The 144,179-nt window shown below is 40.4% G+C and overlaps 5 protein-coding genes across 9 annotated transcripts in view; 2 read left to right on the forward strand and 3 right to left on the reverse strand.

Annotated features, from left to right (window-relative positions):
- The window catches only part of esamb (endothelial cell adhesion molecule b), a 69,864-nt gene extending 59,266 nt beyond the window's left edge, over positions 1 to 10,598 (reverse strand). Inside the window, exon 1 of the mRNA XM_028573321.1 lies at positions 10,073 to 10,598. Within this exon, the coding sequence (XP_028429122.1) occupies positions 10,073 to 10,127 (55 nt within the window). The 5' untranslated portion in view covers positions 10,128 to 10,598. The remainder of the gene's footprint in view (positions 1 to 10,072) is intronic.
- Positions 10,599 to 30,646: 20,048 nt separating this feature from the next.
- On the forward strand, positions 30,647 to 92,863 carry zgc:77784 (roundabout homolog 2). The gene is made up of 26 exons (XM_028573612.1): positions 30,647 to 31,171; positions 42,570 to 42,896; positions 55,127 to 55,284; positions 57,366 to 57,486; positions 57,569 to 57,707; positions 59,175 to 59,302; positions 67,527 to 67,651; positions 71,788 to 71,959; positions 72,566 to 72,771; positions 76,349 to 76,430; positions 76,666 to 76,828; positions 79,953 to 80,119; positions 80,452 to 80,573; positions 80,794 to 81,010; positions 81,587 to 81,705; positions 83,914 to 84,091; positions 85,391 to 85,609; positions 86,612 to 86,654; positions 86,765 to 86,901; positions 86,996 to 87,283; positions 87,572 to 87,707; positions 88,590 to 88,915; positions 89,137 to 89,253; positions 90,935 to 91,114; positions 91,422 to 91,543; positions 92,377 to 92,863. The coding sequence occupies exons 1-26, from the start codon at positions 31,117 to 31,119 to the stop codon at positions 92,386 to 92,388; spliced, it is 4,059 nt and encodes a 1,352-aa protein (XP_028429413.1). The 5' UTR covers positions 30,647 to 31,116; the 3' UTR covers positions 92,389 to 92,863.
- Positions 92,864 to 102,976: 10,113 nt separating this feature from the next.
- lim2.3 (lens intrinsic membrane protein 2.3) lies at positions 102,977 to 104,298 on the forward strand. The gene is made up of 4 exons (XM_028573611.1): positions 102,977 to 103,151; positions 103,745 to 103,894; positions 103,991 to 104,125; positions 104,237 to 104,298. Exons 1-4 carry the CDS (start codon positions 102,977 to 102,979, stop codon positions 104,296 to 104,298), a joined length of 522 nt encoding a protein of 173 aa, XP_028429412.1.
- A 3,503-nt stretch (positions 104,299 to 107,801) lies between these two features.
- On the reverse strand, positions 107,802 to 114,011 carry hspa8b (heat shock protein family A (Hsp70) member 8b). Its single transcript, XM_028573278.1, has 9 exons — positions 113,779 to 114,011; positions 111,310 to 111,519; positions 111,013 to 111,218; positions 110,633 to 110,785; positions 109,754 to 110,309; positions 109,038 to 109,240; positions 108,724 to 108,922; positions 108,385 to 108,617; positions 107,802 to 108,279 (listed from the first exon to the last, which is right to left on the reverse strand). Exons 2-9 carry the CDS (start codon positions 111,512 to 111,514, stop codon positions 108,094 to 108,096), a joined length of 1,941 nt encoding a protein of 646 aa, XP_028429079.1. The 5' UTR covers positions 111,515 to 111,519; positions 113,779 to 114,011; the 3' UTR covers positions 107,802 to 108,093.
- Positions 114,012 to 131,269: 17,258 nt separating this feature from the next.
- Positions 131,270 to 144,179, reverse strand: part of sytl2b (synaptotagmin-like 2b) — a 27,483-nt gene continuing 14,573 nt past the window's right edge. For 4 of the 5 annotated variants that reach the window (XM_028574620.1, XM_028574617.1, XM_028574618.1 and 1 more), the window contains 12 exons: positions 140,517 to 142,973; positions 139,118 to 139,231; positions 138,978 to 139,028; positions 138,785 to 138,879; positions 138,574 to 138,690; positions 137,268 to 137,437; positions 134,735 to 134,837; positions 134,443 to 134,604; positions 134,122 to 134,206; positions 133,916 to 134,018; positions 132,607 to 132,818; positions 131,270 to 131,602 (listed from right to left, as the gene is read on the reverse strand). In XM_028574620.1, the coding sequence (XP_028430421.1) occupies positions 131,454 to 131,602; positions 132,607 to 132,818; positions 133,916 to 134,018; positions 134,122 to 134,206; positions 134,443 to 134,604; positions 134,735 to 134,837; positions 137,268 to 137,437; positions 138,574 to 138,690; positions 138,785 to 138,879; positions 138,978 to 139,028; positions 139,118 to 139,231; positions 140,517 to 142,973 (3,818 nt within the window). In that variant the 3' untranslated portion in view covers positions 131,270 to 131,453. The remainder of the gene's footprint in view (positions 131,603 to 132,606; positions 132,819 to 133,915; positions 134,019 to 134,121; positions 134,207 to 134,442; positions 134,605 to 134,734; positions 134,838 to 137,267; positions 137,438 to 138,573; positions 138,691 to 138,784; positions 138,880 to 138,977; positions 139,029 to 139,117; positions 139,232 to 140,516; positions 142,974 to 144,179) is intronic. The other variant, XM_028574619.1, reaches the window with a different exon arrangement.

A 144,179-nucleotide genomic window follows, 5' to 3' on the forward strand; every position in this document is an offset into this window, starting at 1 on the left:
CATCAGATAAAATGTGCAAAATTATATTTTTATATAATTTTGTTATGGTGATGAGAAATGCAGGAGGATGATAAATGATGTCCCCTCAATCGCTTCCTAATTTCACTGTCAAATCTTAGTTTGTTTTATGGCTGCTCCCTGAAAGTCCAATATTTGAATCATCAGTCAGGCTCAGACCTGAGTTTCAGTTGTCCGGTAATTACCGGTTATTGACCAAAAAAAGAATAAGGGCCTAAAATTCTAATTGTATCCCGTCAGAATCACCGGTGGAAATAATTCCCTCTGCACAATTTGAATTGTGTTAATATATTTTACAGTGATTTTCATATCTTTCGTTCTATTAACAATAACTGTAATGAACAATTATATTTTTTCTATTTAGAAATGAATGTAGACTGTAGCGTATGCAATAAAGGAAGAACCATATGTCGTGTTTTTGCTCTGATTGACAGCAGAAGACTACCGTAGTTACAAACGGCGACAAGGAAGTGGGAAAGTGAAAGCCCAAGCCCTGGCGAAACAGGGTAATATTGTCAATTATTTTATAACCCCAAGCAGCGGCCAGTCTTGCGTAAATGAAGCCAAGAAATAATCTTTTTGTTCCTTCCACCTGCAGTTAAGATCAGCCACACATCCTCTTCATATAATATTAGCCTCAGTGGGACCTACACGAGGGAGGGTCTCTAAACTTTCCAAATTTATTTCTGATCCTGGCAAATGATTACCAGCAGAAGCCACATGGCATAGGGACTTAGCTGCTATAAATGCTGAAGATATGTCGGGACACAGTGTGGAAACATTTTTGTGGTAATCTAAGAATCCAGATCAACTAATACATTACATATTTGCTCATAGGATGTACCTTACCCCTAGAAGGGGCCAGTCTATGAAGATTACTACATCTCCCAATTGTGACCTATGTCCACTCGATGCCCTGGGGTTGTTTAAGCTTATGTACAGGGAATGCCCCGATGTGGTTAGGTTCTTGAAGATATCTCTCACTTTAAGTGACATGCCTAAAGTTAGGATTAAACTCTCTCCGACTTTGCTCCTACTAAATGATGACTCCTGTTTAGATTTGTCTGTACCGCAGAGACACATCTTATGGGCTGGTCTCACGGCAGCTAAGAAGATGTTGGCCTTGAGATGGCAGCCGCCACATACCTTAACATAGCAGCAATGGGCCAACTCACTTCGTGAAATTGTTTCTATGGAGTGGTCCGTGGCCCGAATACATGGCGCCAGAGAGAGAGATTCACGGTTTGGTTTTAGTTTTGGAATGTTTTACGGGATGGGGGACTTCTTTACTTTATTCTCACTAAAAAATTTAAAAATGGATAAAAAAAAAAAAAAACAGTGCAGCAGTGTCAGGCAGAGGCTTATGTACATCGCGAGTTACGGAGACACACGTGATTACAATTATTTAGATTCAAGTCGGCACTTGATCATGTTATGAGTTTGTCTGTACTGTAGTTTGTATTGTTTTATTTCCTCAGCCTAGCGAATGGAAAATAGGCCTATTTCAACTCCGATGACTACAATTATGTGCGTTGATTTAATTATTTTACCTTCTCTGCCTATAGCAAGCAGCCTGAAACCTTACAGATTACATGACATTTCTAGCGAAATCTCTGGCTCAGACATAACGTTATCATCTGCCTTCTGCTCAGAAGTGGTGAATTTTCAGCTCACAGCACCTTAATAAGATCAGGGTTGCACATTGCAGTTAAGGCGGCCGCCTAAGCAACACGTCTGTCACTGTAACTACGTCGTCAAAAAAAGAAAGAAAAAAAAAAGTGAATGATCTATGGTTATGTTTAGACGGAAATTATCTGAAGAGAAGACGCTAAAGTGACGTTGCATTATCACTTTTTATTGCGCGTTTAGACGAGCGTTTTGGAGGGGGAAAATCTGCATGCATATGGTGATGCAAAAGTGTGTGAAATTCGATGTAGTATACACACCAGGCGGCTAGGTGGTAGTGTGAAGCACTGCCACACAACACCACCAAGCCCACGCGCCTGCGTAGAACCTTCCTTCTACTTCTCTCCCTCATAGCGCGAAACCAAAACATGTTGATGCGAACAACAAAAGCTGACAATTTAGTCTGGATAGACGAGGACACACACACACGCAAAAAGAAAAGCCAAATTCGGTTCGACTGGTAAAATTTTGAGTCGGGTACAGCCCTAGAGTTTATATAACAGAGTGTAAAAATCTGTACTGTGTCAGTATTAACATGATCGCACATCCTTCAAAGTTAACTTGGCACATTCAGATTGTTTTAATCACCTGATGACCCTAACCCCAACGTCACATTAGCTCAGTGAGCTGGTAAGCTCCAATCAGCAACTGTCAACCTGCACTACTGGGACTGTCACTCGGTGTAGAATGAAGTTGAACAGGCAGCAGCCATTGTGTGTAGATCGGTGCACTGCCGTCCTCTTTATTGTGTGGCGACAAGCATGAGCCATTTAATTTGACCTATTTTTACATCTTTAGGTAGCACCACCGGCTCCTTCTGCCTCTGTGCCTTCTGCAGGGTTCTTTTTGTGGGCCGGATCAATTAGGCTCCCACACACTAGCGTCATTGTAACAAATTTAACCGTTCAGGAAACTGGTGGCAATTTACCAGTCAGAGAAGATAAATTCAGCTCAATAAAGTGACTCAGAAGACGTACGTCAGGATGTTTTCTCAGCAGCAGAATGTTCAGGTGAGGAGGAAGAAAGATGGCTGACTTGTTCGCCTTTATTTATGTTTTGAAGATGATTTTTTTTTTTTTCGATATTTTTGTCTTTATTTGAGAAAGTAGAGGCAGAGTGGAAACAGGGGAATAGAGGGGTATAGAAATACAAACAAGACTGTTTTTGCCCCCTATCCCAGAATAGACAGGCAGTGTAGCCAGATCATAGTCCAGCACTGAGGAGATAGGTCTGGCAATGCGAGACTAGTAAAACAGTATCCCCCACCACCCAAAAATATCTTCCGTTCATAAATTTACTTAGCCGCTTGACCTGTTGCACGGCCGTTATTAAGAAGCATCTTGCCTTTAGTACAGTTTATGTAATTAAGTCCCTGATTGTAAGAGAGGAAGCAGCAACAAAAACAGAACAGACTACAATAAGAAGGAATATACAGAAAACCAGTGCAAGCTAATGTACGGTAGGGATAACCTGACTCCGCCAGATGGATTGCTTCGCATTTGCTCTGCATATCCATCTGGGAACTTTCCCTTGGAGAACTTTTGGGAAGGGGCGGAAATACTGGTTAGCTGATTGGATGAACCATCTGTCTATCACCTATGTTGGTGATAGACGGGCCAAATCAACCAATCAAACCACAAGCCCGCCCCTGCTGCTGCAGGCAAAGCATAGCTCGTTAGCTCAGCAAGCAAGCAACATGTCGATAAAGGATATTTGCCGTTTGTGTAACGAGAATTTAAGAATAAAAAAGGCACCATTTCAGGTTCCCGGACCATATTCCAAAAGAAGGATCCAAGAGAAAAAAAGCATTAGCGAGCGGCTAACAGAATTAGGGCTACAGCTGTCTGAAAATACTGGTTAGCTGATTGGATAAACCATCTGTCTATCACCACCAATCAATCTAAATTAGTCTATATCCACAAAGTTCCGCTTCCCGGATTGCTCTGTTGCCGAAGGAAATTCCGCAGGATACTCATTTAGGCCGGATATCCGTTGCCTTGGACTTTCTTAATGTTGGCATTTTAAACTCAGGTCAATTTATGAGGACTATGGTTAACTTTTTCTCAGATCTCTGCAGGGTAAATCCAGACAGCTAGCTAGACTGTCCAATTGAGTTTTCTGTTGTACAACTAAAACAACATTTTGAACGTACACATGTTCAACCAAAACAAGTTCCTTCCCGAGGCTACTTCACAGAGGCGTGTGACTGCTTTAAAGAAAGGCCAATAAACCAGAGCACATTTTTTTCTCCCATCCCGGAATGTTGTGTGGACTAGCCAGACCCTTCTAGGCAGCGCTGTGGAGGAAGGCCTGGCAATGCGAGACTAATCTAACTATTCCTCCAGATGTTCGCTAAAGGAATAGCATTGATTGACATTTTAACTTCTCCTCTCAAACTAAACTCAGACAATGATCAGTATTTTAGTGAACGAGTGAGTGAATCCAGCTCCTGAATGACTGTTGTGGAGAGCACAGGTAGCTGCACTAATGCTAGGTGAGCAGGAAGGTCAGAGAGAAGCAGAGTTTGGAAATTGCAGCTGGATTTACTGAGGACAGGCAGTGTTCTGTATTACTGCAGATTACTGTGACATGGACGAGGGTGTGTGTGTGTGTGTGTGTGTGTGTGTGTGTGTGTGTGTAAACGTCCATCCGCTGATGAAGGCCACCAAATGTATCTGAAAGCTCCGGAAAATGCATGTCCATGGACCTTGTGATAAGATTGTAAAATTACTATTACTTTTCTAACTGAAACTTCTTCCAATTCGACTTCACCCGCTATTACACACAAGCCTTGGTATCTAAAAGCACAAACTCAAAGGCAGCTTGACAGACTTGTTTCTGTCTTTTGACTTTGACTTGTGCTCTTTCAGATATCTTCCAGATCTCTAAGTGACTGAGACTCTGGTAGCTGCCGAGGCTAGCTAATGAGAAGCTTTGCACTAATAGTTCATTCTCATGCAGCACCCTGCCGGGAATTTTTTGTTTAGTTAATCGTGCGATACATAATCAGAAATGCTCTAAGCTCTGCAAGTTATTCTGTGAAAAGGGATATGGCTAGCTCGCAAACATCAGCTTACACCAGAGCCAAGTGCTCACTGAACACAATCAGCTGAAGTTCTGACAATATTTTAATAGCCAGGCTGAAGAGAAAGGCATTTTTACAAGAGGGGGATGAGGTTGGCATGCTAACTAACTACATTCAGACTGGTGGAAGCCAAGTCACCTTCTCACTGTCCTCAGGCCAGTTTCAGCTATCTGATGGGCCGCGCGTGCAGCCTATGTATGGTACAAATAGAATGTGATTTATTAGATTTATTGCAGTCAGTCTTTAGAATGGGTTTGTCATCTGTCTTAGAGCATCAAAAATGAAAGGATCCAGCAGGCTGCTAGGTATTAAGGGATTTATTTTAGCCTTCAGTAGACAATTAGCTATGGGTCTTCACATGTAAAGCCAATGAACTGCTCTGTTTATCAATACCAGCCGGGTCTACCATACTCATGTGAAGTTGGACAGACATACAATACAGTCTTGTGCTGCAGTTTTATGGAGTTATATTACTGCCATTAGTCAAGAGCGTATTATTTCAATTTGACAGCATTTCTCACTGATTTTACGTTCAGATTTCTTGCTCTCACACTCAAATAGTCACTGCTCGCACTCAAAACCTTGCTCTCACACTCAAATAGTCACTGCTTGTGTTTAGATTTGCTCTGCTTGTGCTCAAACTTTCTGCTTAGACTCAGATATGTTGTTGTTTGGACAGATTTCCTGCTCTCAGCTTTGAACCTTCTCCTCGCACTCAGGCTGATTCTGCTCGCTTGCAAATTTTCTGCTCTCGGATTTCTCCTGCGCGCTTGGATTTTTTTGTGTTATAACCCTGCCAAAAGTCAACAACCAATAGAATGCCAGCTGTAGTGTTGACCAATGAAATGATCCCTGCCCCGTTGAGGGTGCGTTCACTTTACGTTAGAACGTCTGTTGAGGGCGGCTGCTCTGTAACCGATAAGTGTAACCAGGTTTATATATCCCCGTGCCGTTCATTGCTTTATTATAAGTATATGTCAACAATGTGCACAGAATGGTCAACGCACTTTCACCTGCACCCATCAGGAAACGGGAGAAAGCTTTGAAGTGGGACATATGAAGTTATGTCCACAACTACGAGGGTGAGTAACATAACTTAAGCACCTAGCTAGCTAGCTAACATATGGCGCTAGCATATAGCCTAGCTTGATGTCCATAAACAAATAGATTTTCTTTATTGTATAGGTAGATTGAACGACATATGACGGACTGTATGTGTATATGTGATGACCTCACTTTGTATTTTTTCCTCGTTTGGTTAACCATGTTCCTGGGATTTGGCTGATTTCATGTTAGAGCCAGTAGTAGAACCTAAACTGTAATATAACTGAAAGATAGGGCTGAACGATTAATTGCATTTGCGATAATATCGCGATATGTTAAAACACGATTTCCTAATCGCAAAGGCTGCGATTTGGTCTCGATTTGATGACTCGCGAGAGCAAATCAGTCTGCACTACGCAGAGAAAGCATCAACTTAGCACGCTAACGCTACACTGTACCTTGAGCTGATCTCTGTCATTCAAACAATTCTGAGTTGAAGTTTAAAACTTTTACAGCCATTTTAATAAAATGAAGGGTTTTGTTCGGGCTTGAGTCCATACATACAGTTAATGGATACAGGCACGCAAAACTGAAGGCTCGGTTGGCAACGAGCTAGCTCTGATAAGCGGTTAGCTCCGGTTAGCGGTTAGCTCCGGTTAGCGGTGAGCTCCGTTATAAAGATATGGGTGGAGGAGCTGCCACTGAGAGGGGTAACAATCAGACTGATAAATGACGGTTCGGGGAGCTTTCACAGCAGCGTGGCCGCGGTGTTTCAACGGTTTTATTAGTACAGTTATTCCCACAGCAAGACCAGCAGCAGCTAACGTAACGATAGCCTCTCTGAGCTAGTGCAGTGTTGACGGTGTCGGCACCATAGACAGTATATAATGGACCAATAGACCCCGTTGCTCTGGACGGAGACCAGTGAAGGCTATTAGAAGCACTTTTGGGGTGATGGCCAGCTTTACTGCGCAGCCTCCAACTGAGAGAATGTGACGTGAGCAACGTGTCTGAAAGTTGTAAGTCTTCTGGTAGCTGTGCCAAGAGAAATCTCAATCATTCCCAATCTTACAGATACGGAGACTGTAGGTGTATGTAAGGAGATAACATGGGCACAGGCTAATTATTGATCACTAACATGCTAGTTAACATTAGTAATTAAACCTAAACATCTCATGTAAGTCAAAACTGCCTGCGAGCTTCTCCTGTACTATACGGTAATTCCTCTACTATGCGACAGTAAGTCACTTGGTTATGACAATTATTAGCCTATTTTTACAAAAACGTCTGCTACGGAGCCATAACGTGAGGTACAAGGTAATGGAGCGTTTTATACATTGTCGTGTTTCTTTGGAACTAAACAACGGACAAATAGAGTCTTTAAACGCTTCAGATGTAAAGTTATTCGCAGTCAAGTGACGTAAAAAAAAAATGGCGGTCAGCGGAATGCTAACAGGAGGTGATGGCCAGTTAGCAACAAAATGGCGCCATGATGGCTCGAGTTCTGAAGCGAAGCTTACCCCCTTGGTCGGCACGCAACTTCACGAGGGGGAGGGGCTGGAGGCAGCTCCTCTCTGTGCACTAAAAAAAAAAAAAAAAAATATATATATATATATATATATATATATATATATATATATATATATATATATATATGTGTGTGTGTGTGTGTTTTTACTTATTTAACTGTCTAGTGTGTAATTGTGTGTTGTTCATACTATACAATGATTTATTGTTTGTCTTTGTTGAATAATACAGAAGACAAAGAGCTTAAAAAAAATAATCAAATATCGAATCGCAATATTGGGGAAAAAAAAAAAAAAAAAAAAAATCGCAATTATTTCCAAAAATCGTTCAGCCCTACTGAAAGAACACAAGAAACTGGATTGTTTGTGTCAGCTTTTGCATCACTGTTGTGTTGTTCATCAGAATTTAGTCTTCATTCCTTCATATAGCATTAGTCTGAAATGATGAATTCATATCAGTCTGGTCTGTGTACTTTTTCGTTCATTCGATTTTCATTTCATAAACAGGTATTAAAAAACAAATGGTTATTTGATTTTCCTTTTAAAATACAACATTTGAAATTGAAATACAAGGAGTTTTTTCTTTTTCATGGTCGAAATAATATAGGAGAAAGTTTAAATATGCTTTGATTTTCATTTTATATAACAAAAATAAAATCACTCGAAAACAGAAACAAAAAGTCTTGTTTTTTCATATTCAGAGACCGGAGGTTATTTCCAAGGCAACAGCGCCAGCCTCACCCACTCTCAGTTACAGCTGAGAAGGGTCTGGTGTTAACCAGGCTAGAAAGTTTGAGCACAAGCAGAGCAAATCTAAGCACGAGCAGTGACTATTTGAGTGTGAGAGCAAGAAATCTGAATGTAATATCAGTGAGAAATGCTCTCAAATTGAAATAATGCGCTCTTGACTAATGGCAGTAATATAACTCCATACAGTTTCTTCACTCACTAATTATGGCATTTCTGACAGGCAGGATTTTGTGTGTGTGTTTTTTTTTTTAAAGGCTTAGCTGCTGTCAGAAATGTGAAAATAAATCCATCATGCAAATTTAAAAAATCCATTCGATCGTCAGAACATTAAGCGACCGAAGTTGATAGTCAGTGAGCTGCAAACTGAGTTTCATTCCATTTAGCGGTTGCATCAAATCAAAAAAGGACGGCAGATGCAATGTCACACCACAGTGGTTTCCATGCAGAAGCCCATAAGAAAAACACTTATTTTGAGCTAGGTGTCCTCTGCATTGTAAAAGGACATCATGCACACTTTCTAAGTAATTTCAGCACTCAAAAGTGAGTTAAAGAGGGATATAATGTCCTCTGTCTTTTCCAATGCTGCTCCTCGGTGAAACCGGAGTTTGAACCAAACAAATCCTGACGTAAAAAGACACAAGCTGTAACAAACTCTGATTTCCACACTGGAGGAAAGCCAACATCTGGGAAGAAAGGATTCCGCAGCACAGTTCACAAAAGCAAGGTTGGCCAAGTCAGAAGAGCCTAAAAGGGGCTTCTTTGAGTTCTTAATGATGCAGAACCTCTGTTGATGAGAGTATTTAAAACACATGCATATTGTTTGTGTTGGTTTGTGATTATGTAAAGTAATACCATCCTGATTGCTCTCAGTTTTGGCTCCAAATTAAATGTTTACAGTCCAAACACACAAATGTGATAAAAAACTATATCCAAATACGTTGACTAAAAGCAAAACGTCTGTATTTTGTTGTAACATTTGGTGTAAACGTGTGGTATTATTTAGGAATTACTCTGCCAAATTGTGTGAATTCTTTATCAGTTTATCAATGAATTCATCACCAATCACATGCATGCGACTCATACCAGTAAAAAGACAGTAAACCTGTGACCTAAGTGACCTTAAATGTCAGTTGGGATGTCTCCTCCAGATTTTGTTTGAATGGCATCCTCCTCTTTCAGGTAGACTTGTGCTTGTATGTTATTTCCAACCTCACAAGGGACAATAACCATATAACCAAAACATCAATTCATTTCAGAGCATTCAACCATGCAACGACATTATGCGCTCTTAAGATGAAGAGTACTCTGCTGTGTGCTTAAAAGGGGACCTCTGGTTAAAAAAAATAACAAGCCACAGCAGCAGCCAAAGCGATCAAAATTACATATTTCATGAATTGTCAGCGTGCTTGTTCCTGCATTTGAATTCTAAATTTCGCTGGAGGAGGAAGAGGATTGAGGGGGGGTTCAGACTGACACATCATTGGCATCTGAGCAGGCTAATAGCTGCTCCAGCTGCCGATAATGTGATTCTGAGTGATGCATGTGAATACATTTACAGCCACTCAGGATTTGGACCTGTTAATGCAGACAGCTACAGTACAAACCGTACTTTTATTGTGTTACCTTCACTGACTCAGTTCATCCCAATGTAAACCCTTTAAACTCACACAAGCCTGTTCATGTATGGAATAAGTTAACTAAAAGACCAATTGTGTTATATGTTGTATATGACTTAATTGGTTTGAAAAAGAAAAAAAAAAAATAAATGAAAGTGGAAGTTTGATGACAGGAAAAGCTTTGATGAAGAGAAACTACATTTCCACCCCCACCCCCCTCATTAATATTGTTCGAAAACGTATCGGCTAGGCTATATATCACTTTCCACAATGCTACCCAAACGCACAGGCTGCCACGTGCGGCGGCACGCGGCTTAACGCCGTGTCGAGTGAATTAATTGACTTACCTTGAAAAATCCATAAGAACATAAGCATGGCACGAAGTCTCGTCTTTATCTCCATGGCGCAACATCCACCGGCTGCTCCGGCACCACAGAGAGCTTTCTTTCAAAGTTGAACACACAGACACTCTACCTTCGCCTTCCAATGATGCTGCTGCTGCTGCTGCTGCTGCTGCTTAATTGTCTTCAACTGGAGCAATTAAGTGTCCTCTGCACAAACCAGCGAGGCGACGTGTGCAAGTGAAGCTCCCTCTCCTCTCCTCATCCCATCCCGCCAACAAACACACGCTGTCATCGCAGAGCGTAACCGGCTGGCCGCTCCGCTCGCCCCTCACTTTCCAGACCACATCAAGATAGAACATAAAGCGTTCAGAGTTTTTTTCCGTTCTTCTTCTTCTTCCCCCTTTCTGTGTTGAATCCGACCTGGTTGACTCGCGCTGCCTGAGCGCGCGCCTCTCCTGCTCCCCCAGTAGAGTGTGTGTAGGAGCTTACCACCTGGCTGGCTGCCTGCTGCTCGGTAACGCCCCCTGGACACTAAACCTCAACTGCAGCACGTCAATCAACTCAGCGGCGTTGCAGTCTGAATGACCTAAAAAAAGTAAAGGTAGCCTACAAGCATCTTGCCAGAAAATGACTTTAGTAGAAGTTAAAGTCGCCTTTGTAGAATATTACTTGAGTAAAAGTCTTAAAGTAGGCTATCTGATATTTACTGTACTAAGTATCAAAAGTCCTTTTATGATATTAAATGTAGGCTTATTAACTATTAAAAGTACAAGTAATGATAATGAAGCATAATCTTCAGGGTTTCCACACCTTCTTAAACCTCAAATTCAAAGTCTGACATCAACAAAGAGACAAACAGAAACTGAATTTGATTTTTTTTTTGTGAGAAGAACCATTCACTCTAACATACAAAAACATTTCTTGCAAGTATAACGAGTAACGAAGATGCTTAGGGGTAGGGATCGACCGATATGGATTTTTTAGTGCCAATACCGATTTTTTCTTCATCAGCCTTAGCCGATGACCGGTACGGGCTGCCAATTTTCTTGAGCAGATATTTGGAGCCGATACTTCTTTTTCTCCCTCAATTTACATCATACGCAACTGCGTAAAAAACGCAAATATCGGCGATAAAATCGGTCTAGTAAATGTAAAAGTTTCCAGAAATATAAATAACGAAGTCAAGTACAGATAAGTGGAAATTCTGGAAGAAGTATTCTGGAAGAAGTATTCAGATCTTTTACTTAAGTAAAAGTACTAATACCACACTGTGAAAAATACTCTGTTGCAAGTACAAGTCCTGCATTGAAAATGTTGAAAGTATGCAAGTATCATCAGAAAAATGTACTTAAAGTATTCAAAGTGAAAGTATAAAAAATAAAAGTACTTAATGCAGAAAAGTCCTCAGATTTTAGAAACTGGAAACGATCAAAACTGTTCTGTCAATCAACTTAGTGTTGAGTGTCAGAGAATGCCCCCCCCTCACACGCACGCACGCACGCACACACACACACACCCTATGTATTTCCCCCCTTGTCTACCTTGTTCTGGAGCTGACTGCTCTTTGGTATTACTGTAAAATAAATACAAGGGTGGAAATCGAACAAACCACCATAAAAAGAAACACTCTTGTGTGTCCTCTCTGAACAATGAGTTTACAGATTTAAAGTTAGCTTAACAATGCAGAAAACCATAATACACTTAAAATACCTCTATGCTAAGACTAGCTGAGTTTGTATTCCTCCCACAGTCCAAAAATATAATTTGGTGTGTGTGCGAGTTGTTGTTTTACTATGTAATACACACACACACACACACACACACACACACACACACACACACACACACACACACACACACACACACACACACACACACACACACACACACACACACACACACACACACACACACACACACACACACACACACACACACACACACACTTCTGCATCACTGCACCAAGCTGAAGTTAAGACACTAATGTAGGCTACTTAAACCTGCATTCATTTATTTATCTGGCCACTTGGGGGCAGCTGAAACAAACAATCTGTAAAATCAGCACCGACATCATCACCTTTTAAGTTGATATGGCAAGCTTGTGGGTGGCTGTGGGATCAGAGGTAGAGCGGGGTCGGCCCCTCAACCACAAGATTGGCAGTTCAATCCCAGGCTCTTCCGGCTACATGTCGAAGTCTTTGTGCGAGACGCTGGTCCCCAAGTTGCTGTATGTGTCCACTGCTCCTAAGACTTAGGATGGGTTAAATGCAGAGATTGAATTTCACTTCATTGAACTGTACGATTGTATGTGACAAATAATAATCATTCGTTTAGAGCACGTGTGTCAAACTCAAGGCCCGTGGGCCAAATGCGGCCCCTCACAAATTTTGATCTGGCCCGTGTATACATTTTAGGTTCACAATACATTTTGGCCCTGGCAAGTTGTGCACCAAACCAAAAATATGGAAAACTGTTTTCAAACTCCAAATGATGCGACTCTCAGAGCAGAATTTGGCAGATGTATCGACTTTGAGACTGAAAAACTCCCACAGAACCAGAGAGTATTTTAATATTCAGGCAATGAAATCATCAGTCATTGTTTTGCATGATTTGCTAATCTCTATGATGGCTAAGGAACTCTTTGCTGACTTTCTAGGGGTTTATGTAGAATGAAGTGCGACAAAAGTTGGAAAGAGCGACAAAAAAAAGCAACAAAACGATGAAAAAAATGACAATAAAAAAAAGTGATTAAAACGATTGAGAAGGCCACAAAAAAGTTGGAAAAAGAAACAAAGGTGACCAAAAAAGCGACATTCAGTAACACAGTCAAAGATACTTTACTTTTTTTGATGTATGCATGTGAATTTAACTCTACATGTCTGGTCCTTGATGGGATTCTCTTTTCCAGTGTGGCCCTAAATGAAAATGAGTTTGACACCCCTGGTTTAGAGTCATGTTTGTGTCCATCTGATGAATTTATGTCCAATATTCAACTCTCCTTTAGCTTTGTTTTTGTGTCTTTCTACCAACTCCTGAGGAAAATATCTCGCTCCTCAGCTGCTAAATTCTCCAATCAAGTCCTCCAGCGAGTCGCTTACTTTGTTTGACCACTGTTTTGTGTAGAATGAACAATGAAATAAAGGACGCTAAAACGCTCTGTCGAGTTGAGCCAAACTGCAGAGTCTGGTAATACTGATTACAATAGTAAATTGTTAGATTTTTATCAGAATTAATAGGGGGACTTCACATTTCTTATTTGCCTGTTCGGAGGCCTAGCAGAATGAATGATTTTTGTAGAGTAAAAATTGCCCTGTTTACTCAGTTACTTTGACATCAACAAGGTAAAAAGATCAATCTGTGTTGAATCTGAGCATTTTTTACAGGCAAAAATTGCATCTCATTTTATTTGCAAACATTAAAATAATGAAAACTTCCCTCTCAAATACACTTAGTTCCATATAAATGTAATGTCAACTCAATTATCATGCACTGCCTGATATATTGTAAAGTCTAATTCAGAGCAGAATCAAGAGTCACAGGTAGAAGTCTCCCAGGAACACGCCACGCAGCCACTTAAACAAGAGAACAGTAGCTGCTGTGGGATTTTACATTGTAATGTAAGCCTGAGGTCCCGGCTCGGCTCACAATAAATGGGTCATCAGGTGAAATATTAATGCAGGTGGGTCGATGTGTTGTAATTTTAATGTTACCTAATGGATTTATTACATGATATTAAAGCTACATGTTTTCTGAGAGCACTGGCTGCACCGCATGCGTGCACTGAAGTTCACAATTAAACACCACAAAGACACACATTCTCATTCAAACACAAGAAGACAGATATGAAGGTCCTGTGTTGTTCTTATTGTCTGACAGGCAGTTATACCCTTGACTTATTTATGTTGCTTTCATACTGTGGAACCTGCCATCTTTTTCTTCTACTGTCAGATTTTCAATGGTTTTACTGAATACAATGTGTAAGTCAAATATTACTCCAAATCTCTCCATATAAGTCATGAAACCTTTATTGGATTATACTGCACCTGAAACATGCAAAACACCTATACTGTAAATGTAAGGGAAAACTGAGCATTTTGGTAATGCTTTATAGTACAGACCACTGATTACTGCATATTAGCATATAAGATTATTAATAAAATACCTACTGGGTGCCTATACTGTGACAAAGACCCAGATCTCAGGGAATAAGGGGGTAACAACTTTGTGTTTAAGAGGAAATGACACTGTGCTGTACTGTAGCTATTTAAAAAAAAAGGCATTTTAAGTCATGAAAGGGGAAAGAGAGAGGGGGAAAGACATGCAGCAAAGGGCAGCTGCATCGAGGAGTAAGCCTCTATATATGGGCACGCGCTCTACCAGGTGAGCTACCCAGGCATCCTGTAGCAAATTCTTTTTTATTTTAATCATCTGTAACACTGTTGATATTGCAATTAAATTATTTTTTTTTTTTTTTTTTTAAATAGTATTATTTCATTTTGAATTAGGATGTATTTACAAAAACAGTCCCTTTGGTAATAATGTAAAAAGCTGACATTGCAGGACTATCGCATTAGACTGCATTTACACTGAATGCGTTTATTCCTGTAGCCTGAATAATGGAAGTGCAATTGACTCACTCGTGAAGACACTTGACAGTTTTTATCTATTCGGGATGTTTTTGGAGCAGTTTCTGTGTGTGGTATTAACACTAAAACGTATGTTCCTGGCATAAACAGTAAACTGTACGTCTCGTTTGTACCGTAACTTCTAACCGTCTGTATTTCTTATCAAAATATGACTTTTACGTCTATATTTTTTTTGTGTAAAAAAAAAGGTGTATATCTTGAACACTTGTACATTAGATATTTGATGTCACTGCTACATGTGACTAATTGATTTCTCAAGTGTGAAAGAAGCAGCGATATGAAACTGCACAGCTTGCATGTCCGGGCCTTTCTGACTCCTGCTACCCATTCAATGAGCTACATTTTTTGTAGGTCAGGTATATTTTACAAAACATTAATTCAGCAAAAATGTTACAGTGTACTTCACCACCTGTCCTTTCATGCAAGTGTGCACATAACTAACGGCTGCAAAAAAAAAAAAAAAAAAAAAAGAGACTAGAACTGTCTCTGTGGTAGATTCTTTCAGTATCTCTCTGATTTGTGTCACTTTCAGCAGATATCTATATGAAGAAAAACACTCCCCGCAGTCTTCCTGAATATATTCATTGTTAAAGTTGCCGGAGATACTGTTATCTCGCTGTCAGCTGGTGGAATATGAGCTTAGCCTTGACAGTCTATTCTAGATAGCATGACTGGACTTCTTTGTATAAACCACTTCCTCCCCATTGCACTTTGCTGCACTGTATTGTGTGTCTGGAGACAACAAAATTATGGATTACTGGTATTCATACAAAGTGCAAAGGGTTCAGCTTTATTGAATATTTTGTGCCATCTAGTGGTCGTCACCTAATACTAGTTCTCTCCCTGTTTTTTTTTTTTTTTTTTTTTTTTTTTTTTTTTTTTTAATTTGTAGGGGTTGGTGGGCTGCAGGTTAAACTACTGTCAACGGGTCACCAGTCCCTTACAGGGCTAATTCAGATTGACAGACAATCATTCACACTCATGTTTGAGTACCTGTTGGCAGCTTTAGTCTTCTTCTCTTATTTTGACCTGCATGGCTTTGGAGAGAGGAAAGAAACACCCAGAGGAAATCCATGTGAGAGCATGAGAACAAGCAGTGTCCCCTTATAAAAGGCCACAGCAGGGAATCAAACCTGTGTCGCTATTGTTAATTGACAGGCACCATATTTCCAGAGGGTACTACTGTATAAAATGAGAAATGTTGATCTTGTTACATACCAATGTCAAAAAAACGGAGGGTTACATACGGAGGTGGTTGGATTTTTTTATTTACATGGAAACGTCATGTTATCAGGCATTGCTTTGTTTCTGCTTTGTTTTTAAAGGATAATGCGTGCAATGTAATTCTATATTTTCATCATTGCCAACTAAATCCCAAAATCAACATGTGTCTCGGTACACCGTGTCAGTGTCTACTAGCCCCACGCCCGTTTGTTCCTACAGAACATACTAAACCACCATTTTCCCAAAGGATTCTTCTGTTCATAATGAGAAGTAACACAAAGTATTTGTAGTCTTACTTGCAAAAGAGGATCTCAAAAATCTGGTCCACAAACATTTTTTCAACCAGCACCTTTATGTAAAATCATTACGCTGATGATGGAATTGCGGACATTAATTTAAACTGGATATGCCGTGTAATGATGATTGGGTCCCTTATCTCCATGAAAAGTCCCATTATTTGGCATTTAGCTCTATTCTTGCCACTCTCCATTGGCTCCACTTTACAAACTTTTGTTGGGCAGCCAATCAGTGTTGAACCAACATAACTTTTGTTTAAATGATGTTTCTAAAACATTCTGAAGAGGGTCAAAACTCCAGCAATATATAGAAACCACTTTATTATAAAATAAGGCAATAAAGTAGTTGTTTATAGCCTACTATAGGTTTATGCTAATGTTTTTAACTCTTCAGACTTTTCCATGCACAATGGAAGTAGCTGGTAGCTGTTCTTCCAATGTTTCCAACAAGACTAATTAGGAGTCTACAGCCATGCTACTGGCTCTGTGAGGCTGTACTTTGACAAAGTGGGGATTTAAGCTAATTGCTAACACGCTCACGATGCTAACATGCTGATGCTAAGCAGGTATAGGTATATTTACCATGTTCCCCACCTTAGCTAAGCATGTTAGCATGCTAATATTTGCTAATTAGCATTAAACGCAAAGCACAGCTGAGGCTGATGTAAAGTATTTAGTCATACACTAAAGTACTGGACACATTCAAATGTTGACCTAATGATGGCGCTAGATGGAAAAGTCAGATTATCACCAAAGTTGTAGTCTATATCCACGACGTTCCACTTCCGGGATTGCTTCAGTGACGCAGGAAACTCCGCCAGATGCATGTATTTTCGCAGATGCCCGTTTCCTTCTGCTTGCTTTGCGTTGGAATTTTAAACTCTAGTTGATTTCTGAGGACTATGGTTAACTGCTCCTCAGATCTCTGCAGGGTAAATCCAGACAGCTAGCTAGACTATCTGTCCAATCTGAGTTTTCCCTCGCACAACAATTTTATAGCGGCTCCGTGCAGAGCTTAGCGCCACCCATGACGACTGTGTTTGGTTTAAAGAAATGCCAATGCAATAAACCAGCTTTTCTCCCATCCCTGAATGTGGTGTGGACTAGCCAGACCTTCCTTCGCTCCCCAGCGTTTGGATGGTCTAGCAAAGCAAGTCTACCAAATTTGTATCAATTCATCCTGAGAGAGGCACAGGTATGTGTAAAACATCATGGCAATTCATAAAATATTTGTTGAGATATTTCTGAAAGCGCTGCTTGCATGGCTAAAATGACCAAAGAAATCAGGCTGAATTGAGGCACAACACATCTACTGTACTGTGTTTACTTCTGATGTAAAAGTGCAGCTACAGTGTAAGCAAAGTGCTGTATTGGCTTTGAACATTTCACATTGTGCACAGTGAGCATCCAGTTAGCAGCTTCAATAAAGTGCTAAAACAACAGAAACATTTTTCAGTTTGTGATACTCCTGTACAGAGTGGAAAATATGTATTTTCTGCTAATGTGAAAGGCAAAGAATTAAAAGTTTAAGAGTCTAATGAATGCTTCTAAAACATTTTATGCTCACATTAGTTTTTTACAATTGCGTACACACTAAAATTAAAACTTTCCCACAATTAGCAAACCCTTACACTCAAGGAGCAAAACACTGGCCTAGATTTTCACAACTGTAAGCACATTGTCAGCTTCACACTTTTGGCAAAACATCACACACAGTGATTGCAAAACACTAAACACACTTGTATGCATTTGACACAAACATTTATCATGATGTCATTTCCTTGCAATTTCAAAGCAAAGGCTTTCAAATGAACACACACATGAACCAATTGGTTAAACACAGCCACCAGGTACGCAAACACACGATTGCTCAATTGTAGACACACCAATCAGGTTTAAGCACTATATAAAATGCAGCAGGTAAGTTCACCTGCCTTCAACCAAAATGGAAGGAGTCAGAAGAAGAAGATGGAGAGTGAGAGGGGAAATCCACAGAGGAGGAGAAGGAGGTAGAGGAAGAGGAAGAGGCCCAGCCAGAGGTAGAGGCTGAGGTGGAGGTAGAGGAAGAGGGAGAGGGAGAGGAAGACCTGAAGCCGGAGAATATTCTCAAAGAAGAAGAGGACCAAATTTATCAAATGAAAGTCGCGCAACACTAGTGGACCATGTTGTGAACCACGGATTGACGCTGAGGGAGGCTGGACTAATGGCGCTTTTCCATTACATGGTACCTACTCGCCTAGACTCTACTCGCCTTTTTTGGTTTTCCATTACGAAAAAAAGTACCTGGTACCTGCTAACAGGTACTTTTTTTAGTACCTGCTCAGTCGAGGTTCCAAGTGAGCTGAGGCGAGCCGAAAAGGTGACGTGAAACCCTGCAGGCTGCTGATTGGTCGGAAAGAAGCGTCACTGATCACTGCATTGCTAGCGAGAGACGGCATTTTTAAATAGTTTAGGCAGCGGTGTTTTTTTGCTGCCGGAGGCTCCACGCAGAGCTTTCTCCGTAGCATACAAGTGGCCTGATGGTTATACTGGTGCGCTGGTGTGTGCATGTGTGATGTGTGTGTGTCGAGTTGCCGTATGTGTGTGTGGGGAGCTAGTGAGCGAGGGAGAAGTGAGAGAGTGACGGCGATTATCTCCGCAGCGAGTAGCGACTCTAGAGTCATATATATGTGACCAGGGTGGGAAATCTGGAGCAGTAAACGTTAACTATCTCTTTGATATCATGTTGTTTACGGAGACGGAGAACCAGGAAATGCGTTGGGATATGTCAATGGGAAAAGCAAGCTACTAAGCCACGCCCACGGCAGTCGCTATGACGATACTAAAATCTGCAATGGAAAACGGACGCACAGCGAGTCAAGGCGAGTAGAGTCGAGGCGAGTCGAGCAGGTAGCATGTAATGGAAAAACGCCATAAGAGTTCAGCCAAATCTTAGTAGATATACAGTGGCATCTGTCATGAGGACATTTCGACAAGGAAACCGGTAAAAGAAAATCTGTCTACCGTTAGAGTAATCAGCTGCTCATTGTATGCACCATATCAGCGCTGTTGATACCCCTCCCTGTGACATTTGAGGATTGAGGGTCGAGAACGACAAGGAGGAAGGGGGCCCATATTCACGTAAGGGTTTAGGATCTCCGGCCCCAGGCTCAGGTACCCCTCATTGAGGCCATGGAGGACGCCTGTGACCAAGTCGATGCCGCAGCTTTGGATGGATTCGACATTCAAGACGGTTTTCTTGCCAATGAGGATATTGCCTGTGATGTTGATGAAATTCTCTGGTCAGATCCAGCTAGGCGAAGAGATAATGTCTAGTATTTTCTGTACTTTGTCAGATAATTTTTTTGTTTGTTGTTGGGTTTTTTTTGCGATTGTAACCTGTACTGGATACCGTATTTTATGTTTGTCTGTTGTTTACTGAGCTAACAGTGTTATGCACACTACTGTAGTAGCATGAAAACTTGTCATTCTCCATGTCGACATGTTGACTGATTTGGGTATATGGAGAGAAATAAATTATATTTTCCTCAGTCTGCAGCATTGGCCTTGTGTAGTGTGTGGTGAACTTATTGTAAATTTCTCTGTGTACTTCATTTACAGTACTCTAATCAGAGAAGTAGAATTGCTAAAAGTGTTTTAGGTTAGCAACAGCAGTGTGTATCTGGTTAAAACGTGTGTAAAAGTGTGTGTTTCATATGGTAACAAAATATGTTTTTATAAATTGTATAGTGTATAGTTTTTGCAAGAGTGTTTCATTTTGCAAAGGTGCAAAGGTGTTCTGCCAATTGTGTGTAGTGTTTTGAAAAATTGTGCTTAAGCAATTGAAAAAAAACTAACACAGGACGTCAAAAAGACGACATCAGAGAAAATATGGTGACAGAGTGCTCTCTGAATCTTGCAAAATCTCATTTACAGTACAGTTTAATGTCTGACTTATTCTTTTATGCTGTGTCATATCAATTTGAACTCCCCTTACCAAATCATATTTGGCAACACATCTAGTATTTCGTACATTTCTGAGAAACAGAGTTGGCCTAGTTTAAGTTTCCTGATACAGAAGCTGCATTTCATTGATAAGTGCTTTTCTGACAAACTCCCCTCACCACGGTGCCACTTCATTTGCATAAAAACACGTCCTAATGTTTTTTTTTTAAGGTTGTGAACGGTTGCAAATGTTGGCATTTGGATGAATAGCATTAAAACCCACCTACACCAAGTCTGAGCAAACCACAGTTACTTCAGTGACCTCTTCAATAAATCATGTCTCGTGGTGAATACAGCAGCCAGGCCTGACGCTTGCAATTTATCCTGCATGGAAAAACGTTGACGCCTACTCACAACACAAGTTATAAACTATAGGAACACTTAAATTTGAGATTTCACAATGACAAATAAAAGCATGAAGTATTTCTGTCCTCAGTGAATCAAACTGGAACGAAATCAAAATTGTACATGCATATCTTTTCAATTAATTCCTTCCTCTGTTACAAAAAAATGTGCTGAAAATGTGAAGACTTGTAGGTGACACGCGTTTGAAGAGTCCTCACTGTGAAATGGGAGCTATTAGTTTGCTGTGGACATTGACTGCTTCTTTCCTGCCTTTCCATTAAAAATGTAGGAGTCACACTGACACACTCAGATTGTGCAGCAGGAAGACTCGCAGCAGAGAGCTGTGAATAATCTAAGAGGCTGTGTGTGTGTGTGTGTGTGTGTGTGTGTGTGTGTGTGTGTGTGTGTGTGTGTGTGTGTGTGTGAGAGAGAGAGAGAGAGAGACTGGATGTATGCCACGGGTTTGGTGATATGAGCCCTGTGTGCTACGGGCCTTCTGTCATTTATCACTCTTCACCGTCATTACAGTGGAGATTGGATTTGGACGCAGGATAAGGAATATGAGGATGACCTTGTCTTGTTTTTGTTTTTTTCTTCAGGCAGAGATAATGAAATTCTGCCTGTGCAGCGCAATAACACTAATTCTAAAATACTCTCCATGAGTTTAAATCTGCACGTTTTACATTATTTTTAGTCAGAAGTAAAAAAAAATCAATCCTTGCGGGCCGCTGTGTAATGTGACTCAGCAAGATCATCAGTTGTAAATTGGCACCATTCTCGTCCTGCCCTTCAGAGGCTGAAAAACAGTAATGATTCGGATTTAATTCTTGATTGCCAATTTGCTTCACGCTAGCATTGCATCTGTTTTATGCTCTCCACATGGTACTGCACATGGCGACTGCTTTAGTAGCTCAGCTCGACAGAGGGCCTGATACAGCATCAATTGTTTTCTGAGGACTTTTATGTTCCTACATCTGAGACTCATCATGCTGAAACTAAACCCCAGGTCTCTGTGAGCAAAACATTTTCTTCTGCATACGTAGCAACTGGATTAGGGTTTACAGACAAGGAAAAGGAGCGTGAAAAGATGTTCAAATTATGAGAAATCACAGCTGAGCCTCGCCGATGTCCTTGTGTATCTCAGACGAGACTCTTTCTTCGTTTTCTTTTAATAACAGCAGAGGGTGCTCTGGCTCGCCCCTCTCATGATGAATTTCATGCAAAAGAAGAGGACAACAAGCTGAGAGAGATAATGAAGAACATCTGATACATATGGACAAAAAGATATTTGCTGTTTATGTTGATGTGATCCTGCATGATATGACACAGTGATGCAACACACATGTTGCTCCAGCAACAGGACAGCAGCACCTAGTGTATAAGGAGGCCCAAAGGGTCATTTGTTGTTTGGTGAAAACTCAGCAGAGCCTTTTTTTTTAATTCTAATCTTTAGACTGATTGATAGTGAAGAGATACATGAGATACAAGAGGGAATTCTGACCAAATCTTCATCACCAACAATTGTTCTGTAGGGCCGCCACTAACTATTCATTTCATTGTCTATTATTTTCTCCATCAAGCCATTGGGTGATTAATCGTTTGTTCTAAAAAAATGTCAGCATTTCTGAAATCTTTTTTTTCTACTTTCCCCAGAGTCCAAGGAGACATCTTTGAATGTCTCGTTTTGTCTGACCGACAGACCTAAACCCAAAGAGTTTAAAATATCAGAAAACTAAGGAATCCAAACGTATTTATTTAATTAATTGCTTATCTAACAAGAAAAAAATCCACACTACATATGTTGCACCAGCTGAACTGATTGGTCCATAGACAGAAAAACTCTCCAGGCTCCAGCTTCCTAAATATGGATCTTTGCTGTCTTCTTTGGCTTTTAAGATATTTGTTGGAAAAATTATCTTTTACCACAATGTCTGACAGTTTCTTAAATATATTCTGCATCAGCTTGTTCCAACTTTACATTGAATCTGTGTGATGATTGCATTTAATAGTAAACTCTCCATGTTTTTATGGCTGCACATTTCCAATCACTAGGAATATTCTAGATGCATTGTTCCTCATTTCATACACACTTTCCCAGATTTTAGCCTAATTGATTTGGTGTATGTTTAATAAAGTTCAGTGGGTTTAAGCAATGTTTGGCTGCACAGCATGAGTTTACGCTAACTGTGTGTGAGTGTGGGTTTTACACTGAATACCTTTGGGGTTTGCATTGTTGCTCAGACAAAACAAGCAATTTGAATACGCCAATTTGGGCTTTCGGGAAATTGGAAAAGGATTTTTCACTATTTTCTGAAATTGAATGTGAATGAACCAGATCTATTAATTAAATTGGTAATTAAAATAGTTGTTAGCTGCTGCCCTGCTATTTTCTGTGTCTACACTATTTTCATGCATTTGGTTTTGTCTAATCAGTGTTGTGTGTTGTTAAGAGTTGCTCCTGAACTTCTGTACAGATACTTCTGTTAGATACTGTTAGACAGAATTTTATGGAGCAGACAGTTGACATCTGGTGTGAGCATGGTGGCCAACCTACAGGCTAAAACTCAATTTAAAACCTGCATCAGTGCTGGCACTTCTGCTGACTTGTGCACAGTGTTGGGGGAGCTATTTGGAAAGCATATCTTTGCAAGCTACCAATCACTTCACACTGGAAGAAGATGAACTATAGCTTAGCTACTATAGGCAGAAATCTAGTTCGGTTAACCAAAGCTTCTTAGAAAAAGTAGTTCAAACTACTTTGTAAAAAAACTGGATCAAACTGACAAAGTACATGTGATACGACACTACGACAAAATATAAACAAAAAAGTGACATGCCAGCGAACAAATGCCCCTCAATTAAGTTATTAATTATTATTCTTTTTTTTTTAACAAAAAGTGCCCACTTGTTCACAGGTCATACAAAAACAAAATGCCCCACTATTCATGGGAAAGTGCAGCAATGTCAAATAGACTGGACAGTCTATGGAATGTCAGCTTTGGTAATGTCCGTTAGTCAGACACCTGCTTTCAGAAATTCAGAGAGTCTAGTGGGGGCATTGCACCAAGCAGAATGGCTCTGTTAGTGAGGTAACCTCTAAAATAGCATGGATAAATAGCAATTACCAATACTTATGACTGACACTGAATACAGTATATTCAAAAATTCAGGTTCAAAACATTAAAAAAAATATAGCCAAATATTTTTCACAGTGAGCCGACATTCCATCTTGCTGTAATAGCCCCGAGACCTCAACCTGTCCTCAACAGAAGTGGCTGCCTGACATATCCATTGCCTGGGCATCATGTATTCACAGCGGTCAGGGTGAACAGCGGCTGTTCAAAGGGGGTTCAATTATAATAAAGAAGCAAAGGTAAAATAAATATCACAGTAATAAATATTTGTCCTGTCCTTTTATGGCCCAAAAGGGTTTGCTGTTTCAATAGTTAACGAACACATTCTATGGCCAAAAAAATAAGTAATTTAACTACTTGAATCACTATGCAAATTTGAATGTACAGTAGATGAACTACCAGCAAGCTACTGCAACATGTAGTTAAACTGCTAGTCTAATTACATGTGGTTCACTACTCTCCCTAACACTGCTCCAGCAGCCCTGGTGCAGTCCTGATAGCTCCCAGGAAAGATGTGCAGTTGTGACATCAGACCAGCAGAGGACTCCCCTGAGCCTCGACTGCAACAGACGCTGCTCTGAAAACAGGCTGACTTCAATCTAAAAATGATCCTTCTTTTCCTCCTCTGTCATCCGCTCTTTTCAATACACCTTTCATTAACATTGCAACGTTTGGAAAAGCTCATTGCAAATGTCCACAGATGAAACCACCCTATAGTACATATTATTAGTACAAAACACGAGGACAAAATGACTCTTTGCAGGTACACAAGCTCAGCCCTTCTGGTTTAACACAAAACACGTCTGATATTCCCTCACAGAAACATGGAGGAGAGGAAAGACTTGAGGCCTGTGATATAATGCTGCAGAGTAGATAAATGGGCTCTCGAGCACAAGTGGCAATTACATGAGGGATCTATTTGTACCGAGCAATCAGTGGCTGTAGATGTGGAGACTGAGAAGTCTCTTTTTCTTGTTCTGTAAGTATCAGAACCATTGGACGATGTTGTTTAAGTGGAGCTGATCTCATCCAATCTCCGTGTTTCACAGTCCCACAAAACCGGTTACATTTGAATTACTTTTCAAAGTGATTTTCTCCCAAAACAACTCACAGAACTCTAACAGCGAGCGCAGCTGTCTGAAACTACATACATTATCATTATATAAATGACGAAGACATGTATTATGGCAGGATGTTGACGGATCACACTGACTTGACAGAAATGAGAAAGGGTTGCTGATGAATAAAGTAATTTCAAGTTGTGAATATGCATGCATACATGAGTAAATGATGATTTATTGTGTTTGATATTGCTGTTTGTGCTTACTGCATCATAATAAGACAAGCATTAAAAAAAAGGCTTGGCATTACTAAACTTGTGTACGGAAGCCTATTTCTGCCACAAGAAGAAAGAAAGAAAAGTTAATTAAGATAAAAAACAAACGGTCATGTTAAATTGCAATTATGAGATAAAAGCCGAAATTATGAGTTAAGAAATCAAACATTTGACTTACTAATTTAAAATACTGTAAGATACAAACTAACATTTGGACTTACTAAAACAATACAATGACAAAATGAAATTACAAGATTAAAAACTGAAAAGGATGAGGGACAGTCAAAATTAAAAGATGAAAGTCAAAATTCTGACAATTTCAACACACTAAGTCAAAAGATGAGATAGTAAATCAGATTTATGAGTTAAGAGATCCAAACTTGAATTACTAACGCCTGGTTCAGACCTCACGATTGTGACTTTGATCAATAGACGAGGAACACAGAGCGTTCTTCATCTGTAAACATGATGAAGCAAAGGAGCAATGATGTGAAAGGTCAAGATGTTTTCGGTGCTGTGAGGTGGAACTGTAAAGTTATGGTAAGTCAGAAACGTATAATAAGAAGTCACAATGTTGCCTTTGTCAACTATTTAACTTTTAGTTTATATTTTTGACTTTCCATGAGTTTTTTTCTTTTTAAATGTATTGTGACTAACTTGACATCAAAAGTTATTATTTATTTATTTTTTTACCTTTATTTATTCAGGGAAGGTTCACTGAGAGGCAACTTCTCTTTGCAGGAACGCCCTGATCCCATTCACACAGTTCCACATTCATACCTGGAAGCTGCCCAACAGGAGATCTGCTGGCCACTGGAGCGGTTGGAGGCTAAGGGCCTTGCTCAAGAGCACCTCAGTGGTGGTAATGAGGGAGGGACAAGCGCTGCTCTTTCCCTTTCCCCAGATTTGATCCTGTCGGTCTGGGGATTGAACCGGCGACTATGGTGGAAACGGTCTTTAGTGCAGAAATATACATTCGAGTGAGTTGAGAAATGAGTTCAGAGGAACTGTAATTTTTGTCACACAGCGTGCTGTACTGTAAGCAGCCTCGTTATATTGGTTTATCAGATGCAGCAGGAGTGAGGGCTCCTCCAGGGCTCTCAGACACTGTGACACCGCTATTTAAGAGCATGACAAAAGAGAGGCAGTGTTGCCCTGTATGCACTCCCTCTGCTGGCAAGGGTCCCGAAACATTTAGAAAAAAATAAATAAAACGAAGAACAGCTAAGCCTTTGAGCCAAATGTTGCAGCCATAGTAGATGCTTACCTTCGCACTCTGGTGCATTGGATGTAAATGACTTGCTGCTGCTGGCCCTGCGCTGCTGTGACACTCAGCCTATAAATAAACTCCCCGTTCCTCCTGGCTATCTGAAGGTCCTTTGCACTTGCGCGCACACACACCAGGGAAACAAAAGCCCTGCTCCTGTGACTAAATGAAATCTGCTGACAAGGTATGTTAGCAGGTCAACAGCTACGAACCTCAACCATGTAAAGAGAGATAACAGGAGCTTAATTAGTGACAGCAGACGAGAATCAGTTTTATTGCTGCGATGAGTGCCTCTTTTGAGACATATGGGAGTTTTTTGTTTAGTAATTGTTGTGGCTGGTACTGTAAGAGTGAAGCAATATGGAGTTCATCATAATGAGATGGAGCCAGACGGCGATCAGAGACGCATAAGGTCAGAGCCAGAGGGTGAGGGGCCAACAGCTGAATCTCACATTCTTCACTGCAGTCAGACAGACTGCCACATCCCGCCATCTGTACCTCCCTGTACTGTCAACCCCCCCCCCCACACACACACACACACACACACACACACACAGGAAATGTACTTCTTGTACTACTTCTCGTGACGGTTTCATCATCACCATTGGATCAGGTAAGATATATTATCTTATTTTTAAATCTTCTTTTCTATCTATTTTAAAGGTTCACACACACACACACACACACACACACACACACACACACACACACACACACACACACACACACACACACACACACACAGCACAAAAAGTGTTTAAAAGATTTAAGGTGACACCAAGTGTCACCTTAAATCTTGTTAAATGCTAAAAGTCACACACACATGGGAAAAGAGACAAAAAAAAACCAAAGAAATTGGATTGTGTGTTAAGAGCTGCAAACGTTTTCATGAATTATTGTTCACAATGCTTTACAGTAAGAAATATTTTGACATTTTGGGAAATATTTGCTATACTTGCCGAGAGACCTCCAGCACCCGGCCAATAAATAATCAGACACATAACCGCCCATAAAACCACAACTTTACTTTCCACTCCGGGTTTTGTACGGATTAAACAAGCGACATAACAATGAGCTGTGGAGGTGGTGATATGCATATTTTTTAGGGACAAAGCCAGGCTAGATATTCCCCTTTGTGTCTTTATGCACTAACTATCTCCTGGCACCAGTTTTTTTACAGTAATGGACAGATATTCAATCTTCTCATCTAACTCTCTGTAAGAAAGTGAATAGGCCTACAGAGACTGTCTTCCCAAGAAGAACGATAGCTTCAGTCCAAAACAACATCTGCTTAGAGCACTTGTTGGAATACACACATTTCCCAAAATGTCAAACTATTCCATTAATGTTTTTTTGTTTTTTTACTGGAATGGATATAAAGTCTGGACTGACATCTGCGTCGTTAATTCAAATGTTGCAAACCTGCTGGGGATTCAAGCAGAGATGTTTCCTGTCAAAATGCTGCAAACTCTCTCGATTGTGAAGATTGTATTGAATATTTATTGACACCTAGTTCACTTGTGATGAATTCTCAAGCCACACTCTCATGCTAAAAAAAATCTACTTTTAAAAGAGAGAAAAAAAAAAAAAAAAAAAAAAGAGTTAAGATGCTCTTTTTAAACAAAGAAAGAGAACTGGAGCTCTGAAAAACAATTGTGTTACAGTTAAATGCCTTTATTAAAAAAGGCATAAAAAGCATACAACAGGTATGCAACCCAAGCATGACTCTTCCTGAATCTAAGCAGAAAAGCAGAGCCACGTGAAATGATATCATGGCTCTACTGATGACTTCTCTGAGGTTTTTAGTGGAAGGTGAAAAAGACACCACCATTCCCATCTGACACCTCCAAGACTCCAGCCTCTCTCCTGTTGAGATGCCTCTATTTTCTGCCAATTTAGCCTTTGTGGCCCTTAATAAGCTACACACTTCCACCATAGCTGAGATCCAAGCCATTGTGGGGCCCCCCTCTTTGTGTCAAGCCTCGCAACAGACATCTGGACAACTCTTCTGTTGCCCAATTTCCAGTCCCATTCAAGACGGACAAAGGAGAGCAGGCGTCTGACCGTCTAAAAGTCACTCTCCATCATGTTGGGCTCTCGCAGCCTGACATGGAGACAATACGGTGGAGGGAGAAGAAGCAACGGCACCGAGGAACCGGTCTGCTCTGTGCTGGAGGAGGGGGAAAGGAGTGCAACCGAGCTCATACCCCCAAGGGAGCTGTGTTTGTCCACAGGAGGAGGACAGAGGCCAGGCACCAGAGGCTCCAGTGGGGGGCCAGATTGTGGAGGGAGGAGTGGGTGTGAAACAACAGCTGCTTCTTAAAATCAGAGAGTGGAGGCTCAACAGCAGCGATCCGGAGTGGCGAGGATGCAGGACGACCGTTGGCATGCATGCTCTCCATCATCAGCAGCAGCCGCATGGCGATGGGGACGACGATGATGGGCGTGCTGAGGTGTCTATTATTGATAAACAACGGCAGTCACAATGGCAGTCGTCAGCAATTTAAAGTGCCAAGTTAAGTTTATTTCAAACCACAAGCTCACAGGCAAGAGTATGGACTAATCATCACTTTTAGTCCTGCAATTAATTGCTCATTTCACACTATGTTCAAACAACACAACAATTAGGCTAGAGACGGTGTAGGGAGAAGAATAGAGCGACTCATGGCAGGATAATGTATAGGCTATGAGCAGTGTTTATGACAAACACAAGACGTGTTGTGCTGAAAAAATAAAAAATACAACATGAGGAACAATATCTTGACGAAGCAGCGACCAGAAGGCGACCACGAGGAAATATACAAAGTGAAAACCGATTCTGGTGGCGGGACGTTGTTGAAGAGAGATACAGTGCTGCTCATGAGAATAGGAACCCCTGCTAAAGTTGAATAAAAAGAGGAATAAAAAATTATCTTTTGGAAATTGTTCTTTATGCCTTAATTTAAAAAATCATCATCACATACCCTTCACCATACATAGAGATTGGCATGGGGTACTTTCCATAAAATCATCTCTCAATGCAAATCAAACCAGCTATTGGGCTAACTGAAATAAAACCACCAGAATGAGACCTAATAAAGAGATATTATAACTTGTATCATACGGTTTATCTCACCGACACTATTGTTGGTCATCCTTTTGAGTCATCATCATGAAAAGCATTTAGGTAAAAAAAAAAAAAAAAAAAAAAAAGATATGAAGATATAAACTTTAAGTGTAGCTTCACAAATGAATACATTCAGCACCTTGGATGGATAGCATTAGTGGAAGTGCTTTAGATAAATAAAAAAAAAGCCTGGCGTAAGTGCAGTCCATTTACTGTGATGTAACTTATTCAGGATTCCTCCACTGGATTCACTTAAAATTTCCAGTCTTTCGAAGGACTACACTGTATCCCTTTTTGACTTTGGTGTCGTTTCCTATCAGGGGTTTTGCTAATATAAAATATTTTAGACTTCCAAACCCTAAAACCTGAAATCACAATCTTAACTTTAATCTGAAATCTTTATAAAAACTGATGTAAAGCCCAAAGTTGACCTCTAACCCAGTGGTTTCTCAACCGTCTTAGCTTATGGCCATGTGATAATGAAACGATATGAATGTGTGACCTCTCATCACTGTTTGGAGTCTTAGTTTTGAGACTAAAAAGAAATCTTACTATTTTAGTTAAGTAAAAGTTAAAATTAGTAGGAAGTCAGAATAAAATAAAATGAAAAATCTAAAACCATCTAGTCACCCCTAACTACAATTACCCTAAACCCAAGGCTCATTTTGATTTTAAGATATTTCCTCAATAATAGACCCAATCCTGTTTTTAGGATTCGTTTACAAGACTTTTTACCTTATGTTGTGTCAAGATTTTAGAGTCAAATGCAATGTCCAAACCCTAAACCTTAAAATCTATTTTAGTCACATAAATTCACAACCTAATCCTTAAACCCAAAATACAAGGTTCATTTCTATGCCCATCACTTCCAATAATAACCCGAACCCAGAAATAACTCTCCTTTTATAAGTCTGATCTCATTCCACTGACTTTTTGGTTACACACACACACACACACACACACACACACACACACACACACACACACACACACACACACACACACACACACACACACACACACACACACACACACACACACACACACACACACACACACACACACACACACACACACACACACACACACACACACACACACACACACACACACACACGGCGCAGATGTCGTCTCTGTCTCTTTAAAACACTGACTCCTGGAGGTTGCCGAGGATTTGTTGCAGATAGCAGGGAGTGCGGAGCTCAGCTCGGCATGTGCAGCGCCTCATTTTCGCTCAAACTGATGCCACAACCTGCGACTGCCCGGATCAGAGCAGAGAGAGAGACAGACAGACAGACAGACAGACAGACAGACAGACAGAGAGAGAGAGAGACAGAGAGGAATACTTGTATGTATGACCGGGGCTAAATATAGTTAAAGCTCTTTTTTTTGTTTAGTTTTTCAGCAGCACCGGGGCATGTTGAAGAGAAGCCGGTGTATGTGTGTGACTATGCGGGGATGAAGAAGCGCTGCTGCCGACTTTTGTTATAAGGTTTCTCCGTGGCGGTGCTGCTGCTGATCCTGCTGATCCTGCTGCTGTTATGGCTTTCTGGGAGTGACATGGAAGTTTTTATTTTAGTTTGACGTGTTTTAAGTTTAAAAAAAAAAAAAGGAAAAGACATATCTGGGTGATTTTCTCACTGGAGGTTTGATTTGATCGATAATTTGAGTGTCCTGTCAAGAGGCTGCAGACTCCGGAGAGTGTGGAGATGAACTTTGGAAATTTACTTCTTGTGACGGTCTCATTCATCACCACCGTATCAGGTAAGATATTATATATATATTTTTAAATCTTCTTTTCTATCTATTTTAAAAGGTTCTTTCTCTCTCTCTCACAGACACACACAGACACATACAGACACGGCGTGACTGCCTCACAGTGCATTTGTCTTATCATGTTTTCTGTCCCTCCAGATGGATGTAAATGTTGTGTTCAGTTGCATTTCAACAACGTTTCCCAGACAGCTGTGGGTACATCCTCACCAACAAAAAAAATGAATTCCAAAGTGGAAATGTCAAACGTGAATTAATTTGTAATTTAAATACCACAAGCTTAAAGCAATAAGATGCATATTTTCCCAGAGTGTGCCCCCTGAGCACTGGGGTGGTCACACAGGGAGGCCATTAGGCAGCATTGGCGATCAAAAGAGGCTCCACTGTAGCCAAAATGAAACCATTCAACTGTCACTTTTAGCTCAGCTGTGAGCACATAAACTCTCAGGGATAGTGTCATAGTCTGACAAGCCTGCACCTCCCCTCAAACATGGTTTGGAGCAGTGGTCTTCGACGTTTTTTTTTTTTTTTAAAACCAAGGACCCCTTAACTTTGAGGGAGACAGAACAGGGCATCCCCACTACATATATTGTATAAAATTAAGTTGCATATTAAATTGGGCCTACTTTAATGTGTAGGGCAGCCTAAAGCCTTTATACATACCTTTGTTTGCATAGTATACTAAGCTATTAAAATAATAATTCTTGGCATGATTTTATAAATCATGTTTTAATGTTAAACATAAATGTTGCACAGTGAATCCTTCAGATGAACTGTATCTGTGGATCTTAGTGACTACCTTACCTATAGGCCGGTTAGCCTATCATCAGTGGGGATTTATATTTGCTAATAATATTTTGGATTCATGTTAAGACTTTTCAAAAATGAACAATAATTTGGAGGCCCCCCCTGCAGTGACTCTGAGGACCCTCTAGGGGTCCCTGACCCCCTGTTGAAGATCTCTGGTTTTGAGGATGCAAACATATTATTATGAAATGCTTTTAAAAGCTCATTTTGATTACCTTTGAGAAAGGGATTATATTTTTTAACCATTGTTATAATAACAGATTAAATTTCTGAGCCTTAATCCGAACCCCAAATAAAAGCAGGGCTCAGAAAATAACAATTCATGAAAGTGCAGATGTTTTTTTTTCCCATTCTCGTGTATTAAAAGGTCTGAATGGCCCGTTTCAGTTGTAAACTTTGAGCGAACTAACTATTGAGTTTGCTGCTAACCCTATATCAATATTTGAGTTTTAAAAATCTGAAAAAAAAATATAGGAGCTGATATTGATTTATTTACACAAACACATACACAACATTTAAGATCCAGATTGTGACCACTAATAGCACTATGAGTAATGTTTTTACATGGCAGCCAGATGTGGTTTCATTCCTGCTAGGCTGCTGATTGAGAGTTAGTAGCATTAACGCGCCAACAAAGGCAGTAAAGACTTATAGTAACAATGCAGGTTAAAATAGATTTTTTTTAAATCAGCTTTAAAATGATCTACAAAGAAGGAAATGCACTTAACACATTTGTTAGGTCTCAAAAATAAACATAATGCCTTCTGGTGAGAAACCCGGAATGTAAAACATAACTTTTGTTTGTTTACATGAAAATGGTACTTATAAACCGGCAATAACTGATTTGTGTTGACCACTTGGGAGGAAACAAGCTGTAAACCCAACACTGACATTATCAGCTTTTATGGTGATCCTGTGTGGCTAACTTGTTAGCATAGTTGCTTATCTTCACATCCAGCAGATACATTAGCAACATTAGCATTCATTAGGAGTCTCGTTACTGGCAACCAAGTGGATGTAAGTCCAATATTCTTCTTTTTGCTAACTTTGTCCGTCTGCTGTTTGGTGCTGGACCAAAAAGATTTATAAGTGTTTTCAATGGGAACATCTGCCGAAAGTGACGCTGATAAAAGCAGTCAACCAAAATAATAAAGTTGCGGGACGTTAACCCTATGAGGACGAAAGACGCACCGGCGCGTCCAAATGATGTTTGACAAAACTCCTACTCAAAAAGCCATGTTACAAAATTTGTTTACTATTTTAATCATGTATAACCTAAGACTTTGGTGAACTCATTTCAAGCCGAAACAATTTGTCAACACATGAGTAAAGGTTTGTTTTCAAAAGAGATTTGAGGAATTTTTAAAAAGCCAACATCGACGTTTCAGCTTTAGCACCAAACCATCTCCTTACATATTTCTCTAGACAATGTGTTGGCGTCACTATACGGAAAGCTTGTACATACGGAGAGTTTGTTCTGAACATTTTGGTAACAAACAAGTGGGGATCAGTTATTTGCAAATACCCTAAAAAGGTGAATTTAAGAAGATATGTGAAAATGCCCTTAGACCTCAGAGTCCAAAACCAAAACAATAAGCCGAAAGATGCTAAAAATACTCCTAAAGCTGAAGGCAACTACAGAGTCAGTTGCTGATTCCTTGTGGGTTTGTCACTATACGAGCAACTCCTTTCACATACACGTAGTCAAGTGACCCATTGTTAAAGGTCCCATGGCATGAAAATTTCACTTTATGAGGTTTTTTAACATTAATATGAGTTCCTCCAGCCTGCCTATGGTCCCCCAGTGGCTAGAAATGGCGAAAGGTGTAAACCGAGCCCTGGGTATCCTGCTCTGCCTTTGAGAAAATGAAAGCTCAGATGGGCCGATCTGGAATCTTCTCCTTATGAGGTCATAAGGAGCAAGGTTACCTCCCATTTCTCCGCTTTACCCATACCCATACCCATAGGGTGATGTATTTTCATAAAATACTTGAGAGAAGAGGATTCAAACACAACCTCTGTGGGAGCTGCGCTGAAATAAATACCAAACCGGATGATTTTCTTGTTGTTTTTGTATAATAGAAATAAGGAATCTAAGAGTTATAGTGAGATATGTTTTTGCCTATGTGTCCAGCCAATAACTTCTTCTCCATTGGTCTGAAGAGGCGCGGTGGGGGGTTTGATTGTGTTTTCACATGCGATCGTGGGCTCTATTAAAGCAACAACAGTCTCCTTCACAAATTGTGTTCGATTCACACAAACCAAATCTCAATTAGGACGGCATCAGTGTCGACCCTAATGCGTCTCATTGAAATGTGTTATCTTGAGCTGTATTCAGACTCAGCTTGTTGGCGTGCTCGGCGTGGAACTAATCAATGCAGAACAAGCCTTAGCTGGTGATTTGTGTCCACTCTCTCCTCCTGCTCAGTACTTAGTGACAAATATGGCTGAAGGCCGACTAAAGCCTCTCACAGTCCCTCTTGATGAAACGACCGTGAGTGAAGGAAAACCACTGTGTGCCTCGTGCTTGAGTCATGTCGGCAGATGTTGACGATGCCTCCATACAGTTGCTGATGACATCATTTAAAGATTAGATTACGGCCGAGGAGGCCGGTTGCCAAACAAAGGCTCAAAAAGCCCAGACTGTTGCCAGAAGTAAATCAAACCTGACTCCTCTGCTTTGAAATTTCGTTTGTTGTGGCACGTTATCGCCCTCCTGCAGAGGTTACTTGGCAGTGCCACAACATCTTCTTGAATGATTTTGGCCTTTTTAAGCATGTAAATGAATTGAAATTGAAAAAGACGAGTAAATCTCAGCAGACAGCCCCTAGCCCCACAAACGAGCTGCCAGCCTTCTGCTCCTGTCTCACTTTAACCTGTAAAGTTAGTCTCTGAGCAGTGTGCCTAAAGCCAGTAAGAGTTTTTATTTTATTTTTATTTTTTTTAACCAGATATCAAGCAGTGCGCTCAGACAGGTCCAGCTTCTTGCATGTGTTTGGCTCCGAGCCTGGCTGTCGCTAAAAGGCACAGAGAACTTAAGCAAAACACAGACGTGCCCTCTGCAGCTTTGTTGTTTTCGCACATCAGTGTGGCATCAGTGCACTTCTGCCCCTGGGGAGGATGCAAGGTTAATATTTTGAAATACTAATTAATGAAAGCGCCCCTTGTTATGTAATGCCACCGCTAGGAGCCAAGAAATGCCAAATATAGCCTGAGTAAACAGAGTTTTCACGACGTGATCTCGATCACCACCCCCAGCTCTTACCCTGCTAACTACGTGTGTTCGATGAGGCAGAAATGTAGGAGACGCCATGAGCAAACATGTGGGCGTGTGTCTGAGTTTGCAATTAGGACCAATGCATATAGCTCGTCAGAGCTGCGTGCGGCACTAATGGGAATCATTTGGCTGTGGTTGCTTGCTTTCTCTGGGTTTTTTCATTTGCTTTGTGAATAAATGAAGAAATTCTCACAGATCAGAAGCAATCATGGCAATTACTGCATCTAATCATCCTCACACACATGAACAGATCACAGTGAGTTAGGTCACATAAAGACCATATAGACAAACAGCACCATACATACAGTACAGTACAGAGGCTATAGGCTCTCACCAAAAAGCCACCAATCAGAGGATGCCAGCAATTCTTCCTGGTATGCATACAAATGAAAGCGGCTATAGTATATGATATGATATTTTATTGACGTGTCATGCCACTAAATTACATGTCACCAATACAAAAGTAATTTCATCCACAGCTTCTGGTCCAATGTCCAGACACATCATACTCTACTTCGCACAAAATAAAGAACAAAGAAAACATATTACAGCAGCCGTAACACAATAGCGTAACCTATAAATTGTCCAACTAGAACTAAACATTTCATACATAAAACATTACTGACACAAAAATAAATAAAACAGGGAAAATAACAGGCAATGTCATTTCCAGACAGAGAATCATCACTATCAATATTATTATCAATATATAGTCAATATTCTTTTCATAGCAATGTATTAAATGACAACGTGAAAGGAGTCGCTCGTAGTAATGGACCTACAGAGTATAATCACCCAAATCTGTAGCTCCCCTCAGCTTTATGGAGCGTTCTAGTGAGTTTCACTTCATTGTTTAGCTGTCTGCACCACCACTTTACTGTTTGGGTTCCAACAAGTCCTCCAAACCATCTGATGATATACTGTTGGGGTGGGGAGAATATCTAAAATCGTATACATTGTTATTGTTTTTACGACAATTATGAAAATCATTTATTTTCCCCAGAATCAATATATATACATTTTTATTTATTTTTTTACCTATGATTCACCTACATCTTGTCTGTTTATACTATACCGCTGACGGTGACTACATCACATCGGTTTCCACATATAATTAGAGGTTTATGCCTTGACGCAGTGGTCCAGGGTTCGAATCTGACCCCCTCTCTCTCCCCTTTCTCACCTAGCTGTCCTGTTGGAAAAGCCCAAAAAATAATCTTTAAAAAAAGAAAATGTGGAATGATCAGAACATTATCCTCACGGACTCATGGCAGTGCGCCACCCACCCGGCCCATTATGAGAGCTAAACAGCACATAGCTGGGTTAATCAACCACCAGAACCGGACTGTGTGTGTGTGTGTGTGTGTGGGGAGAGAGAGAGAGACACAGAGAGAGAGAGAGAGAGAGAGAGAGAGAGACAGTGTTGTCTCGTGTCGTATGATCATTAACAAATTTAACATTTCAGCAGAGGTGTTCATTTCCATACAGGTTTAGTGGCTTGACAGTTAACTGTGAAGTATGGATTTGATTAGCGGCGGTATTTTGGCGAGTTAGAAGTGCGGTTCAGCTCTGAGATTTTCTCGCATTGCACAGCGCTGTGAAGGAATAATCTGAAGTGCCTTTTTTTCGCCAACCTTATTCCACACAACAGTCACGATGAGGTGTATTTCACATTTTAGCTCAGTCAGTGTGCAGTGTGAGAGAGGGGAGTGGCCAGCGGCTAGGGCAAAAGTCAATGTGTGCTTCTTTTACCGATATATATATTTAACGATATCTTTTGCATTTCTAATCCGTCAAACTTGGCACTGCACTTACTCGTGCCCGTAGCAAGACACCTGTTAAGTTTGAAATCCATCGGACTAACGGTTTGAGACATATGCGCATAACACAGACAGACAGACGCTAGATAGATGTCATGTAAACAGCATGTTCTAGTTGGATATTCTGAATAAGGCCTTTTTCCGAAGAACGCATTTTCTGATTAAGACATGTGGGATATTCCGGTATTATTCGGGTTTTAGAGGCATTCTTTGGACATGTATACATCGCAGTTTATGGCCTCTTGCCTGTTTACGGCTTATGGTCAGCTCTATGCGTTGCTATGGTTGCTGTAAACAAACCAACCAGCCAACAGTATGCAAGGCTGCAGACCCGATAAGGAGAAACAACTTTTAAACATTATCAAAGACTTGCGCAAAGATGTGCGCACACATCGCTACGTCAACCTTTTCAAGAAGCTGGTTGAAGGAATAAAAGAGGGACGCTGTGTTTGCACGGTCCAAAAATAAAAAAATCCTGTTTTGCATGGCTACATGTAAACGGGAATATTAGTGGAATATTAGTTACTTTCATTAGCCATGTAAACAGCTTATTTTGGCCAACCTGACTTACTGGGTCGGAGGGTGGGCAGTCGGACTCAATGACCAATCTGATCGGTGAAGTGCTAACCCGGAAATGGCGAGCGGGATGAGTGACGAACGCCTCTCAAAATCTGACAAAAATCTTTTAAACTGACCTTTGTCGATCTGAAATGAAGACAGATTCAGCAACTGCACGGCCTATTTCTCACTGAAAATGTTTTCAGAAACACGTTTCAGTGAACTATTTTCATAAAATATGAGATCGTATTTCGAACAAGCCGCCATTATCAGTCAGCTGGAGAAGGCAGTCGGCATTGCTTCGGTGCGTTCCTCAGCACTTTGTGGACCTCGGGGAGCTGAATGATCAGTCCGACTGCCTTTGGGTTGGTGTGTCAGGGCCTTAAGGTTCAGAGAAGGTAATGTGTGTTTAAAAGGGTTTTATGGATTTGTCCTCTCTGACACAGCTTTGGCACAAAGATGATGCATAACTACCGGGGCTGATTTGTTTTGTATTGAAAGATTCAATGCATCCTTTTGAATCGATACACACTGAATTGGACATTTGACCACCTGTTTGGCTAAAAGAATCTGGGTTGTTGAGCAGATGTGCTGTTGTGGTTTCTTTTTAAACCCACCTATAGCTGTATTTGTTCATTGTAAAGCACTGCTTTTGTGTTACTTGCTGCCGGGAAACCACTTGAAGCAGCCAGACGTTAACTTCAGTCTTTAATAAAACTGAACGTACAGTGAATTGAAAATATTCTCCTGCTGTAATTTGCTGCAACATATCGATCAAAGCTGTGAATTTGGGGAATCATAATCGTGTTTATGTCATTTGTTGATATCATTATAGCAAACGTCCTTCTACTTGTACTTGTTCATCTCTTGTAAACATGAAAGTCATTTCACACCAGAATTCCCCAGATTAACTTTTTCACACAAATCAAGTCACACTCTAAATTCCCATGCGCACTGGGATATCTCTGAGGGCCCACTGCCGTCTCTAATGGGCCGTGTTTATGATCTCTGGATGATCGGACTAAAAACATACCGTCACAGAGGTCCCCATTATCGCCCGTGACGTTTATTTTCCAACGAGGCTGACAGTTTCTTTTTTCTTTTTTTTTGCTGAAAGGTGCTTTCAACCACTGCATCGCAATCTTCCTGTCATGAAGCAAACGTTACTGTGAAAATCTTCCTTCTCACAAAGAAAATGTGTTGCTGTCGCGCTCAAGGTGGCGGAGACTTTTCACTGATTGCACACTTGTCACAGGAGCATGGTTGTTGCTCGTCACTTTGCCCACCTGAGGCTATTTGTAGTTCTTTTTGTTGTTGTTGACCAAACTATTTACTTTGTAATACAATGGCGGCGCATTGATACTGTTGCACGATAGCTGTTGTAAGTACCCTTATTAACCCTCATTAATAATCCCCACGCCTGATGTGTCAGTGGGGTGTTCAAATTCCTTTTGACATTTTTCAAAGGCGTTTCTTGTTTCATGCAAATGTGCACTCTCCAAATCAAATGAATACACAAGTATTTGTCATGGTGACATTCGTGACATTCAAACCAACTGAAAGCAACCCAAACTTCACAGTATGTGCTGCTGACACACAGAGTACAAGGACTGCTGCAAAGAGAACATTACAAAACAGAGAGCCTCGACTACAGCCACAATAACTGTAGGCCTATATAATAAAAGGAGGTGGTTGGAATGATGGAAATAACCATAGAGCCTAGTCTGTATATTTGTAGGTAAAATAAAGTTATTTGATATATGTATGGTCAGGTGAACACAAACATGACTGGTGAATGAATAAATGAATGGTTATGTTGCTCTGTATCCGCTGGATGTGTAAATAGACAACTATTTAAGGCAATGACATGTCATTGTGTTTGCAGTTTTGGTTCGCCGCTCCCAAACAGCCAAAAACTTTTACCGCTTTTAAAGGAAGATTTGTTTTAAATGATGCACCGTCTTTAGAAAGTAAAGTCAGAGAATCAGATCTGGAGTTCTCAAGTCTTGTACCAAAGATTGCGGTTTAAGCTAGGGATGCACCGATACCACTTTTCTTTACGATCAAGTACAAGTACTTACATTTGGGTACTTGCCAATACCGAGTACCGATACGAGTACTTAACAATCCCTCTGGGGTCAGAGGTTTTTTTCAGACACACAGATTTTGGCCTTCTCTGATATTGTTGTCAATTAGAACAAAGCAGTATTTTCAAAGTGCCATGCCTTTTTTTCTATTCAAAGCTCACTGCCTGGGCCTGGACATTTCCCCGGAAAGAAAACATAAGAAAACAGCAGCAGATCTTTTCTTATTGTGGCCTCCATGTTATCACACACCACAGGCCTGTACTACGAAGCAGGATATGGCGTTAACGAGCTAATTTAAGGTTCAACCCAGGATTTTCTGTACCACGATGGTGGATTAGTTGTTACCGGGTTCAATCGCCGTGGTAACTTATGCTGAACACCTAACCTGGTCGGGAGCAGGTTAAGTTGGAGATCAGAGATCAACCGGTGTAAAAGTACCGCCTACTGACCAATCAATACTCCATTGATAACGGCGTCACCGTTCTTAGAAGATCAGGTGGAGCGAGTGCGCAGAGAGAGAGAGAGAGAGAGAGAGAGAGAGAGAGAGAGAGAGAGAGAGAGAGAGAGAGAGAGAGAGAGAGAGAGACTCATAAAAGTTAAAACATTTAGAGACCGACAACCCTGTAAACATTCCCTGGTGTGTGTATGTATGTATGTATGTATGTATGTATGTATGTATGTATGTATGTATGTATGTATGTATATATATATATATATATATATATATATATATATATATATATATATATAAATAAATGGCTATTTTCTTTGCCAGCTTTCCTTCCCGTTTTAGGAAGCAGCGACTGTATTGAGTTTTCCCTGTAAAACCGCGTCTGTGTTCTTCATATTTATGTAGAATTATAATTTGCTCTTCTTATATAAAATATGCGGCTCTGGTAGAAGTTTGCGATTGGTCGTGCTGCGCAAACACCGCCTCTTTTATGTGAACGCACGCGCCACTGGATTGGGAAACCCTGAGTTGACTGAACTAGTCGTGACACAGCTTATGTGGGACCGCGGTTGTCCGGTTAGGTGAAGCCGGATAACTGAAAGAAATCCAGGGCATGTTGATCTTGCTCATGGTGTTTTGGAGATCTCAACAGAAAGCCTGTCTTTCAAATTTGGGAAAGCGAGGGAGGGTATAACAAAAAACGCCATTGAGATGCATTATGGGATGTGTAAGATCCACTGTTGTTCAACATCATTGCCTCTGGGTTTTTTTTTTAGCGGCTATTTTAGACTTTGCTGCATGGATTTTAATACAAACTTCATGGGAATGCAGCATGAAACTGCTGAAAGTAATCTTTTAAGAGGTCAAGTAAGCTCGCAGTATTTTTGTGTGTGTTAAAACCCAGTTATGATAGAAGAGGAATAGTTCAGGGTGATGTAATGTTTTACATGAGCTGGGATTTGATACTGCCAGTCATTCCTTTGCATGCTTTAAAAACCCGGTTCACCCCCAGGTCATCACTCAGCTGTTCAAAAATCTAAATCAAAAAACATTTTCTGTAGACAAACGCAGTCAGATGTGTCAATATGTACTTGTCACAGATGTGATAGAATATAATCTAAAGGAAAGTACATTATAATATCTTCAAGGATTAGTTTACAGGCCTAGCATGAAAAGATTTACACTCGTTCTCTTTTTGTAACAAAGTCTGTGTTTTTGTTTGGACTGACTGGAGGTGCTATGGCACATTTTAATGGCTCGATTAGAATTCATCCACATCCTGCATTAGTGTTTTGAGCTGTCCTGGTTTGTGACCCCAGGGTGTTTAGCTGAGAGCGCACAGATCGCTCTTTAGATGTTTACTTCAGGTTTGTGCCATTATGGCGACTCTTGCTCCGCATGGATCAAATCACTTCACGAAAAGACAAATCTGCTTACAGCTGAAAAGTGAGGGTTTATCCTGATGCCTCCGATTTAAGTATAATGCAGCAGAAGCATGTGCAACAACATGTGTGTCATTAGGTTACTCCTGACTGCTCCTCTCCAATGATAATGGAAAATTTTCTAGAGGTCTAGATTATGTGCTGAAAATAAAGCCTCCGACTGAGCTGCACAATAATCAGTGGCACAGTGACCATTTCATTTTCTTTCATTTTTTCGGAGTGAGTGAGAGACCATCTGTTCTTAAAAGCAGCGGCATTTTGAATTATTCATTTTTCTAACTGTAACACACTGTTAGAGACATTTGGTCTTTGCCTAAAAGCTTACCTTAGGATTGGAAGCAGTGTGCCTTTCCCTTACAACTAAGGGAAGATAATTGATCCCCAGAGAGAAGAATATGGGCGTTATCTATATCTCTCCGACTTGCTCAGTCTCTCAACTCTGGTCTTTCTCTTCTTAAATGCATAGATCTGCTGCTTGTCTTATTCTCAGCTGTTCACCAACTATCATCTCTACCTCTGCAACAATCCTGGTTGAGACAGAAATTGGCCATTACCATATCACATGGCTGTTTGAATCCTCTGTACAGGCGGTGTCTGCTGTGAAAATACTCTGCTGGATATAGGGTATATATGTTCTCTTAGGGCAATATGGGGCTTCTGTATTTTGCTATTTGCAGAATATAGCAAGAACAAATGGATATCAAATGTAGTGATCTGAAAGGCGCAGGTTGTTGTGGGAAAATGTAATGCCTTCCCTTGAATTCAGAGTTAACCTTCAAAGAAAGATTTGCTGCTTCGCTACACACACAAACAACCTCTGAAAGGAAGATATCCTTGCTTTTCAAATGGCTTTGCTGTCTTGCCCTGTTACAAAGAGATTAAACATTTCCATGAATGCTAGGTGGTCAGATGGATACATAACATCTGTCCTCCTCTCCACTTCGCAGGGTCCCGGGCACGGTTTGAAGACAGCGCACCTCGGATAGTTGAGGACCCCTCGGATTTGATCGTCTCCAAGGGGGAGCCTGCCACCCTCAACTGCAAGGCAGAGGGCAGACCCGCTCCCAGTATAGAGTGGTATAAGGATGGCGAGCGTGTGGAGACCGACAAAGACGACCCCAGATCTCACCGCATGCTCTTGCCCAGCGGCTCCCTCTTCTTCCTACGCATTGTACACGGACGCCGGAGCAAACCAGATGAGGGTGTCTACACCTGTGTGGCCCGCAACTACCTGGGAGAGGCCATTAGCCGAAATGCTTCCCTAGACGTTGCGAGTAAGGCTCTACATTATTGACCATAGTCCTACAATTGTGTGTGTGTGTGTCATGTTTTTTGTGTGTTGATGTGTGTGTACAGTATACAGATGCTTCGTGCAGTGGTGTCCCAGATCTTTTTGCAGCCGTCTGGCAGCTTTATGAAAGTCCAGTGAAGAGTTGGCCGTGCTGAAGAATAAGGACATGAAACAACCCGAGCGTCGGAAGCAAACCCCAAAAAGATGGTGGTGCGGGTGGACATATGTTTAGTAATAAGTAATAGTCTGTGGATTTGTTCCTAATTTTAGGCTACTATGGGAATAAGGCTTGAGAGGCGTCAGCACATTGAATTTAAAAATGTTTGGGGTCATTTGAGCTAGTTAACTAAAGACTTAGCAAATTAGTCATACATTTACAGTAAGTATGCAACTATATAAGTAACATGGATATAATACCAATACAATGACATGTTTTGTTCATCGATTGAGATTTTGGCTAATTTTAGTTTCACAATTGCTTATAAGATCTCTATTCTGGTATTAGAGGGTGTACATTTTATTTGTAGTGTCAAATTATAACAGAAGTTCTCTCAGGATAATTAACAAAGACCCAACAATTCCCAGTGTTCTGAAATTACACTATATAGGTTTGTTTTCAACGTTGATTGTGAATTCTAGTGGTTGTCTAGTCTCAGATTCTGTCCAAGTATTGATCATGAGGACACTTAACCTGGGAATGCACTGATTAGAGATGCTGGATAGTTTTGGGTGCCTTTACTGACTGTAGGAAAAATCAAGTGTTTATGCTACCAGTAACAATCATAAACATGATTTAATGAATGTGTGGTATACGGATGTTAATACTGGCAAATAGACTAGTAATGGACTGGTATTGGATCAGTTTATGGTTTGAACTGAAGTACAGGAATCAGTATTAGAGAAAAAGTTGGATCACTTCACACCTAATTCAACTCACAACCTCTATTGCAAATATTTTGGCAACTGGTGAGATCAACATCAATCGCTAAAAAAGTGCGAGCCTCCTTTAAACATCCAAAACCCTTCAGTTTAACAGAAAAAACATTACTTCAGATGCATGCAAGTCTTTGGGCCCTCCGTTATGCTGTGCAGCTCACTACAACAGCTGCAGGGGACTACTTTCTGTTTACTGTCAGTCAAGTGTTTGGGATGATTTCTGTTAAACTAAAGTGTTTTGGAAAACTGTAGGAGGGTTGTGCTTCTTCTGATCGGTTTCTTTATTGCCAGAGATTGAGTTCCCCAAAATCTTTACAATGGAGGTGGTGAACATGTTATCATGACTAATGGACAAACGTATGAGGACAGCATCCAGGTTCTCTGAATTTTCCTTTGAATTGCTTCTTCCTGCCTGGCCTTTATATCCACATGATCCCAGTAATACTCTAGTATGCTATAGTTAAACTCTCCAATCAACTTTCAAGAAAAATCTCTTTAATGTTTTGTCTATAAACATGTCATAAAATAGTGAAAAATCCCAATATAATTTCCCAGAGTCCAAAGAGATGTCTTCAAATGTCTTATTTCATCTGATCAACAGTCCAAACCACAAAGATAGTCGGTTAACTGTCATATATGTCAAATAGCAGCAGAAATCATCACATTCTAGAACCTAAAACCAGTGACATTTTGGTGTTTTTGCTGCTACAGAAAAAAAAAAAAACCTGCTCACTGGTCAGTTTTATTGAGAAAATGTAACCCAACTGTTGTTGCTGACCTGTGGAGACCTTCTCTGCAGCAGCCAGATTCTCATCATATCACCTGCCAATACTCTCTGCGTGCACCAACAAGATCATGTGTGTGAGCATGCATGTATAGCCGTGTTTTCTTTCTTGTATGTTGACTGCTGAGTACAGCAGGGGAGTGTGAGCTTTCTCATACATATCTTGGTGAAAGTGCACTGAAGTAAAAAGCTCCCTCTAGGAGCCGTGTCTATTATTTCCACTCCTCGGTCGAGGACACGTGCCATTGTCTTCCTTCCCTCCTAATTGTGCCAGTGTGGCTCGGCCCTAGGCTGAACTGCAGCTTCTCTTTGCCATGAGAAAATGGATTAGTCAGTGGGTTGATTATGGGAAGGAGCGTTGCATTTTAGCAAGGTCGCACTGTCCTCATTAAAAAACAACACACAATTTGGGCACAGTCTTATCTTCCACCATATTGAAGCTTCTTTACTGACTGGTGTACAGTAAGTGCTCATGGCTGGCTGACCTCATCTGTAGATCGCATCCGAAAATAGGGACTTCGATATGCTTTATATTGGGAACAATGAGCTGCTGCGACTAATGCAAATATCTAAGCTGGGAGATGATATGATGCACATATTGTCTTATGGCCTCTTTTAAATTGTTGATAATGCAATTATGCAGCTGGAGATTACAGTACAGTCATACTGGTAAAGGGAGGATTCACCTGCAGGCACTGAGTGACTAACAGTATTAATAAGTGCCGTTTTTGCTCCCAATATTGCTGCCTCTGGCTAGAGGGCATATGCTAAGACAGCATGATGGTGGTCTTAGACTCCCCCCCCCCGTCTGTGTGAGGTTGTGCTGACTGTGGGGTAAATACTGACCCAATTAGCTCTGAAAGGGAGGTGGGGGGAGTATGCAGTGTTAATGAGCGGCCAGTTTTTAAGCTGGTGGTCAAGAATGTGTGTGGCAGCCATCTGACGGACAACAGGTGGGAAGAGGAAGAGCTTAAAACTCCCACTGAGCAGTAATTAATACTGATGCATCTGTTCGGCTGTTAGTACGAGTCTGAGTCGGGAGCAGGAGTGCTGGCATTAACCTGGTTTTAACCACGGTATTTACACAATAGTCTCGCATTGCCAGACCTTCCTCCACAGCGCTGCGGAGGAAGGTCTGGCTAGTCCACACAAAATTTCCAGGATGGGAGAAAAACGTGCTCTGGTTTATTGGCATTACTTTAAACCAATCACAATAGTCTTTGGCGCCGCTAAGCACTGGATGGAGCAACGGTGCTGCTGCAAAATAGCCTCAGGAAGGAACTTGTTTTGGTGGAACGTGTACGTTCAAAGGTGGTTTTAGTCATGCAACAGAAAACTCTGATTGGACAGATAGTCTAGCTAGCTGTCTGGATTTACCCTGCAGAGATCTGAGGAGCAGTTAACCATATATAAATCCACCGGAGGTTAGAATGCCAACACAAAGAAAGCGGAAGGTGACAGACATCCGGCCGAAAATTCCCAGAAATGAAACGATGATATAATAATGCATTGTGCTGCATGACTAAGACTTATCTCTGCAGTGCACTCACAGGATAAGAGCTTTTCTCTGAACTGGCATCTGCTAGCTGGATTTGCTTCTGCTGAGATGCACGTCTTTGTGAAGCTACGCAGAAAAGGGTGGTATGGGTAATCGTAGATCGCAAGGCTTGCAGAGGAGCCAATGCGCCCACCTCCCAAATCTCAACGTCTAGTGCGGACCTGCATGTCAAGCAAGCTGATTGGTTGATCAAACATCATGATATGTTTTCTGTATGTATTCTTACAGGGTTTGGGAGTACATTTCAGCATAGGACAGCCAAAGGTGATCGTTGAGCAGAGCATAGAAAAAAAAAATTCCTTGAAGGAAGTTAATTTCTTTGCCGATAAAACAGACTTCAATTTCCTGATTTCTTCTACGTTTTTATTTTTTTACATTGTGGTTTACTATATGCCACACCGCTAGTAGACATGTACTATCTACCCCCCAAAGAAACACACAAGAAGGTGTTCAAACAATACCCATGTATGTTCGCTTACATGCAGCCCAAGGAAGCATAATTCCAGCTTTAGCCATGTGCTACAGGTGTCTTGAATGATGTGGGAACACAACCTATGACATCTAAATCTGATATCTGATAATATGACATCTAAAAAGATTAATGTGATCTTATCGACTCTGTTACCACAGACTGTGAAGCAATAAACAATCTAAAAAGCTCTGAGGCTTATCAGTACTTCCACACAAAATAAATACTACCGGGCATGTTTAGTTAAAAAGGAGATTGGGTGCAACCTTCAAGATCAAGATTACTTTATTTGTCCCTCGGGAAATTTGTCTTGGACATAAAGAATGCCACATATTACATACACAGACGTAGTGTAACACAGTCAAGTGCAGACAAAGTGAATTCACATACATGCACCCTCCTTATGTCCTGATTTTAGGAGATTACATCTCTGTATAAAGTTTTTATACAGCCATATTCTCCTGTATTCAATTGGACCCCTGTAGCGTCTACCTGATGGGAGCAGTACCTACATATCTAAAAGACAAAGACCCAAGTCAGATCCTTTGGATTTGTCTTCTTTTGGTGACCGATTAGAAACTGGATTGTTGACCGGAACAATCCCTTTCTGGTTGATGTAAGCTGCAAATCTAGTAAATGCGTATCCTCACATTTCAGCAGCTGACCCAGTAGATGTTTGCCATTTCTTTCTGGATCAATTCTGAAATTTAGCTTAGCTTAAACGTTGGAGCAGACGGGACCAGTAAAACTCATCTGTGGACTGTGAAACATTTGAGCTTTAACGCAATTTTGCCCACTTGTTCATGTTGTCCTACCATCTCTCTGCAGGAGAAGGCAGAGGTATGATCCCATTATCCCATTTAAGGTACGACAGGTTTTGTTTACCAGATAATTTATTTCCCATACAGCTAACTCACGCAGACACCACTTCGGTGAAAGGAATAACCAGAAGGTTTCATGGGCTACTAGCTGGGGAGTAATGTGGATTTGTATCTCAATAAATAGAAGAAAATAAAGCTGGAACAGACACTTCACCGCTGAGTCATGGTGGTTTGTGTCAAAACATAAAAAAGGATTAAAGAACTTTGATTTCTTTTTCTGTGCAGTCAGTCCCTATGTGTTTCACAGATGCACTTGAGGTAAAGGGTTGTTTATGCTGAAATGTATCTTGCGCAGCCCAAGGTCCACAAGTTCTGGTTTTTGTATGGCGTGTATATCGTAGCAGGGAGCTTGCTTTGCTTGGAAATGCCAGCAGCAGTCATTATTCTGTCTTTTTTTTATGCCCGTTTTTACTGTAAGCTGCCAGTGACCGGCTGACTTGCATGGCTGTTGAAAATAAAAAAAACTGAATAATGAGACAGTGGATTTAAAATATAACTAGAAAACAGTAGTAGTGTCTATTTCAAAACTATGAATGTGACCGTCTGTCTCAGGGAGGAGACGGCCACATGGTGGATTAGAATAAAGTAGGACAAATAAAAAATAAAACTTGCTTAAAAAGCTTTAGAGCCAGATGTTCCTCTTACTCCTGATGAGGGATTATGGAGGAATCAAAGTTCTGGTTGCAGCTTGTTTCTCTTCTTTCTTCTACTTTACATTCTCTTTTCACTGGGGATACATATCAGATACATATCATCCCTGATAAATACGGTTTATACAGTATGTGTAGTTTAGAATTTATCTGCACTTGGATGCAAGAAAATTGCCAGTTTGACTGAAATTGTGCAAATAACCACTGCTATAGTTTATATGAGTGTTGTGTATATTATTGACAATTACAGACCAAAACAACTGCATACTAAGCATGCGCCAAGGGGTTACCAAACAAACACAGATTAATTCGTCCTGAAAGGACATAACAAGGAGCACTGCCAAGCCTCACTAACAATGCAAAATGTCTTGTCTGTATGCAACGTTTGTTTGTAATTGAACCATCCCTACATTTTTGGAAAGTGGAGGAATTTATAGTTATGCGTTTTTCATAAAGACTATTTGCCCTGGAGTCTCTTCTCATCCTCCATCAACACAATCAGACAATGGATGGATTAAAGCAATCTCTCTTGTCTGTAGGAAAAGCCTCCATTAGCTGTGACAGGGCAGTATCATGGCAATGGGATTAGACTACCTCCCTAATGGGTTTATTGCACTCCGAAATAAAAGAACAATAGGAGCCAGGAAGCGGGTCGTCTCAGGCTCTCAATAATGTGCACTTCCACTTTCCTTTAACCTCTCAGTCTGCCCTCCTACCTGTCAGCCATAAAAACACAGAGCCTGGTAGCCATTCACACATCTGGCTGGCCCACGCTGTCTGCTCTGCCTGCTTCCCACACTCACTGTCACCTCGCGTTCAGTACAAAAGCCTTTTTTTTTCTGTCCCGTCTGTCACACTCACCCATCATGTTGCTTTCGTGCTGGATATGTAAATGGTCTGTGAACTGTTACGTAATTTCCCCTGTGGCTGCTTGATTTTAGACCAAGTCACAATCGATTTACAAATATACAATATACATTAATCAGCCCTGTGCATGCAGTACAAAGTGTGAATGCCATGCGCACAGTTTTTCTTGTGATTAATATCTCTTCCTCGCTCTGTTCATTTTTCCAAAAAACACCAACAGATGGCCTTTCTGCCGTCCTAGAGCTCCTCTGTGCTAAACACTACATTAGAGATAAATGTCACTTAAAAATCAAGTGATGAATATTCTCGTGGAGATTAAATCTCCTAATCTGTATATCCCTGAAATATTAAAGTTATGAAAATGAATGGGTGCTCTTGGATATAGCGCCCACAGAAATAATGATGAAACCGCTGAAAGTCATTGAGCCCTGCTTTGCCATTATTTAAGCTCACAGGAAGTGCCTTGGGCTACATGAGGATTTGTCTCCGCAGAGGCTGGGTCAAACCTCAGCTGCCCTGCAGTAACCACGCTTCCTGTCTGACCCCAGCGTGGACGGACGGACCGAAGCGCAGGGCCTGGTTTAGGAGATTATTTTTCAGACCTATTCGTATTAGCTTGTTAAGTTAAGTTAGGGACAGTAGCCCCTTAGGAGACAGAGGGAGTTTCGTCTTTGTGTTTCTGAGGAGATTGGTCAATTCTGTGGTTGGATCATCACATACTTAAACGTCTGTGAGAAACTCTGTTTGGCGTGTCAGGCTTTTAAGTCGGAGCAATGGAGGATCACATTAACTTGAACACAGCTTCAAAGAAAATTTTGGAGCTCATGTTGCAGTGTTTGGGGGTAGTGAGGTCAGGAATGTACTCTGCTCTCTAGCACGGGTTTCAAACCCTGAAATGTCCCACTTTCTGCAAGTCTGTGCCCGGGGACTTGGGGTTTCAAATGCTAAAGGAAGGTGTGTGCGTGCATGTGTGTACAGTTCAGGGATTAGCTCTATGCCCATAACTTTTTCACTTCAGTCACCATGGCAGTGAAACAAAAGGTTTCCGTGTGCACATCTAACCAGGCCTTACAGACGGAGGTCTAAAAATAATGCAGTGCTTTCAATTAGCCCCTCAGCTCTGCTCAGGCAGCCATGTGAACAGAGTCTGGTTTTTTGGTGAAAAGTCCTTTGGGAGGAGAGTGAGTGCCTTTCCTGGTTATAGTCCACCCCTGCTCTTGCTATAGCTCCTGCAAAGGCTCCTTAATGGTCCTGGTTTGTGAAGGTCTTTAGGGTGTTTTACTTCTCTGTGGCAGATGTCCACACTACAAATGTCTTCTACAAGCTCCCTGGTCAGGAAAAATCCTCCTCCGTGTTCAGCTAATACCTGGGGCCTCATTTATAAAACCGTGCAGCGCATTTGCGCCAGAAGTGGCGTCACGGACAAAAAATAGGACGCGAGTATGCAGAAATATTCTGATTTATAAAACCATGCGCACACACATCCTACGCCGGTTTCCCTTTATAAATCACAATCGACTAGTTGTGGCGCAGCTTTGGCAGCTTCATGTCATGCCCACAGTTGCCCTCAAATAGTCCGTGAAATGCCCCAAATTAATATTTATTCATACGGACATGCGCAGAGAGAAAAACAAAACAAAGGACTTTCACTCAATGTGAAGTTGTAGTTCTTGTTAGAGAGGTGGAATAGAGGAAACAATGTTTGGAGGGCACAGTGGACATTACTAATGCAAAAAAGCTGTAGAGTGACAACATGTTGCAGACGCAGTTAATGCCACAGCCTCAGAGGTCGGACCGTGCCGAAAATGGTCCGATATTAAAGGTGATGCAAAAAAACACAGAAAGTGTTTTTGCCACGGGACACCGGAGCTGACCCCTATTGAAGTGGGACTGTCACGGCACAGTTTCTCCGAGTGTTCCTCTGTAACGCTGGGCCCAAAACAGCAAAGAGATCCAACAAGACAGCTCGAGGAAGTCGGAACCGGCTCTGAGGCCACTTGTCCTCATTTGTCAGCAACTCTTATTTGCCGTTTGTCTCCATTTGCCACATCTTCCAATAGTGCAAAGCCAGCAATTGTGCGTCATTACGCATGTCATGCCTTTTTATACCCATCAATTTGATTGTATCTAAAAAGCTAAAGGAGCATGTATTTAGTAAAACTTTATTTCTATTGCACCTTTCACAACGGTTAAAACATGCTTCAGACCTACAATAAAAATTTCATAAAAGTCATAAAAATGAACACTATGATAGTATATGATGACCATATTATGCGCCGCCAAATGGAGGCATTGAAAAGAGCATCAGTGTTAACATTTGTTCTGTTTATTGTATTATTTATGAGAATAAATTCCATAACATGCCAATATAATTACAGAACATATGTTTTTTTTTGCAAATATTTGTTTGAATTTAAATTTACGATATTAGGCTCTCGTTTTATTTTCTGTATTTCACTGCAGATCAATTAAACTGGTGTTTGTGTAGGATATTTATTGTAAGAATGGCTTTGTGAATTCTTTATATCATCACTGAGGCAATATTTTGATTTGTTTTACACAGTGGTCTCAGTTTCACGCATTTCATCCATCTGCCGTCGGTGTTGCCGTTTCTCATTTCACCCGTTTCTGTGCGTACACCTGGGTCAGGGTTTCCGTGGAGGACCGCACAATTTACCCTCAAGTTTGCTTTTTATAAATCCCAATTCTTGGGTAGAGAGCGGCATACGTCTTCTTTTGCACGTACGCCACGTTTATAAATGAGGCCCCTGCTCTGAGATGTATTACAGCGTCACTGCAACGCAATAAAAGACATTTAATCGAGGTTAGAAGTTCTGAAAAAGTCTTTTAGTCAAGACTTCCCACTTTTTCTCATCCTAACTGTCAAGGCATTTAAAATCCCACTCGAGGAAGAGAGTAAACTTCCACTTAATTTAAATAAAGTTCCGTTTTAGAAGGCAGGTATGTAAGATTGATATCACGGAGTAAGTTGAAGGCGCATAATGCACGGACTAACTGATGTCCACTTCAGATCTGAGAGAAAATGATCAGCTGCTTTACATAGTTGTGGTTTATTCATAGGAGTTTACCCACAAAATTAGGAGCATCAAACTTAGAGTGAAGAATGATTTTCCGTATTTAAAAAAACTGTGATAAAGTCATTTCAGACCCAGTAGGTCTAAATATTAATGCTGTATTAAAAGGACAGGGTTGCCATGTTGACACATACCTGTCTGGCGTACTGATGGATAATTAATGTGGCATAGATTGAATTATGTTCTCAGAGTAATTTGCTTTGAATGAACTAAGTGCTTAGTTTAGTAGATTTAAGGTGGATTACTGTAATGTCAGTAAATCCTAATAAGTAAAGACTAGCTGAGATTACACCAATTGATGGTTGGCTTGTTCCTCTTGCTACACACCTGTCAAGCTAGTGAACATGTAGGTTACAATGATTTACCACTTGAAATTCACAGCCATTTAAAAAATAAAAAATAAAAAAAAAATAGAACCAAAATAAACAGAACTTCTCATTTTTAGAAAATTGCTGTGGATTTTGCTGGCTAAAATATCTGTCATTAGCAAAATTGTATTTGTAGGTAGCAAGATAACGCTAACTTCGCATCTTGGCATAAAATTGTCTCCAGCTGACTTTTTAATGTTCCTGCTGAGAAACAAGAACCATAAAAATCTATAAAATGTGCACTTGGTGGTTGCATACTTGATTAAATGCTAAAAGACTGTGCTATGCAGTCAGCAGACTCACCATTTGATGATCGAAATAGAAACGGAAATAAAGAAACAGCGTTGTGTATTTTACTTCCCTGTAAAGAGACTTTGAGTCCATGAAAAGCGCTATACAAATTCAATTTATTATTTTTTTTAGGGAAGAGATAGTCAGCCCTCTATTACTGCATTATAATTAAAAATGTAATTAAAATGTGATTTATTCAGCATTTTGCAGTTGGTATGCCCATAAGGTATGCATAGAAAGGGAGATTCTGTGGTCTTCACTTTTGCAGTAGACAAACAGTAAGAATTTCATACAGTTTATGCTAATATATAAATTTATGCTATATTAAAATACAATTTTACCTTTAAACTGTATTTTGACTTGTTTGCAGAAAGTTTCCACATTTCTTAATACTGAAAATGTTCATGATTAAGCTACTGTATCATGACATAGCACGTGTTTTCTTCCTGGATTGTTTTTCAAAAGCAACTCAACGGTCAGACTTTTACAAACTACTAACACAAAGTTGGCTTTAAACTTCCCCAAACCAAATGAAGTGCAGCACAGAGCTGCTATTGCTCAATTCAATTCAATTCATAGTATTGAATCATAACAGTAGTTATATCAAGACACTTTACAGATAGAGTAGGTCTAGACCACACTCTATAATTTACAAAGACCTAACAATTTCCACCAAGAGGAAGCATTTGGTGCGACAGTGGCGACGAAAAACTTCCTTTAAAACGGGCAGAAACCTCAGGCTGAACCAGACTCTTGGTGGGCGGCCATCTGCCGCTGCCGGTTGGGACACAGAGACACTGATACAGATATACAGAAATATGATTAATAATTATAGCAGTTGGTATGATGAACAGTGGCAATTATAGTAGCAAAGATAATAAAAACTACAACTAGAAATAATAGTAGCAGTGCAGGGCGTAGCAGGGCATCCATCGTTACTCTCAACTCCGATATTGTAGCATCTTAGCTCCCACTTTTCGCATTGTAGCCCGTAACCGCACAAAATAATGTAGTTAACTAACAACACAGCCGAGTGTGAAGCAGCTGGGATGACGATCAGCACCTCTAAATCTGAGGCGATGGTTCTCAGCAGGAAACCGATGGAGTGCCTACTCCGGGTGGGGAGTAAGTCTTTACCCCAAGGTCAAGTATCTCAGGGTCTTGTTTGCGAATGAGATTAGAATGGCGCAGAAGATTGGCCGGAGAATCGGAGCAGCGGGTGTGACCTCCAAACTCCTGAATTGAGGTCTGGCATGCCCAATTACGGTTGCTAAGCTATGATTGGTATTTGCTTTTCGGGGGTGGGGCTTTAGTGATCGATCAATTGATGATTGAGTTTGTTAATGTTTAATATGTTGCCAATGGATTGCAGATTGACTTGAAAGCAGATGATCTCCCATATTTTTAACTGTGAAAAATCGATAAAATATTCATTAAGTGTAAAAAGATTGTATTGATTGATTATGCAGGAGTAATATGCTTTGGTGGAGAAAAAAAAACCTGTCAGCTGTAGATACAGGATGTGGTCGAACACGAAGAGCAAAGCAGTTTGTGCGTTTGAAAATGTGAGCCTGTCAGCATTCGAGTATGAATTTCCATTGTACAGGAGGGCTCATGAGAAGGCTCCAGTTCACAGTTCACACTGAGGCTTTCATCTGTCAATCACAGACAAAGATCAGAAGATATCAAAAGGTCTCTGTGTCAGAGTCGTCTCATCCTGTCGTCATCCACAGGGCGGCGTAAGTGCAAACTTCAGGGGTGACATCAGGATAGATATTCATTTCAGGGCTGATTTTATTTGAGTCTGAGTTTTTCAGATTTGTAAGATAGCTTTTGGAATCCGACACACAATCGCTTCAATAACACAGGGGCCTTTTTTTCTCCCTCAAACATGGGCTAAATTATGAATGCGCTGTTATTTGTTTACTCCATGTTGGACTGAGAGATGTGCATTATTCATCTGCTCTGACAGGATAGACAGCAGAGTAGGACGCAGGCCTGGGAAAACATTAAAATGGAGCGCAGTCTAAAAAGGACGTTGCCAGGGATTTGAGCAGTCATGCACATGCAAACACAATAATCAACTTTCTCTCAATGAGCTTGTTTGCCACAAACCCTCTACAAGAAGCTATGCTCCACTCAAGAAAACAAGTCTTAATGATTTCCAATATGAATTGGTGTTTCTTTTGAGGACAGTGGTCATGTGTCTATGCTGCTGCTCACCGATCTGTGGGTCAGATTTACAGTCCTTGTTTTGAGTACATCAGACAGACAGAGCTCCTGGAGCTAATTAGATTTTTGGTTCTCTTTTTAGTCCTGAGAGATGATTTCCGGCAGGCCCCGAGCGATGTGGTGGTGGCTGCTGGTGAGCCTGCAGTGTTAGAGTGTGTGCCTCCACGTGGTCACCCCGAGCCCACCGTGTCCTGGAAACGCAACAACGTCCGAGTCAGCGCCAAGGATGAACGCATGTCTGTGAGTTCAACGTAAACACTGAACAAAGACTGAGTCAAGCTCTCATTTCAAATTAAAATGGGATAAACAAACAGCTATTTTACCTATTCAACTCTCCATGTTATGCAGCCAAGCATCAGTCAAGTTTCAATCCAAATTTGGTGCAAATCTTAACCACATTTCCAGAAAATCAGCAAAAGAAAATGCCATAAATTCTCACTAGAGCAAATGTGCGTTAATCTACAACTGAAAATAGTCCCCAAACAAATTAATTATTTACTCCTGTTAAAGTAAACTACAGTGCCCAGCTGTTTAGGAAATTATTCAGCCTTTTTTTTGTTTAATTAAAAGTATATGTCACGTTAGATTGACCTTCGATGTCTTCAGTAGGAACAAATGGCCTTGTTTCTCAAAGCCATAGACAGGATAGGCAAGTCAGAAGGTATTAAGAGACATCCTGATGCATTTTTGGTTTCCGTCTTTTTTGAAAAATATAGAATATCACCATCCTTATCTTTTAAGGAGATCAGGAGTGTAAATGGCCAAACAATAGCTAAAATGAACAAAAATGAACAATTTAACAAGAAATTACATCTGAAACAACTACAAGATGGCTTCTTTCTTTAGAGCTTCTTTATAAACCCATTTATTACCATCATTCAGCAGTCTTGGAGAAAGGCAGAGTCATTTACTTACATTGGCAATAGTTTCAATAGACCATAATTCAATGCCTTGGTTTTCTATGGACCGGAAAAGGTCTTGGATTTTGCTGTCACTTGTGTTCTCTCCTTTCTCGTGTATAATCAACAGCTGGACACAATCTCGAGTTGTTTTTAAAAATCATTTTTTTCTCAAAATGTAGGAAATCACCAGCAGTTAGATAATAGAAGCTGTGGTGGAGGGAAGGAATCAGACCCTTTACTTAAGTAAAACAATACGCACTATAAAAATACACAAATAGAAGCAGAAGTCCTGCACTGGAAATGTTACTTAAGTGAAAGTGCGTATGTATTATTGGTAAAATACAAGAATCTAAAAGTAAAAGACAATTGTCCCCAGTGACAGACAAATATTATATTATTGGGTTATTATTACTGATACATTAAAGTCTAAGTAGCATTTTCCTCGTATGTTTTGTATGTAAAATCTTAATCTTCAAAATAACTTGTAACCATAGCTGTGAAATAAATGTAGTAGAGCCAAAAGTACATTATTTCTCTCTGAATTGTAGTGGAGTAAAAGTATAACATAAAATAGATATACAATTGGGCGACTTGTACTTTAGTATTTAAGTGCAATACTAGAGTAAATGTACTTATTTCCATTAGATCACTATACAGAAGTATACCAAAATGACTCATATAGTACTTTGAGTAAGAAGGATTAATGATTTATAACCAAATGTGGATTATTTTTCCATTAAAGCTGTAGTGCGTGGTTTGTCCCCCATGAGGAATTCTAAGTAATGACAACAACACTGTCTGCGCTTCTTCATGATATAAGCCTTCCGTGATCGCGCACACAACCCCACCCCTCTTCCACACAGTTGCTAGTAGCCAAGGAGGACATGGAGGATTAAAAAAACCATGATGGACTCTTCAGAAGAAGTTATTATCTTCAATTGAGTTTCTGCGCGGGACCGGACGCCACAATCTTCTGAACATAGCCATACTGAGAAATACAGAGAGTTGTGTGGAGCTGATAGTCTTAATTAGCTTTGTAGCAACTCATTTGGCAATGGCTTGAATGGAACGGAAGTTCATTAATATCAAAAAGTTACGCACTAAAACTTTAAAGGCTGTGATGATAACGAGTAGTGTAAGTAGTTTATTTATATAGCACTTATCACAGACAGTCACAAAGTGCTTCACAGGCCAAAATAAATACATTAGATATCAATCATAAAAAGCACAATAAACCATAGTAAATCATAATAAAACAAAAGAATAACATACATAGTAATACAGTCGAGAATGTGGCTAAAAAAAGGCCCAACTAAAAAGATGAATCTTTAGCTGCTTTTTAAAGATTTCATGTCTGTTGTCTTCACTCAGGACACCGTGAAGACTAATCTCTTCAACTATCACTGTACCGTTTTTCAGATGCATGGGGGCAAACTGATGATCTCTCAGACCATGAAGAGCGACGCTGGCATGTATGTTTGTGTGGGCACTAATATGGTTGGAGAGAGGGACAGTGATCCTGCAGAGCTTGTGGTGTACGGTGAGTAAATGTCTGCGTAGCAGTATTAGGTCTTTTAAGGAACATAAGCTGGACATGTTTGATATCTTCGGTCTTCCTGCAGAGCGCCCTGTGTTGGTACGGAGGCCGGTGAACCAGGTGGTCATGGAGGAAGAGACAGTTGACTTCCTGTGTGAGGTCCATGGAGATCCCCCTCCCACTGTCCGATGGCGGCGAGAGGAAGGGGAGCTTCCCCGCGGGAGGTGAGTGTGACGGACATGAGCACAGACCAATAGAGAGACTGGTGCTGCACATATACGTTTTATAAGGTTGAATAAGAAATACAGCTTTACCAGAGAAAAGTCATGCATTGGATAATTAACACGTGACCTAGAAAACGTATGTGGAATAATTGTTAATTCATATCTTTCTATCAGTCTGCTAATATAAACTCATAAATGGATCAGACCAAAGAGGATTCATTAGATGGCGGAATCCTGCTGTAACCAGTTTCATCCTCCCTCCCACCCCATCTAAACTCAATATGATTTATATTTAGCTAAGCCTATTCAATTATTAATTTTTTTTCACTTTCCAACATACTCAAACTTTATATAAAATGCTTAAAAAATAAGAGCTAATCACTTATACAGCCAACACTATGTTGAGCTGAGGTTATAAATCCTAGGTATTCTCTACTTCATTTATTTAATAAATGTATGCAGATGATTTTGTTTCCTGCCTGCAGCACTGCATGCTCTACAATAGCTTAGGATGTAATGCCTAAAAATTAACAAGGTGCCAATTAAATGTAAAGCATGTAAACCAAAAAGTTGATTATTTTAAAAGAATAGTTCAACATTTTAGGGAATAGCTTTCGTGCTGACAGTTCGATGAGAAGATTGATACCGCTAAAATGTCTGTATGGTAAATATGAAGGCACAGATTGCAGTGTGTTAGCTTAGCATAAAGACTGAAAACAAGGGGAAACAGCTAATAAGCTAGTTAATCAGCGAGTTACAAAAAGGTAGTTGGCAGACTTTGTTACCTTTGGACAGAGCAATGCTAGCCGTATTCAGCCTCTATCCTAAGCTTAGCTAACTGTCTTCAGCTTCATATGTATTCATACAGACAGGAGTTCTTTTGTCCACTTTAAAAACAGGCAATTATGATGAGAAACTCATGAAATGATAGTTTGTGAAGAGCTATATTTTTGTCTGTCTTTCATCTATTCCAGGTTATCTTTTATTTCTTATATCTTTTGCTTTTATGGGTTATGAGTCTATGAAATTAAGTGAATTATACTGGTTTGATTCATTGTATCCCTTTGCATAGTCAAAGACTATTGTGGTCGCATTTGGAATTTTCAATAATTCTGCTCTGCAAATCCATCTTAACTTCATATTAAATCCACTACAAAAAAAATGCTGTTTCCCCAGAATAACGTGAAAAAACCTTTAATGGGTTAAGATGATCTTACTTGTTTCCAATTGATTTTCAACTGTTCCAAGACTTTTCCAGGAACTAGTGACAGTATCGGAGGCAGATAAGGCACATTGTTGCAGTAGTTTCAAGAGAAAATCCTTGCAACAGGTTGATTGACAAGAAAGAAATCACCTTATCTCATTCTGCTGGCAGATTTTCTTCGCTTTGTGTAAATTAGTATGCTAATTTTCTTTTGGCTAGGCTTCTCTGTTAGATCTTACATTATCTCTTTTTCTCACTCCGAGGTTTGAAATTCGCAACGGCAACAGCCTCCATTTGTTCCGTGTGAAAGAGCAGGATGAAGGGACGTACACCTGCACATCTGAGAACAGTGTGGGCAAGACTGAGGCCTCGGCCATGTTGCAGGTCCACGGTAAGAAACACATCATGCATATTGTATAGGCGCACACTTAGACTTAGGCATGCATACAAAAGCTCATGTTCATGTATACAGGCACAGGGCAAAAGATTCATGCAAAAGCCGGTTCCCATTCCCTGTCCAATGCTCTGGGTTTGTATCAGTGTATCTTCCAGCGGTGCTGCCAGGAGCTTATGCTAAACCGTATGGATTACGCCATTTGACAGATGTTTGGTACATGTGTGCCTTAACTCCGTGCCAGAGCAGTCCCAGTACTAAGACATGACTCCCATCCTCTCGCCTCCTCGCTCTCAGTGTGTCTTGGTTTAAATAGCCTCAGACGACTTCATCCACTAATGCTTTTATCAGTGTAAATGAAATTCAAACCGAGCAGTTTTCCATTCACTCTGGGTTTTTTTTTTTGTTTCCTTTGGCTCTTTGCCATGCTAGCGCTGGTTTTGTTTTGTAGCTGAGCATTTTATCCATCTCATTAATTTTCCATCTCTCTCCATCATGTTTCAAACCCTATCATCATTCCAGTTGGCCCCTTCCGTAAGTTCACTTTCCATTTAATTCTTCTCTAACAAAAGGCATTTTGTTTTATGCTAATTTATTTTTGAAATGGTTGCTCTTTTCTGTATGGCATTCTTAATATATTTTTTAAATCAACAAGCAATGCCTAATGGTGTAAATAAGTTCCTTCATTAGGCACTGAGTGAGTGCAGTCAGGCATTAGGTAAGCCTCAGACACAGTGAATTAATGTACAGCAGATTAAGGACTCCTATCAAAACACACATCTGCTGTGCAGAGAGGAGTGTGTCAGGATAGTATGACACCATGTAAATCCCTCGCTCATTTGCAGCTACCAACTGTAGCTGCAAGGTTTTTAATTACAACTCAGTGGAAGTCTTGGTCTTCATTTGTAAATGAGGACATGACTTGACCTCAGGTTACATTGCTGATCATTTAAAAAAAAAAAAAAATCTCTATCTATATTGTTGTATTACTATTAATCATTTTGGGTGAATACACACACCCTTTTACATACTGAATAATTTAGAATTTAGACAGAGTGATTGTTAAAATCATTGCATGAAAGGAGATCCTGAGTTGTAGTCCCTTGTAGCTCTAAAAACAACTGTATCCTACATTTCCCACTATGCAACTCAGATTTTTTTCATTCCACCTTTCATGACCAGTAAACAACCACATCTTTCTTCCATGCCCCTTGTTTTTCTCAAATTTATGTTTTACATTTTTGGTGTCAAGCTCAGTTAAAAAAAAAAAACAGGATTATGTCATAGCGATGTCATCAGGGATGTTTGAGTTATTTTTTTATTAGTTATTTTCTCTGACTTGACAAAATCTGCTCCAGAAGAAATACAACTGTTTTAAAATGGCTTTTTAATAGAGAGCCAAAGTCACGCCCTTCTACTTCCGGTCCATGGGACCTTAATTCGGAAAAAATATGAACGAAATGAGGAGATAATTATTTTTTTATCCAGTTTGAATTGAGCCATGGATTACAAATATGATGTTCGTCAATTTAAAACATTATTTTTCAACCGCAGAAAGTCTCAGTTTATTGTTACTGTTGAAGTATAAGACTATGAAAATACGTAATTAGAAAGACTACACACGTCAATGTCTCAAGGATGACGTCTCGCTGAAGCTACGATGTCTGTGTGTAGCGTACCGGAGATGTAAAGTTACTGAAATGAGCAGAGGATCTCGCCTGTTCTTTTGCTTATCTGCTGAAAACACTTCACTGGATAAAACACATCAGGTAAGATAACGTTACATGTGTTGTGGAACAGAGCTAAGCTAGCTAGCTAACTAGCTAGCTAGCTAGCGAGCAAGCCGAGCATCAAGCTAGGTGACGTAAATTGAGACGAGAGATGTAGTTCACTGAGCGGTTTCACACAAAACTAAGTGGTACTACGACAAACCTAAGGCTAACAGACTTTCTTCGGTTGAAAAATTCTCTTTTAAATTGACCATCATATTTGTAATCCATGGCTCAATTCAAACGGGATCAAAAAATTATTTACCTCTCCCCGTTCACTACCGTTCATATTTTTTCCGAGTCAAGGTCCCATGAGGTCCACCGGAAGAGGCATGACTTCGGCTCTCTATACTCCCCATACAGTAGCTATACTACCTTTCATGTGTAGAATTTGTGGAGTGTCCCTTTAAGTAATACTGTAGTATTAGTAGTAGCATCTCTTGTCTTGATTTTATCAATATTATAGAGATTTTCTTTCTTGCATCCATCGGTATATCAATCTATTTTTTCTTTAATCTCAGTGTTTCCCATACATAGGTTCTACTTGGGCGCACCGCCCAGGTAAATTGAGACCCACCCAGATAGATAAAATCACAATTACATTTTTCTCCCCAGGGGTTAGGAGTTAGGAGGAAACAGTGTTGAGATTTATAACATGTAACTTTCTGTATGGATCATAGTACAGTATTATGGGTATTTTATCTGCTTAACATTTGGAAAAACAAAAACTGATTTAATTGACAAATCACATCATGGCTATCCTTTCCTGTAATGTGTTTTAAAGTTTTATATTGTGCTTTTTCCCTTTATTTTGTTATACATTTTTTTTCTGCATGTAATAGGTTTACAAAGTGATAAAGCCCAAAGTCCACCCGAAAGGGACTTACCATCTCCAACAGAAAACACTGCTCCAAACAGCTCTATTGTAGTCCAGCCTTTTCTTCCGTGAAGAACATGTGTCACAACACACGTTATAATGCTCGCCTAGGCTAGCTGCTAGCGTGGCACGCCCTCATACTCTGCTTCTGACTGGCTTGTAAACAAAGATGGAACAGAACCGAGATGCCTCACTCGTACCCCTTTTCCACCAAGGCAGAGCTGGTGCTGGTTCGGAGCCAGAGCCTAGATTCAAATCAGTTCATTGTTTTTCGACCACCAAAGCATCAGCTCCGAACCAGTAAAAGTGGTTCTAAAGTAGCACCAAATCATTGCTGGGCTGAAGTAAAAACCACTTATGTCAGCGGCTGGCGGCGAGGTTACCGTGACCAACAAGACGAACAGAAACTTGTGACCACCATTTTTGAATTAGCAGATAAACACGATGGACGCAATTTTACAACAGCAGTGGTCAGAGGAGGAAACCAGCTGCTTTCTTGCACTATAAAAGGCGAGCCGCGCGAACACGTTGGATCCACAGAGTTTGGATGCCGATGTAGGTCCGCAAAGCCATGAACATCAATAGCAAAGCAACGTCCGCCATTGTTGAAGGTGTGTTTGGTGCCACCGCGCTAACGTTGCTGGGAAAGATGAGACGTATACAGTGACGTAAGACCTGGCTCTGTGCTGGCTCTTTAGCCTGTGGAAAGGCAAACCGGTTCTTTGGAGGCTTGTCAGTCGAACCAACTCCGAACCGGCACTAGCTCTGAACCAGCACCTGATTCTTGTTGGTGGAAAAGGGGTATTTGTAGCTAAAAAGGAGAGCTTAACATACAGGGTGTAAAGAGGAGCTGCAGCAATGTGCAGTACTACAAAAATGTTTTTTTTTTTTTTTATAAATTGAACTAGGTAAACCTCTTCTGATACAGCCTCTAAATACAATTATGAACCTGAAAATGAGCATAATTTGAGCACTTGTATTTTAGCAGATTACTATGCAGCAGAAAGGCAGAAATGAGTACATTTTACAAGTAATTTATCATTACCGCAATATTCAACAACGTTAGGGCATGTTGCATATTTTCCTCATATATAATTAAACTTTTTTTTTGCAATTTTCACTGTCTCACAACTTAATTGCAACAAAAATACAAAAGACATTGCAACTTTTAAAATCACAATTTTTTACAAAAATCTCGCAAAAATCAGCCATTTTGGGCCGCAACAATCTCAAAAAAGGCCGTGAAATCCTGGGACTGATATTCTTCTTCATCTGAAGCTATTTTACATCAGCTGCTCGACTTTTAACTTCCAACTAGATGAACAGCATTATACAGAGAACACAAAATATATCACACAATCAAAATATAAATAAAATCATAGAGTTGCCAACAAGAGTCATAAAAAAAAAAAAACTAAATCAAACTAAATAGATAAGACCAATCTAAAGATATAAATCATAAGACCATAAGTGTAGGAGACTAACCAATCAGATTAGATGAAAGACATTACAATCAAAACACTTTGATGTTGTTGAAAATGGGAGAAGTAGTCAGTGTTTGGGAACATGCTTTTAGTGAGAACACTACGACACACAGATGACTCAGCTGGTTATTGAGCCAAATGTGTGTTTGCATGCTCGCTCGCTCGTGTGCGAGCTCACAGATTTAGAGAGGATGAATCCTGGCTGGAGAAGCTTCTCATCCTACGGAAAGCGTGAGCCAATTATTCAGACGGGAGGTAGAAGGCGGTGGTCAGTGTAAATCCACAGAGGATGTGATCATGGGACTAACGCAATGATCTGACCCGAGCTGGAAATTGGAAGCTCTGCCCAGACCTTTCCCAAAATAACTGAGTAAATGTCATCTGAAAGCCGCTGCGGTGATTTGTTAATTTCAGAGGACACGGAGGTGATGTCTCTCATTAAAGATGAGAAGGCGATGACAGTGTTGTGATACATCAAAAAGCTCAGAAGGTTAAAGAGGCAACCCTTACATCTTTGCTTACATCTTTACAGATCTGGCTTCCAAGAAGTGGTGGAAAGTAACGGAGTATATTTACTCAAAACTGTCAATCAATGCCTTTATTTGCATGTTTTACTACACTATGACAGCTGCTACAATATAGTTACTTTTGAGATTAACATTTTACTTCAAAAGCATATTATTTATTTTATATGGACATCACAGTAGCAATTGTAACATATTTGCACAAGAAGCAGATGCACGGTGTTGAGGGTTTGTATTTAAATGCTAATTCACAACATCAGAGGAGGCTTTTGTTTTTAAAGTTAAAAGATACATACATATACTAAAATATATTGGCATAGGGTTCTTTCCATAAGATCATCTCTCAATGCAAATCAAACCAGCTATTAGGCTAACCGACATAAAACCATGCCAATCTCTAGGTATGGTGAATGGCATGTGACGATGTGGGGCTATTTTAATTCCAAAGGCCAAGGGAACTTTATCAGGATGCATTTTTCTATATGTACATACAAACATTTTTTTTATTTAATTTCTGTCAGTGTAAAATATTCTAAATAAATAACAATGTTCTAAGTAAATAGGATAATAAGTTTGACATTTTTTTTGTAATTACAGAGGGAAAGTACCGAAAAAAGTACCGTTGATATTGGTTCAGATGCGAAAGATACCCAACCCTACTAGCTACTACAGTAAAATGCTGTTACACATTAATGCATCAGTTAATCTAATTAGGTTATACAGACTAGGGTTGCACGATATTGACAAAATGTGATATTGCGATAGATTATGAAATTTTAAGTTAAATTAACTTAATTTAAATTTGCAAGTCCAGGCTTAAATGAACTGACAACATAAGTTATACGACTTACAGTTCAAGGACGTACACACACACACACACACCATCTCAACTGGCTAGTTATCCTTGTGTGTCCGCGCTATTCTCCAACATGCACTCTAACATTAACATAACACAGCCCTATTTGTGATACCGTGGGGGGCCACCACGGTCAAATCAACATAGAAGAAACACTGTTAAACCAACATGAAAAACGTAGCTAGTAATGTTCACTCAGCGTTTTGTTGTTAAACTGTGTGTAAAATGAGCGGCGATGTTAAAATCACCGTTTCACGTGGCACCGTCTATTTGCTGGATGGTTTTAATGTAACGGTCGGTAGCTAACATTAGCAGATAAGGCCATTGACAGCGACGTTATTGTTCATATTTTGGCACAATCAATGTCTCTGACCGTAGTAGTAGTGGTCATAGTGACTGAAAGTGTGATGGGAGATGCTAAAAAGAATCTACGTACGCCATTTTCAGGTAACATTACTTTTTGACGCTCAACACCCCCACCCCCGCTGCAGAAAACAATTCTAGAGGAAACACCGTCAACCATCACAGCATCTACATCAAGAGCTAGGAGTACATAGTATATTTGTTTCCGAACTTGTTCAAATAAATTTAGGTAAAAGCAATGACACTTCCACACCGTTAAAAATCGAAACATAATTCAACGGTGATTCAACCATGAACCATGACATTGTTTCAACCGTAAATAAACGTTGAAATGCCGGCTGGGTGTACAAAACCACCTTGCACACTGAGACCGCTAACATGTCCTTAATCAATCTGAATAACCTATTAGAGCCCTGCAAGCCCTGCAAGCCGGGGCCCGACGGGCTAAGCCCATTCGGGTCGGGCTCGGGCCGGGTTTTTTTTTTTTTAAACAGATCGGGCTCGGGCTTATTTTAGCTTCTCTCCTCATTGTGCCCATCTTAAGGCCGTTTTACAGTTGTGCGGAGGCTCCACGCAGAGCTCTCGCCGTAGCCTATGTAAGTGGCCTGATGTTTATACTTGTGCGCTGGTGTGTGCGTCGAGCCGCGTGTGTGTGTGTGTGTGGGGAGTGTGTGGTAGAGTGAGAAGTGAGAGAGTGCCGGCGATCGGAGCGAGTAGTGACTCTAGAGTCATAGTGACAGAAACAAAGGGTCTCCCCTGTGTTTTCGGACCACGGTGGGGAATCTGTAGCAGGAAAAGTTTGCCCTCTCCTTGATTTCATGTTGTTTATGGAGAAGGTGTGACGTGTGTGTTTGCGTGTGTAGCAGAGACAGAGCACATCAGAGAACGCGCGTCAGAGAGAGAGAAAGAGCGCGCGTCAGAGAGAGCTTAAAGTGATTGATGTTGGTCTAGGGTCGGGCCGGGTTCGGGCTGAAAAAATTGCAGGCGTTGTCGGGCTGGGGTCGGGTAGGGCTTGAACACCACGGGCCAGGGCCGGGTTAGGGCTGGAGTTTTTGGCCCGTGCAGGGCTCTATAACCTATCCATTTCTACTGTCCCTATATAATATTTTCTTACCATGCTGAGATGCCACCTGCCAACTGCTTGCCCTGGAGGAATGTTTGCACCATACTCTTCATCTGTGTGATGCACCACTCACAATCTCTGTTCATCTTTGTGGGAAACAAACAACTTTTAAACAAAGCAGAGCTGCTGCTGGCTAACAGCGGTCTTTGGAAGCAGCTTCGGCCGCGACTCTGGAAGACTTGGAGTTAATCTTTTCTTTGAGAAAAGAAAGAATGGCACTGAAGTAATTCTTAAAAGGAAGATGTGTTCGGAGTTTTGCCAACCAGATACGGCAAAGTTTTAATCCATCAACTAGCTCCGCAATCTTCTTCGTTGTTCTGCTTGGTTGTAGCGTGCAGAGGGAATTTGAAAGGCAATCGTTTATCCCGCCCCTCAGATTGAGCCCTACCAATGGTGTGGATTGTCAGGCTAAAATAGGCTATCACCCGATGCGGGATAGGATATTATATCACACGAACTTGACAAGATCAACTTAAATAGACATAAAACAAATTGACAACTCATAGTTTGCAAAAAAAATATAAAAAAAATGAATACCTCATAAAATGACGATTAATACCTTTTTAATGTCCTTAAATTTTTACTAAATTTGATTTACTACCTTTTAAAACCCCGCGGACACCCTGCTATTTCTTCACTTAAACTGTCACTCTGTCCAAATGTGCACACACGTGGTACGCTCCATAGGGTTTGTCACATAGTGGACCCGTGCGCTGACGTGCACTAACATGTGCAAGTGGCACGGTAACTGGCCAATCAAACACGATCATCAGAGTGTTTCAAGCCAACTCTAAATCAAACCCAACTAAGCCTCACAGCCAACGGACGGGACGCAGCGCTCCACAAAATAAACTAAATATTGCATACTTATTGAGACACTTTCAATATAATATTGCGCAAAGTGATATCACGATAACGATATTGAGTCGATATATCATGCACCCCTAATAGACTTTTTTTTTTTTCTTCTGTAGAACAAGCACTTTTACTTGTGAAACTAGTTTGCTGATAATACTTCTGTACTTTTACCTAAGGACCTTTACTTGTAATGAAGTATTTTTACATGGTTGTACTGGTACTTTTGCTTAAGTAAAAAGGAAATAAAATAAAAAGATCAGGTGTTGGTGCAAGTGGAAATACAGAGCAAAGTAGGAGCTTGACAGTTTTCATGCAGTGGAAACAGTGCAGCTTTTAATGGGTGGTCACCCCTCTTTTCCTCCTGCAGTACCACCTCAGATTGCCACAAAGCCCCGAGACCAGATTGCCAGCCAGGGGAGGAGCATCACCTTCCAATGCGGCACCACAGGAAACCCCCCACCTGCCATCTTCTGGCAGAAAGATGGCAGCCAGGTAAGAGACTGGAGCAGGGAACAAGACATCCTCTAATGCTGAATACTGCAGCAACATCCACTACAGTAGTGTTCGAATCACTGGATGAGTACGGTGTGTTTTGGGGATATTTGAAAACCTTACTCATACTGTATAGTTTTATCCACAAGCGGAGTTTTCACACCTTTGTTTTAAAAGGAGAGAACTCACCGGAACATGAACAGGTTTTGTCCGATTTAGTCACTTTTTCCTCACACTTATTTTTAGGACTCACACTTATTAACACACATTTTTCAAAGAGAAATAAGCGAGAGGCAAACAAGAGAATGCAGCACATTTGCATTTGGCTCCGAGATAAGACTAGAGACAAAGTGTTTGGCATTGCGGTATTGCGTTGGCGAGAAATGTTTCTCCTGCTTGTGGCCGCAGTGTAACAGAGTTGTGATGAAGAGGGGGTAGGGGTAGAAAAGAAGAGGGAGAGGTGGCAGGAAGTACACCAGGTGTGAAAACTGCGTTTTCGGGGCAAACCTGTAGACAAACGCTGTCCTCCTTCCACACTGTACTCAACTATAAATACCTTGTTGCTCAACAGCAGCTGGGATCAGTGACTTGGAGGAGCAGCTTCAGATGGTTTTAGAAGCTTGTCAGAGAGCAAACAGGAAGTTCAGCTACAGATTTTGTGAATAAGCTTCCGTCTGCAGGATGGTTCGAGCATGGCTTGGCTGTTTGTAGAGCTTTTTGCTGTATTTGGGGGATTATCTGTAGCCTTATAACCTTGGTCCCTCCACCAAAGTCTAAGCCTCTTAGAGGAATGAAATGGATGGCTGAATGGATTGATGTGGATCCCTTCCCCCTTGTTCACATCCATCTCACATACAGAAAAACAGAATGGGACAGCTATAAAACGTCTGTTAACGGGCATGAATCCCAAAAAACACCCAAACAACTATAGCTCACTCACTCAATTCTAATTGGTTACAGGATTATCATGTGCCCCTTTAAATCTGATAGATCCGTTGCATGGGAGATGAATTGGTGAGGGGTACTAAGATGTAAAATTGGGATGAGTCTACAGTAGCCAACAAATTCGGGCATATGAGTCTGAATAGGGTGCAGAGAGGCCTAGCGTCACTGTGTCCATGTTGGGACACTCGCTGCTGTTAGCCATATCCAGACACTTCCGCCTGGACACACTTTTCACGGTACGTTCCAATTCCGTTCATCGCCAGCAGAATTGATCTATACCCATCTAACAATCTACGTATGAGTTTTCATATATGCACATGGACATTTACATGTCTAATTAGTATATAAAAGTGAAAATATTTTTACTGTACTTGAAATTAAGGAGCTTTTATTGCATAATTCAGAGTTGTTGAAGCATGTCATTTTATTGTGAAGGACGTATGTGCGATCCCAGCAGTTTTGACAGCGTTGATTCAACTTAATACCCCCAGAAAACCAGCAGCGCCCAGTGTTTACAGCAAGGAGATAGGGGTGTCCAGTTACGGCAAAGGGTAGCGCACGGCTAAGTCCCGATATCAGTTACCATATCATAACCAGCTCTTGTGAAGTAAAAGCTTATTTGACACATGAATCACATTACTATCACATCTGAATAAACATTAAAACCGCATTGATTGAATGTCATTCAATAACATGTTTATTCCAGATTCAGGCAATTTAACCCTTTAAAATGTCCTTATGACCCAAAAAGAAGGGTGGGTTCTCCTCAAGGAGAATATGGCCTGTACTCACTGTTCCTCAGTAACTCAGAAAGCTGTTAGTAGCAGTCTTTTCAAACCCTCTGTCCAGCAGGAAGCTGTACGATGAAGAAACCTGTCCCGAGTCTCTGTTCGTGTGCAGGACACAGGCTCTTCTCCTGCCATGCAAGTCCTGAGCACCTCTACTGCAGCAGCATGCGTGGCAGCATCCGACGTACACTATCCAGAAATTCACAAACACTTATGAGCTTACTAAAGCTTAACTTAAATGTTCATATCATTACAGTTATCAATGTAACTACATACTCACCCATACACTTGGTGGCAAAGTGGTTTTAAGCACGCACAGTATCTTCGCCCAGCTGGTGAGGGTGATAGTTAATTAGCTAGCTTATTAGCAACCGTACACACTTGGCTGTGGCGTTAGCTCCACTTCAGTAGCATTACCGTTACCGATTGAAACAGCTCCAAAACACAGGTCCCGTTTCAGCATGGTTAGAGACTGACATAAATATACTGAACTTAAAGCCAACTCTTGACGTTTCTCTGACTGTTCCCTGCTTTTCTTGCTCACAATCTTTTTCTCGTACCGCTAATTCCCGCCCCCTCAAAACTACAAGACTCTTCTCTGATTGGCTAGTAACAAAATTGACACCTGACCGGCGAAAACCACCTGAGAGGTTCAGGGCTACTAACAACAGAGGACATTGTAGTATCTTACCAAACTATGTGTTTCTCTGTGTTTATGCACAAGTTATAATATACCAGGGATTAGGGCTGGGCAATATATTGATATTATATCGATATCGTGATATGAGACTAGATATCGTCTTAGATTTTGGATATCGTAATATCATGATATGACAGTGTTGTCTTTTCCTGGTTTTACAGACTGCATTAAAGTGATGTACTTTTCTGAACTTACCATACCTAATACATCCATGTACCAGACTGTTTTAGCTGTTCTATTATTTTCCTTTTCCCCACTTAGACATCAGGCCCTATCTTGCACCCAGCACAATTGCCTTTGTACACCGACGCATGTATCATTCCTATTTTGCACCCGACGCACAGCGGACTTTTCCCTCCACAGACGCACGTCGGTAAATTAGGGAATGTATTTGCGCTCCCGGGGGCGGTTCAGCGAAAAGAGGAGATGTGTTCCGGCGCAAACGTTATTGGTGCTATTTTGCAGTTTCAGAAAACAATTCCGCCACTGACCACGAAAAACCTGGTCTAAAGTCAGTGGCGCTAGTCTAAAGTCATTAGCGCGTTATTCAGATGCTATTTTAGGGGCGCATGCTTGGCCATAATGTAGCGTGTGCACAATGCGCATACACTTCTCTCATCTAAACGGACGCAGCAGTTCCCATTTTTGCAAACCATACATAAATACAAGGAAAAATATGACTGAAAATGCGCTTCAGGTGTTTGGATAGGTCAGGAGGCACTTTACAGTACAGTCCTCAAAAAGTCGCAGCATTCTTTGTGGCTTGTGATTTACTCAACATTTCCATGAATCATCAATCAATATTAGAGGACTTAAGGAGACGTGATGTTGAACTACGGCGGGATCTGGTCCTGGAGTAATGCGCGATGTGCTCCTGATGGAGGAAGGGGCACAACAGGAGCAGGTGGTGCATTGGAGGCCTACGCTCCATGGCTGCAGCAATCCTCTCCAGACTTGAGGAGATGCGCCCGAGAGGCCAGCAACATTGGCATCCGGCCAAGACAGGCATTTATCCCGGACAGCACTGGCGTGCGCCAGGCACATCCGCCGTCATATTAGCAATCCGCCATGGAACAAGCGCTCTTAAAGGGAATGTGAGATGACGCTGTGATTGGTTTATTGCACGTTACGCCCAAACCACACCTAGCTACTTCAGACCAACCCATTTTAGATTTGCGTCGGGCGCAAGAGTCATTTATCCCGCCGGTAAAATAGCAACACCGCCCGAGATCCGCCCACAAAGCTACTTGCGTTTTGCGTTTCATACTTGCGTTTCAGATCGTTAAAATATGGCCCATCATGTTCGCATTACTGATGATTATTTATCCAAAAGTGTAAGATATCTAAGTGTGATATCTAAGTGGTATTTGGTCAAGAATATCGTGATTTCTGATTTTCTCCATATCGCCCAGCCCTACCAGGGATAATTGAACCAGCCCATATATTTTTGTATATTTTGTATATTTTTGTTACATATTAAAGAACATATAAACAAATTCAGCAGGGTGCTACACAACAATCTCTCCCAGTTTGTTTCAGCCATGCAAGTGGTGACGTCGGTCTGTTGGTCCACCATTTGTTTCACTATTTAATGCCATTTTAAAGATTAAATTATTAATTAATGAATTAATTAAATTGAATAATAGACACAATGTAGCCTTGCTTTTAAATGGTATCTTCTGTTCTGCTGTCTGTGTGTTTAGATGTTGTTGTTCCCCGGCCAGCCACCGTCGCAGTCTGGCCGTTACTCTGTCTCCATGAGTGGAGAACTGACCATCGCTGACGTCCACCCCGAGGACTCTGGTTTCTACATCTGCCAGGCCATCAGCGTAGCAGGAAGTGTGTTGAACAAGGCGCTGCTGGAGGTGGAGGGAGGTGAGACTTCAGTCCACACAGTAACGTTTGAACCTGGAAGAGGTTCATTCTTTATTCTCTACTCAGCTAAAGAGAAGAAAACATATTAATTACTAAGTAGGTGCATAACAATACGGCTCATAAAGACCAGGAAGGAACACAGTTAGAGACCCCATGCTGGATGAGCAATGAATGTTAGGCTCAGTGTTCTTCCTCAGGCTGCTTGGGAACACCAGATTTAAGCTTCTTTTTTTGTGCTTTTTATGCAGCCTATTATTTTCTGCCTACTAAGCATCTGAAGTACTCTCACCCTTTACACTCGGGCAGGTATTAACTTTATAATCTTATTTTCTATAGGCCTTTTGTACGCCCCACGTGAGAGTAGATAGATAGATAGAAAGAGGCACCAGAGGATAGGAGAAATTTAACTCAAGGTAGGTTCATGGTGATAAATCTTCAGGAGAGAAAACAGTGTAACACTTTATCATACAAATTTACGATCCCAATTAAAGCAGATGAGAGAGGCTTTGTTCAGAATTTTTACAGAATGGAATGTAACAGATTCACAACAATAGCCAATCAGAAGACAGACATAATATTCTGCCTCCTCTCCCCTCAAACTGTTAGGTCCTTCAGGTCGTGTCCCACCAATTATTCGCCAAGGACCGGCCAATCAGACTGTATCTCGGGGCTCGACGGCGCACCTGCACTGCCGTGTGATCGGAGGACCCTCGGTGAAGATTTCATGGGAGAAGGATGGAGAGAGACTTATGGGAAATAAACCTCGACTGACCTTGATGGAGAATGGCAGTTTGCGAATCACAGACATAAAGGTGTGTGTGTGTGTGTGTGTGTGTGTGTGTGTGTGTGTGTGTGTGTGTGTGTGTGTGTGTGTGAAGTGGGTGTCATTTATTAGAAAGGGCGTGAAAAGGATGAGCTTTGCTGCTAAACTGAAGGTAAAACTGGCCGTGTGACTGCACAGAACAGTGTAAACATTTCTGACCTTCTTTCACTTTCTCTGCAGCCCACATTGCAACATGTTTTTTCTTCTTCCTTTTCCATTATACATTTTATTTTCGTTTGTAAAATTAAGGTGAGACTGAGTTTCAAAGACCAATCTCTGAGGCAGAGCATATCTCTCCAGCGCAGTTATGTGCTCATACGGTGTGTAATTGTAATGTTAATGAAGGTGCTTGTTTGTAAATGCTAATGTGTTCTACTTTGATGGAAGAGCAGTCGGCAGCCCCTTTGTGCTTTAACCCCTCCTGGAGGTCAGCGAGTGCACGCAGGATGGAGCGAAAGCTGCATCGTTTTCGTTAATTGACTGGCGATAGATGATTAATCATCTGACCGGCTTTTAATTAAATCTCCTGCCCCGAGTATGCTTCTCCACTTCCTCCCACTTCCTCTCTCATCCTCTTTCCCCCCGCTGTGATGCTGAGCAAACTTGGAGCATTAAGGTTTGGTCCAATGCACCACTGAGGCTGGGGAAATCTGCCATGCCAATGGACTCAATGGAACAGAAGAGATGCATTAGTGTGGCATCAAGGGGATGACAAGGGGAAAAAAAGGAAGAGGGGAAATGTAGATGACGAGTGAGGGACTAAAAATATTTACCCTGCTGATGCCTACCCACCATCAATATTTTAGCAGCAGTTGAAGTCATCTAAAGAAGTTCACCTGCCCACACGCTGTGCTGTCTAACAGCCAGAGGTCAGCAGCACTGCGGTGGATGATCTCATACGGTCTGATGACGGTTCCAGCAGACTGGCTCTCAGCCAGGCCAGGGCTGGAGCCAACACTAGGAGTGTCAGTGAAGCATGAAGGCATATACTGTACAGGGCATAATGTAAACAGGAGGGCAGGTACAGTAGAGTTTGGTGTGGTGCCTCATGGTTTGTCGCAATGGAGCTTTGAGAGCTGCCGTGGCTATGGTGAAGACTACTGAGCAGTGTTGGAAGAAGTATTCAGATCCTTCACTTATGTAAAAGTGCTAATACCACACTGTAAAAATACTCTGTTACAAGTAAAAGTCCTGCATTGAAAATGTTACATAAGTAAAAGTATGTACGTATCATTAGAAAAATGTACTCAAAGGTCCCATGACATGGTGATCTTCGGATGCTTTTATATAGGCCTTAGTGGTCCCCTTATACTGTATCTGAAGTCTCTTTCCCGAAATTCAGCCTTGGTGCAGAATTACAGCCACTAGAGCCAGTCCCACAATAAGCTTTTCTTAGTATGTGCCATTTCTGTGTCTGTAGCTATTAAGGAAGAGAGGGGGGGACAAGGTGGAGGGGTGGGGTGTGGCCTTGACCAACTGCCACTTTGTTTGAAAGCCATGATGTCTCTCTCTCATGGGTGGGTCAAATTCTCTGGGCGGGCAAAGCGCAGAAAGGGGAGGTAACCTTGCTCCTTATGACCTCATAAGGAGAAGGTTCCAGATCGGCCCATCTGAGCTTTCATTTTCTCAAAAGCAGAGCAGGATATTCAGGGCTCGGTTTACACCTATCGCCATTTCTAGCCACTGGTGGACCATAGGCAGGCTGGGGCAATGCATATTAATGTTAAAAAAACCTCAAAGTGAAATTTTCATGCCATGGGCCCTTTAAAGTAATAAAAATCCTCACATTTTAGAAACTGGAAATTAGAAAAACAGTTATGTGGTTAATCATTTCAGCTGGAATTGTAGGCCTGTATTTTGTTAGTAGTTTAATTTATAATAAAACATCGTATTTTATAGACTGCGTTTGTGCGTGCAAAGAAATCTTAATTTGTAAATTAACTAGTAAGGAAAGCTGTCCGATTAATGCAGTGGAGTTAAAAAGTACAATATTTCTCTCTAAAATGTAGTGGATTAATAGAAAGTAGTATGAAAAGAAAAATACTTAAGTAAGGTAAAAGTACCTCAAATTTGTACTTAAGTACAGTACTTGAGTAATTGTACTGAGTTACATTCCACCACCACTGAGTGAGTTTAGGCAAGCGTGGATTACATTTGAATTTAAGAATGATGGAAAACCAGACAGCAGTGGTCAAAAAAGTATTCATATCTTTTATATAAAGCCGAATTATGACCCGACTCTGCAGTCACCTTCAGCTCGACAGAGCTTTTTAGTGTCTGCCAGCTTATGGTTTAGGTTTCATCACTTTAAATGTGCTGGGTTTGACTCTCACTGCTCTCAGCTGCATCAGACAGCTGTTTTCAGTGAAAAAGCACAGATATTTCCCTCAGGAGTTGGTGGAGGCCCAAAACGGAGCTAAAAGGAGAGTGAATATTGGCCAGCAACACGACTCCAAATGAATGCTAATGTTGCTCCGTAACTGATGGATGTGTAAGTAAGGAACTGTTTCCAATAATAACTGAATTATGAAAGAATAACTATTTGGGTTCAAACAGGGCATCTCTTTTCGGGCATTCTTAGTTTCTCGATAATTACATGATTCCGTGATGAAAACGTCTTGGATTGGAAGTTAGAATAAAATGATATGGAATTTATGGACTTGTATAAAGCGTTAGTTTACTTACATTTACGTTAATTTAAAACTTATATTTTCATTGTCATGACCTGGCTCAGGTGGTCACAACAAACAGGGAGGTGACACCATGTTGAATGACAACTTTATTTAATCAGGTTTATTTATTTATTTAACTTTATTTAATCAGGTTAAATCAAATTAGACCACATTAAAACCAAATTAACCATATACAGAATGGGATGTGGAGATCAGTGGAGTCAGTGGCGTAGGGTGTGCATGAGTGAAAGAGGTGAGTGTGTGTTGGTGTTGTGAAGTGTAAGCATCGCAAAAGGCAAACCTAGGACAACATAACCAAACCACGGTGTGGCTGTGGAGATAGCCAGAGCAGAAAGAGGGAGAGCCAGAGGATACTGCAGTTTAAGTAATCTCAGCACACCCTGGTAAAATGAGGTTGAAAATGAGAGGTTAGAAGCACACCTCCACAATGTCAACAGCAAAAACCATTCCAAAATGACACCACAGGGGCATCACAGTTATGTTTTATTGGGATGCATTAACATGTGAACAGCATGTTACATGTAATGTTGTGGCTACATTATACTTTAAAATAAATCTGTAAAGTACAGAAACTAGTACATGTACATGTAGGTAAAACATGCAGTATTTCTTTTGAAATGTCGAAGTACAAACTAGCATATTATGGAAGTGCTTCAAATTGTATGTACCGTAAGCACAATACTTAGAGTAAATGTAGAGTTCTTCTACTGCCAGACAGATTGAGAATAGGATGACTATGATGACTTTGGCGTTCTTGATCTAAATTTTTTTTGCAGTCATCTAAATAGATCCAAACCATCCTTCAAAAATGAACAACTGCTGACAGAATTTGTTCTCTCTCCTTTTGTTCAAATGTTAACTGCTGTTCAACAGGATGCAGACTCGGGGATGTACACGTGCGTGGTATCCAGCGCCACAGGGGAGACGAGCTGGAGTGGGATGCTGACTGTCAGAGGTACTCCCACCAAAACTCTCCACACTCTGTCTCTCTGATACACTTTACACTCTGTCACTCTCACACTACACCTCCATGCTCAAGAAAACTACACGCTCTGCCAGTGTTTTTCATAAGAGCACAGTCTGTAGCCATAACAGGACAAAATCCTCTCCAGTTTCAGCCAAAATGTTGATGAGAATCAATCTGTTGTTGTGGTATAACAGTGCTGTTTGTGCTGTGGTTTGTGTAACAGAGGATGGAGTTTCTTCTGTATCCAGAGAGTTTATCCAGCTTCCTGGGCCTCCGCAGAAGCCTGTAGTGACGGAGGTGACCAAAAACACTGTCACCCTCACGTGGCAGTCCAACCCTCATGAAGGCGGGGCCGCCGTCACCTCCTACATCATCGAGGCCTTCAGGTACACAATGACACACTGATACAGGAACACCTTAATGTTTTTTTGTACATTGTACAATTTACATTGAACAGTCTTTAAAAAAACATTTTGAGTTTGCAAAGTCAGATCAGGCATTGTATTGTAATCTGAAAACCCTTATCTATTAAAATATATCATTAAAAGCATAAAAAAAAAAGATGTTTTCATGATTGTAGTCTGGTTAAAGGAATACTTTGATGTTTACATTCACTGTATACAGCGTGGACATACACGTAGATAGCTCAAAATGCATACAGATAACTTTCATATACTATGTTCAATATGAAACTATTGCAGCTTGTTAGCTTAGCTAAGCAGGAAGACTGGAAAAAGGGGGAAACAGTTAGCCTGTCAACCCTGCATAAAAAAAAAATCCACCAACCAGCACCTTTAAAACTCCCAAATGGACAGACTGATCTCATAAAGTGGCCTATGTATGACACGCCAATTCGTATGCCATTTTGGCATGTTATCAAGACACATAATCGTTTTTTAGTGTGTTTATCAACGCCGTTTGGCCTCCATTGACCTACATTACGTGTGAATTATCGCCGTAGCAAGTAGTATGAAAGGACGTAAGTCTGCGGATGGGTAAAACACAAGACTTTCACCCAGGAGAGCCAGGATCGTGTCCCGCGTGTGGCGTTTGTCAACAGTGGTTTTTTTTTAAGCCTTCCTAAGCGTGTGACGTTGGTCACCGTCGTGTTTTTGCTGGGGTTTTTTGTGTGTTACTAAAGCCTTTCCCAATGTTCTTTTCCTAAAACCCAACCTGGGTGGCGACGCCACGTGGTGTGTATGTTTACATTCGCTGTATACAGCTTAGACATACACGTAGATAGCTCAAAATGCGTACAGATAACACGCCATTTGGCTTTAGGAAAGTGGCGTGTATGTTTACGCAAAGTCATGATGCCACGTTGCAAATGAACATGTTCTATCTCGTCTGTTGACTCCGTCCAAACAGAGCTAGTATCTGTAGCTTTTTCAACCGTATCCACACTCTTTTTTTTATTTTGTCAGTATTCTGACTATTCACACATAATGAGGTCTTCTTCATTTAGAGTTATTAGAGTTGGGGAATGACTCATCTCTGCCTGAGGGAGAGACAGTTCTATTAAGTGACGTCCTGAAGTGAAACCGTGACACTCATCGCATCCGTATTTAGCCGTGGCAATCCCGAGGAGAGCCATGGCAGTTCTAACAACAAACTAGAGGCTTTAGCGAGACAGACAGTGAGTGAAAGAAGAGACAATTACTGCTGTGGTCAGCTCGGCAGCTCTGTCCTGTCCTGGGGCGAAGAAAGGGGGGGGATGCTAGCCCAGTTGGAGAGTTCACTCATTACAGAAGCAGGAGAGAGGGTACAGGCCAAGTGTCCAGACACAAACACACACAAAAGTCCAGTTGGTATGTGTGTGGAAAGACAGCTCATTGTGGTAGACTTGCACGCAGAGCTGATGAGGAAGATCCACTCCCAGTTGCACGCTCCACCACCAACAAATTGTTTGGAAATGTTTGATTTCAGACTTCAGCAGGAACAAAGTAAGGAAGTGCAAACCAATATGTTTCTGTTATAGTATCTACTGCTTGTATACAGTTACATAACAACACTTTCATTTCTATTTTTAATTTAAAAGAGAAGAAATATTGGAAGGAGGATGTATGTAAAAGCAGCCACTCCAAACCCATTTACAGATGCAGCTTTTTAAAAAAGCTGGAAAATTGTATTGAAATGGAAAAAACTGTTACTCTGGAGAACATTTGGCGTGAACGGAAACATTGATGATAGGGAAACGCTGTGGCCTGCTCGTTGTAATTACCTCGCTATTTTCCTCTCCAAGGAGTTGAAGAAAATGTTCAATCGTGCTCACGCTGTCTGATAGTCACTCGTCCCTGCACAGCATCAGGCTGTCATATCCTCGGTCAGAAACTGACGTTACAACCGGCTGCAATAACAAGGAAAAAAACTTGTCATTGGAGCTGTCCGCAAGCTGAGACCTGCCATGTGGTTGTAAATTAATACAATCTCATGGATCCAAGACGCGGCTGATTTATTCAAGATTCAAGTTTTTATTCATCCAATAATGGCTGTTAACAGATGATTGTGTTTGGATTGCTTTGCATTTTCTCACACTGTCCTGTATTAAAAATGTTTTGTTTGCTTTCTTGCAGAGAGTTCGACGAGAAGATCGATAACCTTCTAATATCTGCCCGTTAGAGGTCCTGATAGATGGATATGAGAGTGGTATCGATCTTCTCCAACTCTCAGCAAGAAAGCGAATAAGTGAATTAAGTGTATTTCCCAATATGTCAAACTATTGCTTTAGGACACCAACCAATGCTGAAACAATAAGCGGTTAATTGAAAGTAAATTGATATTAAAGTAATTACCTGCAATTTTAGTAATCTATTAACTATTTAAGTCATCTGTCAAGACAACATGTTCTGAAATGTGTTTTATGTCATTTTAACTGACATGAAAATATTAATATGGACTTTGACTGTCACCTTGTGCTCGGGGAAACTGCAATGGGCCTTTTCTGACCCAAACAATGAATCAGTTAATTGAAAACATAACGGACTGATGATCTAGATCTAGGAGTGACCGTCATTTTTTTACTTGCAGTCGTAATCCCAATTTATTTATGTCATTACCTTGAGATATCACACTTTGTTTTCTCATAATCCCAAAGATAGCAACACACGTTTTCAAAACTTAATAAACGTGTGATTTACCCAATATGTCAAATTTAGATCTCTCTTCTGTTATTGTCTGTTCCAATTTCATCAGTCTGTCTGCTGTCAGGCTTTCAGCAATCAAACCCATTATATTGTTATCTCAACTTGATAATGAAGCCGTGCTCTCAAGATAGCAGCACAAGAAAAAAAAAAAAGTTTGCCTGTTGAAACGGTATGTTTTAAGATCCTCCTGATAAAGATCTTGACCTCAAGTGTGACGCTATCATCTTACATTCCCTTAAATCCCTAAATAATGAAATAAATATCAAAAGCAGTCTTTTAATCTGACAATCTTGGTATAGTTAAACCATTATCACATAGCAGAGAGATTTTAAGAAATGTTTTCATTGTCTTGTTTCTTTCCCTTCAGCCAATCAGTGGGCAGCACCTGGCAAACGGTGGCGGACCACGTGAAGCATGAGAGGCACACAGTGGTCGGACTCTTCCCCAACACTGTTTACCTCTTCATCGTCCGAGCAGTCAACTCTTACGGCCTCAGTGACCCCAGCCCCATCTCCGAGCCTGTCAGGACGCAGGGTGAGTTATATAAAGAAAAACTCATCTTTTTCTGATTATATTCTTGCGTAATATAAGTCCTACTTTACAATCTTTATTTTAGTTTATAGTTTTGAAGAAAGACATTAGAGATACTGAGGCTGGCACCAAGATAATGAGGTTTAAAAAAAAAAAAAAACTTTGCTTTTCATGTGCAGTCTCAAAACTAATTTGCTTTCCTAGTGTGATTCTCTTTTACCTTGAGCGCTGCTGAATTTCATCAAAAAGCTTTTTTTTTTTTTTTTTTTTTGCTGAATAATTGCTATCCGGCTGTTTTTGTGGCTTGGACTGACTGGGTTTCTTTGTTGTGTCAGATGGAAGTCCTACAGAACAAGGTGTGGACCACAGACAGGTGCAGAGGGAGTTAGGAGAGGTGTCCGTCTACCTGCAGAAGCCTGTGGTTCTGTCTCCTACCAGCGCCAGGATTTCTTGGACTGTGAGTTGAATACTCGGCTCATCAAAAAGTCTACTTACTCAATGTCGGCTTGCAGCGTGCGGAGGACACGCTATTCTCCAAGAATTAACTTCAAAACCCCCAAACATTACGTGACACAAACAGATTAGCTTGAAGTACAGACACAGCTGGTTCTGCTTGTCATTACTGATGTAAATATGGAACTCCGTTTCTTCTTCTTCTTCTTGCCAACTTTTCTCAGGTCGCCTTTCAATCCCGGTACGTTCAGGGTTATCGTATATTTTACCGGACTATCGGCAGCTCCTGGTTGGTCCAGGATGTGGAGGCCACGTCTGACCACAGCATCATCTTGGTAGATCTGTATAGCAGTACGGAGTACGAGGTCAAGATTCGCCCTTACTTCAATGAGTTACAGGGACATGACAGCCTCATGGTCCTGCTGCGTACGCCTGAGGAGGGTAAGAAATGCGTATCAATAACTTTGTCAATAGCATAGAACTGTAATTATCAAGTGAAGCTCAGGAATGATTAGATTAGCAGTTGATATTATTGTCCCTTAAAGGAATACATCAAAGTTGGTAACACTTAACCTGATGGTCCATATGTTAAGTTCTTATTCCTTTCTAAAAGGTTTCCTTGAAATAACTATGCAATTTGGGAAGTAATACAGAGATAGTGTTCAGTTGCTACACTTTAAATTTGTTCATTTGCAAGTGTAAATGGAAACAAATCTGTGCACAGCAGGTCTGCTGAACACGCACACATGTGCCAGATATGGAGAATAACGTTTCCAATAAATAAATAAACAGAGCCTTTCTTTCAAGGAAATTCCTATTTCCCCCAAATAATAGCACCACATTACACAGTTCTTTTTTTTTTTTTGATGGGGGGGTGGGTGGGTGGGGGGGACCTCTTGGACATTACTGGGAAATTATCAAGAAATCACAGACCTGTATAATCAATCGCTACCATAACACTGATATCAGTTAATAATAATAGAAATGTAATTTCCTTCTTCTTATCGGTGTCTGCAGTTTTAAGTGCACCCCCACAGGCTGTATCAGTGGTTCAGCTCACCAACAGCTCCAGTATCAGTGTGTCCTGGGAGCCTCCGACTCATAATACTCAGAGTGGCATCATTCGAGAGTACAAGGTGAGACCTTCTTCCTGACATTTACCTCCATTTTTTCCCTGTTAATGAGTTTTTCCTTGACTACATCTATCAGTATATGACTAGACCCGACTCCTGAGACGTCTTGTTCTCTGATGTTTATTTCTTCTTTTAAGTCAGTCAATCGTTAGTCTATATCCAACGACGTTCCGCTTCCGGGATTGCTCCGTTGCCGCCGGAAATTCCGCCGGATGTCCGTTACCTTCCATTTTCTTTGTGTTGGAATTTTAAAAACTCTTAAAATTTCTGAGGACTATGGTTAACTGCTCCTCAGATCTCTGCAGGGTAAATCCAGACAGCTATCTAGACTATCTGTCCAATCTGAGTTTTCTGTTGCACGACTAAAACAACCTTTGAACGTACACATGTTCCACCAAAACAAGTTATTTCCCGAGGCTAATTTGCAGCAGCACTGTTGCTGTTGCCGTGGTTCTTAGTGCCGCCAAAGACGATTGTGATTGGTCTAAAGAAATGCCAATAAACCAGAGCACGTTTTTCTCCCATTCTGGAATGCTGTGTTTACTAGCCAGACCTTCCTTCGCAGCGCTGTGGAGGAAGGTCTGGCAAAGCGAGAGAAGGGACGCTGTAGACTGCGTTTACAAATACGAAGGAACAAGTTGTTCTTTTAATTCATATTTTTTTACACACTCAGTGTTGTTTAGACACAGAAAAACACTCATTTTTAATTAACAATTAGTAATTACTCATGCCTCTAATCTTCTGCCAGTGCTTGCGCTGCTGTCGCTGAAAGTGCCTCAATTTTGTCATCAGATTGAACACTGACCGTCCCTGTCATCTGTTTGCTCCGTGAAGAAAAACACTGAGTTCTGACTGTCTGTCTCTTAGTATGAGCACGACACTGATTACTAATCATCAGGCTGCTATTGCAGAAAAAAAAGGAGGAACATGCAGTTCTATTGTTTCGATTTATTCTTCCCATCTGCGTCTACATGTAGAAAGTTAGTGAGAAAACCACACGTCTGATCATGAAAAACCAGATCCTTTTTGTGTGTGGCGGCTCATCAGCCGAAGGCAAAGATCACACTTAATCCCCTTAAACATTTAATTTGCTGAAACCTGCACGCAATGTTTTGTGTAAGCCTCCCCGTGGGTTGAATGTAAAAAAATTAAATGTTGAATTGGCAGTACGGTGTTACAGGATAGATTTTTTTTTAGTAGTATGCATGATCCACTGTTAAAATTAGCCAACTGTGTAAAAAGTAGTTCAAATTTGCTCCATCTTGACCTACTGCAACATTAAAATGCTACAAACATTCTGCATGATACTTTTATTTTGAAACTTTAAAGTACCTTTTGGCTGTAAATGTATGTTTAAATCAAGACTACACAGAAGAAATAACATATTCCTCACTTACTTATTAAAAGTGGAATTCATGAGCGGTAAAATGCACTATTGTTCAATATCATAGACTTTAGGGTTACTTGGTCTGGTATGACCGGTAGCTTACGGTGGCTAAGGTTAGCAAATTTCAGATAGATACTGCTGTCTGATGATGCTGACTTGATGACTTCGTTTTATTGCTGCAACTTTTACAAATACAGTTTAAGCATTTCCCATCCTGTAATAGTCACATGGCCATAGTAGCCAAAACACATTTAAAAAAAATCTGATATAATTAGTTGTTTATCAACTTGATTAATCAGAAAATAATGTCAGCACTTCATTATTTTTTGAAGTTATTTATCAAGTAAAGAAACAAAAATATGCTCAACTATTCACAGCAGTTATTTGAAAATATGACTCTGAGCTCCGGGAACTTCTCATCTGTCGCTATTTATGAGCTTATAAAACATTTTCGCCACTGTAGTGTTGTAGTGTTTATACTTTTACTGAAGAAATCTGAATATTTCTTCCACTGCAGGATTTTAAAAGACATCAAATCGAACATGCATGAGAGTAACACATTCAACACATAAAGTGAATGCCTAAAGGCACATACATTTGGAACATCAGGATTTTAAATCTGGCTTTTAACTGTCATTGCACTGAAATCCCTTTCTCTTTCATCTCTGCAGTATCTTTGCAGTCATTCTCCACTGCGTTCTGCCAGATAAAGCTTCAGTGCCTGTCTTATTATAATAACAGGCCACGTCTTGTCACAGGATGTGCAGGATAAATGAATGTCTCTATGATTCAAACATTAACCCTTCACGTCTGCTGTGGATCAGGTCTGGTGTCTGGCCAGCAGCATGGAGCAGAAGAGCCAGATAAACCGAACAGTGGATGGATCGGTGCTGTCCATCCTGCTGACAGGCCTGGTGCCTGACGTCCACTACACCGTGGTGTTGGCTGCTGTCACCAGTCTGGGTGTGGGCGCTCAAAGCGCACCCGTCAGCCTGCTTCTCAGTGAGTCCCTCTTACTGTAAAAGCCACTACAGATAGATAAATATGGCAAGATGTGCTTTCAGCAGGCTCAGTTTACCACGAATGAAATCTGTATGTGGAATGTTGATTTGCTGTGTGAGTGACTTTACAACCGATAAGTCATCAACACTGATTCTCGGATTGTGAAAAAAGTGTCAGAAATTCACAGTGAAGCTGAGATGTTAATTAAAACTCCATTTGAAGTCTGGTCAGCTACACAGCCAGTTACCCAGACAAGTTGTAGACCAGAGGGAGTGAGCGGTTTTCTGAGACATTTAGCCTCTCCTCTTTACCTTCTGCTGCAGTTTTTTGAAGGAATAGTTGACATTTTGGGAAACATGCTTATTCACTCTCTTGCTCAGAGTTAGATGAGAGGGTTGATGCCATTTCCATGTCTGTAGGGCAATTGTGAAACCACAACCAGCAGCTGCTTAGCTTAGCATAAAGCAGGCACATATTTGTGTTCCTTTGGTCCTATGTTTCCCAGGTAAATGTCTTTTTAATATGACACATTAAGACAACCTTTCAAAGGATTTTATGTTCTCAGCGTTTTTTTCTCCTAGGTCAATATATTGAAATAAACAACCTAAGGCTTATAGCCTACTGATGTACTGATGACCTATGCCCTCAAATTTGCAGGAAAGCCCATTTTCTTGACTTTAGACATTGACATCTCCACAGTGGCTGAACAGATCTTTACGATTCAAACTGCATTTGAAAAGTCCATCTCCCTTCTCTCTTGAACTGTGAAGATATCCCTTACCAATCTCTTGCAATGTTAGTTTATATTAAGAACATAGGATCCTGGGAACATAGCCTAGAAACAGCTGGAAACAGCTGTTCCCAGCTGAAAACAGCTGGGAACAGCTAGCGTGGCTCTGTGTCCAAAGGGAACAAAATCTGCCTTCCAACACCTCAAAAGCTCACTAATTAACACATTGTAGGCCATTTGTTTAACCTATACAAAAAACAACAAGTTGTGATTTTACTGAGGGCTATGTGCCACATGCCTAGCACTACATAACTTGTAATTTTTGTTTTACAGTCAGGCTAGCTGTTTCCCCCTGTTTCTAACCAGCAGCTTCATATTGAACTAACAGACATGAGCGTGGTATTGATCAGATGAGATCAATACCACGCTCAGCAAGAAAGCGAATAAATATATTTCTTAATATGTCAAACTTTTCCTTTGAACAGATCAGGATGATCTAAAAACAATACAAATGCATCAGTAGAGAAGAGCTCTCCACTTTGTCTTTAACTTTGCTACTTTTCTTTCAGCTCTCCCCCCGGACAAAACGTCAACGCCTGTGAAGAAAGGCGGTAACCTCAGCATATCAGAGCAGATCACAAGCGTGGTGAGACAGCCGGCCTTCATCGCAGGGCTGGGCGTCGCTGCGTGGTTGGTGCTGATGGGCTTCAGCGGTTGGCTTTACTGTCGACACCGCAGGAGGAAGCAGCTGGGACACTACACCACATCCTTCGCATACACACCGGCAGGTACGTGGAAAAAGCTCAGACTTATCTTAACTGAGTTTTAGCGTCAGGACAGGTGTTGGTAGGGCAATGTAATAACAGGAAAATAAATCTGTATATTGAGTTTCTGGAATTCGACATTTGTAGAAATATTCCGCAGCTTGAGATTTTTGATGGCATAAAGATTTATAATTAAAGAATGAACTGTAAAAAGCAGAAAAGGCTACAATGACATGACTCAGGATGGTTTTCAGATGCACTCTGTCACATCTTATTCATTATAAATCTCTTGTCCATGAAAAGGAGAAGTTACAGACAAAAAAGGCTTCAGTTGTTGTACAGCGAGCTGTCAGATTTTAAGTTCTAAATAAACAACTGGGGATATCTCCAGCAGTGATGAATCTTTTTAATTTTAGTTTGCACACGCTTGCACTGGATATTTGGTTAATTAAAATGTATTTATCCCCACTGGGCAATTTTCATGAAGACACACTGAAGCATATGCAAACAGTAACCACTGTGTGCAGTTTATTTTAGATTTGTATGCCCTTTGGCACATTAGCACATAAACACATCAGTTGTTTTCTGACTTTGAGAGATATTTGTCCATGTTCATTAATAATCAATGGACAGCCCAAAGCTTTGAGCAAAAATATCAGCAATTTGATTTTCCCATAAATATTTCACAGTAACTATTATTGCCATGCTGATGACTAAAATGTTTTTTTTTTCTTTCCATTTAGTATGGCATCTTTTATCATCTTGTTCATTTAGATGCCACAGACTGATTCATCGAATAACATTTGTATTTTTTATGTATCGCAGGCCTCATGTATATAGATGTGTTTATGTAGGTCAGCTTATAAAATATTGATTAAAATCTGCAATCTTCCAACTTGTGCTTTTTTTTTTTTTTTTAAGAATAGAGCACAATTCAGTTTGAAATGTATTTAATTTCCAGTGAGTCTTTTGTGTCTTCTCTGCTGTAAAACAAGATTAATAACTGAGTGATATTTGTTCTTTCAGTAGGCTTTGCTCACAGTGAAGGATCTGGAATCATCAATGGAGGGTAAACTGAAGATTATGATTTGATTCAGATAATATTTGTGTACTTGATGTACAAAGTATTGATATAATATCACTTTTTTTTTTTTTTTTTTTTTTTTTTTTTTTTTTTAGGCCTGGCTTGTTGGGATCAAATATGGGCAACTACCCCTGGCTGTCCGACTCCTGGCCGACTCCGAACGTCATTCATAACAGCAAAGACTCTGTCAACTGCTGCTCCGGCAAACTGGACTCAGACCGATATTATAACAGTAAGAGCTCTCTGTCTTTGAACGTTTGGTGCAATAACACTTTTTAGAATACTGAATATATAATTCCCATTGTTAATGAACCTTTGCTGTTCAGCAGTCGGCATCATGAACTACCCGAACCAGTCCGAGAAACGCAGCACGGCGTCCAACGACAGTCCCATCTACAGCACCATCAACACAGCCGCTGAGGACGACCTGCTGGCGTACTACGACACCTACTCCAGTACGTCCTACAAACAGGGTCCGGACCCGTACAGCAGCAACCCGGTACTGTCAAACAGTGGCCTTGTGGGTCTGGAGCTAGACCTGGACCAGTGGACCATCCAGTCTGGTCAGTCTGGGTCTGAATATGCCAAGCTCCAGTATACCAAGAAAAGCAACGGTGAGTTTTCTGCCTCTATAATCCATTATAAGTAAATAAAACCAGTGCTGGTTCCAAGAGAACCTTGAATATAAAAAAGAAGCTGGTCAACCAAGAGAAACATCCTTAAGGCATTTATAAGCAGAGCAAAAATAAATAAATGCTTTAAAAGACTGTATTGACTTGAGCATATTTACACTTTAAAACCGCCAGCGGATTCAATCTCAGGGTCAGTCTGGAGATAATAAAAACACAGTGGTTACACCTTGTACACAATACTGTGTGACATATTGTGTTTTGGCTTTATAGACAAACTGGTAAAGCAGAGGTCCGCTGGGTCCTCGTCCAGGTCAGCTCCTCTCACCTGGGTGGATGTTTTATCGCTTCCTCTTCCGGCCAACAAAGACAGAGCTCACTCAAAGACAGACAAAGGGGAGCAACACAGGTGAGACTAATTTCGACTTATTTAACTTGTACATCAAGGCCCTTTTTTTCCTCCTTTTAAGAAGCTTTTTGTTCCGTCTTATATTCTGTTTATTTATAGCATTAAGGCCTCTGACTTCACCTACATGACAAAGAGCGTTAAGGCAGATGGATATCAAACTTGCCCCCTAACTCTGCCAAGGCTGTCAAACTAAACTTTAGTGAAGTTTGGAGTCTGGGGAGTTTTCAAATTAACAAACAATTGCGACTGCAGACAGTGAGTAGATTGAGCTGTGGGGTTTCGGAGGGGAGCGTCTCCTCTAACTAGTTCTGACAGAATAGATTGCGGACATAACGGGGTGGGATCCGAGGGCTGTTCTTACTGCGCCGTGGCTTTTGTAATGGCATTAGCCACCATCTGACAGCCTGGATTAGTACTTTCCATTTTCAATGACACGGCCATCATTAAATTAGCCCTGACAGCACTGAAGTGACAAAACAAATCACGGAGGTGGTTCTCTCTAACTCTGTGTTGACTCAAGTCCCGTTAAGACTGATTTAAGGGGTGATCCCTTAACTTTTCATTTTCGGCCATTGACAGGTGCAAAATTTGAATTTGTCCAATACTTTGGTTTATGACAAAAATACCTGAAAAACAAATCTGTCAGCTGTACTTTCGGGTTTAGTGCCAATAAAAAAAAAAAAAATGTTAGCGTGCTAATACGCTAAACTTATTAACACTGACTTTGCATTTAGCTCAAAGCACCACTGTACAGCCTCACAGAGCCGCTAGCATGACTGTTAACCTTGTTTTACATTTATTTTATAAGAGTAGGTTTCACTTTGAGCGTTTTCCCTCTGAGACACACACTCATGCTGCAGTTACTCACTGTCCGTCCTCTAGCTCTGAGGAGGAAGATGACAACTGGTGTCCTCCGCTGCCTGCCAGAACCTACCTGATGGACACTTCCAGGGAGGAACTCTCGAGCCTGCCCTCCAAACCAGACGAACTGTCCTACGCAGCAACACTGATGTCTCCCTCCCAGCGAGATAAGCCCGGTGACAGTCCACGGCTACAGCACTTTGACCTCTTGGCCCGTAACCACTCAGGCTCCCAGGTCTCCCAGTCCAACCCAGATCTGTTTACCAACGCCAAGGCCCAGGTTGCAGGGGGGGTGTACCACACCAGCCAATGGGCAGAAGATTTCAAGGGGGAAAGCCTCGGAAAAGGTCAGTTCATATTCAGTGTCGAGCCTCACATCTTTGGAAGTGACTTCCCGAGAGTCAGCGCGCAACCACACAGTGTCATCCATAATTTAGTTTATGATGATGTTACCCAGCAGAAAGCATTTGTACGTGAAAATCATGTCGCATTTATTCAAAGTGCAGCTCAGTGTTCTTTAGTTTCCTCTAAGTTTCCTGAGGATGACATCAGTGTGCTTTCTTGTCAGGACAATCTCCTGCTCCAGCTGCCGAGTCTGGCCCCGCAGCCCAGGCAAACAGATCCAGGAGTAAGAAGAAAACACCCAAGGATGGACAACTCAGACGAGAGCTACCCAACCAAGCAGGTATGACACAATGTTTGTAACTCATCTAACTTCTGTTTTATTTTTTTTTATTTTTTAAAGCAAGTGAGAGGAATTACTACTCATAAGACTCTTTTTTTTTTTTTTAGAAACAGTTTAAACCAAATTAGTAGCATGACTTTCATACCATGCTATTTTGTACACACAGTCATGTCCCTCTCAGGCTGAATTGTAATAACTTTAGTGGTCCCTTAACTTTTTTATCTAGCCAGTCCATCAAGTCAAAGAGTTTGTCCAGTTTAAGTCCAAATACCAAAACTAATGACATTCCCATCAGCCTCAGCTGTGCTTTGTGTTTAAATGGCAATAAGCAATTGTTAGCATTCTAACACAGTACGCTAATCTATGATTGTTATTAACGTGGTAAAAATGATGCTCGCTAAACATTAGCATGTTAGCATTGCCTAAGTACAGTCTCACAGAGCTGGGGCTGTACACTTCTTGAGATGAGAACAAATTCAGCTTGCATTATTTTTGGTCTAATAATTCTGACCAAGTCGTGGTATTGCTAAGGAACTTATTCACCGTAAACCCCAGACTTAGGCAAGTCGATACATACCCTTCTCATCTCCGTGCGTGCTGTAACGCTGTCTGACGGCTCCAGCGGCATCAGGCCAGCACAGAACATGCAGGTGAATGGTTCCAGTAATCCTACTGCTCCGAATAAGTGACAAAATAACGCCAACATTTTCCATTTTACATTTTGTGATTTATAGAGTCACAGTGTGTACAAAGAACAATGTAACATGAGACACAGCCGTCTTCTAACTGTAAACAAACCGGGAACTATATTCTCAGGCGGAAGAATATAGTACTTGGGCGGAGTGATATGCTCGCAGCAAGCCTGTTTGAGAATATAGTTCCCGGTTTGTTTACTGTTAGAAGATGGCTGTGTCTCATGTTACGTTGTTTTTTGTATACGCTGTGACTCTACAAATCACAACATGTAAATAGGAACATGTTGGCGTTATTTTGTCACTTTTGTCACAATTCAGAGCAGTAGGCTAGTTGGAACCAGTTACCTGCAGGATCTGTGCTGGTAAGCTAATGCTGGAGCCGTCAAACAGCCTTACAGCACGCACGGAGATGAGAAGGGTATGTATCGACTTGTCTTACTCTGGGGGTTACGGTGAATAAGCTAAATTCACAATAAGTCGGCGTGTTCCTTTAAAGACAATTAAAGGAAATGTTTGACATTTTGGGAATTGCTCTTATTTGCATTCTTGCCCAGAGTTTTACGTGGTGTTATGTGCCAAACTTTGTCTTGGCCACGACCAGTAACATCCTTTACTGGTTGCCTGGCAACTGTTCATTGCACAGAATTAGTTTGGTCCATAAAACATTACTCTGTGTCTTTTGTACTGATTAAACAAAACAAGACATAATATGTTAACCAGTCAGCTGGTCCTGGTACACTTTTGGACAGAGCCAGGCTAGCTGTTTCCCCGTTTCCAGTCTTAATGCTAAGCTAAGCTAAGCGACTGCTAGCTGTAGATTTATATTTAACGAACAGGCATGACAGTGGCATCAATCTGCTCAGCTAACTCTTGGCAAGAAAGCAAAAAAAAAAAAAAAGAAAGTATATTCTAAAATGTCAAACCGTTCCTTCAAAGCAGTATTTCTGATTGCAGTTTATTAATTACCATTTATCAATCATATGTAGGACTTCCCCCTGCACCAGCCCCTCCCCCTACAGATGACTCCCTGCAGCTCTTGGCTGATGTTTTGACCCGCAGTCGAACAGACACTGAAAGAAAAGAGGGCAGCGACTCGCCTACTCTTCAGAAGAGGGGAGAACATTTCTCAACCCAAAGGAAAGGAGCTACAAAGTGGTTATCACAGGGTAAGTACAATATGTAATACTTGCCTCTGTAGCATTAGTCTGCATCTGTCAACAATAGATGACAAAAGAACAATTTCTGCTCCAACAGCTGGAACCCAAATAGATGTGTATTAATATTGTGATGCTTCATACAAATCCCTTTGAGCTTAGAAATAACCAACTGCCACCCGTGTATGCACACTTATTATCCCATAGTAGTAGCTCTGCTTTTAGTAGCAGGGGGTCTATTTTCAGTCTGCTCCATCACTTAGGGTTTAACCTATATAAATACAGCTGGAACTTTGAGTGATTTGTTTGCCATCCACAGATGAGAATGTAATCCCATATGGACAGTCCAGTGTCCTGCCCCAGGTCCAGATGTCAGGCTACGGTTCCCTGGGTGGAGGGGTCCTTTCACGACCCTCCACCACTGGCCAAAGGAGAGACGAGGTATGTCTGGACTTAGAATAGGAACTGTTGAACAAACATTATGTTTTTATAATGTGGGTCACAGTCTGTTCAGCAGTAAACTGAGGGCATTTTGAGCTGCTTGTCAGAATCCTTTGCGACAGTGCATGGTAGAGGTTTCCCCATGGGTTTTGGGAAAGAGCCATGTAACATCATGACTCGACAAAAGTCTCTAAGAATCTCCTTATACAATATAGGAAATTGCAAGATTGCTTGGAGTGTTGTTAAAGCTCTCCTCTAGTTTTCTTGTGTGTCAAGTATGCACAGGAATAAGGATGGCTTAAGAAAAAAAGCATGTATGCTTTAATAGATAGATGAAATAAATCATTATTGATACCGTACTCCACCCAAAATCTGGCTTTTGAGAATAAGAGTGGAAACCGTAATGAGATTGATTTCAAGGTTCCAAGCTTCAGTGGACATTTAATGCTTCATGTACTTCGTGATTTATTTGCCAAGTCTGTTTCGATAACGCTACTGTATGTTGAATTTTGTTTTCATCGATCCACCAACCTTTCCATTTATGCCAAGAAATAAAAACATTTGTCCACCAGAGAGCATTAACAAGTATATTTTAACAGTGAAATGTCTCCGTCAGAACATATCAATTTAAGAACAAACGTATACATTTAAGGGATCCTTATTAAAAGTGTTTGCTCATGTGTTTATGATTTAAGGAAAAAGGAAAGAGAAAGATATTGATATCTATATTTGCCTATAAAAATTCGGTACTGGTCAGGGTCTGTTTAATATTCTCTATGTTTCTGTACGTACATGTTACTCTCCGTCTCATTGCTCTTTGTGTTTGTTTCCAGAACCTCATGTAGACGGGTGCCGATTACATGACATACCTTCCTCCTTTTTCCTCCTCGATTTCCTGTCTTTGCGAACCATCAATCTGTTGCCATGGTCTCTTATGAAATACTGAAGACTAAAAGGGAAAGCATCAAGGCTAGCCATCTGCCTTTTCACAAAATATTGTTTAATTTGAATGATTTCATCTTCATTTTTTTGTGGTTTCCTTCACCCTTTCTCCATGTATATATACTGTACATCTTTGCAATTTTATAAAGATGTGATCAGATGTATTACTAAAAATGGATCTGGGGTTTAAAAAAATACAGTATTTTCAGGCAGTGGGAAATTCATGCAACTATTACATTATTGTACAACAGATTAATGAATGTATCTTAGGTTTACTCCTGACCATGAAACCATGATGATGTATATTATGTGTTTGATGAAAGACTGGAAAAGACATGAGGCAGAAAATGCTGAAAAACTAGTGTGTGTGTGTGTGTGTGTGTGTGTGTGTGTGTGTGTGTGTGTGTGTGTGTGTGTGTGTGTGTGTGTGTGTGTGTGTGTGTGTGTGTGTGTGTGTGTGTGTGTGTGTGTACACATGGTTTAGTGTTGTCTGTGTTACAGTTTTTATCTCTCTTATTTCTGTGTGACTGTGTACTGTGGTATCCCTGTAGATCACCAGTGTGTTAGTGTTGTCAAGATTTTTAAAATGACCAATAAAACATTTATTACAAAAAAATGCTATACTGTATACCAGCACTTGGTTCTCAAACTTTTTTCAATAATGTACCCCTTTTGAATTGTTTCTTTAGGCCAAGTACCCCCTGACCAGCGCTAATCATTTTTGGTAGAAAAAAGGTCTACATAAAGAGGAACAGTACAGCGCTGTCAGCGATAGATTTACTAAACAACAGCCTTGGAACTGAAAAAAATAAATAAATAAAAAAAATAAAAAAATTTGAATGCTGATGAGAAAAGGAGACAAAAACTGTAAAAAAATAAAGACAAAACCTTGGAAAAAAAGATGGTAGAAAGAAGGGAGGAAGTAGCCTGGCAAGAACAGGTCAAAATAGTATCAAAAACTTCAAAAACAGTGACATAACTTTGAAAAAAAGTGAGAAACTTCTACTAGAGAAACTGTCCTACTAAAAAGTAGAAGGACAGTAAGGAGGGAAGGCCAGAATAGGTCAAAAGAAGACGACACAAATGTCACATTTTTGTCTACAGTAAAGTAGGTCTACATAAAGAAGAACAATGTTCTGGACAGCAGCCTTGTAACTATTAAACATTTTGTTAAATACCCCCTGCAGTCCTCTAAAGTACCCCTAGGGGTACACGTACCCCCATTTGAGAAACATTGCTATATACTACCAAAGTATAGCTAACGCATTTCTAACCACGCTAGCGGCATGGCTCTAGGCCTGGCAATGTCAGTCGGTTCTGTGGTTGGTCCACCACTTTGGTCCAGACTGAAACCATTCAATTAGATTGCAATAAAATGTATACAGACACTCAAATCTCCCTGAACTATATATAACTTTGGTAATCACCTGACTTTTTAAAAAAAATTGTATCTTGTGCCATCATCAGGTAAAAATAAAGGTAATGTTTCCAATTGGTTTATGACCTGCAGAGCCCTGGACATGCGCACAATTTAATAATTTGGGCTCTGAAATGACTAATTTGTGCGGTCGGTTTAATATCATATTCATGGAGTGCTCCGGAGTTTTTATGTGGATGATATCTGCAGTATCGTCAAAGTTTTTACGGCAAAACAGTTCGTCATCCTGTAAAATATGTTAAGGGGATCTTTAAGATAACACATTGTTGTGTTGAACAACCAAAACCTAAAGTTTTACTGGACCTGACAAGGTGTATTTTCGTATGATTCATGGTCCAGCGAGAATCCACCTGCCGAGGTAAGGTTTGGGTTAAAAAGGGTCAGGGTTCTCTAAAATCGACCCTTTCTGCCAGAAATCCCTGAATGCTAGCTTCTCCCATGTCCCATCAGCATGTCAGCATTGTGTGTATGTTAGCATGCAGACGTTAGCATTTAGCACAAAGCACAGCTGTTTGCCTTACAGAGCCTTGTTGATGTAGTTAATAGAAATGGTAATTGTGTTTGATTTTAACTGGAAAATACTGACACCTACTTTAAATATATCGTGAAATAATTTGAGTACAGACCATTTGAGTGAAGTGAACAGAAATCCTTTATGACATGAAACTAGATGGATGTGAGTTGGATAATTCAGACGACTTACAAGAGTACTATTAAGAGAAGATGGAGAGAAAGAGGGGTAAAAACAAAGACCGAGAAGTGAGCTCAAATGTTTCCATTAGAGCCAAATCTCTCTGAGGAGTTGGTTATCTCGTGTTCCCAGTAAAATGGCTCTTCTGAAACAAGATAATGTGAATGAAACAAGATAATGTGAATGAATTGATGCCTTTTTCAGATTGCAGTATTGTGAGAAGCCACGTTTGTGAATTCAGCTTAAAGGTGCAATATGTAATATTGTGTGTAATACTGGCAGCTAGCGGTTAAAATAGTTACTGCACTACCAATTCAAAATACTGGAGAGTCGTCTCCCCCGCCCCCTCCTGGCCAGACTCGAAGTTCACGGAGGTTGCCAGGCTGAGACCGCAGCATTCACAACAATGTAGCTGGACGCTTGTCTCACATAGCCAGACATTACTCCACAGCACAGCCGAGTAGCTAACGTTAGATGCTAGTCTCACATAGCCAGACATTACTCCACAGCACAGCCGAGTAGCTAACGTTAGATGCTGGCTATATTGACAGTCATAAAAGCCCGTGCTCACGTGGAGCTCTGTAACCAACTAACAGACACACTTTTTCGGCTTAAAATTACAGTATAAACCGCTAAAAACACAACAACCTCACTGTCCTCTCCACACACCAGCCAGGCACACTTCCTCGGCTTAGAATTACAATACGAAACGCTAAAAATACCACTACCTTGCCGACAGAACACACTTCATTGGCTTAGAATTACGGCAACAATCGCTAAACACACTGCAAACTCATAGTCCCCTCTTTCCGATTTACAGCCCCCCTCTCGTGGCTTAAAATAAGTCACCGTTGTCGGCTCCAGCCGCTGAAGAGGCTACACGCTGTAAACAGCCATGGGCTGCTTGCCTGGTCCTCCCGGTAACGTTAACAGTTATCAGGGTTAGCATGGCGGCGTTAGCCAGGACCAGTCGGGATCACTTTACTGGCTATGTCTCAATTGTTTTTGCGAGTAACCAACTCGGTTACTCTAGCTATATAATTCAATGTGAGTACACAAATGTTGAAATGACAAAAATGCCCATCCCTAGTAGCTGTGATAAATTAGCGTGGAGCTAATGCTTACGGTTCAGGAGAAAATAAGCCAACTCTGCGTCCTTTTGGGCTCTAAGCTGTCTCCATCTTTCAAATACATCTCCAATATTTACCAGGGGGTTGTTACGTCTCTGGTCACGCAACTGTTAGAAACATGCTGTTTTCATTTTTTTATGTCATGTAGAATCTATCTCCGTTGATCCTGTTCGTTTGTTTGCTGCTTTCATGGCTGTACTAACGTTACAGCTGTAGCGCGCTGGGTTTACGTTTTTACAGGTATATCTGGCAACCCGGCCTGCCTGTCAAACTGGGCCGTTGATAACAACACACAGATCAAAACATAAACATAAATTCCGTCACGGAATGTAAATTTCAAAAAGAAAAAATACTGAAATTAGCATTGTTGTCAGAAAAGATAGTATTTCAGTTTAACATGTTTCCTTAATATCTGATGAGGCATTGGTGTCATTTTTGGATTCATTACAGTACAAATATTACATATTGGACCTTTAATAAAAAGGAGGTAACCTTCGTCTCATGGTGCGACTCCAAGTGTGTCAGCGATGGGATATAAAAAGGCTTCCTTCATGTCTGCACCTTCATCTGCTCTGTGTCCTTGTGTGCAGATCTCGTTGGTTTTGACAGGGAGGCAGTCGGATGGTGTGGAAAGTGAGTTGGACTCTCCTGCCTCTGCCAAATACTTACTGGGTCCCACTAGGCTAGGGGGATAATGGTAATCCGATGCAATTTAGAAGGGTTCTACAATTTTATGCTTTTAGGCCTTTAGCATGGATTAGGCTCTCTGTGGTACACACACACACACACACACACACACACACACACACACACACACACACACACACACACACACACACACACACACACACACACACACACACACACACACACACACACACACACACACACACACACACACACACACACAACTGGATCAACCGGAAGATTTTTTTTCTTTTGCTATAGAAACTTATTTTCTTGAAACAATGTATTTTAACTGCCACTGTATTACTTCAATAAAAAAGATCCCCTCCGGACAAATTCTAAGACATAAAATACTCTGCTTGGAATAATAAAGTGTCAAGTTTCCACATCAAACTATAAGTTGCATATTGGACAACGATTGGCCTCCAAACAGGTTGTGATGTACAAGCAAAATCAGGCCGTATGTACAAGTCTTAAACTTAGACTCTCTTTAGCAGATGGATGTGAAAACAGCCGTCTCGTGTCAAACTCTGCACAAACATCATTCTGCACAATGGAGCTCAAACATCAGAGTGAAGTATCATTAAGTATAACATTTTTCAGTGGAGAGTGGAGTATGTGCAGGATGATGGAGTAGCTCAACTATTTTAAAAAAATTATGAAATTATGGTTTTGGTAAAATCTATACTGTAAATCCAGTTTTAGGAGGAACATAAACATGATAACCAATACAATAAACATGCCTCCCACGATCTAAAATGAGTTATAACACCTAATCAACATGCTGTGATTAAGATCATAAGTTAGAAAGTGAGCAAAAAAAATCTAAAGTCAAAACAACTGAAACATTAGCAATGCGAATACAAATCTGACCAATATTGAATGAATGGGGTCGTGCGTTTGCGACTTACAAAGATACATAAAAGCTACAAGTATATGCACCATAAAGGATTTACCCTATTATACTTCATCAACAGGGATTGATAGTTCAAACTGCAAACAGCCAGCCACAAATAGTCTATAAACAATGCATCAGGCTGTCTCTGAGATTTCACATGAACAACGAAGAATACCAGAATTCCTCCGTTCAATTAGGCCTAAGCGATGCACCCCAGCTTCCATCCTTAACAAACAGACATGTATATCGGCTCTTCCAGTCTCTCCACTGCTGGCTGTTCCAATTTAACAGGAGCGAGGAGTAAGAGGGGTTAGGATCATCTTCAGCCAGAGAGGACATTATTTATTCAGCTTCTCCTTGCGTTGTCACCCCGGGGGGAGGTGTGCTAACTAACAGGGCTTGCAACAGGTGAATTAGTCGTGCCATTAACGTCATCGCTACACAATTTCTTAGTAAAACCAAAATCAATTAAACTGCCTTGTTTTCTTTTTGCCATGGCTATATGATGCTAACTGCAGAATGGATTTCAAGGACTTTCCGCGCCGATTAATGGCCTCCAATGTTTATATTTTTTCTGCGAATCTTTGAGTTAACATGTAGCCTAGCTAGTAAACAGGAGTTGAATTTGCACCGCAGCGCCGCCACACCTTGATGCTCATGACAAGAATAGCATGTATAGTATAGGCTATAGTATGTATACTGTAGTATAGTTCTCTTTATTGAAGTGAATTAGGTTTAAATCGCCATCATGCATGAATGAATGAATGATATTTTTGCAGTTTTACACATCCCCGATGATCACATTACACAAAACTGAAATTGCATGTCAAAATGACACTGTCAATATTTTTAGAGAAATTTGACAAATCACGTTTTCAGGGGAGCCCATGTCCCCCTAGCTCCCCCATAGTTCGCACCCTGCCTTTACCCAAAACACAACGTGCTTCATTTAAGACGTTAAAATGCATAAAGCATACAAGGCAATATAAAAAGACAAAGGAAACATAAAAAATTAAGATAAATAAGCTAAAATGACTCCCATATACAATTTAATTCAAAGCAGTGGTGAATAGAAACATTTTAAGCCTCAATTTAAAAAGGACAGAGAAGAGCACTCTGACTCTGACAGTAGAGCACTCTGCATGAGGAATGACTGTTAAAAGAAAATGGATATGGGGAAAAAAAAAAAAAAGTCTGGCTGAACAGGTAAAAACATGTATTCATCATTTAAGTGAGAATCTTACAGTGATCTAAGATTGTGATTCTTCTATCCCATCATGGCACACTGGCAACACGTGAGCGAAAAATAAGAGAAAACCTAGCCAATGATTCAGTCTTTGCTGCAAAACTAAACAAAATGCCCCATCTAGTGGTCATAACTGAGACACGCAGGGTGACTGTGATGCTCAGTGACTCCACGTGCTGGACTTTGTTAATCATCAGTAAATCCTCGTCCAGAGCTTAAAGCTGCAGCACTTTGTGTGGAATGTAATGTAACTTACCAGGGCATCCACTGATATTTGATATTTCAAGCATTTAGTCTGACTGTAAAACCATCATCAGTAGCCAGCGCAGGGGTCAGGAAACAACGGATGATAAAAGCCAGGTATAACCAGGGAGAAATAAAATGACTTGTCATAGCAGGAAAAGCATGTGCTACTAATAACATTAGCGTTGTTCTATTCAAATGTCCCATTATGTCATGACAGTGAGCCACAGCATGAACATGGGGCAACCATTACATGCCAGTTGATTGTCCACTAGAAACACTATTGCAGGGAACTTACTGTAAAATATCCTTCAGAAAAACCTCCTTTGGCCAGACATCTTTCTCTATTAAGGGAGCCAAGGCATGGAATGAGCTGCCCATTGAGCTAAAAGCTGACTGTTTAAAAGCCCTTCTAGGGACAATATTGGAAATTAGCAATAGCTATAAATGCTTTACATTGGGGATTTGTTGTAAATAAACATGAAATGAAAGGAGATGCAGGATCAACGCAGGATCCTGAAACTGAAGCAGCTAAATGTAATTCAGCCATTATTAAGAATATCATTTAAACTTTTGCTTTTGCTCATGTGACATGTCAAAACATCCTTCGTTAAAAAAAGGCTTATTGGACAAAGACACATTTCAACCCTGCATATTACAGCAGCGTTTTTTCAGTTATTTGTGTAAAGGTTATCTCCCAAATGTTGCGGGAAACAGGATACACTCCTGATGGGGAAATACAGTATCTTAAACTTAGCCTAAAAGTACATTAAATGAGTAAATTATACCATGTCTACGTTGTAGGTTTCTGAGAACATGACCTCTGTGTTCGCTGTGGTATTATTTACAGCCTACAAATCACAGTTCACCTTAATTCAGTGGTAGAAGATAACTAAGTACTCAAGTACATTTACACACATGTACTTGTACTTCACCTGAGTAATTTTCACGCTAGTTTATACTTCTACTCCACTACAATTACACAGGCAGGATGTCAAACATCTTATTGAGAAGATTAACAAAACGAGAGCAGCAGGACAACGTGGTAAATTTGGGCAAAAAGCTCATTTACCCAAACAGACACAGACTGATACAAACGAGGGATTGAACAGCGCTCAAATCGGATTATCATCTGTGTTAAACTGTGTGGGAAATGTGAAATAGTGCATAATGTTGGATTGTAAAATTCTGTAATTTCCTGGTTTGGCATCTGGGCAAAGTAACATTAGTTGTGATCCCACCATTGTTTCCAACTCAAACGCCACTAAGGCTACATTCAGACTGCAGGCAAAAGTGGCCCAAATCTGAATTTTTTTGTGGTCAGGTGACCAGGTCAGACTTCTTCAGAAGTAGTGTGAACACTCAAATCTTGCCCAGATCTGATTTTTTCAAATCAGATTTAGACCACTTCCATATGTGGTCCTGAATCAGATTCTGCTTGGATTTTTGAACAACCAAGGCGGATTTGTTGTGACTTTTATGTCAATCTACAATTCTGTCAATCTTCTGCCCTGGACACAGACAGTAAAATTAAAAACTTGACTAGGCCTACAAAATGGAGTACAGTGATGGAGCAAGTCCCCCCACAAAAGGCCAAAATAGCCAATTTGGCTCCCTTTCTCTTTATTCTTCTCCTCCTCAGCACCTGCTCATTAATGTTACGGCTGCCATTACAAAAACAAAAACATCGTTGTTATTGTTCTTATGCGCATGCAGGAAACCACTAACGGTTCACACTGGAATATGATATAGGCCACATTTTAAAAGGTAATGTAAACAGCCATTAAAAAAAAAAAAAATCAGATCTGAGCAAAAAATCCAAATTAAGCATTAAGACTTGCAGTGTGAAAGTAGCCTAAGTGTGCTACACCATCAAAATGTGACTAATTTCTCAGCCATAACTCCATCTACAAGATGCAACAAAGATGAATCCCTCTTTATTGCAGCAGTTTCACCCAAACTGTACATACCCACAACTCTGTTAGCCATCCACTATCCAGCTCGTCATACTCAGTTAACTGTAAGCATCATGGCCTGTGAATTTATGTTGTTGGCTGTGTTCAACATCACTGTTACAGGAGTTTCATTTGATAAATGTCTGAGCAGTTTTCCCATCTGTAATTAAATAAATTGCACTGGGCTTGCTGTGTGCCAGCTAAATGACAGGAACTAAATGAAAATACGAGACTAAATGTAACAATGAATTAACCTTCAGTCACTGTAGTATCTTCATCATTTATACCATATGCCTGAAAAAAAAAAAAAAAATAAGATTGATTTTATGTAAATGAGCACATTGCACAACATAAATTATAATTATTTGTACACAAGCGGGTACAGAGATTTGTATTTAAAAAGGCAGAAATGACCTGATATTTACTGAAAATAATGTTGCATTTCGATCAGCATACTAGACAGAAGGATTTACCCAAAACACATCAACTAAAACACAATTCAAAATGAGTTTTTACATTTTTACCACTTTCCTGCCCGTACTGCGCAATATTGGGCTCCTCTGTGCTTTGACAACCCGAAATATTGGAATCTCTGATTTTTTCTGAGGGGAGAAAGATAAAGGTAGGTCATTAATATCAAAACATAATGTGTGAAATTGTGTATATTTTGTATTTTAAATAGATAAAAGGTCATCTGAGAAAAAAAAGAAGGCATTTGTTGTCTATATTGTCTCTCTAAATGAATAAAACTTAAATAAAATACAGTATAGAAGGAGAGGTACACAATGTTAGCTATGGCACCAGTATTGGAGCTGTTGCAGCTCCTTGTTCATGGGTTAGCAAATTTGTTTGCCAATTTAAAACCTGCAACATAATGACATGCGTTTTTAGAGTGATAAACATCTTCTATTAGAGGAGATCTTGTCTGTGACGGATCTAATCATTTTAGTTTGAAGTAGTAGAGTATTCGCCATAACCTGAGTTTGTCTCGAGTCATGTCTCTAAAACTACTCTGCACACAGAAGGCCTCCTGCTGGTTGTACTACAGCACACACCTTTCAAAAATAAGCATAATATAATTTTGGGGAATATTTTTTAAAAAACATGTAATATTTTAATAATTAAAAAGAGTGGTGTGTCTTTAAAAATAGGCACATGCATAATTTTGGGGAATATTATATATTTTTTTTAAATAATCTCTGTTAAATTTACTTTTCCAGCAATGGCTATGGGTAAGCCTATTGGAGGCCATGAATTTACTGTGTGTGGTCGTGCAGCATTTTGAATTAAAAGCCTTGTGTCATCAGTATTACGGAGATGTGCGCAGCGCTTTATCAGTTTTGTATTTTCAGCAGATTCCCTAAAACACAAAACTCATCCTCTGTGATTGGTTGCGGCTCAGCATGCTCCATTGTTCCATCAGCCCGTTTGTTCGCTTGGTTTCCTACGCACAAACAAAACTTTCCTGCCCGTACTGCGCAATATTGGGCTCCTCTGTGCTTTGACAACCCGAAATATTGGAATCTCTGACTTTTTCTGAGGGGAGAAAGATAAAGGTAGGTCATTAATATCAAAACATAATGTGTGAAATTGTGTATATTTTGTATTTTAAATAGATAAAAGGTCCTCTTAGTCATTCCTACCCTACAGTTGGTAGTGGAACTCTAAATATTCCTAACATAAATTGGGAGGAAGTTCCACTTTTAAAAATGCAAGACACCATGTTTTTATGGATGCGGCATTGAATCAAATAAAACAATACTTCCAGATCTGTTTTGCATCATTTTAAAACACTTTTCCCCCATAGTTCAGCGTTACATGTTTGGTAAACCTGGTGGTCTTAATTAGAATTTAAAATACACTTGTGTGGGTTTGTAAAAGGTTTTTAAAAATGGACCCACCTCTGTCTGGCAGGTTAATAACTTGTCTGACTGAGCTGGTTGCTTGTCCAACATGTAAATTCCCTCAATTTCATTGCCTAATGAATACGGTTTTCTATAATCAGATATGTCAAGCTCCAGTATAACATTTGTGGCATCCTGCTGAATGTATTTAGCTATTGTTTTATTCATATTCAGTGTATGCCCATGCTCTGTAACAGGAAGTGCCTGCTCTAATTGGTAAAGCAGGGGCCAGATGTTTGACGAGGCCCTGACCTCCTCCGTTTTCTCTCTGTGTGTCAGTCAGTGCTTTTTTTGGCAGGATGTACAGCTTCATGGGAGGTGGCTTGTTCTGTGCCGGAATCGGGAACATACTACTCATTGTCTCTACGGCAACTGACTACTGGATGCAGTACCGTCACTCCAGCAATTACATGCACCAGGGCCTGTGGCGGTACTGTGTGCCTGGGAAATGCATGACACACACAGACAGCATTGGTAAGACTGGCTGGGTGTCTTCCATGTGCACGTGCATGTACATCCTCATTTACATTTATTAGTGTGCTGACAATCTGTCTGGGAACTCCACACTTACCCTGATCAACACTAGGGTTACTTCCCTTTGGGGCTTTGTCAGGATGTTTGGGAAAATATGGCTGTGATTCAAATGCAAAGAAGTTACTGTCATTTAAATATTTTCAATTAATCTTAAAAAAAAAAAAAGATTATTTTTGTGTAGGTGCTTTTTTAAGAGATTTCTACATAGAATTATATATACGTTATGTTGTGAGTTTACATTGTGAGTTATATTATAGTACATATTTTAGGTTAAAATACATTGTTTTCAGTTATCTATCATAGCTTTAATGCATCAAATTGGGTGCAAATCCATTCCCAAACACTAGATGGCAAGCTAGATCTGTCTCCTGTAGATGATGAAAAGCTTGAATAACTGTGAAAATGTAAAAATGACATGAGATGTGTGTATAGAATAGAAAAACACATTCTGAATTCTTCCCTTTATTACTGGACATACGTTTAAGTCTGGTTTCTCAGGTCCCTAGCTTTATCTTCTCTCCTCCCACCCACAGCGTACTGGGATGCCACCCGGGCCTTCATGATTCTTTCCCTGCTGGCTTGTTTCATCGGCATCGTGATTGGTGTCATGGCCTTCATCCACTACTCCTCCTTTGACGGGTTTGACAAGACATTTGCAGCCGGCATCCTGTTCTTTATCTCCTGTAAGCTCGTCTGCCACAGCTACTGTACATGCAAGCCTCTGTGATGTAGTAAAGACCTTTTTCAGTTACACCTGATGATTGTTATCTCTTGTGCAGGCTTCTTTGTGTTGCTGGCCATGGCTGTCTACACAGGAGTGACAGTGAACTACTATGGTAAACGCTATGGCAGCTGGCGATTCTCCTGGTCCTATATAATGGGCTGGGTGGCAGTGGTGCTCACATTCTTCTCAGGTATGCACCCCAACAGATGAACTAATTTAAAAAAAAACAAAAAACACACATAGATGTGCATCGTTCTCAGGTTTTAATTCTGTTCTCGATAATGTGATTGTTCTCTTCTAGGTATCTTCTACATGTGTGCCTATCGGATGCACGAATGCCCAAGAAACTCTAACTCACGCTGACCTGCCAAAAGCGCACACACACACACACACACACACACACACACACACACACACACACACACACACACACACACACACACACACACACACACACACACACACACACACACACACACACACACACACACACACACACCAAGAGGAACCAATGCCCCTATGAACTTTTCAACTACTTTCTGTTAACCTGAATATTCACGAATAAGCTAAATAAATGAGAAAAAAAAGAAGGCATTTGTTGTCTATATTGTCTCTCTAAATGAATAAAACTTAAATAAAATACAGTATAGAAGGAGAGGTACACAATGTTAGTTATGGCACCAGTATTGGAGCTGTTGCAGCTCCTTGTTCATGGGTTAGCAAATTTGTTTGCCAATTTAAAACCTGCAACATAATGACATGCGTTTTTAGAGTGATAAACATCTTCTATTAGAGGAGATCTTGTCTGTGACGGATCTAATCATTTTAGTTTGAAGTAGTAGAGTATTCGCCATAACCTGAGTTTGTCTCGAGTCATGTCTCCAAAACTACTCTGCACACAGAAGGCCTCCTGCTGGTTGTACTACAGCACACACCTTTCAAAAATAAGCATAATATAATTTTGGGGAATATTTTTTGCCAAAAACATTTAATATTTTAATAATTACAAAGAGTGGTGTGTCTTCAAAAATATAGCCATATTTTAAAATGGAATTACAGGTTGTTGTTGCACTGTCTCAGATTTTGTTCAAACCTTGTATATATATATATATATATATATATATATATATATATATATATATATATATATATATATATATATATATATATATATATATATATCAAGAATGTGTTCCAAAACCAAGGCCTGTAAAATATTTCTGTTCAAATCCTATGTCTTCATATTTTAGCCCTCGAAATTACTTCAGTTTAACAACCTGAAAAATCACATTATCTGGGAAGCAATATTTGGACATTTCTTCATTAGGCAGCCCAAACTTTGTAGGGTGGAAGAAAAACATGTCAATATGCATGAACCATTACAAGTTTGTACTGCATGTCGTAGATTTGGAAAGAAAGTGTGAAAAGACTTAAATTAAGGGTAGCATAAACTTTGATCAAAATCTAAGAGAGTGCACCAACTGTTTTCCTGGATTTTGACCCAGAATGACCCAGCTGCATGTCATTTGGCTCACATCCTCCCACTCAGTGCTCCTCTTCATAGCTGTCTTACTGTATGTTACGTTAGGAACTACGAAGAGAAGGTGATAATTCAGGGTTAGTGAAGTGAACCTGTCGAGTGATTTTGTTTGGGGTAATTGTTTTTACATTGACTCAGGCAGGTTAGATAGCAAGTAAAGTCTACATTTTGAAAAATAAAACTTGTGTTTTGCTTAAATATCTGATTCTGCTATTACGAAACACAATTTTGTCTGTTTAGAGCATTATGTCTTTTAATGTGACAAAAACACTAAATAATAATTTTGACTATGTATTGGTATATATTTTACGGTGGTGTAAGGTGCTGGAAAAAGCTTTAAAATGGACCTTGAAAGTGCTTGAATGTAACCTTGGAAAAGGTGTACGAACCCTGAAATCCACAACAACCGGTCACATTTCCTCAGACAGCGTTGAAGTTAAAAAGTCAAAACCCGGCTTATGTTTTGAAAACAATGTTTAATGGGGCCTGCAGCTAAATTTAATCAAGTACACTAATACAGCATTTGAGTGTCTCACCTAAAACCTAGCTTCTAAAGAATTAATCAGGTCATGTCTGACATTTAGCATATGAAGAAGACTCATTGTCCCCACAGGAAAGGTAACTATTGTTTCTGGTTTTGGGGAGCCACTCCCTGCAGGGCCAGGCGTGATTAGACAGAATCGGCACTACCATGTGAAACGACCTTTGTCTGTGACCTGGGGTAAACCTAAAATCAGAGGTGTGTCTTTAATCAGAGACCCACAATTCCACAGGAATATAATTCGGGAACTGATGTGATGTCGGCACTTCAATCTGTGACCCGCAAGGGAAGCAGATGGATTCCGCTGTTTACATTGTAATTGTTTGTCATGTCACATGACTGTTCTTCTGTGACTCCGCAAGGAGATGCATGAGATCAGTCCACTGTCAGCTGCAGTGTTTTGTGTTTTATGTTGATTGTGTTTTGTCTCGTCGTTTTCATGCAGTTTCATTAAACCTTTTGCTTAACTTTCAATTCGACCACAGCCTCTCCTTCCTCCTCCAGAAATCAGAACGAACACGTCTTTTAGAGAATACTTAACAACAGCGACCACAAAACAATCAATAACATAATCAGATCAACAGGCTTCCCCACAAACACCACGCACACACAAAGGAACAGCGGCCACTGGCACTGCTCCAATCTTCAACACCAGCAGCAACTATCTAAAGCAAGCAGTAATAGCTAGTTAAAACAGTTTACTAAAATGCAGAAAACCAACTTACCAAAAGTTGCTCATCATTTGATGAAGAAGTACCTCCTCCTTTCTTTCATTAACTTTACATCTTAAACCCAGGGGGCGGCCTCCAGCTCGCCCAGTAAGAGTCTTCCCCCCATGTTGGCTGAGTCCTGCAGTCCGACCTGCTGCCCTTTGCTGTGTGTCATCCCCCATCTCTCTCCACTTTCATGTCTATCCACTTTCAATATTAAGGGAAAAGCCCCAAAAAATAGTCTTAAAACTTTACATCTTAAACCCGAAACAAACTTGAACTAACGTTACTTCTACGGTTATGTGATGCTAGCTAGTTTTGCTTCTCGGCCACCGTATACCAACTGGTCCGACAAATGCTGACGTAGGTGGCTGGCATGGATGGCTGGGCTTGGGCCCAACCTTATATGTCAATGGGCCCAACCTGACAGACATGTTGACGTGTCATAGTAGGAGAAGCGCAGGTGTATTCAAAACCATTACTGATGGCTGCATTCCACTTAGTTGAGACCCTGGTATTGTGCATGCTGACTCACTGAAATAGCTTACTGGGACACTGGATGGAATTGAGCCATCGTTAAGGTTATCAATTTCAGCTGTGCTTTTCCTATGACAAGTCAAAATGTCTGCTGTGAAAAAGGGAATATGACAATCAACAACATTGTCCCTATTTGCTTGAACAGCATAGAGATTCAGTGGAAATTCTGAAGGCCTCAGAGTAGATTTTTCACCTGGAGACGGCACAGAGGAAATTGGGTTAGCACAGGAAATTTGACTGGATAAAAGCTCTAATTTTTGAAATGCACTGGAAGCCACACAACCATAACTGTCTATACACACAACTGAGGGAGAGTAACAATGACTCATAGGAATGGACTTTGTAATATATACAGTGTATATATATATATATATATGAAATTAATATAAGGGTTTTATATAGTATGTATATTATAAAAATATAAATTTTCTGATTCTGACAATCTCATGGCCAGCAGAGAAGGCCTTGCTGGCCCACCTCTGACTGTAAGACCTAAAATCTTTATATAATTAAGGTGACGAAATAGAGGAGCAATGAGTCCAAGTTCAAAAATAACTTTTATTTAGTCTCATTTTGCAAAGTACACATAACCAACTCAGAAAGGAACACACTGTGGTAATACGAACATTAACTGGTTTAACTAGACAACACAAGTCGCTTGAGAAGTTGTCTTAAAGCCTGGCCCACAAAAATGATGAAAACAATCCCAAAAGAGACGTGGTTAATGTTTCTCGGAGTAACTGAGATATTATGACGGTGATCACCTTTCACACCAACCTCAAAACAGGAAAAAAAGAACAAGCTCATGCAAGTTTGCTTAAACCACAAGTTTAGTCGACCTCCTCAATGGTGGGACCGGAGGACGCTCCTCCTCCAGGAACATCGCCGGCTCCAGGGAAGCCGCCCGGCATCCCCCCCGGCATGCCCCCTGCATTCTGGTACAGCTTGGTCATGACGGGGTTACACACCTTCTCCAACTCCTTCTGCTGATGCTCAAACTCGTCTTTTTCTGCAGACTGATGAAAAGAGGGAAAGAGGAGGAATTAATTATCAATCTGACTCCAGCCCAACGTTTATTTTAACACCTATGACGGTAACCACCAGCTTCTGCTAATTCATACCTGGTTTCTATCCAGCCAGCTGATGACCTCGTTACACTTGTCCACAATCTTCCGTTTGTCCTCGTCGCTGATCTTGTCTTTCAGTTTCTCGTCCTCCACGGTGGACTTCATGTTGAAGGCGTAAGACTCTAGACTGTTCTTGGCAGACACCTTCTCTCTCTGCACGTCATCCTCAGACTTGTACTTCTCCGCTTCCTGGACCATACGCTCAATGTCCTCCTTGCTCAAGCGACCTAGACGGTGTTATTTCAAAACAACCAATGAACACTGAGGCTGACTGTGGCACGTCAAATTTCACAACAAAGATGCAGCGTTAAAACACCTAGTTCTTCAGGTTACCTTTGTCGTTGGTGATCGTGATCTTGTTCTCCTTCCCGGTGCTCTTGTCGACCGCCGACACGTTCATGATGCCGTTGGCGTCGATATCAAAGGTCACCTCAATCTGGGGAACCCCTCGGGGTGCCGGGGGGATTCCAGTCAGCTCAAATTTCCCCAAAAGGTTGTTGTCTTTGGTCATGGCCCTTTCGCCCTCAAACACCTGCGGATATAAACCTCAGGTCAACCAATCAATAAGATGTATTTGAAATTAAAAAGACAATTCTCTATAATAATGTGTTTTTTTTTTCCCCCCCTGCTAAATATGATGGTCATACCTGAATGAGCACACCGGGCTGGTTGTCCGAATAGGTGGTAAAAGTCTGCGTCTGCTTTGTGGGGATCGTGGTGTTCCTCTTGATGAGAACAGTCATGACTCCCCCGGCAGTCTCGATGCCCAGAGACAAGGGGGTCACATCCAGCAGCAGCAGGTCCTGCACATTCTCTGATTTGTCGCCCGACAGGATGGCTGCCTGCACAGCTGCACATCAAATGGGTGGATTTGGAGGTTTACGTTGGTAGCTAATGTTCTCATTCAATCTCTGTCTCTCAAGATTTTTTTTTACTATGTGTTACTGCTAGGGCTGATATATTGCGATTCGATAGTATTGACAATTGTGATTTTCTTTTCCTTCTTTAAACAAAAAACAAAAGTTGAATAATACATGATCTATGTGTATACAATATAACATGAGACATTTCTAAAAACTAATTGTTTTCGCAAAAGAATCAGTCAGTCTGACATACAGTTTTTCATTTGTAAAGAAGTATGTAACATTTATTTTTTGCATTTTTCTGCTTTCGGTCTGTTTAGCTGATGCAATTGTCGCCAGCAGTACTTTATAAATAGAAAATATTTAGGTGAATCATTGGTAAAATATATATATATATATATATATATTCTAGGGAAAAGAAACTAATAAAAAAGAAATCGTCTTATTTTTATTTTTCACCCATAGTTACTGCTATATTTATGGACATAAAGGGGTTATACCTGCACCATAGGCCACTGCTTCGTCAGGGTTAATGCTCTTGTTGAGCTCCTTCCCGTTGAAAAGGTCCTGCAGCAGCTTCTGGATCTTGGGAATACGAGTCGAACCTCCCACCAAGACAATGTCATGGATTTGAGCCTTGTCCATCTTGGCGTCACGGAGAGCCTTTTCCACGGGCTCCAGGGTTCCTCGGAACAGGTCTGCGTTCAGCTCCTCAAACCGGGCCCTGGTGATCGAGGTGTAGAAATCAACTCCCTCGTACAGAGAGTCGATTTCAATGCTGGCCTGAGTGCTGGATGACAAAGTGCGCTTGGCCCTCTCGCACGCCGTACGCAGACGCCGCACTGCCCTCTTGTTGTCGCCGATGTCTTTCTTGTACTTGCGTTTAAATTCGGAGATGAAGTGGTTGACCATTCGGTTATCAAAGTCTTCTCCGCCCAAGTGTGTGTCGCCTGCTGTGGACTTCACCTCAAAGATGCCATCCTCAATAGTCAAGATGGAGACGTCAAACGTGCCGCCGCCCAGGTCAAAGATGAGCACGTTTCTCTCAGCTCCAACCTGTAGTTTGAAATGATTTTATTGTAATTTGTAGTAGTGCAGTATTGGATACATCCACCTTCAGCAAGTACTTTGGGGACTTTTTCTTTAAAAACCTAACATTCAAAGTCTACATTACTTTGGTACATTTAAATATCACATGTTGGACTCCAAAAGTACACATAAAACTGTCAAAAACAAAAAACTTAAAAAAATAAATAAAAGAAAAAGTAATAGTCCTTCAAAAGACAGGCCAGAAAGTAATTGTCAGTGTGGTCATTAACATGCAATTTCCCACAATGCACTACATTTTATAGAAAGCTGTAGCCTAAGGATTATTTGACCTTTTTGTCCAGGCCATAAGCAATAGCAGCAGCGGTCGGCTCGTTGATGATACGAAGGACATTAAGCCCAGAAATGGTCCCTGCATCTTTGGTGGCCTGGCGCTGAGAGTCATTGAAGTAGGCAGGCACAGTCACTACTGCGTTTGTTACAGTCTGCAAGAAAACAAATGGTTACAAGTTGCAGCAGATAAAGACACATAAATGACATTCTCAACAAAAAAAGTGAAGCTTTTATCAAAACTAGAGCGCTTAGATCCCGATCTTATATCTTTAACAACAATATAATTGTGAACCAAATACTGCAGGGTTCGGTTTTAAAGAATCCATGTTTTGCAAGGGACATAGCAGTGAATTTAGTAAAACGCTACACACAGGCTTACCTTCCCAAGGTATGCCTCTGCGATCTCCTTCATTTTAATTAACACCATGGAGGAGATCTCCTCTGGGTAGAAGGTTTTGGTCTCGCCCTTGTACTCCACTTGTACTTTGGGGCGTGTAGCATCATTAATGACTATAAATGGCCAGTGTTTCATGTCTGACTGGACAACGCTGTCATCAAACCGACGTCCAATGAGACGCTTTGCATCTGAGGGACAATAAAAAAATAAAATAAAATAAGCAGAAGCATTAAAAGTGAACTAATCATACTTGTTTAGTAAAAAAAAAAAATGTCATACCGAATACTGTGTTGTTGGGGTTCAGGGCCACCTGATTCTTGGCTGCATCCCCAATCAGCCTCTCCGTGTCAGTGAAGGCAACATAACTGGGTGTGGTCCTGTTTCCCTGGTCATTGGCAATGATCTCAACTTTGCCGTGCTGAAACACTCCTACACAGGAGTAGGTAGTGCCCAGGTCAATGCCGACTGCTGGTCCCTTGGACATGGTTCCTGAGAATATAAACATCATCAGCTGTTAACCGTACATTGGGACTGAAGTGAAAATCTGGGTACATGACAGATGAGTAACCGTGGCTGGCCACCACAGTATTTCCCATACATTGATTTATTTGCGGCCGGCGCGCCACAATATTGATTTATCTGTTTTTTTTGTGTGTTTAAAAAAAGAGCTGTGCACAGCGCATTGATATGCTCAGCCCTTCCTTGTCCCTCTCTCATTTGTAGGGCTGGGTATCGTTCAAAGATTTTGGATACGGGTACTGATACCTTGCCCCCTCCCCTCAAACAAACCTGTAAGCTAAAAACTGGACTCTTAACCCTGTTGGAAACACTGCACCATGAAGCACATTTAGTATGGTGTAATGAGGCTATTCTCAGAGTCTGAGCAGCTCAAACAGAAGTGGAAACAACCTGTCTTAGTGAAGTAAAGGTCTGCAGCACCTGTTTACAAGCCTCCCACGTTTGACAGCTTGGCAACAACTTCCTTTATTATGGCAACAGCAGACAACAGGGAGGAGAGGGCCTTTTCTGAGATGCGGGTTTACTGTATAGCCTGATAACCTCACTGAACTGAACATTAACATCATTAAGTTGATCCACTGACAATTATTCAGCCACTATTTTGATTATGAATTCATTGTTTGGGTCATGTGTCAAGAACAAAATGCTAAACTTTGTCTGATTTGAGTGTGTAGGTTTTCGGCTACTTCTTGTGACTCGCTGTTTTGTTATAGAACACTCATTAAATACCGTTTGAATTGAACTAGAGCTGAGTTTATAAGTTACTTAGATAATTTTCTGAAAACCATATAAAAAAAAAGTGAGCTGATGAAAAAAAAAAAAAAAAAAAAAACTTGTTTTGCTCTACAACAAAGTTATCAAGATGACTCAGTCAGCAGTAACTTCTTTGAACAGCCCCTATGTAATGTTTACTGTTGCTACAGCAGCATAATATCAATATACTGTAATGTACGCCTAATGTTAAGCCACATGGGAGGTCATTACAGCTATCCTGGGCAAAGGATGTCATACTAGGGTGGGTGGGGGGACGGTGTCAATGCTTCAATCATTTTTCAAGCAAAAATGCTAAAACTGTGTTTGGGTTCCATGTTAGGATTTACTGCTTTTCCGCCTTATGTGGGTTTTTAATATTGTATTATGTTGGTTATTTCATTTCCTTGTTATTTTATCTGTTTGATTTTACAAAGTATTTGCCTTGTTGCAATCTTGTAATGTTATCCTGTTAATTTTGGTTCGACCATGTTAAACTCCTTTGTAATGTATATAGATTATTCTTTAATATTATGTCCATCATCAATCATCAATTATTATTTTATCAATTGGTAATGAAAACAACCAATGCTCATCAAGCCAAAATGTCACTCAAATCAGAGGAAATATACCTTGCTGTTGAGTTGTCCAAGTCAATACAGCAACAGAGCCTTGTGTCTTTTGTGTGTAGGTTTGTGCACAATCTAAGTTGATTTTTGATTTGTACAACAGAAACTAATGACAAACATGCAAGTTCATGTTTCAGAGAAGGTTAACACAGTTAAACTTGGCTCCTGTTGTTACAACAGTAGTTTCACCAATATTGTTAATAGTTGTTAAAAGGTCATTTGGTTTTGGGACAAGGGGCTAGGGGGTTTATGAAAGAAAAAGTGCGACAGCCAGCCACTAAGCAAGAGCAAAGTGAAGTGCTGCATCATTAACGTTAGCTTAGCTATCAACAGCAGCCCCAGCACAGGAGGGCGTGCCACTTTCACATTAGCTACAGAAGGATGGGAACTTTCTGGAACATTCCTTTCGCTTTCTCATAACGTGCACACAATTTAAAAGGCTTTAAATAACCTCTTATGAAGATGTGCATCATTTCAACGCAAATTAGCAACTTTGCTAACCAAATAAGCAAGCGTGTTAGCAGCACCAATTCATACCTGTTGTTAGCCACTTTCTGAACTAACGTATACGTTAGTTCGAATGTTAAATTGGTCACCCTTAATACATACACAACAATAACTATACAAAAAGTCATCTTAAAGCATCAATTAATAAGAGTTGGTGTTAATGGAGGAGATGTGCAGTTGAATTTGACTAACGTTAACGTAATATCCAAATACAAGTCAGTATATATTTCCTATTATATTTGCTATTAAATTAACGTTAGCAAAAAAAACGTTAGCTAGCTAATATAACGTCTCTGACCAGAAAAAGTTACTATAATGCAGTATTCAACTAGCTAATACTCACCTCTGTTAAATTCGAAATCGGTCGTTTAATTGGCTTATCGTTAAACTGAATGTTATTAATGCTGCAGGCTGGTTCACCCGGAGCGACTCTCGTTGTGAAGGGTCCCCTGATTCCTGCTGCCTGTCAGTGCGTGTGTGTATTTCATGGAATGGTATGTGTGTGTGAGCGGCCGCGCCTCCTCCACAGCACTTCCTCTCAGAACTCTCCAGAACACCAGGAGAAGCGATGCTGACCAATCAGCCTCCATCACTGCCTCTATGTTGACACAGCAGCTGCTATCAAGATTATTATGAATGATTTTGCAATTGGCTTTGTAGCATGGCTATTTGACAATGGCTGATTACAGTGGTGGAAGAAGGAGCCTACTTACTGTTAGTAAAAGTAGCAATATCACAGTGTAGAAACACTCTGTTTTAAATACAAGTCCTGCATTCAACCTCTAAAGAAAAAGAACATTAGAATGCAAGTATACTTAAAGTACCAAAAGTAAAAGTGCTTGTTAAGCGAAATGGCCCATTTTAGAATCATATATATCACTGGATTATAGTTATTGATGCATTAAGGCTGATTTTAATTACTTTATATAGGCTACAGCTGGGTAGCTTAATCTATAATATGACATCATATTTTGTAAATTGATTTATATTTTGTATAAATAATCTGCCAATCTGCAAAGTAAAGCAACTAAAGCTGTCATGTCATGTAATTGTAGTGGAATAATACGTACAACATTGGCTTCCAAAATATAGTGGAGTAGAAGTATAAAGTACCATAAAATGGAAATAAGATACAAGATTGTACTTAAAGCTATAGTGTGTAGTTTCTGTCGTCCCCAGTGCTAGTATGTAATGCTTGAGTAAATGTAATTAATCACATTCAACCATTGAATGGCACATAAAAAAATACACTTTAAAAAGTCCTGCATTAAAAATGTTGCTTAAACTAAGTACAGTTATTCAAGTACAATTTTGTACTTTACTTGGGTGCTTCCACTTTATGATACTTTATACTATACTTTAACAGAAATGTACTTTTTAAAGTATTGCTAATATACAAAGTATCTAAGGTGCTTAAAGTATCAAAAGTAAAAGTACTCATTGTGCAGAATGGCTCATTTCACAGTGTTATGTTATTATCGAATACGTTACGATTCTGTTTGTATTACTAATAAATACATGTAAGAGGTTTTTTAAGTTGTAGTTTGTCAATGTGAAGCTAATTTCAGATACTTTGTATTCTACTGTTAGTACTGCATCATATCATAAAAGCAGTTCATATGTTTTCATTTTAAGTAAAAAAGTAATTATAAGTTTCAAAAGTACATTAACCTCTCAAATGTAGTGAAGTAAAGGTATAGGCAGTACAATAATACTGTATAACTAATGTATGCATATTATTGAGTTTACTGCACATGTCTCAACAGTGGTGGAAAGTAACATTAAGTATTAAGTATTGTACTTAAGTAAGATTTTAAGGTACTTCACTTGATTCTTTTCTATTTTCTGCTACTTGATACTACATTTCCAAAGGAAATACAGTATTGTACTTTTTTACTCTACTATATTTATCTGGCAGCTATAGTAACTTAGATTAAGATTTTGCATATATATATATATGATCATTTTATAAAACGTGATGCATCATTATCTCACAGTACCTAACAGTATATCAAGTAAAATTAGCTTCACCTGAACCAACTACAGGATTAAAGTAGTAATCAGTCATAGTAATCAGTCATAGTAATCCCATAATACTGCATAAACATAGCACTATATGAGAGGGCTCATTCTGCTTTACTGTGAGCAATACGTCTTTAAGCTTTTGGATGCATGGCTTGTAATGGAGTACTTCTTCCACTACTGAAGGGGAGTATAAGTACTGTATAACTATTTGCAGTCAGTGCAACAAGGATAACCGAAAACAAGTGCGAGGTTAAAACGTGATTTTAGTAGGACACTAAAATGTAAGCTTATCCCACAAAAAAACAAACAGATCTGTAGCATGACCTGCAACACCAAATATTCCATGTGGGAACAGTTACTGACATTAGGGTGGATCTCCAAAAAACAACAGTTGGGATGGGTCACAGATTATCAAGTTTTATAACAAACCCTGGTTTTGGTTTACCATTTACAGTGCATACATGCAAGAATTGTGTCATGACTTTTTTTTTAAAGGGCCTACTTGATATGATCCTGCTCAGGTGTTGCATGTGTTTGATAGTGTGACTCACAGTACAGCATGGTCTACTTACAAAAGCTGTTGTTAAAGGATATCTATTGTAAGGTTAAACTAAATAATTTGATACTTTCCGGTTGACCCCGTAAAGATGCAAGAAAAAAAAAAAGGAAGGAAAAGATAAGATCCAGTAAGAGAGACCTAACTACAATGTATACAAATAAAATGTAAATACATAATAAAATAAAAAAAATATTGAGCTTGCAATGGCTTATTTGGAGCTTTCTAAATGTAAAAATGCAGGAAGATCACACAAACTGTACAATAATGAGGAGGATGGACATTTTAATTTTTTTAGGCGCTCAAGTTGCAAAACTATACTTTACTGCAGACTGGAATTCTCAGGTTATGTTGTGCTTTCACAGGCTATGAGGCTGAAATCAAGTGCTGATAATTCCTTATTGTTTAGAGTGCCAACATGATTATAAATGTCAGATTTTATGAAAATACTGGCTGTTCTACGTGGCCTTGTGTAATGTAACTTAGGCTGTTTATGAACTGTTCCCAAGAGCCCCTTTAGTGGCGATGTATTAAAATGCCTTTACTGTCACAGGCCTAGAGACACGACACTTGTTTTGTCCCCTAAGACTTTTGTAACCGCTATTCTTGTTTTAATGTAAACATCCGTGGAGGCATTTGTTTTGTACACATTTGACATGAGCACAGTTGCTCTTTTTCCTTACCTACACCCACATTTCCTAAAAACATGTAACTTAATGTCATTATCATATTAAGGCACTTTAGGATATTAACTTTAATTATTTCTTCACAGTTTCCATTGAGATTATATGAAGTCTTTATTCCTCACGTCTATGAGTCACATTCACTGATACATGACAGTGGTATGTGCAGTGGCTTGGCATTCTTACAAAATGTAAGGGATGCATGCAGGGGCGGACTGGGACAAACATTTGGCCCTGGCAATTCCGTCCCTTACGGGTCCAATTTTAGACGGGGACGTTATTTGCTTTATAATCATGCAAAAATCAGGCTCACCTGAGATTATGGCACCAGCAGCATGAGGCGCACTTACAGGCTTTCATAATGTAATAATACACACACGTTCAAATAAACTATCTTACAATAAAATGGAAATGCTTGCATATTTAAAACATATTATTACATACTTTACATACTTTTATTTTGAAAGTAGAAGCCCGACGGCACCAGACAGGAGGCACCAGGCTGCATATTTTGTCAGTGTGAAACGCCAGTGTTGCCAACTTTTTTCTTTTCTTTTATCCAGCAGCCCAAATCGGCCCAAGAGTGCACCGGCCCTTCCGGCATTCGCCAGAACTGCCAGATTGCCAGATTTCTGGTCCGCCTATGGATGCATGTTGATGAAGTAGAGCTCAGTCAAATGGGACGTATAGATGGAGGTGTTCTGTTGCTGATAAAAACTTATTAGAGTTTAACAATTATGGATATACACACCAAGATCCTTCTTTTCGTTATGGTTGTCCAGGAAAAACAGTATATACACACACACACACACATTCAGAGTTGGGTGATAATTCCCTTTCACATACAGTTATTCTCTTTCGCCTCTGTCGTGTCCAGGGGCAGACTGGGACAAAAATTCAACCCTGGCATTTCCGTCCCTTACTGGCCCAATTTCAGACGGGGATGTTATTGGCTTTATAATCATGCAAAAATCAAGCTCATGTGGCACCAACAGCATAAGGCACACTTATGGCTTTCATGATGAAATAATACACACACTGGAGCAATTCATAAAACCTTCAAATAAACTATTCTAGAATAAAATGGAAATGCTTGCATATTTAAAACATATTATTACATACTTAAAGGAATACGTCACTGTTTGTTGAAATAGGGCTTATCACGGTCTACCCTGGCTGTAGATAGGTGGGCCAATGCATTTTTTGTCTCAGTGCAAGTAATTAGGTTGTTTTTTTGTCTTTTGTGCTCACTTTTACTCACAACATGCTAACCGGCAACATAGGATTCCATTCACTACGCTAAGCTAACTAACTGCCGGTGTTGCACTGGACTAAAACAATGCATGCACAAAAAATGCGTTGGCCCACCTATCTACAGCTAGGGGAGACCGTGATAAGCCCTATTTCAACAAACAGTGGCGTATCCCTTTAAACACCCAAAACACCAAAGTGTGAAGACATATCGGACCAAACGCAAGCTTTTATTTTGAAAGTAGAAGCCCGATGGCACCAGACAGGAGGCTCCAGGCTGCAGCCGTACAGTCTTACATATTTTTGTCAAACCAGTGTGAAACACCAGTGTTGCCAAATTTGTTCTTTTCTTTTTTCCAGCTGCCTAAATCGGCCCAAGAGTGCACCGGTCCTTCGGGCATTCACCAGAACTGCCAGATTGCCAGTCCGCCTGGTCGTGTCTGTCCTTTACATACGAAGCTGCAGCTCGTTGGTTTAGCTTAGCATAGCAGAAAGGCTGAAAATAGGGAAACAGCTGGCCTGGCTCTGTTCAAAGGTTAAAATAGCTGCCTACCAACACCTCAAAAACTCACTAATTAAACCCACAGTAATTGACTTTTTTTAGGCCACCTCGGGCAGTGCAAATAAGTTGTTGTAGAAAATCCTCTTTAAACTGATATGGCGAACATGATAGTAAACAGCAGAGCAACACTATTTACCATCATTCATTTAGAGTTGTGTTTCTGGACACCTGATCAGTGTTAGTCCAATAATCACTAGGGGTGGGGGAAAAAATCAACACAGCATAGTATCATATTTTCCGTGGCAATACAGTATCGATACGCAGACGTCAGATGCTAAGTATCGATCTTTTATTATATATGTGTTGGTCAGTTTGTCTGCTTGACAATCCCATTTTGCAGCAATACAATTGAAGTAAGATGAACAAACAGAGAAATGTATCTTTTTAGATAAAACAGATGTTGATAAAGTTCCTTTTGGGGACATCATTTGAAATTGGGAAACATTTGAAGTTGGAAAAAAGGTAATAATTGCAATATATCGCAGAATATTGCAATATGTTTAAAATCACAATAATGTTGTATCGCGATGATATCGTATCATGAGGCCTCTGGTGATACATGGCCCTGATATTCACTCTCTTTTATCTTTGTTTTTGAACTCCTGAGGAAATCTGGCTCTTTAGCTGCTGAATGCTCCACTATGTTCACCAGCTAATCGATAACTGTGTCGGTCTGCTGTTTGGTGCTGCAGTGGATAATGTTTCTTAATTACCTCAAACATATTTTGGGCATTTCTGTACTACAATTTATTGTTACTTAAGAGTATTGACCAACATACACACTGATAGTTTATCTGTGATAAGCTGGGCCTTACAATCCATGCATCTCAGCTAAGCTAATAATATACGCTCTTGGTCTACCTCATTCCCAGATAACACAGCACAGGGATACAGCGTTGTCATCCGATCTTATGTCTTTTTTTAATTAAGATATTTAATGCTCATGTGTATGTGTCAGCCTATATTGTGGACTGACGACTGTAGATTATTAGGTACAAATTGAGGATAAGTTCATCCTGAAACGGTCAAAGTCATTGTTTTTTCACATTCATGCCGAGTCATGAGTCAGAATTTGGATTCTTTAAAGAACAACATTTGTGTGAACTTTACATTAAAATAAACCTTTAGCAAACACTAACAACAGACCTTTTTCACGGAAGACATGTTGACATGTCATAGTAGGAAAAGCACAGGTGTATTCAAAACCATTAGTCGTGAGCTTAGAATTATAAGGTTCTATCTCCGTTTAGGGTAGTTCTGAAATATTGAGCTTCAAAGTTTTTACATCCCAGCTATTTTGTGAGATGGAACCTTTTTATTTTATTAATAACTAACTAAGAAAATATCTTTTTACAAAAATAACACCACACAGGCATTAATAAACACCTAAGGGATCACATTATGTCAAAAACAAAAGTGGAGATAGAACCTTATAATTCTAAGCCATCGTTAAGGTTATCAATTTCAGCTGTGCTTTTCCTACTATGACAGGTCAAAATGTCTGCTGTCTTGTGCTGTGGGTTAGCTCAGTTGGTAGAGCAGGCGCACATACAGTATATGGAGGTTTATCACTTGACGCAGCAGCTGTGGGTTCAACTCTGACCCGTGGCCCTTTGCTGCATGTCATTCCCCCTCTCTCTCCCCTTTCATGTCTTCATCCGTCCTGTGAAAACAAAGGCCTATAAATGCCCCAAAAAATAATGTCTGCTGTGAAAAAGGTCCATAGCCGTGTTTCCGTAAACAAATTTGTATGTGCATTTTGAATTGTGCAAAAGAGTTCGCTTCAGGTGATTTTTGCCTTCGTCGAAAAAAAAACAGTTGATTCGCTAAATGGGATATGGAAACATTTTGCTGAATAGGAAGAAAGTTTGCTTAAAATTAGTTTTGCAATTGAATAGAAGCACGTCTTCTATTGCGTCTGTTCCCTTTTAATACAAAACGCTTGTGTTTATAATTATGGGTCCTGACCTAAATCTGCCACAGCAGTGTACCAGGTTAATATCATCATTCCCCAAGGGTGAGCACATTCACTGCTTCTGGGTTCAGGTTTTGAAGAGATATGCCCTCAGTTACACTGATGGCATGGCTTGCAGACAAATGCTTATTTCGACAACAAAGGGGAGATTAAAACTGGCATTTGACATCGGATACGACTAAAGTAATCTAACAAGCACCTTTTTTAAGGCTGTACCCTCATGGTGTATTGTGGTGCTGTTCTTCAGGGACCCGAGTTTCTCAGATGTCCCTGTCCTATCGTCATGCTTCACAAAAGAATTTGGAGTTCCCTCAGATAGGTGTGTCTTTTATCCGCAGACTGTACAAAACGGCACCGGGACTTTGTATTTACAGTTTACAGCCTAAGGCCACAACAAAAACTGATCCATTACAGAACTTGCACACGAAAGAACAATAATGAGACTTTTATAATATCATAAGATCGTTAAAGAGGACACTGGTAATCAGATCACTGAGCTTGCTCTTTCATAGTCTAGTATACATTATGGTTTCCTATGCAACGCTCTCAGCAATCAAGTGTTTGCAAGGCATCATTATCAGCCAATAACCTGACAGATTAAAGAATATTTTGTGCCAGATCAAATCTGAGATGATTGCTAATGCATTACTGGAAGTTTAAAGCTGACTGCTGTTCAGTAAATGTGGCGACAAAGTCAGAATCAATCTGATTGTAAACATCTTTGTTCCAGTACAGTACACATGATAAAATTAAAATATGTTTTATACAACTCATCTTTAGTACATCCATGAAACAAATTAGTGGCGCATAGCAGTGCCTAACAGTGCTTAACAGTGCCTAACAGTGCCTAGCAGTGCCTAACAGTGCCTAACAGTGCCTAACAGTGCTTAACAGTGCCTAACAGTGCCTAGCAGTGCCTAACAGTGCCTAACAGTGCCTAACAGTGCCTAGCAGTGCGTAACAGTGCTAACAGTGCCTAACAGTGCCTAACAGTGCCTAACAGTGCGTAACAGTGCCTAGCAGTCTAGAAGCTAACAATACTAATAAAACCTACTTTAGCATATCAACATTATGGTGCGTTCTTTTTGTCCACCGAAGTCGATTTACGAGTCGTTTTCCGGAGTTACGAACCGGAAGTTGCAAAAAGAACGCCACCGAGGTCGTATATACAACTCGTCAAGTCGTCTGAACTCAGAGGACCCCGAGTTCACTTTCAAAGATGGCTACGTTGTGCATCACACGTAGTAAACACTGGTTTTCTACAATTTTAAGCACTTTTGTCTTTGTTGTAACCAAATGAAGAAGTGGTACACATAGCACTGTATACTGCTACCTATAGGCATGTCGCTACAGTCTTATTAGGAGTTAAATACGCCTGATTAGTTATTTTGTAGCTTGTGCAGCTGAGACGCTCGGTTGCTATATGACAACAACGGCTTTAAGCCGAGCCTTGAGCAGAAAGCAGAGCAGTAGCCGAACGTTAACGTTAATCAAAACGTAATTTTCATGTATCAAATTGTGAAATATATTTGTGTAATACGTCAATAACTGGGTGAATAGAATCCTAAATGTTACTAAAAATGTTACAAAAATCCATCTTTTCTCCGACTCGTAGTATTGTGTGACAGAAAGAACACAACAACCCGCGGTTACTCGTTTTTCGACGTGGATGTGACGTCACACTTGAGCTACTAGTCGCGATTACAAGACAAAAAGAACGCACCATTAGCTCACTAAGAACCTGGGAACCACAATTCTAAACTGGCAGTTTTATTTTAAGACCTATCTTTTTGATATTGCTGCTTTTATATGTTTAATTGTTTTATCTGCTCTTTCTTTAAATTCTTATACTGCACTGTACATTTTATTCTTGTCTTTTAATGCTTTTAAATTGTTTTTAATTGTTTTCTAACTGTTTTATGTAAAGCACTTTGAATTGCCTTGTTGCTATACAAATAAAGCTGCCTTGCCTTGCTGTTAATTATTAAATTATCAGCTAGGAAACTCATCCATCTCTTAAGAAATAAGTACCCAGGTTGAGCTTCCTGTATCTGCCTAACATAACATCCTGACCTAACTGAAGATAAGGACAAGCTAAAATAAATAAATCTCTGCTGAGATCAATATTGTCACATTAATAATACAACCGAGCTGCAGACATATGGCATGAGGATTGATTCTTTTAAATGAACAAATAAGACCAAAAACAGGCTTGGTAGTACTGAAAACACTTTTTTGTGACACGTTATAAATAGTAGTCACTTGAAAGGTATTTAAATGTCAACATTTTAATCCAGAAAGTGTGTCCGAGGATTTCAGATAAAATAGATTGAACTTGTTTGATTAATAATTTCAATTAAACAATAATGTACAGTAATACAACACTGGTAAATGCTGATCAAAAATCCTTATGTAGAATAATTGTTTCCACAAAGCAACGGATGACTTATAAAAACTACATTTTCTTAAGAAAAAATAAAAAAAAGGTTAACTGGAGTTGACATGTTGAACTGCGTGAAAGAAGAAAAAAAAAGCTTATTTTAGATAAATTTTTATTTGAATTCTAAATGATATAAAAGAATATTCAGAAAAAAAATGAAATAGTTCAAAGCCCAGCTCATGTTACACTTTTGTCTGTCTAACACACCCCTGTGGGGGGCGACAGTATAAAATGGAGGGATCAGCCGACAGCAGGACAGAAAATGAAGACCTACAGGTGAGTCCCTGCAACAACTTTATCACCTCTTTTCCTGGAAGTTTTGTGCTGTAGGCTATGTTTATTTATAATGACTATACTTTAATCAAAAAAATGTCACCTGTAAAATGTTGTTTTGAAGTTTTTTACTATATCATCAATGCTGTTTGTTTGTGTCTTTGAATTAAACTTGACATATGAGATAATTTCAGGGTCTTTATGTGATCAATAATGCAAAATACAGGACTTTTTTGTGTGGAAGTACAGCGAATATTTTGTATTATACTTATCATTGTGTCTAAGAATCTTTCAAAGATGCAACTTAATTGAAGGATAATAGTAATTTCACATCAACGTTTTTTTCAGACTTTTTTAAATCATGACACAGTAATTTCACATCAATGTTTTTTTCAGACTTTTTTTTCAAATCATGACACAGCCCAGTTTGAAGCAGGTCCCTCCATTTTCTTTCAAGTGGCTGCTTACTGTATGTTGCATAATGGGCTTAAGTAACTCTATTGCCATCGTAGGCTCTTCCTTAATGTACAGGAGGGTCGTATTTGATGTCAACATTCTTGAAAAGCTTTCTTTTAAAGCACTTTCCTCTGACAAAAGATAGTGAATGTCTTGGTTCCAATTGTTTTTGCTGTTTTCTCACAGGTCCAGACCCAGAACAATGAGGCTGATCTTCCTTGTGTGCCAGCTTGGACTCATTTTAAGGACTGAGGCCCAGATGCCAGATGCTTGCATTTTTAGCGATACAAACAGACCTCCAAGTTTGTGGGATTTATTACATAGTATTTAGTGACTGTCATTTTCACACCTCCATTGCACTTTGATTTACATCCTCTTTTTATTTTAATCTCTCCCAGGAAATACGGACATAACTGTGGTCTGTGGCACTCAGAATATGGACCTGAGCATCTACATCTGCCCTATGTACCAAGCTCTTTACAACGAGTCAATGATGGTCCTCAATAATCAGTTCAATACCCCGGAGTGTTTTGGGAAGGCTGACTGGAACGTGACCCCACCTGTCTTAAAATTCAGATTCCCTATGAATGAAAGTGCTATCTCATCCTGCAAAAATCAATTTAAGGTATTCATCACACAAGCTTTAACAACAGAGGCAAGAGGCACACGAGGCACTTTGTCCAACAGATTTATTAGAAGATCTCATGCTATGGCAGTTAAAAAGATTTTAATGCAATGTGGTAAAAGTTTGATTTTGGTGCATTTTTAGGATTAAATAGCATTATATGAAAACCAAGGAGTGTAGAGTGATTATATCTTGAATTCCTGCATCAAAGAATTAATCAGAACTTTTTTTTTTTTTTTTTTTTTTTTTTTTAAGATAACCACTCAGGTTGGAAGTGGAGCGTTTGCGGACTTCTCAAACGTCCAGTTCGTCAACATCTCTGGCATCGTTAACTCTGTGGACCCCTCTGCGGGTATGATCACCTATCGCCAGCAGATCATGTACAAGTTTTCCTGCTTCTACCCAATGCAGTATCTCCTGAACAACACTCAAGTGGCCGTGTGAGTATGTCATCAGGAATAACACTTATGCTGCATATGAAGAAAGCACGACTGAGCTACATTTTGATTAATCCAAGTTTCTTTACATGCAATACAGAGCAGGGGTGAGTCTTGCCATAAGAGACAACAATGGTAGCTTCATCACCACGCTGAGTATGCAGCTCTACGAAGTAAGCCCTGCTCTAGCTTATGGAATTGGACAGTTAAAAAAATAAAAAATGAAAAAACATTAAATAACTTCATTTTCTTTTTACTTTTCTGTGGAGCAGGATAGCCTTTACACAAAGATCCTTAATATCCCGCAAACAGGACTAAACCTGAAGACCAAGATTTATGTTGCAGTCAAAGCTACCAACCTAACAGAAAGGTATTCAAGTTTTGCAGGTTTACAGTAAAACACAAGTTACATAAATAAGAACATATACTTAATTTCCACCTGTCTGTCCTACTCGCAGGTTCAACGTGATGCTGGACAGATGCTACGCATCAATAAATCCATATCCCATGCTCACCACCTATTACGACCTTTTTGTAGGGTGAGTCTCCTATGAGTAACCACAGTATATAATACCTTCCACTTTTACACTCAACTCCAGGCGGGCTCTTTGTGCTTCCACATGTGCAGTCACATTACATGTCTTCTTTTCACCTAAGGTGTCAACGTGACCCACAAACTAAAGTGGACCTCAACGGGGCGTCTCAGAAAGCATACTTCTCCTTCGAGGCCTTCAGATTTGTGGAGCACAAAAATCTGACAATTTCTACTTTCTACCTGCACTGCGTCACCAGGCTCTGTGAGGTGGCCTCGTGTAGTGCATTAATGCCTGTGAGTAGACACCAGAGTTTCTTTAAGAGTCCTAATATTAGGATATGTTGACTATGTACTTACTGTAGTTAATTCATACATCAGAGTTTCAATTATTTTTTTTATTCATTTTGAACAGACCTGTGGTGCCAAAAGAAGGAGAAAGAGAGAGGCTGCAGATGTGATTGGCAACGGAACAGTGACCTCGCCTGCCATTGTTGTGGGAAAACTAAGCAGTGGTGCGTCTTTAGGGCAAAATTCAACAAACACAAATATCTCATTATTCTAACCATCCTATCCATCATCCTAAAAATGTTGTTTAGCTTGGTCAATTCAATCTGACTGGATTCTTGTTTAAACATGATGAATAACTTTATATATGACAATAAACTAAATAAATTATACTATTAGAAAATATATAATGACCATCTTTCCTCATGGTATCTTTTGTGAGAGAATTAGTTTGACAATTTTGGGAAATGCGCTTATTTGCATTCTTGCCAAGAGTTAGATGAAAATATCTACAGTACAGGCCAAAAGTTTGGACACACCTTCTCATTCAATGCGTTTCTTTTTTATTTTCATGACTATTTACATTGTAGATTCTCACTGAAGGCATCAAAACTATGAATGAACACATATGGAATTATGTACTTAACAAAAAAGTGTAAAATAACTGAAAACATGTCTTATATTTTAGATTCCTCAAAGTAGCCACCCTTTGCTTTTTTTTATTAATAAGGAAAAAATGTCCACTAATTAACCCTGACAAAGTACACCTGTGAAGTGAAAACCATTTCAGGTGACTACCTCATGAAGCTCATTGAGAGAACACCAAGGGTTTGCAGAGTTATCAAAAAAAGCAAAGGGTTGCTACTTTGAGGAATCTAAAATATAAGACATGTTTTCAGTTATTTCACACTTTTTTGTTAAGTACATAATTCCATATGTGTTCATTCATAGTTTTGATGCCTTCAGTGAGAATCTACAATGTAAATAGTCATGAAAATAAAGAAACACTCTGAATGAGATGGTGTGTCCAAACTTTTGGCCTGTACTGTATGCTAGTCTCAAGTCTGTTTGTTATGTGAAGCTACTGCCAGCAGCCAATTAGCTTAGCATAAGGACTAGACACGGGAAAATTTTAATATTTACACTTTAGTGTGGTTGAAACAAAGAACGTATGGTTAACATGTTAATTATTGCGATTTAGAGGTGCTGATAGGTCGATTGGACACAGACCGGCTAGCTGTTTCCAGTCTTTATGCTAAGCTATAGCTACTGGTGTTAGCTCCATCTTTAACTTAGCATACACACATCAGAGTGGTATCAATTTCAAATCTAACTCTTGGCAAGAAAGCGGATAAGCGCATTTCCCAAAATGTCAAATTACTAATTAAATCAGTTAATTTGATCAATAATGACACAAAAAGTGAATCGCGTCAATTACTGACAATAGTTTGTTTACATTTTTCAGATGACGCTCAAACTTACTCGGCTGCTCTAGGTAAGAATCATTACTTTCTCAGTCACTAATTAGCAACATTAATTAATTCACCCATGATTCATAACACAGTGTAATATTTTCATGCGTTTCTTCTTTCCTTGCTTACACAGGTATGCCACCCAAGGCCAACTACAGCAGCCCTGTGGTGGCTGTAATTGTCTGCATCGTGATCCTAACTATTCTCCTTGTCGCCATGGGTGTTTACTTTGCGGTGTTCATCAAACGGAGAAAAGCACTCATCCAGTAACATACCCTGAGTGAGAGCGCAGTCCCTTCACCTATCTCCCAAACTACCAGTTTAACCCTCATCTACAAAGTATCACCATTATGCTGCAGAGACAGTAAAACAAGTAATGAAAAACAATAGAAATATCATACTATACTAGGCTACTATTTTCCATTTCACAAACAGCAGCAATATAACAAGGTGGTCAGCAGTAATCTAGGCATGCAACTATATAACCATTATAAATCACATAATCTGTAATGTAATTGAGCATTATAATTATGTGTTTTTAATCATGTTGTCAGAGTCTTATTGTAGTATTTAATCAAGGGTGGCATCTTTTGTAATCATTTAGAAATGATGTACTTGTGAAGTGTTTTCAAACAGAATGATGAAAACTACTCATGCGTTGTCCTTTGATAAAACACACCATTAAACTAAACATTAAAATATGAACAGTCTCTTTCATAAATTAGCGCCCCCTAGCAGTGGCAAGAAAATACGACCCGGAAGCATTTTCTGTCCTCACGGCTAAACCAGAGAACGGTTGCAGTTTTAAAATACGTTGTTAACGTTGTAATACAGTCACAGTTTGGTCATGTTTAGGCACCAAAACTACTTATTTAAGTTTAGAAAAATAATGTGGTTTGGGTTCAAATCAGACGTTAGTTCTGGTTACGCATGTGACACAGAACGTGACATAGCTCCGTTTGCTCCGTTTTGTTCTGTAAAGTTGAAAGAAAAAAACTTTCATTTGATGTTTAAATGGGACACAAACCCACGTCTCCTGGGTGAAAGCCTTGTGATTGTTTAAACGATCCACCACCCCAACGTACCTCCTTATGCAAAATTTGACGCTCTTATACTTTGTCACCATACATATAACTCCCGTTATAATTACTTTGGCCACTAGAGGGCACTGCCACTAGAAACTGTTTTAGCTGTACGTCCTTGCCGGTTTTGAATGACACACATATTTAAATAATTGAGAAGGCAAATATAATGCACTGTACTGCATTGTATACACTAGACAAGAATGTGTCTGACAGGCAGAGTTTGTCGCAAAAGCTACGTGTTATCTGTGTGTAATTTACTTTTTGGACACTTGATTAATTACACATTTGTTTGGTAATATCCATCAATAAAGTACAACATTAATTTAGAAGTTTGTTTCATTACCATTAGTTTTCTGTTTTGCACGACTAAAACAACCTTTGAACGTACACACGTTCCACCAAAACAAACAGGCTATTTTGCTGCGGCACCATGGCTCCGGGCGGGGCTTAGCGCCGCCCAAGAAGATTGTGATTGGTTTAGAGGCATGCCAATAAACCAGAGCACGTGTGCTGTATGGACTAGCCAGACCCTCCTCTGCAGCTCAGCGTTGTGGAGGAAGGTCTGGCAAAAGCGAGACTATAAAAATACTGATATAGATGCTTTAAATATAGTTGCATTTGCATTATTCAAGCATAGAAATTATTATGATCCCTTCACGATGAATTGGAATAGCAGTTTGTTTCTTTAACTTTATGAACAAATACCTTTAAAACTCATGACAAAGTACAGCTAATCAGCTTTAGCTGTACTTTGCGCTAAGATGGTAAACGTGGTTTAGAATAAACCCGCTAAACATTAGAGTAGCATGTTGTGAGCATGTTTTCATGCTGACATGAGTTTAAAGCACCACTGTGTCTAAGTACAGGGTTACCAAGCTGCTAGTATGGCTGTAGACTCTTACAGCATATTCACATTGTAGCCAGACAAACATAAGATACTGTATAAACCTAAATACAGGATATTTTTTAATGGTATACTGGTATAATGTAAGCTGCTGCACATCACAAGGACCGTCATAACTGTAATAGGCTTTATGTATATATATATATATATATATATATATATATGGGCGTTTTCCTGTATTCATGTTATGACAGGGACACCACTGTTGGGGAAGTTCTGCATGCTTTGATGTTGAGGCCCAGCAAATGTTACTCTTTTGTCTGACAAGTTTCCTCTCACGCCTTTTTGTTATATACTGCTACAAGTATAAATGGAGAGATTTAAAAGCAGATAGCCAGACACGAAATGAAGGCTTAAAGGTGAGTTGCTAGAATAACTTAACCATCATTTTCCATGTAATATACAGTACCACTATTGCAAGACATGGAAAGAATATATGGACAGATCATATACTGTTTCTTGATTCATTGAGAGCCAATGTCACTTTTAACTAGCATTATGTATCAAATGTATCTGACAAATAATGCATTCAGTGTCATTCTATTTTGTCTCATTTTACAGTTTGTAGGATGTGTGAACCAAATAAAGAAGTGCAACTCAGTTTGCCATTAATCATATCTTGAAAGATTTTGTGGAAGATGCAAGTGAATTCATAATAGTAATTTCATGTTAAGTTACACTTTTATTTGATATATGACCATGCATAAATCCTTACAAAGTCCAGCCAGAAATATGAATTTAGTATTTTTCCATACTAGCACAGCCACAAGTGACATTAAGAAAGACTTTGTCCTTGCGTAGGTTGATCTGTGGTGTGTGATGATGTGAATGGTGCTTGTGTTTTTTTTTTTTGCACTGCTAGCTCTTTGTACTTTCATATGTGCAGTCACATTACCTCTGGCCTATCTCTGACATTCATTAGAATTCCCAAAACGATAACAAAAATATACTTGTGAAAGTTATTTTCTTTAATCCGACTTGTTTTTAATATGATTAAGTGCAACAGTTCATCCGGTGTCACATACTGTACGCTGTCAAATGAGATTTATAACAATACTGTCCAAATAAGAGTTAGTTTGAGGAGCAAGGTTTTCAGAAGATGCAACCGCTTAATGTAATGTCATTTTAAACACAGTTTACAAAGCACAATTAAACACTAACCCTTGTACAAAAACAAGGAAAGATGCATTGCACCAGGTTGTAGCAAGATTGCTATTTTCAATTTGAAGTGAATATTTGCATTCACTGTGTTTACTGTAACCACTGTTTGCAATCACATGTTGGTTAATATTAGCCTTGCAAAATGATAACTGGGATTAGATCTTGATTATTTGGCTCATGAGATATTTAGGGAGTAATGGGTGTGTTGCGCATTGGGAGCAACTAACAAAATGATGGACCTTAGAAATATTGTATATAGTGTTAAATAATAAAAACTAGGTACCTGTGTGGATATTATTTAAAGCCTAACAACTGATGGTCTGCCCGACTTGCCTTTGTTAGTTTTTTTATGTTTTTATTCGGGGTTTTCTGTATGATTGATGTATGATTTCTTGATTATATTTCCCTGTGTGCCTCAGTGCTTCCTTTTGTCCAGTGACATTCTTGTTTGCAAAAAAAACCATAAATGGCAAAATCCAACACAAGCTGTAGACCAGCAGGTGTCTTAAATTTCTGCTTTTCTTCTTGAACAAAAGCTTACAGTTGTTCCAGTGTCTGGATTTATACACAACTCAATCTCCAGTGGGGTTTGTTTCCACCATTTGGGCGGAAACAAAATAGTATTTCCTTGAGCACCTGTGGAGGTTAAAATTACAGTCACATTTTTTACTGTCTTTATTTTTCATTTGACATTTGAAATCCTTTGAAAGCTTTTCCTGACTGAATTTGAATCTTTAAAGGTGCCCTGCCACACGTATTTCATTACTTTGTGGTAATGTCTGAAGTTCTACCATGGACTCTGTAACATTTTTTGTGGAAACAATGCCTTGGTTACCTTGTTTCAAGCCATTCTAGCGTGGTATAGAAAGCCTACATGAAGACTCAGCTCAATTTGTGGCAGTTCTCATTTATATTCAACAAGCTAAGCTGCTTGACTCTGATTGGCTAACAGCTAGCCAATGAGAGCCTGGCTGTCAGAATCCTTCATCCAGCGCAACTGGGCGAGCTAATGAATAGTAATGAGCTCAGGCAACACCACGTCAGACTGACCAGCTTTTGTAATTGGCCTGATTTCTCCGCTTATTTCTTTTCAGTGGCTAGAGCTGACAGAGGAGGTAGCAGTTCATTTTCACATTCACGACTTAACACAAACCCATATGAACATATTTCAAAAAATGCAATAGAAAGAGTTTTGTGTGACAGGGCGCCTTTAACACTGTTACTACCACTCTGTGTTTTCACCTCTCAAATATATGTCTGTCTTTTCACTATGGCAGTTTGGTATACTTTGACTTATTTGAAACCAGTTTTTGCAGAGTTTATCACTCTTAAGGGGAGTACGTCCTCCACCCATTCATTCGGGGTGGCCATCATGCGCTCCCACAGGGCTGCCTCATAGGGAGTAGAGTCCATCCAGTCCACCAGTGCTCCATAACTTCTGCCTATAGAGAGACACAGAGACACAAACAAGCATTAAAGGCACAAGCATTACACTTCTCATATGGTTTCATTTAAGTAAGTTGTTGAGCCTGAGAAGCCTGGCCTTTGACCACAACCCCTCCGATTTATCTAGGGACTTTGACACCAACCCGGTCTCACACCTGGTTGTGAAATAGTCACGTTATTTTGATTTATTGATTTGTTTACAGGTCGCGATTTTGGCGTTTATTTCGTGTACACGTCCCGATTTCCGAACCTGCTCTGGGGGACGCAACAACGGGGAAAGGAGGCGCCACACGCCGGCCACAACAACGGAACTGACCGCCACATGTGGGACGTGATCCCCGGGCGCATCCCCAGGCGCAGGGGCACACGACAACGGGGAAACAAAACACCACACGCCGACCACAACAACGGGACAGGCCGCCACACGCGGGACACAAACCCCGGGCGCAGGGGCACACAACGATGGGACGGTTCTGGTTAGGAAAAGAAGGACGGGGAAAGGAAGGTCACACGCGGGACACGCCGACAACAGTGGGACGGTTGTGGTTAGGAAGAGAATAACGAGGAAAGGAACTGCAACACGCGGGACGCGATCCCCGGTCTCCTGGGTGAAAGTCCTGTGTTGTTTGACACATCCACCCCCCCGACCAACCTCCCTGCGCGGGCTTTCGCCTTATCAATACTACTCGCAACCGTCATCGTTCTGTGATCACGAAATATGCTTCCCATTGAAATACATTGCTTTAAAATTCGTAATCACCACACGACTCAATGGATTCAATAACGTGACCATATCACGAACTGCCATGAGACCGGGCTGCTGACACGTTTCTGCTCCTACAAGTTCTCAAATAATAGTTTACATATTACACCACATTTTCTGCAGAAAGTGCAGTTTTTCTTATTGATACATAAAACAATGCTCCAGCTGATGATCACAAGAATTGCAGGAGTCAGATTGGTCATCAGTTTGTGTATTTCGAATTGGGATGGACCTCACCAGTACCTGTTCCAGCTCCAAGCCTCAGGCCCCCCAGCAGGTTGCTGGCTAGCCTGTCTCGGTCCCACACGGTGAGCTCCACGCAGGCTTCTGATAGATCAGCCTGCCTGATGCCGTCGTACACCATCGTGTGGTTAAACACCGGGTCTACTGTCCTCCGCAGCACACGGGTCTTCTGGCGACTCTTCCTGCTCGTGTCCGGCAGCACAAAGCTTGAGAGGAGGAGGGAGGAGGAAACATGTTGACTGATACAGCAGAAAACATCAAAACTAATTGATTAAGGAGTAATTTCGAGATAGTGCTTAACCGCTTTCTTGCTGAGGGTTAGATGAGAAGATCGATACCAATCTTGAGTCTGTTCATTCAATATGAGGATAACGTCACAGCTAGGAAAAGGTTAGCTTAGAATGAATGAAATGGGGAAACTGCTTGTCTGGGTCTGTCCAAAGAAAACAAAATCAACCTACCAGGACCTCTGGAGATCACTAACTAACATGCTAAATCTTGTTTGTTTAGTCCGTACAAATCAAACTACAATTAGTTGTTAAAGGGGAACTAGGCAGTTTTTTTTTAGCTTAATTTACCTTAACTGAACAGCTTCAGAGTCATTGGAATGGTTATATGACTTTTTTTCGGGTTGAAAAAGCGCCCGTGAGCCGCCAGCCCCAGTGTCAGGAAGTATTGCGTGATATCAGGTCTCACGATGTAACAAATTGCTTTAGGCACTGCACACATGCGGCCATCCAGGAACCGGGTAACAAGGTAGCGATAGAGTTTTTCACACTGTCGGCATGGCTGAGCCGGCAAAAAAGAATCAGAAAGCTCAGAAAGCATTGTCGGAAGAACAGAGAAAGAGGAAACGGCAGACTGACCGAGCAAGTTTTTACAGTGTTGCCAAATATCTATCCTGAAGCTGTAGAAAAACCTTGCGAGCAAAAAGCGAAGAAATGGCCAAAACTGCATAGTGCCCCTTTAAACAGGGAGTTAAGTGGAGACACCAGGAAGGAAATAATCCAGCACATCCCACTGTAAAAAGTTTTTAGGCTACTGTTTTTATACATATTAAAAAAAACAAGATATAATGTGTTAATTAATGAGCTTTAATGGTGCTGGTAATGGCTTTAATGGTTTCTTAGTCTTGCTTTGCCAGACCTTCCTCCACAGCGCTGCGGAGGAGGGTCTTTGTACTAGGCTAAGCTAACTGTCTGCTGACTTGAGTGGTATCAATCTTCTCATCTAACTCTGGGCAAGAAAGCAAATAAGAATGACAAACTATTCTTTTAACTTAAGATGAATGTTGTGTGCATACCACTTGACATATGGGTCGATGGTGGCCCTGATTAGAGGCAGGTTTTTGCATTCTTTCACCCAAATGTGAATCTCTCCAGTTTTTGGACCCTCCTTAACTAATCCTAAGAAGAAATGACAAAATATACAAAATATTTTAAGAACCTTGTCTATAGAAAGGGTGTGACTGCGGATAATAGATTAAATAGAGTAAAGCCGTGTGCGGACCTTCGCTGTGGATGATCTGTGGCAGGAAACGTACGGATAGTCTCATCTCTCCTCGACCATGTGATGGCGCCAGAGTGGGTGCAGCCTGAAATGTTGGACAGAGTATACATTACATAATCAGAAGATCCCAAAATCCATCATGAAGCTCCAAAATTCCTTTGTGCACAGGTTATACAGCAACTACAGTGCATGTGATATTGCCAGCTCAAATAGACTCCGGGAAGGCTGCCCACATTCTTGGATAACGCTGCTGTTATTTGTAGAGAAAACAACTGCTGCAGATAAAGCAAGCCTGTGTGTGCTTTTTCCCCCCCTTCTTACCCTTGCTTTTAGTGCTAAGTAGTTCATCTGGGTGTGGTCAAAGTCCCACTTTGAGAGGTCCACGTCTACCTCGCCCAGGAAACTGTTCCTGCCAAAGGTGTCATGATGCCAAATGGAGAGAATGAGCGTCTGGGTTCTGAGGTATTCCATGCGAACTCGATACTGTAAGGACAGGGAAGAGCGAGCTGCTTTTGTTTGTTATGTCTCACGCATGCCAAGTATTAAGCATTACAGTGTGGGAAAGTGTCTGTGTTTGTTTAACATTACAGGCATTATATCTGTGGATTCTTACTCTGAGGATCTCGTTGAAAGTTGGATTTAGTGTCTTCTTTTTTACAGATGTTTTCCTCTTTCCCAGATTAGCTTTGTCAGGAACCAGGTAGCTTTTGACATACCTTAAAAAGCAAAACAAATAGCAACCTTAAGAACAACTTGAGTTACAAGGACCTCAGGAAGAATAGCACCTGCGATGCAGGAGCTAATGAGGATCCTAAATAAACAAACAAACAAACACATTTAAGTATATAATACCATGTGGAAGTAGTCACAGTTAGTGACCAAAATGCACTTTCTGACTCAAGTGCCAACAACTGGCAACTACTAATAAATTACACGCCGGCAATTATCATCCTAAAATGTAACCCTACACATTTACAGTTTTGCTGTATTACATCATACCTGCAAACTCAGAAGGGCTGAAAAAGGTGACACAGTTTTTAGTTTAGCTGTCAGCATTTTAACCGTGTTTACTCCAGCTGCTAGCTAACAGTAGGCTAACGTTACCTGCTGTTGAGTGCAGTGTTAACTAGCGTCCCGTGCGGTGATGTTTCAGTTGCAACGTCTGTTTTCGGCGCATCAGAGAGAAGCGCAGGCATCTAAGTGGCACCTAAATAAGACACTAAAATCCGCGTTGCTATTCAGTCCGGTATATAACAGTCGTTAAAGTGCCCATATTATGAAAAAATCACTTTTTCTGGGATTTGGGGTGTACTTTTGTGTCTCTGGTGCTTCCACACACATACACACTTTGAAAAAAATCCATCCATGCTGTTTTGAGTGAGATACGGTTTCTGAATGTGTCCTGCCTTCAGTCTCCGGGGGAGCTGTTCAAAATCGGCTCGGAGTGTGACGTCACAGTCCGAAATGAGCTGGCTAACCACAACCGTTAGCTCGTAGCATTAGCATTAGCATGCTAACACTAGCATGCTACGTCGTTCTCAATAGCGAAGCACTGCTACAACACACACAAGTTCACCATAATCTACAAAAGAACTACTTACATGTGCGTCCTCATTTAGAAGTCTCCCAGCTAATCCTGCCTTGTAACTGACCAAAGTTGGAGAAACAGGCTTTCTTTTACTGTCTCTAGAGTTAGCTAGCTGACATGCTCTACATCTGAGCTACTGAGCATGTGCAAGTGCAATCAAAGATAGTAGTGAAGAAGAAGATGAAAAAGGTCTCACTCTGTAGCTAAAACAAAAACCAGGTGAAAAGAGGAGCTGCAGCAGTGAGAGAGAGCTGTGCAGTACAACAAAAATATGGTATTTTTTGAAAATTCAACCATGTAAACCTATTCTGGTACAACCTTAAAATACAGTTATTAACCTGAAAATGAGCATAATATGGGCGCTTTAAGGCACCGGTGCCGTATTATTTAGCACTGGGTCTCGGACCTCCCCCGCCCCCAAATAAAAACTTTTCGGATCTACACGATTCACGTGGATGACATTGTCCCATTCAAAACGGTGATTTTCGCCGAAAAAGCGACTAGTTTGCAGGTATGTTATATACTGTAGTAGTTTACATGAAGTAGAAAAAGGCATTGTATTAATTCTGAGACCATTGAGAAAACAGTGCAACACATGTCCACATATTATTGGTCATGATCACACGTTTACATGGACATTAGTATACTTACAGTTATCAGGTTTTTCGAGTATCCCATTACGTGTTTGTGCATGTCAACATGCTGGTTTTCCGCCCTCATCTCAGTTTTGAGAAACCCAAATGTGCTACCGGGTGTACTCCCATAGAAGCAAATACATGTACACACATTATCCACGTCTAATTACGGCAGGTGTGTCCTTAGCTTGAGTTAAGTTAGAACGCAGTTAAACAGTAAAGAGAAATAAATATGAAGATAAACAAGGTAATAATGACCTAAATGCTGAAATGAAATTGAAAATCCACAGGCACAAATTCCAATGGCTTGTTATATAGCAACCTGGTGGAAGCCCAGTGGAGTTTGTGCATAACACTGAATCAGCAACAACAGGCAGCAGAGATCTTCCATTATTCATCTCTTCACAACATTTACATGTTGGTAGTGAAACGTTTTTATTTGATTGTAGCCACAAGCCATATACATGTATGTTTTATTTTGTTTAAGTGCCGCACAAATCCATCAATTAAAGTTGGGAGACAAAAAATGTAAGCATGCGCCTCTTCAACTTACAGAAAATAATACAAAAACAAAAAAATGACGAGCCCCCATAACCACAAACCTGGATACTGTTAAGGTGGAATTACATATGCTTCTCCGTGCTGCACGTTTTCTTTTATTGCATGTAGTACGTTTCCATTTGTTTTGTTTTAAATAGCCAATAAGCAGGTTTCTCTATGCTCCATGTGAACATCCTGATAATGATAAAAACCAGGATAAGATTTAAAAACGGAAAAATGCATGGAAAAATGCACTCATTACTAATTGTCTTTCAGTGGTGGTTAATTTCAGACACATCAACAGTCTTACTTACTTAGCAGAGAATGAACACTACATACAGTATAGAAATATGATGACAGAAAATTCCAGGTACAGTACTCACGGATCTGAGCGGCCCCTCTTTGGGTCGACGGCAGCCAGGTCTTGGCACTCGACCACAAAGATGTGGAACTCTCTGAGCTTCTGGATGTAGTTGATGGAGAACTTGATGTTTCCCTGAACCTCCACATTCCCAAAGTCCCCGCTGTACATGGTCATCACACTTCCACTCAACTAGGAGCAGACACAAACAGGTAGGCAAACAATTTACATCATCAATCATAACTGTAATTATTACATACATTTTTTTAATCGGATAATTTTGTGTGTTTTCTGAAAATCTAATCCATCTCCTGGAGATAGAGGACATGGACGGAGAACTCCACCAATTTTACACATCTAAGTCTGTTGGGTCTTAGGAAGGTCTACTACATAATTCTGTATTTGTAAGTTGCTGCTTGTTGTTGGGATGCTTTTTTTGTGTTTTGTTTCAACTTTTTATTTTGACATTTCAATGTTCTTTTATACAGCACCTTATTGCTTCTTTGTACAACACTTTGGTCAACTTAAGCTTTGTTTTGAATGTGCTCTAGAAATAAACTTTACTTACTTACTTTACTTAGTACAGTATATATGAATTACGTTCTACAGAGGCTTTTTTTATAAAGCCTGTGTGAAATTTGATACATTGCCTTAAATGACGTCAGTGTCGGTTGACGCTGAAGACCTCTGTAGGTCATCTCTGTTTGAGGCAAAATTAGCCGCTACCAGGGGTGTCAGACTGGGGGTGGAAATGGGACTGAGTACCCAGGGCCCTCATGTGAGGAGGGCCCAAAAAGATGCTAGAATGAACAGCTGTGGATGTGGAGAGGGGCCCGTGGAGAATGCCTTTCTACAGGGCCCAGAATCTTGTGCTACGCCCCTGGCCTCTACTACTAGCAAAACCTCAATTTCTGACCAGTCAGCAGTCAAGTTGCAATGTGGGTAATGTAGGCGCCAGGTTTTGTTAAGGAAGCAGAATGCGCTGAATAAAAAAAGACTCTGGTTCTGCATCGATTTTCTTTTTTCTTCTTCAAATTGTCAACTTCACATTGCAAATCTGTTTTGGGAGTGTGATGCTAAATGGGTGGAGAACACTTTTAATGATTGTGCTTGACCATCTGGTCCATACCATGGGTCTGATGGGGATGGGAGTTTAAAACGGGAATAACATGTGATGGGCCTACCACTCCTAACAAAAATAAAGTATGGGTTAATGTCAATCACAACTGAAGCTTAAAAGCCAACGAGTAGCACAGTTGAAGAGAGCGGTGTCTGAGTGTTAGGCGTTTTCAGGCGTTAGCGATGCGTGCTGCTGTGTGCGAACATACAGAAGACAAAGACGCCATGCCAGACGAGCCGGTGAGATTATTCAAAGAGCTGCCCTTCATTAGTCTTCCTGGGGGGTCACTGTCCTCGCAGGCGGAGTCAGTGTCTCTGCCAACGTCCTGAAACACAGACAGCAGGCACGGAAAGCTATGTGCACAGGGATGCAGAGCAGGATTTGACCTACTGGACTAAAAGAGGAAGGGGTGTTTTTACCTCCTTCTGTAAGAACGAAGGGACCGATTTGCTCATCTTCTTCAGATGCTCCGGATCCGAAAATAAGGAGGAGGAGGGTGACGGGATGGATGAAACTAAAGAGCGGTGGATTGGGAAGCAGAAGATACAAAATCTTCACTAAATTGCTTGCAAAGATAACCGTAACAAAAAGAATCAAGCTTTTTTTTTTTACCATCACTAATGCGTCTCATGTCAGCAGTTGGGTCTTGCCTTCTTTCTTGTCCTGTGAGAAACAAATCGAAATAATTCACAGTGTCCCAAAATGATCTGTACATATGGACAATCTGACTCGGTAGTTATGGACATGCTCACGTGGCGATAAGGATGCTGTGATGTCCTCCATACTTTTAGCCAGATTTTTAGGCCGTGCTTCTGCTCGCCTCAGCGCTTTCCTTACAAGGCTTGGGCCATCACCGTCATTCTCACCTACAGTACATATTGGATATAAAAATATTGAATCCTTTTAATGTTTGTTTGCTTACGGTAGTGACAGTTTTTCGTGCTCAAATTGGTTGATGAAACTATTTGGACAGACAGTATGCTTCACACAGGACAAAACTATTTTGAGCTGTAATCTGATCTGAATGCTGAGATTATTTTACTTAAGCAAGTTTATTGCTCACATAACTTGTCTGTCTATACTTATAATTAGGGCTGCATCTGACAATATTCCCATGTTTGATTAATATGCAGATTACTTCTCGATGAATCGATTATCGATTAATCGATAATCGTTTGCTCTATAAAACGTCAGAAACCGTCACAATATCACAGAGCACAGTGTGACATTATTAAATGGCATGTTCTGCGAGTAGGAACTGAAATATAAAGGAGATGATGAATGATACTTTTGTAATATAAAGTGTATATTGTTAGCTGTGAGTCTTCAATTTGTGTTGGCATTATCCTGCACATTTGATTGCTCTGGTAGACATTCATTAGCAAAATAGGATGATTTTGTCAGTACCGTAATAAGCAACAGTGCATTAAATATGCAGATTAGTGACCTTTGGAAATGGTGTGTACTTGTTTGAGGGATGTATAGGTACAGCTCCTGCTTCAAAGCCAATGAAACTAGCTTCCTAAATTGTAAGCTGGTAAAACACGTCTTTATCTCTGTGGTGTCAGTGAAGTAAGAGTGACGAATCGCCCAGCCCACAAATTAAACATGGGCAGCTGACCACAGGTACACACAGTGTTTACAGAGATTTGCTTCTGCCAACACAGATAACTTGACACGGACATGATATCAAGGATACTGCGGTATAAAACATGTGACAATAATCGTCCACCAGTCTGCAAACAGAAAGCAGACGTTGGACTACTTAAAAAACGCTTTATTTTCAATAAAATCATCAACACATTATAATAATTATATGACATTTCGAAAAGTGAAAACATTTGTTCTTTCTGCTAAATGTTCACTGTAGAAGACCTACATTTTGATTCATTTTTGACTTAAACTTGTTTTGCTCTCAACATTTACTCCCTGCTTTGAAAAAAGTTTATTTATTTCCCAAAATTGATCAGATTTTCTGCCTGTGTTGTAAAAAAATCTATTTACCAAAACATTGTTGTAAAATATCTATCTACATAAAATTGACTTATTATTAATATTACCTATCAAAAATACTAAATACCAACATTTAACTTATTTTTTCATATTACTGTGTAAAAAAAATAAAAAAAAAATAAAAAAGTTGTTGCTTACGGTTTGAACCGTTCCTGGACCAGGTTTCGGACGTGCTGCTCACCGATGACTCCTGACCTGCGTCTGAACTGCTGTAGTTTGGCCACAGGGGGCGCTGACTCGCCTTGCTGCCCCTCCTGCCGTAACGCTCCTCTGAGCTCACTGGAGTGCTGGCCCTCATCGGCCCACCCAGGTCAAACTCATAGGCAGACTTCCTCTCGGACCCCTGGTCCTTCACCGGCGGGGCGAGGGAGGTGTGGATGCTGGTCTCATCGGTCATGCCCAGGTAATGGCGGTAGTCTCTGGGAACACACGCCCGCGCACGAGGAGTCAGAGTCTCCGTTTCCTCTGACGATCTCCTCGACAAGGCGCCTTTTTCCACGTTCTGCCTCTGCTTCCTGCTCTGGGAGTGGACGGGGCTTACGTCCATTTTAAGCTCTTTTTCATCGGGAACGCTCAGAGCGAACATGCTGGTGGCGCGACGCATGGAATTTCCACGACTGCTCGAATTGCTGAAGCTGTCCTTTCTGCTCTTTGGAGAACGAGTCTCTTTTCCTGAACTGCTTGGGGGTTTGCTGGATTTCTCCTCTCTGCTAGAGTCTTTTGAGCTTCTTTTGGACTCCGCTGTCGTGTAATTAAACTGGCTGTTTTTGCCCTCATTCGCTGCCCTCGACCCCATCTGTCTATCATGAGGCGACTTCGATCGATTCTGAGGAGGTGGAGATGATTTTGTGACGGCTGGTCTCGTTTTCTCTGATACGCAGTAAACCTCAGGGTCAGCGCACTTTAACTCCTGAGATGAAAGCTGGGCACTTATGGGCTCTTTCCTTTTGGGGCTTTTGGGTTTGTCGAAGGAAAATGATCCCTTGGTATCTGACGTGGCCTCGCCCCAGAACTCACGCAGAGTGTTAAATTGTGTTCGGCTCGTGCCCAGGCTAGGGGATAACTTGTCTAGTCTCTGATTCAAAGGAAGAACAGTGAAATTGTGACGATTTCTATCAGAGTCTTCCTCATCGCTGCCTGAATCATTTCCAATTGACGTCAGGTCGTACTCGGACTTCGTATATCTTTTATTCAGTTTCGCTTGATTTGCGCCACGAGCGACTTTACCTTCCCCAAGAGCTTTAGGTTTGCCGGTGTAAAACGGGGACTTGTTCCTCTCATTCTCCCAAAAGGATTTGAGCTGCTTTATCTTCTCTGCAATGCTTTCTTGATGGGGTAAACCTTGTCTGTTTGAGTGAGTTTGAGTAATTCTGTCTTTATTAAATGTATCCTCTTTCCGTTTGGGAGCCACGCTTGATTGCACGCTTTTATCTTCACTGTCCATTCTCTTTACCTCTTCGCCTGAACCTCTACGCATTTGTGTTTTGGGGGTGATTTGTATATCATTCCCGCCTTGCTTGTAGTCCATATATGGGTGGTTTCTGGACATGTGGAGCTTCTCAGAGTCTGGATCTGTATCCAGCTGAGACAAAGGAATAGTCTTGAACAGTTCGTTTTGCAGTGAGGTTTCTCTGGATTGGGAGATACTGTCAGGTTGTGGAATGGACTGGATGGGTGTCCTGGGCTGTGGACTAAGTCTGGTTACACTTAAAATCTCAGTCTCTGAAGCTCTTCTGTCAGATACTTGGGGACCGGCTGCTAACTTTAAATAATCTAAGTTGTATGTTGGGTCATTATTGTTCCTTAGAGTTAGAGTATTCATCCCCAGACTGTCTACCTCTGGTTTATTATTTGATTGAACATTGTCTACAGTATCTTTCTGTTTTTCTCTCTTTTCCTGATGATTTGAAGCGGACTTACCATAAATCCCCTCCCTGTTGTATACTCCGGGCACAGAGGGCATATCAGGTGCTCTGTGGGGTTTGTTTACTTTTTCCTCATCTTTCTCCACTGAGAGGTGAATGGGTTTTTGTTTGTTGTGGCCAGGCGTGATTGATTTGCTGATAAGTATTTTAGGTCCCGGGTTGCTTTTCTCCCAGAATGACTTCAGATGACTGATTTGGGGCGGTTGGCTTTCATCATCATTATCTTTAACTTCCTGTGACAGCATTCTTTCTCTGGTATCATTCTTCACCTCTTCTTGTGTTTCTCGGCCTGTTGCTCTTAACTCTTTATCCTCATTGGTCTGTCTTTGTAAGTTATTCCTCTTCATCTCAAGGGTTTCATTTTTCCGATCACTTATAATATCCCCAGCATCTTTTAGTAATGAATCTTCATCTCTTAGTTTGCTGATTTCGACATGTTTGTCAGAGCTCTTTGTTGCGCTAGGACCGCCGTCTGTCTTTAGCGAATCAATGCTGTCTGTGCTGCGGCTGAACCAGTCCAGCACCTTCGCGATGGAGTCCTCCTCATCACCAGTGGGACTGGTGGTCTGAGTGGATAATTGAAACGCGTGTTTCTGATTGGATTTCTTCTGCGTTGGCTTAGCAGACATATCAATGAAGTTGAGATCATAAGATTCTGGAGGATGTGGATCTGAAAACAAATGTATAAATTAAGAATTAAATACTTGTCCAAAAATAGTCTGAAAGCTACTACTGTCTGTGCTGCATGTTATGTAAGGCTGTACGTTGAGCCAAATGCTAACATCCGAATGCTATAATGCTCAATGCTAACATGCTCACAATAACAATGGTAACATGCTGATGTTTAGAAGGTATAATGTTTATACCATGTTCACCATTTTAGTTTAGCGTGCAAGCTTGCTAACATCGGCTAATTAGCAATAAACACAGTTACATGCTGCCAGTCCGACATGTCGCTATTCCGACATGCTGCTATTCCCTAACCCTAACCTCTAACCCTAATGGAAACAAAAATTGTCGGAGTGGTGGGAGGTTTGAAAACAATGGAAGTGCCGCCACGCTGACAATTAGACGTCAATGTCGGAGTGGGGGTATGTCGGAATGGATGGCGGAAACCAATAAACACAATGTAGAACTTGATGGGACTGTCGTTAGTTTTACAGGTTGTCATGAAACAAAGTATTGGACAACATGAACTTAAAGTGCTCATATTATGCTCATTTTCAGGTTCATAATTGTATTTAGAAGTTTTACCAGAATAGGTTTATGTGGTTTAATTTTCAGAAAACACCATATATTTGTTGTACTGCACTCCTCTTTTCACCCTGTGTGTTGAGCTCTCCGTTTTAGCTACAGAGTGAGACATCTCACTTCTGTTCCATCTTTGTTGGGAGTCGCACATGCACAGTAAGTTCTGCAGGCTTGTCAGAAGCAGAGTATGAGGACGTGCCACGCTAACAGCTAGGCGAGCATTATAACGTGTGTTACAAAGTGACGGACGTTCATCACGGAAGTAAAGGCTGGACTACAATAGAGCTGTTTGGAGCAGTTTGTGAACAGTGTTTTCTGTTGGAAGAAAGTCCCTTTGGGGTAGACTTTGGGCTTTTTCACTTTGTTAACCTATAACGTGCACAAAAAAGATATATAACACAATAAAGGAAACAGAAAAAGCTAAAAAGCATAATATGAGCACTTTAATCAAGATATATGAAAGGTTAAGGGATTACCAAAGGTATTACAAGTATAGCAAATTTCATGACACTCCAGTCAATGAGCCTTGTCACCTTCAGCTCTGGATCTACTTTTAAAGCTACTGCAGTGAGGGATTACACTCATGTTTTTATTCCCTGAAAACAGTATGAATAAGTGATCGGTC

Source organism: Perca flavescens, chromosome 3 (genome assembly GCF_004354835.1).
Source record: "Perca flavescens isolate YP-PL-M2 chromosome 3, PFLA_1.0, whole genome shotgun sequence".
NCBI classification, from domain to species: domain Eukaryota; kingdom Metazoa; phylum Chordata; class Actinopteri; order Perciformes; family Percidae; genus Perca; species Perca flavescens.

Excerpts from the sequence above, each read along its gene's own strand:
- zgc:77784 (XM_028573612.1), top strand. The coding sequence starts at position 31,117 with ATGAACTTTGGAAATTTACTTCTTGTGACGGTCTCATTCATCACCACC. Across the intron at positions 71,960-72,565 it reads GCTGCTGGAGGTGGAGGGAG|GTCCTTCAGGTCGTGTCCCA; the intron begins GTGAGACTTCAG and ends TCAAACTGTTAG. Across the intron at positions 84,092-85,390 it reads ACCCGTCAGCCTGCTTCTCA|CTCTCCCCCCGGACAAAACG; the intron begins GTGAGTCCCTCT and ends CTTTTCTTTCAG.
- hspa8b (XM_028573278.1), bottom strand. The coding sequence starts at position 111,514 with ATGTCCAAGGGACCAGCAGTCGGCATTGACCTGGGCACTACCTACTCC. Across the intron at positions 110,786-111,012 it reads CAGAGGCATACCTTGGGAAG|ACTGTAACAAACGCAGTAGT; the intron begins GTAAGCCTGTGT and ends GTTTTCTTGCAG. Across the intron at positions 108,923-109,037 it reads AGCCCGGTGTGCTCATTCAG|GTGTTTGAGGGCGAAAGGGC; the intron begins GTATGACCATCA and ends TTATATCCGCAG.
- lim2.3 (XM_028573611.1), top strand. The coding sequence starts at position 102,977 with ATGTACAGCTTCATGGGAGGTGGCTTGTTCTGTGCCGGAATCGGGAAC. Across the intron at positions 103,152-103,744 it reads GACACACACAGACAGCATTG|CGTACTGGGATGCCACCCGG; the intron begins GTAAGACTGGCT and ends TCCCACCCACAG. Across the intron at positions 103,895-103,990 it reads CATCCTGTTCTTTATCTCCT|GCTTCTTTGTGTTGCTGGCC; the intron begins GTAAGCTCGTCT and ends TCTCTTGTGCAG.